Genomic DNA, 121,749 nt, shown 5'->3' with positions numbered 1-121,749 from the left:
GCTGTGAAGAAATTTGGGCTCAGATGCAGAAGGAAAGGGAAATGTGAATGCTGCTAATACATACAGGGGATGCTTAGAAGAAGTTGCAGAGTGGGCCCAAACTGAGCTTTTGCAGAAGGTCCCATGGGCCTTTAGTTATGTTCCTGATATTCACAGTCTCCCTCCCCTATTGCCCCCAGAATTTTTGTTGTTGGACTTCTGGCATATGTGTACGCACTCTTAAAGTTGCCGTCCAGTTTTTGACATTCAACCTCAGTCATGTGATTCCTTGAGAATTTGTAGGCCCATCTGTCCTCAGTGGTTGTAAGACATGAATCTTCTTCTCCACCCACCAATACTGTCGTGTACTTCTCCATCCCATGTACCGATTTATTTTCTGCCTGGTCCTCCCTCCACATCTGTGGTGTAAATACTCCACCGGCTACAATCCTCTCTCCGACATGGAAGAACCCCTTCCATTCAGGTGCACATAATACATAGGAAACAGTGCAGACCACAATGAAAAGTTGGCCTCGTGTGTTGCGAATACCCTTTTGCCCAGAGAAGGGAGCGCCTCACGACATTCGTTTAATTGAATTTTCATGAGGTTCGACCTCTCAGTTAGTTTCAGGACTGTCCTCCCAGCTATTGCCACTGTCTACTAGGGGGCCATTACTGAGATGGACTTCCCTGCAATATCCCCAAATGACTATCGTTGCTTGGAAGCTCAGCAGCAGCAGACCAGGGGCGTAACTACCGCCATAGCAGCAGAGGCAGCTGCCACAGGGCCCAGGACATTAGGGGCAGCTGCCACAGGGCTCGGGACATTAGGGGCAGCTGCCACAGGGCTCGGGACATTAGGGGCAGCTGCCACAGGGCTCGGGACATTAGAGGCAGCTGCCACAGGGCTCGGGACATTAGGGGCAGCTGCCACAGGGCTCGGGACATTAGGGGCAGCTGCCACAGGGCTCGAGACATTTGGGGCAGCTGCCACAGGGCTCGGGACATTAGGGGCAGCTGCCACAGGGCTCGGGACATTAGGGGCAGCTGCCACAGGGCTCGGGACATTAGGGGCAGCTGCCACAGGGCTCGGGACATTAGGGGCAGCTGCCACAGGGCTCGGGACATTAGGGGCAGCTGCCACAGGGCTCGGGACATTAGGGGCAGCTGCCACAGGGCTCGGGACATTAGGGGCAGCTGCCACAGGGCTCGGGACATTAGAGGCAGCTGCCACAGGGCTCGGGACGTTAGAGGCAGCTGCCACAGGGCTCGGGACGTTAGGGGCAGCTGCCACAGGGCTCGGGACGTTAGGGGCAGCTGCCACAGGGCTCGGGACGTTAGAGGCAGCTGCCACAGGGCTCGGGACATTAGGGGCAGCTGCCACAGGGCTCGGGACATTTGGGGCAGCTGCCACAGGGCTCGGGACATTAGGGGCAGCTGCCACAGGGCTCGGGACATTAGGGGCAGCTGCCACAGGGCTCAGGACATTAGGGGCAGCTGCCACAGGGCTCGGGATGTTAGGGGCCCAGTGACAGCCGCTACCGCTGCAGATTTTTTTTTTTTATAGGCCGTTACCAACTGGAGTAACAGGCCCTATTTACTTACCGATCCTGGCAAGGCCGGGATCAGTAAGTGACACCGCGGGCCCCACAAACACTATCATTATACTCGGGGGTCTTTTCAGACCCCCAAGTATAATGATCGGCGGCCCCGGAGAGGTAAGAAACATAAAAAAAACACTGTTACTTACCTCTCCATGATCCTGGCAGGCTTCAGGCCTAGTCATCTGACATCTCATGACCTGCGTCCCGGGTCATGTGACATCTGATGTCATTGAAAAGGACTACAGCGGAGGCCAACAGCATAGGAGCCGGGAGATAGGTGAGTAACAGAGTTTTTTTATGTTTTTCTCCACCTGGGTCTCCGATTATTATACTCTGGGGTCTGTTAAAAATTTGCCATGGGGCCCCTCCATTCCTAGTTACGCCACTGAGTAGGACCCTTCCGTTTCGTGCAGCCCTTTCTATCCCCAATCTGTATTTACCAGGCTACTTACTCGCTCCTCCTGACCCCCTACTCCACCCTCCATATCTAACTACTTGCTCACTGATGTTCTTCTCAAGATTGTTGGTCGCCATCAAATTTTCCTTTCTCTTCTTCAAATCTCTACAGTGAGGTGAGACATTTATAGAACAGGCTTATACTGTGAAAACCACAACGTGCAGTTTTTTTTGTACTCACACATAAAGTTCAATGTCTGAATACATCCTAATACAACCAGTGCAAAAAGACCTGGCTCTATTGTGTAGGTAACCTGCCGCTCCGTAGACTCATTCCAGCGACAAGGGTTAATTCCAGGGAACGTCCATAGAATTGTGATAATACATTTATTGTATCGGTGCAGAAGTTCCTATGTTGTGTTACATTATTCTGAAAGCTAGATTGGACAGTGTATATGGTGCAGCCATTGGGGGGAGGGGCGGTTATTATTTGCTCCATTGTCTGTAAGATTCATTCAGGAATTCCAAATCGGTCAACTTTTCCTTTAGCCAGTCCAACATTTGGAAGAGGTCAGTGTGGAAGTCCCGAGAGAGCGCCGGCACCGGTCCAGCACAGCTGTTGATTGTCCCCCAGCTGATAACTCCGACCTAAAGGGCAAAGGAGAAGTCAGTACTAAAGTTGGAGTCATGCAGGTCTGTTTGTTGGTGGAGTTGAACGTTACCAAACTCCCAAGAAAAATACCAGGTTCTGTGCTCCTTCGACTGGATTTAGACACTGACAGGCATCAGGCGAAGTCATGTATAGGAATTTTATTAACAGTTGAGTTACAGATAACGCGTTTCGGGGTATTAACACTGTACAAAGAAGTGCGGATCCTCAAAACATCCGTAAACTGGCACAAATGATGTTAAGTCTACCAGGTCTGGTCATAGACAAGGGGCCTCATACAGGAGGAGTCTTCAGTGGTTGGTAGTTACATCCACCTATAAGACTTGAATATGGAACCTGTTCACACCAAGGCATAAACCCTGTCTTCCTTGCTAATATGTATTACATGTAGATAGGAAATGGTGGGCGCCTCCAACCTGAGATGGTCCCAGTCTTGGCTCCCTCAGGAGAGTTAGGTTTCCCACCATTCCATCTTACTGGAGAACTTTGAAAAATGCCTAAATTGACTGAATGTGAAGAATTTTCAGTAAAAACCCCATGAACTGCTACAGTATATGACAGCCACTTACCTGAATGTAGCGTTGCTTGAAGCGCACGATAAGAGGACCTCCGGTGTCACCTGTGATAAGGAGACAAGATGACAAGTATTTCCCAGTTTACAATCATGATCCAGAAGTGAGTGGGTGATATATAATATATACTCCACCTAAAACTACACCTCGTCCTGGTCCATACACACAGATCTCCATGGAGGGTCCAGTGGCCACCTAGCCAAATATCTGTAGTAGGGGTCACTCTTATCCCTCTACATTGGTTACATTTGGCCTCTCGTAGGGTGAAAGTCGAGTTCAATAGTATTAGTATAGTATATTAGTAATAGTATTATAATTACCAATCTGTAATTCTGCCCCCACCATTCGCCTTCTCTGTCTATCCTTCATCTTAGGCCTTATTCACACCAAAGTAAAAAATGGCTATGAAGAGAATTTATTAGGCCTGGTGTAGTCACTGACCGGCACTATCTGCACTAGCTCTGACCTCGGACTAATTCGGCTGGGCTCCGGTACAATAGAAATATTTCCTAAATGACTGACACCAGTTTTCTTCCATGAGTTATAGTAAATTTATTGGGAGAAAATCTCCCTGCCCCGGCCCACATCGATGATTATGTGACTATGGCCTTAGTCCTGCTGCCATTACCTGAACCCTCTCTCAGGGACTCGTATCATTCCCATCTGTCCTGCCAGACAGCTCGGTATAGGATAGGAGAATAAAGGAATAAGAGAATAAGAGAGTAAGGGAATAAGGGAATAAGGAATAAGAGAGTAAGAGAATAAGGGAATAAGAGAATAAGGGAATAAGAGAATAAGGGAATAAGAGAATAAGGGAATAAGAGAATAAGGGAATAAGAGAATAAGGGAATAAGAGAATAAGGGAATAAGGGAATAAGAGAATAAGGGAATAAGAGAATAAGAGAATAAGGGAATAAGAGAATAAGGGAATAAGGGAATAAGGGAATAAGAGAATAAGGGAATAAGAGAATAAGGGAATAAGGGAATAAGAGAATAAGGGAATAAGGGAATAAGAGAATAAGGGAATAAGGGAATAAGGGAATAAGAGAATAAGGGAATAAGAGAATAAGGGAATAAGGGAATAAGAGAATAAGGGAATAAGGGAATAAGGGAATAAGAGAATAAGGGAATAAGAGAATAAGGGAATAAGGGAATAAGAGAATAAGGGAATAAGGGAATAAGGGAATAAGAGAATAAAGGAATAAGAGAATAAGTGAATAAGGGAATAAGAGAATAAGGGAATAAGGGAATAAGAGAGTAAGAGAATAAGGAATAAGGGAATAAGGAAATAAGATAATAAGGAAATAAGAGAATAAGGAATAAGAGAATAAGGGAATAAGGAATAAGAGAATAAGGAATAAGAGAATAAGGAATAACGCTAGGTTCACACCTGCGTTCTTCTTTCCGTTCTGTGCTTTCCGTCTTCTGCATGCCAGAAGACGCAAAGCACAGACCGGGTCTGGCCGTGAGCGGCGGTGAGCATTTTAGGCTCTCTGCCGCGAAACCGGATTTTTTTATCCGGACACAGAGTACTGCATGTCCGACTCTGTGTCCGGATTATAAAACCCGGTTTTGCGGCGGAGAGCGCAGAACGCTCACCGCCGCTCACGGCCGGACATCTCTCTCACCCATTCAAATGAATGGGTGAGAGAGACTCCTGCAAGTTTCCGTCTCCTGCCTGTGTTTTAGGCAGGAAATGGAAACCTGCAGTACGGAGAGGGCGACGCAGATATGAACGAGCCGTAAGAGAATAAAGAATAAGAGAATAAGAGCATAAGGAAATAAGAGAATAAGGAAATAAGAGAATAAGGAAATAAGAGAATAAGGAAATAAGAGAATAAGGAATAAGAGAATAAGGAAATAAGAGAATAAGGAAATAAGAGAATAAGGAAATAAGAGAATAAGGAATAAGAGAATAAGGAAATAAGAGAATAAGGAATAAGATAATAAGGAATAAGAGAATAAGGAATAAGAGAATAAGAGAATAAGGGAATAAGAGAATAAGGAATAAGAGAATAAGGAAATAAGAGAATAAGGGAATAAGACAAGAGAATAAGGGAAAAAGAGAATAAGGAAATAAGAGAATAAGAAATAAGAGAATAAGGGAATAAGACAATAAGGGAATAAGACAATAAGATAATAAGGAAATAAGAGAATAAGGAATAAGAGAATAAGGGAATAAGGAATAAGAGAATAAGGAATAAGAGAATAAGGGAATAAGGAAATAAGAAAATAAGAAATAAGAGAATAAGAGAATAAGGAATAAGAGAATAAGGAAATAAGAGAATAAGGAATAAGATAATAAGGAATAAGAGAATAAGGAATAAGAGAATAAGAGAATAAGGGAATAAGAGAATAAGGAAATAAGAGAATAAGGGAATAAGACAAGAGAATAAGGGAAAAAGAGAATAAGGAAATAAGAGAATAAGAAATAAGAGAATAAGGGAATAAGACAATAAGATAATAAGGAAATAAGAGAATAAGGAATAAGAGAATAAGGGAATAAGGAATAAGAGAATAAGGAATAAGAGAATAAGGGAATAAGGAAATAAGAAAATAAGAAATAAGAGAATAAGGGAATAAGAGAATAAGAGAATAAGGAATAAGAGAATAAGGGAATAAGACAAGAGAATAAGGGAAAAAGAGAATAAGGAAATAAGAGAATAAGAAATAAGAGAATAAGGGAATAAGACAATAAGATAATAAGGAAATAAGAGAATAAGGAATAAGAGAATAAGGGAATAAGGAATAAGAGAATAAGAGAATAAGGAATAAGAGAATAAGGGAATAAGAAAATAAGAAATAAGAGAATAAGGGAATAAGAGAATAAGGAATAAGAGAATAAAGGAATAAAGTTGCTTTCATACCACATTTTTAATTTCAGGCAGGGAATCAGGTTTTTTTACTCAATGCAATAAAAAAAACTAATCTCTTAATCAATGCGCATAAATTAGCTTTTTTTTTTTCTTTTTGCAAGACTGTAAAGCAAATACATCTGAACCTTTTTCATCCAGAAAAAAAAATGTTTTCTTTTTGTTTTTTGTTTTTTACAAGAATATATGAAAACTGATTAAAATCAGATCTTTCTTTTTGTTGCATTAAAAAAAACTAATTCCGTCTCAACCAAACACAATGTGGTGGGAGAGGCTAAATTCACCTCAGTGGATGACAGAGTCCTACACGCACAACTTTTTCATCAATTTCAGTTTATAAACATTAGACACCTGATGGACCTCATTTTCGTGGGGCTCAGTATTGTAACAGCCCATCTGTGCATTGTTATGGACCTCCAAGGATCTGGACAACAGACAGCCCAGTGCAGATGTGCACATAGCCCAGGGCCTACTGGTTGGTGGTGGGATTGGACTTACTCTATGGAAAGTTACCTAAAGTTTGAGGATGACTTACCTCCGCAGGTTTGTGGATCCACCTCAGGTTCTGTCCCCCCAGTACATAAGAAGTTGTCAGTGATGAGATCTCTAATATCTGGAATAGCCTGGAATTTCTCTATCTTTTTGGTATCGTCTAGACAGGGGAGTCTCTGTGGAGGAGAAAGGGATTTTGTGAATGTACAAGGTCTTGGTTGTTCTGATATTGACCCCTTAAACCCATCAGAAAGCAGATATTTTGGGCATTAAGTTTCGGATTTATTAAGGAGTTAAAACATAAAAACTATATAAATTTGGTAAGGCCATCATCGTACCGACTTGCAAAAAATTGCTAACATGTCATTTGGCTGCACAGTGAACAATATAAAAACAAGACCCAAAAGAAAAGGGTACAAACGCAGTTGTCCCACAAAACATAAGCCCTCATACAGCTTGGAAAAAAAAGAAAATGAAAAAATGAAAAATGACCAAGACAAGAAGAGGTTAATGATTAAATTCTGTGTACCTGGCACAGCAACTAGAGGGAGCTCAAGAGTTTCCGGTGTTATTGAGTCCAGTGTAAGCCGCTAAGCGCCCTCTAGTGTCAGCTGTAGGTAGCTAGCGTGTTTGATAGAAAACATATGTCTATGCAGGGAATCAGGACAGAGTTTTAGCAAAATTGATAAGATTTTAAACAAGGCTGCACAGATCTGGGTCCGCATCTTCAGGTATAATATAGACTCTAAGGTACAACAGTATTATGTCCATGTACAATCTGCCCAATACACAGTGTCATTATTCCTCATTGTCCGCACCTTATTCCCGCGCTTTATGAACACATCTTTCCGTTCATATTGCCTCTCCTTTTCCTCTGCAACAAACATGGCCCTGACCAGTTCTGAGGAGAGCAGCGTCTTCTCTGCAACATAGAAAATGTTATGGGGTCAAGAACTTTTACATTTCCCATCTGTCAGTGACACTTGGACTGTAGACCTGGTGAGCCTGTCTCCGGCCACCAACCACAAAGGAGCGTTGACAGAAAACAGATTGAAGTGGCCTCCAGTGCACATGATAGCATTTTTGTTTGGACCATTCTTTTTTATCTAGGCCCCATCCCCTTTAATAAGGGTCTTGACACAGACAAAGATGGGCATGTTGCACCCCTTTTTGTCCACAGTGTCACCACATAAAGCCCCCATATCATGTATATTAGGATTGACTAATAAGTGGCCATTCAGTGTAGATAGAAGGACATGAATCCACCATGGTTGCTCCTTCTCTCCGACACTCACCATGGTCGCTACATGTCACCGCTATCCCTCGTTGCTTTAAAGCCCAGGACGTCCCCGTTGTACATGGAAGACAGATGGGTCTACAGGAACAAGAAGACGTGTTAGGCATGACAGATACAACAAAATGCAAAGCCCTTCCTGCCTTCTCTGCAGATATTTTTGCAATAGAGACAATGGCTTTCCGGCAGCTTATTGACGCTATATCTGCAGATTTCTATTATATGACTATTTTTCACAATAATGGCAATATATTATTTATGAGGAACAGAAGAGGGGGTTTTGGGACATCCCCCAATGTCACATTACATTTCCCCTATACTTTCCTCAGAGAGATGTGCAGTGGGGGTAGAGGCTCTGGGCCTACTGACTCTGGGGGGCCCACCTTGAACACGTTACCCTTACACATCAACTGCATTAGAGTCTGCATGACACGGGTGCAGTCGAAATACGTAGTAGAGGAAGAAGCCTCTCGCTACCTGTTCTACTAGTAAGTAGCTTGTGTTAGCCATTGTAGTAGCCATTTCAGGCCTGTGGCCTACGAGCTGTCCTAAAACATCTGTGCCCGGACACAGAAGTCCTGATGCTCTCCAGTGACCAGCGGTAATATTGGTGGCTCCTTCTCGAGGGATCGGAGGTATCATGTTTAATTTGGGCTTTTTAATAGAGGTGGGGGTGGTCATACATATAAGATGCAATTTGGGGGCATTGTAAATCTAAGGAATTTTGCAAAATAAGGGCCCATAACTAATATAAGGGGTGTAAGGGTCTTAATAAAAAGAGGTATAGTTTATACAGAAGGTCATGGGGGCTATATGAATATATGGGGCAGTAACAATATAAAGGGCGTGCTGGGACAGTATTAATAGGGTTTCCCAGTGAATAATCAAATTTATTGGTAAGCTTAGTAAGGGATTATTAATTGAGGGGCGCTATGAATTAAAGGAGGCACATAGGTATTACTCATTCCCAGGGGATTTTTTATTGTCTATTTTATAATTGGGGTAGTAGCAGGATGGGGGCTTTGTGTAGGTGAAGACAATATGGTTGGGTGCCTGGAGAAGTGAGGAGCCAAAGAGGTCTGAGCTGCAAACTTTACAGAGACTGGAAGAAGTGGTCATGGCGGTCTGGAGGGAAGAGACGGTAAATGTGAGCGATTAATTTAGAGATTCGCCTGTAAGTCACTACGTTGTTCCTCTACTCTATTTCCCCAAATGGTCTTCACAGTCCCATGTACAGCCGGTATATCCCGCTACATGGTCACCATATTGTGATACTATCGGTATGTCTAAGTTGGGGTCCTACTTAGACGTGTTTGTCCTGCTATTCTGAACCCCGTAGCTATGCCTGGGTCTTCTATAATCAAACAAGCCAAAGTGACATATAAGACATCCAGCCAGAGTATCCCCATCACCAGCACAGTGCCCCATAATACTACCAGGCCCAGTGCCCTATAATAGGTGGGTTGCCACAGTTTGGTCATTAGGTCAACAGCCATTAAAAGTTTTTTGTCCAATGTTGCCCAATGAGAAACCAGAACTCTTCACTTATTTTACCTGACTAATCTGTAAAACTGAATCTTCTCTTGCAGTTCAAGGAGAGCCACATCATAATCAAAGGATTTCTCCACCATCTTGTCCTGTTTGCCGAGTGGGTTGTACTTATCATGTCGGTGGAGGTTCTTCACTTTCAGGGGCCTGTCTACAATAGATAGACAACAGAATAAGCAGAAACCTACGTAGTCCTGTGAGCGTGACTGCTGTAGGGTTGTCTCCAAAATGCTCGTATCTTACTTAGAGAACATGTTGGAGGTGACTGTATCTGATGGGAGTACTTACCTCCAACCCTGACAGTGATATGATGGAGTTCTTCATCTAGATGGAAGCAGTGAGCGGCAGTCAAGATAAAAGATTTGGCCACAATCGATCCTTTACATCTTTCTTCCGAATACGGGCGCTTTATTTCAAGACACAAATAGAACAAGTATTAAGCGGCGCGGTTGGTAGCAGGTAGAACAATACATAGAACCTACGGCCGACACGTCATGTGCACGGTCTTCTAGCACTGGAACACTGCGGAGGATTTTATGGTACCCGAATTTTTGCACAAATTACCTTATTATCAATTTGCACAAGGACAGATGTTTGGGGCTTCCTCATAAAAGTGTTATCAGATTAAAAACTAGTCAGTTTTACAATTGTTCTAGTTCACCCACGGACCCGAAGATGGAGAGGCGACACTACCGGGAACCAAGCGGTACGTTTATACCCCAGCAGGAGCTCGGTGGTGGCCACTTACAGTGATGGTAATTTTAGCAATCCAGGGATACATTTCTTCTACTCCTTCTTCATCTGTAGATGGTTCTTTGGAAAGTCCGCACATCTGAAGAACTTCTACTTCATCTAATAGTAAGTGGAAACAAGAAGTGAATACACACAGTACATGGAAAAATGAATATTAGTGGAGGCGCAGAGGGAAAAATATGGTAGGTGCCCAAATCCCATCACTAGAGCCTGTAACCCAATGATCCCTGGAACATGAAGGAGAGGTTGGCGTGCATACCTGTGACCCTTGTCATGTAAGTCCAGGTTTGCGTGGACCCTCGGTCGGCAGAGCCGCAGTGGGCCACTTTCGGAGTAACTCATGCCCATGGCAGCAAAAAAATAATCAAAATTGGGTGTTTTTTGCTGAGGGAGACGTATGGAATGGACTGGATTACAATGTACTCTAGTAGTATATACAACCTCTTCAGACATTGGAAAGTAAAGAGGAATCTGAGGCGGACATCTCGGATTCTTCTTTATTTTCAGTATTCTGTTGCTGGTTTTCACCACTGATTAGCCCCATATGAATGAGTCTAACCAGTGCAGAGTCTCAGGCCGCCGCCTCCAAATCTGCTGCAGAATCTGCAGCAATATCCAGAGGGATGGGTTTTTTTTTCAGATTCCTGCTCCAATTAGTTTCGATAGGAGGCAGAATGAGGGCGGAGTCTGCTGCTGATTAACGTGTGAAATCCGCTGCAAAATCAGTACCAGATTCCACCGTGGGTCTGATACTGATAATAGTGCCACTCCACACTGGCCCCCACACAGTATTATATGCTCCACAGTGGCCCCCACACAGTATTATATGCTCCACCGTGGCCCCCATACAGTATTATATGCCCCACAGTGACCCCCACACAGTATTATATGCTCCACCGTGGCCCCTATACAGTATTATATGCTCCACAGTGACCCCCTCACAGTATTATATGCTCCACAGTGGCCCCCACACAGTATTATATGCTCCACAGTGACCCACACAGTATCATATGCTCCACAGTGACCCCCACACAGTATTATATGCTCCACAGTGGTCCCCACACAGTATTATATGCTCCACAGTGACCCCCCCACAGTATTATATGCTCCACATTGGTCCCCACACAGTATTATATGCTCCACAGTCACCCCCCACACAGTATCATATGCTCCACATTGGTCCCCACACAGTATTATATGCTCCACAGTGACCCCCCACACAGTATCATATGCTCCACAGTGGCCCCCTACAGTATTATATGCTCCACAGAGGTGCCTGAGGGGAAAAAAAATATCATGAACTTTTCATGAGCTTTATTACGCAGATTAGTTTTCCATTTAGGAGATTCCCAAGCGGACTCCCCAAACAGAAACTGAACCATCAGCCCCATGACTATCAGCCTGACCTGGCCATCAGCCCCATGACTATCAGCCTGACCTGGCCATCATCCCCATGACTATCAGCCTGACCCGGCCATCAGCCCCATGACTATCAGCCTGACCCGGCCATCAGCCCCATGACTATCAGCCTGACCTGGCCATCAGCCCCATGACTATCAGCCTGACCTGGCCATCTGCCCCATGACTATCAGCCTGACCCGGCCATCAGCCCCATGACTATCAGCCTGACCTGACTATCTGCCCCATGACTATCAACCTGACCTGACTATCTGCCCCATGACTATCAGCCTGACCCGACCATCAGCCCCATGACTATCAGCCTGACCCGGCCATCAGCCCCATGACTATCAGCCTGACCCGGCCATCAGCCCCATGACTATCAGCCTGACCTGACCATCAGCCCCATGACTATCAGCCTGACCCGGCCATCAGCCCCATGACTATCAGCCTGACCCGGCCATCAGCCCCATGACTATCAGCCTGACCTGACTATCTGCCCCATGACTATCAACCTGACCTGACTATCTGCCCCATGACTATCAGCCTGACCCGACCATCAGCCCCATGACTATCAGCCTGACCCGGCCATCAGCCCCATGACTATCAGCCTGACCCGGCCATCAGCCCCATGACTATCAGCCTGACCTGACTATCTGCCCCATGACTATCAGCCTGACCTGACCATCAGCCCCATGACTATCAGCCTGACCCGACCATCAGCCCCATGACTTTCAGCCTGACCCGGCCATCAGCCCCATGACTATCAGCCTGACCTGACCATCAGCCCCATGTCTATCAGCCTGACCCGACCATCAGCCCCATGAAATTCTCTTACCTAACATTTCATAAAAGGCCTCCTTCATATGATCTACAGACTCCATCTTGAAGACATGCTTCTCAAAATTTTTCTTGGATGCAATATCATTGATGTGCTCTTCATGTATATCTTCACCAAGGCCAAAGACATAGACGTCTGTATAGAGGAGAAAGTCATTAAAGGGAGTCAAAATGCCACTTAAGCTAAAAAAAGCGCAGTGTAGACTGTTGTGGCCAGTGTGAATGGAGCAGTAGTCAGAAAGGCGCAGGCTATAGCAGAGCACTGGATTCTGCCATTGAAATGAATGGAACATTGTATTATATGTTACTTTATAGAAAAATGCTTTTTTCTCTCCTTTTCTCAGTACCCCTGCACTCTTCAGTGTATTTATCTCCAGCCCTCTATACACAGAGATAAGCTCCGGGCTATTGAAGTCAATGGAGCGAGGAGGTGAAGGAATGAGAGCAGATAGTTAAGGAGTCCGCCCTAGCTTGGAAGTGAAGGTCTCCTTACAGTTATGACATGAAATATAACCCAGTTCTGTGGAGAGATTAGACCCCGACTTCTCTCTGCGCTCTCTGCTGCGTCTTCTCCTCTACCTCCCCTCTCCATAGACTTTACTAGACTAACACTATCTCTGTGTATGGACGAGTACAAGTCTCAGTGCTATCAGACACACAGATCACTGCAGAGAAGACGGAGATGAACAACCGGAGAAGAAGCATTTTTCTTTATTAAAATATATGACAAAGTTTACTATTATCTCCTGCGCTGATGATTATATACGACAGGGAAAGACTCAGACTGTGAGAATAGAAAGCAGACACAAGAGTATACCATATATACTCTATATATTCCATACCCAGATAATCTTCCCGATTGCCATTATTGGTGATTTTTAGAATTTCTCGGATCCTCTTCACCTCCACAGTCGGGTTTCCACCCATGTTATGTTTCCCTATGGGGTGACAAACAGTTGCTGTAAGTTGGACATGTGATGGTGGAGACATGAAGTGCGGGGGCGAGGACACAGCACTGGCTGCAGATTGGGGTAACTTGGGTCACCAGAGTAGATGATTCTGAGGGCCCACCCTCCATGTTGTGTCCATTATGTTCCATCTGTAGGATCTAATAGATTATTTATTAATCGTTCCATAAGAAATAGACTTCAGTTGCAAGCGATTGTCTCAAGTCGTCTCCACATGAGGTCATCTTGTGCTGGACCTTTAGGACCTATTGTATTGTCGGAGCCTGGGCTCACCACTGAACCTTCTGATGGGTCAGTCCAACCCTGCCCGGGAATTTGTGGAGGAAGACGGGTCACTGACAAATAGAAGTGCGGCCGAGATGATAGAAGGACCAAGCACTGATCACCGGACTACAGCCGGATACTTACCATCTGTCATCAGAAGGATAACATTTCTTGTCTCCAGGAACTTTTTGGGGTCTGTCGCACTTTGTAGAGACAACATATAGAAAACTTCTCTCAGACCACCCCGAGTATTTGTTCCCATTTTACCTTCATGTTCTACAAAGCAAATAAGATGAAGGTCAGAAACACAAGAAGTAATAGAGATGGTCTACAGGCCCTTACAAAGCTGAATGGTTTCTACTTCAGCCATTGAAGTCCTGGAAAAAAGGCCCAACTTGTAAAGGGTTCCTGGCAGTAAGGTGACCACAAAGTGTCCCTATGCTGGTCCTCCGGGTGATCAACTGGAATATGGGGCCAACCTGGAAGTAATGTCTGTGTAATATAGGACCGGTCCTCCAGGGCGAGATCTTCTATGTAAGCAATCCCTACTCGGCAGGAGGTGACAGGCCTGAATCCAGTATGTGGGTCACAAGTCACCCCATATCCACAGAATAGAGATATTTTGCCGATTTATGGAGGTCTAACCATTGGCTCCCACACTGAGCATGTGAAATGGGGTCCTTTGTACCCAAATAAATGGGTCAGACCACCAGATAAAAAGATTCTGGAGTCCACCCTCCAACAACTCCTAGGTAATAGACCATACTACACTTCAAATTTTTGTGTCTTCGGCTGCACCATTATTATGTTAGAGCCCGGACCCACCAGAAGCCTGAAACTTTGTTGGGCCAGTTGGCTACCTCTGGCAGGCCTGTACAGAAGGAATGGGGTGGTAGTGTGCAGCTCCACTCATACAGGACTGCCATGTTGACACAAGATCTGTTAATAAGGGGTAACTTGTTTGGAGATGTCCTTTCTATAGTGGACAATCTCATTTAATGTATAGGCGGAAGGTGCCCCAAAGGCAGATGTGGTGGCAAAAAAAGGATTAAGAATGCTGGATCTCACAGAAGACACGCTGAGGACAGAAGAGTCTCCTCTACATACAGTAAACAGGTTTTCCAGTCTTAGTAATTGATACCCTATAGATCATTGATTCAAGATTGGTAGAGGTCCGACACTGATCAGCTGTATGAAGCCCCACAGAGAGATGGATGGCTTTGGAGAAACTAATTTATCACCCCAACCCTGCAGATAGATAGGTTACTGTCACCAGACCCAGCATATCACCCCAGCCCTGCAGATAGATAGGTTACTGTCACCAGAACTAGCATATCACCCCAGCCCTGCAGATAGATAGGTTACTGTCACCAGACCCAGCATATCACCCCAGCCCTGCAGATAGATAGGTTACTGTCACCAGAACTAGCATATCACCCCAGCCCTGCAGATAGATAGGTTACTGTCACCAGAACCAGCATATCACCCCAGTCCTGCAGATAGATAGGTTACTGTCACCAGAACCAGCATATCACCCCAGTCCTGCAGATAGATAGGTTACTGTCACCAGAACCAGCATATCACCCCAGCCCTGCAGATAGATAGGTTACTGTCACCAGAACCAGCATATCACCCCAGCCCTGCAGATAGATAGGTTACTGTCACCAGAACCAGTATATCACCCCAGCCCTGCAGATAGATAGGTTACTGTCACCAGACCCAGTATATCACCCCAGTCCTGCAGATAGATAGGTTAGTGTCACCAGAACCAGCATATCACCCCAGCCCTGCAGATAGATAGGTTACTATCACCAGAACCAGCATATCACCCCAGTCCTGCAACTAGATAGGTTACTGTCACCAGAACCAGCATATCACCCCAGTCCTGCAGATAGATAGGTTACTGTCACCAGAACCAGCATATCACCCCAGTCCTGCAGATAGATAGGTTACTGTCACTAGAACCAGCATATCACCCCAGCCCTGCAGATAGATAGGTTAGTGTCACCAGAACCAGCATATCACCCCAGTCCTGCAGATAGATAGGTTAGTGTCACCAGACCCAGCATATCACCCCATCCTGCAGATAGATAGGTTACTGTCACCAGAACCAGCATATCACCCCAGTCCTGCAGATAAATAGGTTACTGTCACCAGAACCAGCATATCACCCCAGTCCTGCAGATAGATAGGTTAGTGTCACCAGAACCAGCATATCACCCCAGCCCTGCAGATAGATAGGTTACTGTCACCAGAACCAGCATATCACCCCAGTCCTGCAGATAAATAGGTTACTGTCACCAGAACCAGCATATCACCCCAGTCCTGCAGATAGATAGGTTACTGTCACCAGAACCAGCATATCACCCCAGCCCTGCAGATAGATAGGTTAGTGTCACCAGACTCCAGCATATCACCCCAGTCCTGCAGATAGATAGGTTACTGTCACCAGAACCAGCATATCACCCCAGCCCTGCAGATAGATAGGTTACTGTCACCAGAACCAGCATATCACCCCAGTCCTGCAGATAGATAGGTTACTGTCACCAGAACCAGCATATCACCCCAGTCCTGCAGATAGATAGGTTACTGTCACCAGAACCAGCATATCACCCCAGTCCTGCAGATAGATAGGTTACTGTCACCAGAACCAGCATATCACCCCAGTCCTGCAGATAGATAGGTTACTGTCACCAGAACCAGCATATCACCCCAGTCCTGCAGATAGATAGGTTACTGTCACCAGAACCAGCATATCACCCCAGTCCTGCAGATAGATAGGTTACTGTCACCAGAACCAGCATATCACCCCAGTCCTGCAGATAGATAGGTTACTGTCACCAGAACCAGCATATCACCCCAGCCCTGCAGATAGAAAGGTTAGTATCACCAGAACCAGCATATCACCCCAGCCCTGCAGATAGATAGGTTAGTATCACCAGAACCAGCATATCACCCCAGCCCTGCAGATAGATAGGTTACTATCACCAGAACCAGCATATCACCCCAGTCCTGCAGCTAGATAGGTTACTGTCACCAGAACCAGCATATCACCCCAGTCCTGCAGATAGATAGGTTACTGTCACCAGAACCAGCATATCACCCCAGTCCTGCAGATAGATAGGTTACTGTCACCAGAACCAGCATATCACCCCAGCCCTGCAGATAGATAGGTTAGTGTCACCAGAACCAGCATATCACCCCAGTCCTGCAGATAGCTAGGTTAGTGTCACCAGACTCCAGTATATCACCCCAGTCCTGCAGATAGATAGGTTACTGTCACCAGAACCAGCATATCACCCCAGTCCTGCAGATAGATAGGTTACTGTCACCAGAACCAGCATATCACCCCAGTCCTGCAGATAGATAGGTTAGTGTCACCAGAACCAGCATATCACCCCAGCCCTGCAGATAGATAGGTTAGTGTCACCAGAACCAGCATATCACCCCAGTCCTGCAGATAGATAGGTTACTGTCACCAGAACCAGCATATCACCCCAGTCCTGCAGATAGATAGGTTAGTGTCACCAGACTTCAGTATATCACCCCAGTCCTGCAGATAGATAGGTTACTGTCACCAGAACCAGCATATCACCCCAGTCCTGCAGATAGATAGGTTACTGTCACCAGAACCAGCATATCACTCCAGTCCTGCAGATAGATAGGTTACTGTCACCAGAACCAGCATATCACTCCAGTCCTGCAGATAGATAGGTTACTGTCACCAGAACCAGCATATCACCCCAGTCCTGCAGATAGATAGGTTAGTGTCACCAGAACCAGCATATCACCCCAGCCCTGCAGATAGATAGGTTACTGTCACCAGAACCAGCATATCCCCCCAGCCCTGCAGATAGATAGGTTACTGTCACCAGAACCAGCATATCACCCCAGCCCTGCAGATAGATAGGTTACTGTCACCAGTACCAGCATATCACCCCAGCCCTGCAGATAGATAGGTTACTGTCACCAGAACCAGCATATCACCCAGCCCTGCAGATAGATAGGTTACTGTCACCAGAACCAGCATATCACCCCAGCCCTGCAGATAGATAGGTTACTGTCACCAGAACCAGCATATCACCCCAGCCCTGCAGATAGATAGGTTACTGTCACCAGAACCAGCATATCACCCCAGCCCTGCAGATAGATAGGTTACTGTCACCAGAACCAGCATATCACCCCAGCCCTGCAGATAGATAGGTTACTGTCACCAGTACCAGCATATCACCCCAGCCCTGCAGATAGATAGGTTACTATCACCAGAACCAGCATATCACCCAGTCCTGCAGCTAGATAGGTTACTGTCACCAGAACCAGCATATCACCCCAGCCCTGCAGATAGATAGGTTACTGTCACCAGTACCAGCATATCACCCCAGCCCTGCAGATAGATAGGTTACTGTCACCAGAACCAGCATATCCCCCCAGCCCTGCAGATAGATAGGTTACTGTCACCAGAACCAGCATATCACCCCAGTCCTGCAGATAGATAGGTTAGTGTCACCAGACTCCAGTATATCACCCCAGTCCTGCAGATAGATAGGTTACTGTCACCAGAACCAGCATATCACCCTAGTCCTGCAGATAGATAGGTTACTGTCACCAGAACCAGCATATCACCCCAGTCCTGCAGATAGATAGGTTAGTGTCACCAGAACCAGCATATCACCCCAGCCCTGCAGATAGATAGGTTAGTGTCACCAGAACCAGCATATCACCCCAGTCCTGCAGATAGATAGGTTACTGTCACCAGAACCAGCATATCACCCCAGTCCTGCAGATAGATAGGTTAGTGTCACCAGACTTCAGTATATCACCCCAGTCCTGCAGATAGATAGGTTACTGTCACCAGAACCAGCATATCACCCCAGTCCTGCAGATAGATAGGTTACTGTCACCAGAACCAGCATATCACTCCAGTCCTGCAGATAGATAGGTTACTGTCACCAGAACCAGCATATCACTCCAGTCCTGCAGATAGATAGGTTACTGTCACCAGAACCAGCATATCACCCCAGTCCTGCAGATAGATAGGTTAGTGTCACCAGAACCAGCATATCACCCCAGCCCTGCAGATAGATAGGTTACTGTCACCAGAACCAGCATATCACCCCAGCCCTGCAGATAGATAGGTTACTGTCACCAGAACCAGCATATCACCCCAGCCCTGCAGATAGATAGGTTACTGTCACCAGTACCAGCATATCACCCCAGCCCTGCAGATAGATAGGTTACTGTCACCAGAACCAGCATATCACCCCAGCCCTGCAGATAGATAGGTTACTGTCACCAGAACCAGCATATCCCCCCAGCCCTGCAGATAGATAGGTTACTGTCACCAGTACCAGCATATCACCCCAGCCCTGCAGATAGATAGGTTACTGTCACCAGAACCAGCATATCCCCCCAGCCCTGCAGATAGATAGGTTACTGTCACCAGAACCAGCATATCACCCCAGCCCTGCAGATAGATAGGTTACTGTCACCAGAACCAGCATATCACCCCACCCCTGCAGATAGATAGGTTAGTGGACATGAACTACATTACCTGAATATTGAAATGTCTGTATCTTGCGAATGACCGCCTCAGCATCCACGCTGTCCTCATCCGAGAGCCGCACTATGGGTTTTACAAATGAAGCATAGGAGATGACCCCATAGCGAGGGGTGAAGTCGAAACTGGCCATCTGTAAAGATATAGTGATATAGAGGAGCTCTAGGACCATTACTCAGTATGAGAATTTGTACTGAAGGCAGGATAAGAGGCGATATTGTATTATTGTATATAGTTTGGGCACAACATGCTGTTTTTTTAAATTTATCCATAATATATTTTTGTGCAGCATTATATATCGCAGTGTGATTTACACAACTGTATGGCGGTGTATTATATTACAACTTATGGCATTACTATCTGAGCACCATCTTGGATGCTGATAAATCAGTGCTATATATTTGATATAGGTTTCTATGTTAACCGTATGGGGGATTCAGCAGATGGTCCCACACAAGGTCCTACCCAACATGAGACCGTCCCAGCCTAGAGGAGCCTCATCGGACAGAGGCCACGACCCTGTATATGCTGACCGTACCTTTTCTATGAACACTATGCTGGCCTCCTTTGCGGTCTCGAAGTTTCTCTTTCCGACACTTCTAGAGGTATCAATTACAATGACGATGTTCATGAGACCGTCTGTTCTCACTTTTATTCTACGATCGGTCAACCCTGGAGAGAAAAAGAGAGAATATGTACGGAGGCATATCAGTATCTGTATAGCTGACCTAATATGAGGGGCAGTTGAGGGCTCCTTTGCTAAAACAGTGTAGGGGCTCCTAATATTTGACATTAATTGAGAAAGTGCGAGTGCCAAAATCTCAAACCAGTGGGAAAAAAACCTGAAGAACATTGTCTTTTTATTTCACAAGCCCTGATGACAAGTTTGTACTTCCTAAATATTGTAATTGATCCCTTCAGCCAAGAGGGTTTGGGTGTATGTAAAATAACCAGTTAAAATGATAAATTGACTACATATTACTCCATTAACTACCTGTATTGGTTATTATTAGAGATGAGCGAACAGTGTTCTATCGAACTCATGTTCGATCGGATATTAGGCTGTTCGGCATGTTCGAATCGAATCGAACACCGCGTGGTAAAGTGCGCCATTACTCGATTCCCCTCCCACCTTCCCTGGCGCCTTTTTTGCTCCAATAACAGCGCTGGGTAGGTGGGACAGGAACTACGACACCGGTGACGTTGAAAAAAGTAGGCAAAACCCATTGGCTGCCGAAAACATGTGACCTCTAATTTAAAAGAACAGCACCGCCCAGGTTCGCGTCATTCTGAGCTTGCAATTCACCGAGGACGGAGGTTTCCGTCCAGTTAGCTAGGGCTTAGATTCTGGGTAGGCAGGGACAGGCTAGGATAGGAAGGAGAAGACAACCAACAGCTCTTGTAAGAGCTAAATTCCAGGGAGAAGCTTGTCAGTGTAACGTGGCACTGACGGGCTCAATCGCCGCAACCCAGCTTTCCGAGGATCCTGAATGGAATACACTGTCAGTGCCCCCCCACCTTCACCCCAGAAATACCCTGCAAGTCCCCTAGCAATAGAATTGGGGCTATATACACCCACTATTTTTGCTACTGCCATATAGTGCCATTGTCTGACTGGGAATTCAAAGAATATATTGGGAATACAAATACCCTCATTTCTTGCTACTGCCATATAGTGCCAGTGTCTGACTGGGAATTCAAAGAATATATTGGGGTTACGTGCACCCACAATTTTTACTACTGGTATACAGTGCCATTGTCTGACTGGGAATTCAAAGAATATATTGGGAATACAAATACCCTCATTTCTTGCTACTGCCATATAGTGTCAGTTTCTGACTGGTAATTCAAAGAATATATTGGGGTTACGTGCACCCACAATTTTTACTACTGGTATACAGTGCCATTGTCTGACTGGGAATTCAAAGAATATATTGGGAATACAAATACCCTCATTTCTTGCTACTGCCATATAGTGCCAGTTTCTGACTGGTAATTCAAAGAATATATTGGGGTTACGTGCACCCACAATTTTTACTACTGGTATATAGTGCCAATTTCTAACTGGGAATTCAAAATGCGCAAGGCTCCCGGAAAGGGACGTGGACGAGGCCGTGGGCGAGGTCGGGGGAATGGTTCTGGGGAGCAAGGTAGCAGTGAAGCCACAGGGCGTCCCGTGCCTACTCCTGTGGGGCAGCAAGCATTGCGCCACTCCACAGTGCCAGGGTTGCTTGCCACATTAACTAAACTGCAGGGTACAAACCTTAGTAGGCCCGAGAACCAGGAACAGGTCTTGCAATGGCTGTCAGAGAACGCTTACAGCACATTGTCCAGCAGCCAGTCAGACTCTGCCTCCTCTCCTCCTATTACCCAACAGTCTTGTCTTCCTTCCTCCCAAAATTCCGAAGCTTTACAGAACAATAACCCAAACTGTCCCTGCTCCCCAGAGCTGTTCTCCGCTCCTTTCATTGTCCCTCAACCTGCCTCTCCACGTCACGATTCCACGAACCTAACAGAGGAGCATCTGTGTCCAGATGCTCAAACACTAGAGTCTCCTCCATCTCCGTTCGATTTGGTGGTGGATGACCAGCAACCCACCCTCATCGACGATGATGTGACGCAGTTGCCGTCAGGGCATCCAGTTGACCGGCGCATTGTGCGGGAGGAGGAGATGAGACAGGAGTTGGAAGAGGAAGTGGTGGATGATGAGGACACTGACCCGACCTGGACAGGGGGGATGTCAAGCGGGGAAAGTAGTGTGGATGTTGAGGCAGGTGCAGCACCAAAAAGGGTAGCTAGAGGCAGAGGCAGAGGTCAGCAGCTTAGGCGAAGCCAGGCCACACCCGGAATCTCCCAAGATGTTCCAGTTCGTACCCAGCCCCGAAAAACTCCCACCTCGAGGGCACGTTTCTCGAAGGTGTGGAGTTTTTTCAAGGAATGCGCCGAGGACAGATATAGTGTTGTCTGCACAATTTGCCTCTCGAAATTGATTAGGGGCTCTGAGAAGAGCAACCTGTCCACCACTTCAATGCGCCGTCATTTGGAATCCAAGCACTGGAATCAGTGGCAGGCAGCAACGGCAGGACAAAGGCCGCCTGCCGTTCACGCCACTGCCACTGCCTCTGCCACTGCCTCTGCCTCTGCCACTGCCACTGCTGACTGTGCTGGCGATGCACTCCAGAGGACGAGCCAGGACACCACTTCATCTGCCTCCGCCACTTTGTTGACTTCTCCCTCATCCTCCCCTGTTCCTGTCTTATCTCCTTCTCCTGCACCATCAAAGGCACCATCAGGCGCTTCTTTACAACAACCCACCATCTCTCAGACATTGGAGCGGCGGCAGAAATACACTGCTAACCACCCACACGCGCAAGCCTTGAACGCCAACATCGCTAAACTGCTGGCCCAGGAGATGTTGGCGTTCCGGCTTGTTGAAACTCCCGCCTTCCTGGACCTGATGGCAACTGCGGCACCTCGCTATGCCGTCCCTAGCCGTCACTACTTCTCCCGGTGTGCCGTCCCTGCCTTGCACCAGCACGTGTCACTCAGCATCAGGCGGGCCCTTAGTCCACTTGACCACCGACGCGTGGACAAGTGCATGCGGACAGGGACGCTACATTTCACTGACGGCACACTGGGTGAATGTAGTTGAGGCTGGGACTGCTTCCCAAACTGGCCCGGTGTACCTCGTCTCCCCGCCTAACATTCCTGGCAGGGACACGAGAAGAACACCCCCCTCCTCCTCCTCCTCTACCGCCTCCTCCTCCGCCACCGCCTCCTCCTCCGCTGTTAGATTGACCCCAGCTACGAGTTGGAAACGTTGCAGCACTGGCGTTGGTAGACGTCAGCAGGCTGTGCTGAAGCTGATCAGCTTGGGGGACAGACAGCACACTGCCTCCGAGGTGAGGGATGCCCTCCTCGATGAGACGGCAATATGGTTTGAGCCGCTGCACCTGGGCCCAGGCATGGTCGTTTGTGATAACGGCCGGAACCTGGTAGCAGCTCTGGAGCTTGCCGGACTCCAACATGTTCCATGCCTGGCCCACGTCTTCAACCTAGTGGTGCAACGTTTCCTAAAGAGCTACCCCAATGTTCCAGAGCTACTGGTGAAAGTGCGGCGCATGTGCGCCCACTTTCGCAAGTCGACAGTAGCCGCTGCTAGCTTAAAATCTCTCCAGCAACGCCTGCATGTGCCACAACACCGGCTTTTGTGCGACGTCCCCACACGCTGGAACTCAACGTTTCAGATGTTGAATAGAGTGGTTGAGCAGCAGAGACCTTTGATGGAATACCAGCTACAAAACCCTAGGGTGCCACAAAGTCAGCTGCCTCAGTTTCACATCCATGAGTGGCCATGGATGAGAGACCTTTGTGACATCCTACAGGTCTTTGAGGAGTCCACAAGGAGGGTGAGCTCTGAGGATGCGATGGTGAGCCTTACAATCCCGCTCTTGTGTGTTCTGAGAGAATCCCTGATTGACATCAGGGATAACTCAGATCACACAGAGGAGTTAGGGATAGCATCCGATCCGTCACAGCTGGAGAGTAGGTCCACACATCTGTCCGCTTCATCGCGTTTAATGGAGGAGGAGGAGGAGGAGGAGGAGGAGGAGGAGGAAGAAGAGTTGTCCGATGATGTGATGGTGATACAGGAGGCTTCCGGGCAACTTCGAATCGTCCCATTGTTGCAGCGCGGATGGGTAGACATGGAGGATGAGGAGGAAATGGAGATTGAACTTTCCGGTGGGGCCAGAGGAGTCATGCCAACTAACACTGTGGCAGACATGGCTGAGTTCATGTTGGGGTGCTTTACAACCGACAAGCGTATTGTCAAAATCATGGAGGACAACCAGTACTGGATCTTTGCTATCCTTGACCCCCGGTATAAAAACAACATCTCGTCTTTTATTCCGGTAGAGGGGAGGGCCAATCACATCAATGCTTGCCACAGGCAATTGGTGCAGAATATGATGGAGATGTTTCCAGCATGTGACGTTGGCGGCAGGGAGGGCAGTTCCTCCAGTAGGCAACCAAGTTCTCACCGGTCCACACAAACAAGGGGCACACTGTCTAAGGTCTGGGACACCTTGATGGCACCCCCTCGCCAAAGTGCCGCCACGGAGGGTCCTAGTGTCACCAGGCGTGAGAAGTATAGGCGCATGTTGCAGGAATACCTTTCCGACCACAGCCCTGTCCTCTCCGACCCCTCTGCGCCCTACACGTATTGGGTGTCGAAGTTGGACCTGTGGCTTGAACTTGCCCTATATGCCTTGGAGGTGCTGTCCTGTCCTGCCGCCAGCGTCCTATCTGAGAGGGTGTTCAGTGCAGCCGGTGGCATCATCACTGACAAGCGCACCCGTCTGTCAGCTGAGAGTGCCGACCGGCTCACTTTGATAAAAATGAACCACCACTGGATAGAGCCTTCATTTTTGTGCCCACCTGTGTAAAGCACCCCAACATGAAACTCCATGTCTGTACTCAACCTCTCCAATTCCTCCGCATCCTCATACTCATCCACCATAAGCGTTGCACAATTCTGCTAATACTAGGCTCCCTCCAACATGATTTCCCCCAACTCTGCTGGTTAGAGGCTCCCTCCACCCTGATTTCCCCCAACTCTGCTGGTTAGAGGCTCCCTCCACCCTGATTTCCACCAACTCTGCTGGTTAGAGGCTCCCTCCACCATGAATTGGTCCAAACTGGGCTGTTTAGCGGCTCCCTCCACCATTAATTGGTCCAAACTGGGCTGGTTAGAGGCTCCCTCCACCATGAATTGGTCCAAACTGGTTTTTTTAGAGGCTCCCTCCACCATGAATTGGTCCAAACTTGGCTGTTTAGAGGCTCCCTCCACCATTAATTGGTCCAAACTGGGCTGGTTAGAGGCTCCCTCCACCATGAATTGGTCCAAACTGGGTTTTTTAGAGGCTCCCTCCACCATGAATTGGTCCAAACTGGGTTTTTTAGAGGCTCCCTCCACCATGAATTTGCCCAAACTGGGCTGGTTAGAGGCTCCCTCCACCATGAATTGGTCCAAACTGGGCTGGTTAGAGGCTCCCTCCACCATTAATTGGTCCAAACTGGGCTGTTTAGAGGCTCCCTCCACCATGAATTTGCCCAAACTGGGCTGGTTAGAGGCTCCCTCCACCATGAATTGGTCCAAACTTGGCTGTTTAGAGGCTCCCTCCACCATTAATTGGTCCAAACTGGGCTGGTTAGAGGCTCCCTCCACCATGAATTGGTCCAAACTGGGTTTTTTAGAGGCTCCCTCCACCATGAATTTGCCCAAACTGGGCTGGTTAGAGGCTCCCTCCACCATGAATTGGTCCAAACTGGGTTTTTTAGAGGCTCCCTCCACCATGAATTTGCCCAAACTGGGCTGGTTAGAGGCTCCCTCCACCATGAATTGGTCCAAACTGGGCTGGTTAGAGGCTCCCTCCACCATTAATTGGTCCAAACTGGGCTGTTTAGAGGCTCCCTCCACCATGAATTTGCCCAAACTGGGCTGGTTAGAGGCTCCCTCCACCATGAATTGGTCCAAACTCGGTTTTTTAGGGGCTCCCTCCACCATGAATTTCCCAAAACTTGGCTGTTTAGAGGCTCCCTCCACCATTAATTGGTCCAAACTGGGCTGGTTAGAGGCTCCCTCCACCATGAATTTGACCAAACTGGGCTGGTTAGAGGCTCCCTCCACCATGAATTGGTCCAAACTGGGGTTTTTAGGGGCTCCCTCCACCATGAATTTCCCAAAACTTGGCTGTTTAGAGGCTCCCTCCACCATTAATTGGTCCAAACTGGGCTGTTTAGAGGCTCCCTCCACCATGAATTGGTCCAAACTGGGTTTTTTAGAGGCTCCCTCCACCATGAATTGGTCCAAACTGGGCTGGTTAGAGGCTCCCTCCACCATGAATTTCCCAAAACTTGGCTGTTTAGAGGCTCCCTCCACCATTAATTGGTCCAAACTGGGCTGGTTAGAGGCTCCCTCCACCATGAATTTGCCCAAACTGGGCTGTTTAGAGGCTCCCTCCACCATGAATTTCCCAAAACTTGGCTGTTTAGAGGCTCCCTCCACCATTAATTGGTCCAAACTGGGCTGTTTAGAGGCTTCCTCCACCATGAATTGGTCCAAACTGGGCTGTTTAGAGGCTCCCTCCACCATGAATTTGCCCAAACTGGGCTGTTTAGAGGCTCCCTCCACCATTAATTGGTCCAAACTGGGTTTTTTAGAGGCTCCCTCCACCATGAATTTGCCCAAACTGGGCTGGTTAGAGGCTCCCTCCACCATGAATTGGTCCAAACTGGGCTGGTTAGAGGCTCCCTCCACCATTAATTGGTCCAAACTGGGCTGTTTAGAGGCTCCCTCCACCATGAATTTGCCCAAACTGGGCTGGTTAGAGGCTCCCTCCACCATGAATTGGTCCAAACTGGGGTTTTTAGGGGCTCCCTCCACCATGAATTTCCCAAAACTTGGCTGTTTAGAGGCTCCCTCCACCATTAATTGGTCCAAACTGGGCTGGTTAGAGGCTCCCTCCACCATGAATTTGCCCAAACTGGGCTGGTTAGAGGCTCCCTCCACCATGAATTGGTCCAAACTGGGGTTTTTAGGGGCTCCCTCCACCATGAATTTCCCAAAACTTGGCTGTTTAGAGGCTCCCTCCACCATTAATTGGTCCAAACTGGGCTGTTTAGAGGCTCCCTCCACCATGAATTGGTCCAAACTGGGTTTTTTAGAGGCTCCCTCCACCATGAATTGGTCCAAACTGGGCTGGTTAGAGGCTCCCTCCACCATGAATTTCCCAAAACTTGGCTGTTTAGAGGCTCCCTCCACCATTAATTGGTCCAAACTGGGCTGGTTAGAGGCTCCCTCCACCATGAATTTGCCCAAACTGGGCTGTTTAGAGGCTCCCTCCACCATGAATTTCCCAAAACTTGGCTGTTTAGAGGCTCCCTCCACCATTAATTGGTCCAAACTGGGCTGTTTAGAGGCTTCCTCCACCATGAATTGGTCCAAACTGGGCTGTTTAGAGGCTCCCTCCACCATGAATTTGCCCAAACTGGGCTGGTTAGAGGCTCCCTCCACCATGAATTGGTCCAAACTGGGTTTTTTAGAGGCTCCCTCCACCATGAATTTGCCCAAACTGGTCTGGTTAGAGCCTCCCTCCACCATGAATTGGTCCAAACTGGGCTGGTTAGAGGCTCCCTCCACCATGAATTTCCCAAAACTTGGCTGTTTAGAGGCTCCCTCCACCATTAATTGGTCCAAACTGGGCTGGTTAGAGGCTCCCTCCACCATGAATTTGCCCAAACTGGGCTGTTTAGAGGCTCCCTCCACCATGAATTGGTCCAAACTGGGGTTTTTAGGGGCTCCCTCCACCATGAATTTCCCAAAACTTGGCTGTTTAGAGGCTCCCTCCACCATGAATTTGCCCAAACTGGGCTGTTTAGAGGCTCCCTCCACCATGAATTGGTCCAAACTGGGGTTTTTAGGGGCTCCCTCCACCATGAATTTCCCAAAACTTGGCTTTTTAGAGGCTCCCTCCACCATTAATTGGTCCAAACTGGGCTGGTTAGAGGCTCCCTCCACCATGAATTTGCCCAAACTGGGCTGTTTAGAGGCTCCCTCCACCATGAATTGGTCCAAACTGGGTTTTTTAGAGGCTCCCTCCACCATGAATTTCCCAAAACTTGGCTGTTTAGAGGCTCCCTCCACCATTAATTGGTCCAAACTGGGCTGGTTAGAGGCTCCCTCCACTATGAATTTGCCCAAACTGGGCTGTTTAGAGGCTCCCTCCACCATGAATTTCCCAAAACTTGGCTGTTTAGAGGCTCCCTCCACCATTAATTGGTCCAAACTGGGCTGTTTAGAGGCTCCCTCCACCATGAATTGGTCCAAACTGGGCTGTTTAGAGGCTCCCTCCACCATGAATTTGCCCAAACTGGGCTGTTTAGAGGCTCCCTCCACCATGAATTTGCCCAAACTGGGCTGGTTAGAGGCTCCCTCCACCATGAATTGGTCCAAACTGGGTTGTTTAGAGGCTCCCTCCACCATGAATTTGCCCAAACTGGGCTGGTTAGAGGCTCCCTCCACCATGAATTGGTCCAAACTGGGCTGGTTAGAGGCTCCCTCCACCATGAATTTCCCAAAACTTGGCTGTTTAGAGGCTCCCTCCACCATTAATTGGTCCAAACTGGGCTGGTTAGAGGCTCCCTCCACCATGAATTTGCCCAAACTGGGCTGTTTAGAGGCTCCCTCCACCATGAATTGGTCCAAACTGGGGTTTTTAGGGGCTCCCTCCACCATTAATTGGTCCAAACTGGGCTGGTTAGAGGCTCCCTCCACCATGAATTTGCCCAAACTGGGCTGTTTAGAGGCTCCCTCCACCATGAATTGGTCCAAACTGGGGTTTTTAGGGGCTCCCTCCACCATGAATTTCCCAAAACTTGGCTGTTTAGAGGCTCCCTCCACCATTAATTGGTCCAAACTGGGCTGTTTAGAGGCTCCCTCCACCATGAATTGGTCCAAACTGGGTTTTTTAGAGGCTCCCTCCACCATGAATTGGTCCAAACTGGGCTGGTTAGAGGCTCCCTCCACCATGAATTTCCCAAAACTTGGCTGTTTAGAGGCTCCCTCCACCATTAATTGGTCCAAACTGGGCTGGTTAGAGGCTCCCTCCACCATGAATTTGCCCAAACTGGGCTGTTTAGAGGCTCCCTCCACCATGAATTTCCCAAAACTTGGCTGTTTAGAGGCTCCCTCCACCATTAATTGGTCCAAACTGGGCTGTTTAGAGGCTTCCTCCACCATGAATTGGTCCAAACTGGGCTGTTTAGAGGCTCCCTCCACCATGAATTTGCCCAAACTGGGCTGGTTAGAGGCTCCCTCCACCATGAATTGGTCCAAACTGGGTTTTTTAGAGGCTCCCTCCACCATGAATTTGCCCAAACTGGTCTGGTTAGAGCCTCCCTCCACCATGAATTGGTCCAAACTGGGCTGGTTAGAGGCTCCCTCCACCATGAATTTCCCAAAACTTGGCTGTTTAGAGGCTCCCTCCACCATTAATTGGTCCAAACTGGGCTGGTTAGAGGCTCCCTCCACCATGAATTTGCCCAAACTGGGCTGTTTAGAGGCTCCCTCCACCATGAATTGGTCCAAACTGGGGTTTTTAGGGGCTCCCTCCACCATGAATTTCCCAAAACTTGGCTGTTTAGAGGCTCCCTCCACCATGAATTTGCCCAAACTGGGCTGTTTAGAGGCTCCCTCCACCATGAATTGGTCCAAACTGGGGTTTTTAGGGGCTCCCTCCACCATGAATTTCCCAAAACTTGGCTTTTTAGAGGCTCCCTCCACCATTAATTGGTCCAAACTGGGCTGGTTAGAGGCTCCCTCCACCATGAATTTGCCCAAACTGGGCTGTTTAGAGGCTCCCTCCACCATGAATTGGTCCAAACTGGGTTTTTTAGAGGCTCCCTCCACCATGAATTTCCCAAAACTTGGCTGTTTAGAGGCTCCCTCCACCATTAATTGGTCCAAACTGGGCTGGTTAGAGGCTCCCTCCACTATGAATTTGCCCAAACTGGGCTGTTTAGAGGCTCCCTCCACCATGAATTTCCCAAAACTTGGCTGTTTAGAGGCTCCCTCCACCATTAATTGGTCCAAACTGGGCTGTTTAGAGGCTCCCTCCACCATGAATTGGTCCAAACTGGGCTGTTTAGAGGCTCCCTCCACCATGAATTTGCCCAAACTGGGCTGTTTAGAGGCTCCCTCCACCATGAATTTGCCCAAACTGGGCTGGTTAGAGGCTCCCTCCACCATGAATTGGTCCAAACTGGGTTGTTTAGAGGCTCCCTCCACCATGAATTTGCCCAAACTGGGCTGGTTAGAGGCTCCCTCCACCATGAATTGGTCCAAACTGGGCTGGTTAGAGGCTCCCTCCACCATGAATTTCCCAAAACTTGGCTGTTTAGAGGCTCCCTCCACCATTAATTGGTCCAAACTGGGCTGGTTAGAGGCTCCCTCCACCATGAATTTGCCCAAACTGGGCTGTTTAGAGGCTCCCTCCACCATGAATTGGTCCAAACTGGGGTTTTTAGGGGCTCCCTCCACCATTAATTGGTCCAAACTGGGCTGGTTAGAGGCTCCCTCCACCATGAATTTGCCCAAACTGGGCTGTTTAGAGGCTCCCTCCACCATGAATTGGTCCAAACTGGGGTTTTTAGGGGCTCCCTCCACCATGAATTTCCCAAAACTTGGCTGTTTAGAGGCTCCCTCCACCATTAATTGGTCCAAACTGGGCTGGTTAGAGGCTCCCTCCACCATGAATTTCCCAAAACTTGGCTGTTTAGAGGCTCCCTCCACCATTAATTGGTCCAAACTGGGCTGGTTAGAGGCTCCCTCCACCATGAATTTGCCCAAACTGGGCTGTTTAGAGGCTCCCTCCACCATGAATTTGCCCAAACTGGGCTGTTTAGAGGCTCCCTCCACCATGAATTGGTCCAAACTGGGTTTTTTAGAGGCTCCCTCCACCATGAATTTGCCCAAACTGGGCTGGTTAGAGGCTCCCTCCACCATGAATTGGTCCAAACTGGGTTTTTTAGAGGCTCCCTCCACCATGAATTTTCCCAAACTGGGCTGGTTAGAGGCTCCCTCCACCATGAATTTGCCCAAACTGGGCTGTTTAGAGGCTCCCTCCACCATGAATTTGCCCAAACTGGGCTGTTTAGAGGCTCCCTCCACCATGAATTGGTCCAAACTGGGGTTTTTAGGGGCTCCCTCCACCATGAATTTCCCAAAACTTGGCTTTTTAGAGGCTCCCTCCACCATTAATTGGTCCAAACTGGGCTGGTTAGAGGCTCCCTTCACCATGAATTTGCCCAAACTGGGCTGTTTAGAGGCTCCCTCCACCATGAATTGGTCCAAACTGGGTTTTTTAGAGGCTCCCTCCACCATGAATTTCCCAAAACTTGGCTGTTTAGAGGCTCCCTCCACCATGAATTGGTCCAAACTGGGCTGGTTAGAGGCTCCCTCCACTATGAATTTGCCCAAACTGGGCTGTTTAGAGGCTCCCTCCACCATGAATTTCCCAAAACTTGGCTGTTTAGAGGCTCCCTCCACCATTAATTGGTCCAAACTGGGCTGTTTAGAGGCTCCCTCCACCATGAATTGGTCCAAACTGGGCTGTTTAGAGGCTCCCTCCACCATGAATTGGTCCAAACTGGGTTTTTTAGAGGCTCCCTCCACCATGAATTTGCCCAAACTGGGCTGGTTAGAGGCTCCCTCCACCATGAATTGGTCCAAACTGGGCTGGTTAGAGACTCCCTCCACCATGAATTTCCCAAAACTTGGCTGTTTAGAGGCTCCCTCCACCATTAATTGGTCCAAACTGGGCTGGTTAGAGGCTCCCTCCACCATGAATTTGCCCAAACTGGGCTGTTTAGAGGCTCCCTCCACCATGAATTGGTCCAAACTGGGGTTTTTAGGGGCTCCCTCCACCATTAATTGGTCCAAACTGGGCTGGTTAGAGGCTCCCTCCACCATGAATTTGCCCAAACTGGGCTGTTTAGAGGCTCCCTCCACCATGAATTGGTCCAAACTGGGGTTTTTAGGGGCTCCCTCCACCATGAATTTCCCAAAACTTGGCTGTTTAGAGGCTCCCTCCACCATTAATTGGTCCAAACTGGGCTGGTTAGAGGCTCCCTCCACCATGAATTTCCCAAAACTTGGCTGTTTAGAGGCTCCCTCCACCATTAATTGGTCCAAACTGGGCTGGTTAGAGGCTCCCTCCACCATGAATTTGCCCAAACTGGGCTGTTTAGAGGCTCCCTCCACCATGAATTTGCCCAAACTGGGCTGTTTAGAGGCTCCCTCCACCATGAATTGGTCCAAACTGGGTTTTTTAGAGGCTCCCTCCACCATGAATTTGCCCAAACTGGGCTGGTTAGAGGCTCCCTCCACCATGAATTGGTCCAAACTGGGTTTTTTAGAGGCTCCCTCCACCATGAATTTTCCCAAACTGGGCTGGTTAGAGGCTCCCTCCACCATGAATTTGCCCAAACTGGGCTGTTTAGAGGCTCCCTCCACCATGAATTTGCCCAAACTGGGCTGGTTAGAGGCTCCCTCCACCATGAATTGGTCCAAACTGGGTTTTTTAGAGGCTCCCTCCACCATGAATTTGCCCAAACTGGGCTGGTTAGAGGCTCCCTCCACCATGAATTGGTCCAAACTCTGCTGGTTAGAGGCTCAATCCACCCTGATTTTCAAAACAAATGTTGGTGCCAACCTCAGCTTACTACAAGGGCCAAATTCACTGCTGGTGACAAGCTCTCCTCACTGCAAGTGCCAAATACACATGTTTCAAGGTGTTTTCCTACTGTCAGAGAGGTGGTATTGAGTGTGTAAAGTGTGTATTTGTTAGGCTGTGATGTTGGGGTAATAGAGGGTCTTTGGTGTGTTAGATGCCCCCAGACATGCTTCCCCTGCTGTCCCAGTGTCATTCCAGAGGTGTTGGCATCATTTCCTGGGGTGTCATAGTGGACTTGGTGACCCTCCAGACACGGATTTGGGTTTCCCCCTTAACGAGTATCTGTTCCCCATAGACTATAATGGGGTTCGAAACCCATTCGAACACACGAACATTGAGCGGCTGTTCGATTCGAATTTCGAACCTCGAACATTTTAGTGTTCGCTCATCTCTAGTCATTATGTATAATACCCGGTTATTATGCATACTAACACATGTACCAAAGTAACAGTAATATATACAGTTCTGTGCAAAAGTTTAAACAGATGTTAAAAAAAATTCTGCACAGTAAGACTGCTTTCCGAAATAGAAGGGTTAATAGTTTATTTTTGTTGATTGTTGATTAATCCTATCAATATTGGGTGTGACCTTTGCCCTTTGCCCTCCATCAGTTCTTCTCGGTACTTGCAGACAGTTTTTGGCAGAATTGGGCAGGGAGGTTGTTCGCGCCGCCATCTTGGAAAACTAAGCCCAGATCTTCTATGGATGTTGCTTAATCCAATCCATCTGTCTCTTCATGTCATCCCAGACAGACTGAAGGATGTGATGCTGAGATAAGGGCGATATCTGTGGGGGTCATATCATCACTTCCAGGGCTCCTCCAAAGGTCAAAGGTCACACCAATTATTGATGGGATTTACAATACTTTTTTCTTCGTTTAATTCATTCCTACGTTGAGGCTATTCCCTGCCCTGCCTAGTACTTTTGCACCAGACGACATACAATGTGCTTGGTATTATAGCTCGGCTCACTTGGTCTTTTACTTCTATAAAAAAAAGTTAGAAAAAAATTCCATTGCTTCAAAAGAAAAAAATGATGAAACAAATGTTTTGGATTGTAACACCGCCAAGAACCAAAACACTCCGGACTGTGTAAAGTTATTACCCCCCCCCCCCCTCCCCCCTATTATTCTGTATTCCAGATACGGCCTCTTACTCCTGCACTTCTCAGGAAATCTCATCCCCTCCTGCCATGACCTTCTGTACAGAGCGGCCATTGTACCAATGTAAACCAATGAGTAACTCTCTCTCTTCTTAGGAACTGATCCTGTTTGTTCTGCTTATTGATCTTATCCTGGATCATTGGAGTTACATTGTGAAATATTCGGCTTGTTTGCATCGTCCTCTCTACCAGCCTATGTCTACAATATAGCAGACAGAATACAGAGAGCGGTATAAGTCCCCGCCATAGGGCTGTAGTGTTGTGTCCATTCCCCGCTATAACCTGGGTATTCTCCATTGTGGGGTTCATGTCATTGACTCTTCTTACCTTCTACTTTATCTGGATCAGATGATTCAATGATTTCAGAAATGGAGGCAGAGAAAGTCTGCGCCACCTCCGGAGGAGTATCATACGTATACCAGACTGGGGAGGAAGAAGGGAAAGCGTCACCTATAACATCCAGCAGGGATCTCACTATGACAACTAGATGGGACGTAGCAAATTAGAAAGCTGCGCCTGTTATTTCCTTCCCCAGAAACAGCGCCACTCTTTTCTAAAAGTTAGATACCCCCTTTAAGAATGGGATCTGATGGATCTTACATCTGCAGGACGGTTCTGCTCCGGACCAGTGCTTGTTCTTCATACATGTTCTCTCCTTGGAGCCGAACATCCGCAGCCCTCGCTGGCATTCATACGTCACTGTGTCGCCATTCTGGTAGGAAGTCCCTACTTTTATACCCCCGATGGGAATCCCTGGGTTTGGACAGTCTCCCACTGTGGGGAGGTCATGTAGGAAAAGCAGAAAAGTTATTGTGTCCAAGTAGAAGAGACATAGAATAGAACGTAGATTTATTTCCGCCATCCACAGCACAACCACACTAGATGTAATAAAAGCAATTTTGCACATTTGCAAAACAAAATTGATGGTAGAGACACAAGTATAACGCACATTGTATCTTCAGCACTCTATTGCACAAAATGTGTAAAAAAATAAAACATGACACTGATGTGCAATGAACCCAAATGTGTGCAGGACCTATTGCTGTTGAAGGTCCTGCATCAGTGATGCGACCATATATGGGCAGGTTCTGTCGCTGTAGAAGGACCTACACAGATAAGGTCACATGGCCGTGCAGGTCCTCAAAACAGTGAGCAGAGCTCTGCAGATAATCAGAGTGTGAGTTTAATGTCTGGAGTTTGCATCTATTTCGAGGTCTGATCTTGGTTACTGTATTTTTTGGGGGTGTCTGAGGTTTGTGTTTATTTTGGGGTTCATATTTATTGAGAGGTCTGTATTTTTAAGGAGGCTGCATTTATTTAGGGACTCACATCTGTGGTTCTGTATTCATTTATGAACCACTTGTATACAGCACACTGAAGGTTATTGGTGTTTTGGGGCATTTCCATTGTAATTTGTGGCCATAGGCTGAAAATAATCCTTGGTGCCGTCCAGCGTTATACAGGCCGTGTCAAAAGGTGAAGTACAGGGTTATAAAAACAGGCTGTTTCCATAAATAGCGCCACACTAATCCATGGTTGAGTCTGGTATTGCAGCTCAGCTCCATTTTGATAATGCCATGTCTTCTGACCCTGGACTTCTCCTTTGCAGGTTGCGTTGCAGGTCCAGCATTTATTGTACATTTTATCATCTATTACTATATTATTACTGATACATCTATTGTTAGATCACTTTATGATATATTTCCCCTTCTATTATCTATAACATTATTATTAATACATATTTGACATTATTCGTACCATTATTATCGCATTTCGTTTCTTCTCCGCTCCATTTTCCATTTGCCTGACATGTGCGGTTTTCTGGTCCATACATGTGAAATCCTGCCCAGCACTCAAATTGCAGAACGTCCCCCACAAAATATCTTGGTTTCCGGGAGAAGAACTCTCCATGTTCAAACTGGACTGGTCTGGGGCACTGCACAACTGGAGGGGGGATGGGAAGAAATAGGACATGAGAATGATCTGGTGAGTATGGGCGCCGGTACTAGTGGTGGGCACAAGTTATGGTACAAGTATTGGAACCCAAATCTTAAGAAGAAGTCAACCTTTCCTGAATCATCTGGGGGGCAAGCCCAATATTGCTCAGTGACACAGTCATATATATTCTACTCTCTATTGGCAGTAGCTTAAAGCTCCAGGACCCCATAACACAATCTTTTCCCCCAACCTGTCATGCACCAGTTATAATACTGGCGTCATCTTCTGTGGCAGAGGAGCCTTCGATCCCCGGCAGGTACCAAGGTCTTAGTGTGACCCCCTATGGCTGTGCCCCTGATTACAGTATATATATATCTTGGCAGGGCTCAGTGGGTGCAGTCACTTACCTCTACATTCAGCCCTCACTTTTTCATTCTTCCATTGCCCATTAGATTGGCACTCCCGTGAGTAGGCCGGGTGCGGGTACTTTCCTTCAGGACAGGTGTACTCCACCCTACTACCAATATGTGTCCCATTGGTCAGACGATATTCACCACCGGTAATGGCTACTTTATCAGGGTCACATCCAGGGGCAGCAACGGACACTAAAACCAAAAAGGGGCAGAGGTAATAAAAAACATGCAAAAGCATCGGAAGGAATGAATTAGAATGGAGGGAGACATTGTTTGCCCAATATGATTAATAACACATTGGGAGCCTGAGCTACAGCTTGTATTGTACTCCAGAGCTGCATTCACAGTTCTGCGCTCTTCATGTTGCAAACCTGTTTATAGCCTGCTTGCTGGGAAGCGTATGCGACACACCAGGGACCGTGCGGTAATAATCTAATGGTATCCTAGAAAATAAATTACCAAGGGAGTCTGACAAAATACTTGTTGACAGTTTCCAAGAGCCCTCAGCAGATTTATAAATACAGCTCTGGAGTATAGTATAGACCGGTATCAAGCCAAGAACCCCCTTGTGCAGGCGGCCACTAAGAATCAGCTAAATCCAGAGGACAGCCGATAACATGGATGACTTTGCGGCCGTGAAGGCCCCCTTACTCTCTGGTCCTTGTCGTGGTCACACCCCCTGTGGTTATATCTATTACCCCCCTCAACAAAATCATCTGAAGTGCAAGCTATGGATACAATATTAGCAAACATTAAATTTTTTTGTGTTGCCATGTCCTGCTGAATGATATTTTCTAGATTCCAGATTAAAGAAATGTAATGTCATTGTATGCAGATCTGCAGGTCCAGGTTCCCTTGTGGACACGAGGATCCATTTCAGCGCACCGTCAGATATAACGCACCGTACCGTATATAGTCACCTGGCAGGAAATTCCATCAAGATCTTCTGCAACTGTAAGATCCAATGTTTCTCCTGGGATCTCTCCTGTTACTTACGTGTTATGTAGCTGAGTAGTATTACAGGTAACATCTTGTGCCCGCTCTCTCGTGCCCGGCCGTCGTCCTCTTGCCCCCTCTCCTCCCGGGATCTGAGCCGTGCTGAGGGATTTGTTGCCGTCTATGTAGCCGGGTCAGAGGACACGAGGATTCCTGTCAGTTCTAAAATAAACAGTTTCTCAATAGGTTTTCAGAGAGAAGTCACCAAGTTACCTAATTCTGTATGTGCACGGACATGGGGGAGTTCCTCCTAGTTTATCTTCCAGGTTTGCAGACTGGAGATATCATATGGGATAGTAATATCATTCTAATGGTCCATTCACACAGAGGTTTTCGACGCTGAATCCGCATCAGAATCCACGTGGAATAAACAACCTCCCATTGACTTCAATGCGTTCCTTTTCCTGCTAGGCTGGAGGTCGAGCTTCAGGTCAGACAGGGATCCCCACCTTCAGACGGGTCATTGCAGACACTTTGTGCACGGACAGTCTGCGGCCTAAAGCACATCAATTCTTTACTCATGAATGACTATTCCTTTCAGGACTAAGAACTGTCTTTTGTGACCAATAATACATCTTAAGGCCCCCCCGTAGCGAGCTGCAGCTGAAGAGAAGACAATGGTGGAAACAAATTTTTTTCTGCAGCGTTTTCACAGGCCGTCCGGAGTTTTCCTCTTTGGACTTTCTGCCTCTATTATATACAGTGAGGAGCAAAAGGGTAACAATAGTTAGGGGGGTGGTCAGGGCTGGCAGGGGTTAATCTCTGTATGTCTGGATTTGGGTGAGCTTTTTCCCTGCCTCACCCTCTGGTGTGCTATGTAAGCTGGGTTCTCCAGTGCTGACTATTCAGTTGATCTCCGTATCCTGATAGTAAGCTTTCCCTGATCTGTTACCTGTGTTCGGACCCTTTTTCCTTGACCTTTGACCTTGCCGTCGTCTCCTGATTCCGTACTCTACCTGTTCTTGTTAACAACCTCGACTTGCCTCTAGATCTCTGCTCCTTGAACCTCGCTTTGTGCTCCACTACCGTTCCTGTAACTGACTCGGCCTGCCTGACGTTCCACTTCCCTGAGATCCATTTCCCTCTGTACTGTGTTGCCCTCTTGCTGACGACCCAGTTTACTTTCTGCCGCCACCTTCTTCAGCCTTCTGGATCCCTGGACCAACACCGCAACCCAAAACATCTGCTGGTAAGAGTCTTAGTGTCTGGTTTGCCATGATTTGTGGTGCGCTGTGTGTTTGGCATTTCCCGACCCATACCGCTCTATCCAGCAGTGCAGCCAAGTCCATCCCCACATCTGGGGCTCTGGTGAACACCATTGTAGGGTTGGAGTTGGTGCAGCCCGGGGGTGTTGAGCACATGGCGCCATATTAACCAACTTTGGCTCTGAAACTGCATCTGCTATCCTAACCACAATGCTTAGAACTTGTGACTCTCAGGCTCCATATCTCACCATCCACTACAGCTTGGAACGTGAGACTACCATCATTTTATAGACAATCGTCTTGGCCATCTATACATGATATGCAGATTCTTGTCATGTAACTGCATTGTTACTGTTTTGCTCCTGGTGGTGGAAAAATCTTGTTCTACAAATTCCAACCTGTTGTCACATCCCCTATAGCTCAGAGTGTTATTAGGTGGATTCCCAAATAAAAGGTCACCAATTCAAATCAAGGATCAGCCATCCCAAGAAAAGAAAAACAGCATCATCCAACTCATTGATAGTGGTATCTTGGCCAAGAAAATTACCAAACTGCATCATGTTAGCGCCATGATGGCATGGTGGAAGAATGCGAAACGAAGTCCGTACGTCCATCCATTCAAAAGCCTAGAAGTGGACGTCTAGCAAAACATCGGAGTCACAAGTTGGTTCATCACAAGGTCTATCAATTCTTACGTGACAAACATGGCAGTAGAAGTGGCTTCTATGCTTGGTAATACTGAGATTACAGACATCCCTGTTAGTATCATGCAACACAAGTTACACAATGTCTGGAATGGTTTCCCGAAAACTGGTGATGAAGTCTAGGTTCCAGTTTGCAAAAAGTGGACATTAGAAGAGATAAAGTGATGAGATGACGTTCAATAGAAGAAGAAACAATGGAAACGAGAGATCGAAGGATTGAGAAATTGAAGGAACTGTCATGTTTGGTGGAGGAAGATGGAAGATATGGGGTTGTTTCACAGCTAGGGGCATTGGATACTTGACCAGGACTGATGGCGGTCTTAATGCTGAGCTATATGTCAGTGTCCTACAGGGCGAGTTGCTTTGTACACTCCAGTACTATGGGTATGAAAAGGACGACATAGTGTTCCAGCAGGACTGATACGTCTAGATTAGCAAAGTAATGGTTCAATGAGAATGAAGGAGAAGCCCCATCCCAATCGAAGACTTGTAGGTAGAGTAGAAAAAGCTGTATTCATACCCAAGTGAGTAACCAGTATGCTCTAACATTGGGAGCACTGTAGAAGAGACCTGGGGTCATATTTCGGTCAAGATGTGCTTAAAAATGATCAAGAGCATGCCCAGAAGGATTTAGGCAGAGTTTCAAGCCAAAGGTGGATTTACAAAAAAAAAATGAAAATTTAGATTTTTAGGAGCAAAACAGTAACAATGCCGTTACATGAGAAGAATCCGCAGAACTGATAATATGCTAAATGGATACAAGTCACATTTATGTATGAGATAGAGAAGAGGATTGTTTATAAAGCGATGCGAGTCTCACAGATATGGAGCCTGAAGGTCATTGTTACCCTTTTGCTCTTCAGTGTATATGGAAAACGCCAGCGGTTCCTTAGGAATAATGAATGTGCTGCGATTGACCTGTCCCCGTCTTCGTTTACCCAATTACTTGTCTTGTCCTCCAGACCCATTTTCCACCCTCCATATCTAAGTACTTGCTCACTGATGTTCCTCTTAAGATTGTGGGTCGCCCTCAAATATTCTTTTCTCTTCTTCAGACCTCTAATGTAAGCTTCCAGGGGGTCGACATCTGCCACAGGGGTATTCAACCCCCGCACTCCTCCTCTACTCGAGCATATATATGGTGATCATGGCATGAAGCAATTTTGCTCTCAGATTTTGTTTCCCAATCTGTGCAGTTTTTACCGGTGAGATATTTATACATGTTTATACAGTGAAGACCACAGCGTGCAGTTTTTTTTTTCATCACACTCGAAATTAAATGTCTGAATACACCCTAATACAACCAGCTCTATTCTGTATGTCACCAGCCACTCAGGCTCAATCCAGCAACTCAGAGGATCAACAGGGTTAATACAAGGGAACGTCCATAGAATTGTGATAATACATTTATTGTATCGGTGCAGAAGATCCTATGTTGTGTTACATTTTTGTGAAAGCTAGATTGGACAGTGTATACGGTGCAGCCATTGGGGGGGGGGGAGTTATTACTTGTTCCATTGTCTGGAAGATTAATTCAGGAATTCCAAATCCATCATTTTTTCCTCTAACCAGTCCAACATTTGGAAGAGGTCAGTGGCTCCAATAGCCAATCGCTCCATCGTCTGGAAGCTTTAGTTCAAGAATTCTAACTCTTCCAGCTTATTCTTTAGCCAATCTGACACACGGAACAAATCCATATGGAAGTCCCGAGACAGCGGCGGCACCAGTCCAGGTCTTCTTTTGCTTCCAGCACAGCTGTTGATTGTCCCCCAGCTGATAACTCCGACCTAAAGGGAAAACGACATGTCAGTACAAACAAAAACACCTAAGGCCGGAGTCACACAGGTCTGTTTGTGGAAGGTTTATGATCCAAAGCCAGAAGTGGGTTCAATAGCAATGGATGATGGTCCATATGGCTGAGCGGGGTAACTGTCTGATAGTTATTCCTTATTCTAGATAGGAAACATCTGGAGCACATATATGGCTGCCAACATGAACAGTTTACTATGATGTGCTGCCAAGAGTTGGCCAGGTCTGGTCATAGACAAGGGGCCTTGTACAGTAGGTGTCTTCAGTAGTGGGTAGTTACATCCACCTATAAGACTTGAATATTGCACCTGTTCACATCTTCAAGGAATGAACCCTGTCTTTCTTGCTAATATGTATTACATGTAGATTGGAAATGGTGGGCGCCTCCAACCTGAGATGGTCCCAGTCTTGGCTTCCTCAGGAGAGTTAGGTTTCCCACCATTCCATCTTATTGGAGAACTGTGGAAAATGCCTAAATTGACTGAATGTGAAGACTACTCAGTAAAACCCCATGAACTGCTACAGTATATGGCAGCCACTTACCTGAATGTAGCGTTGCTTGTAGCGCACGATAAGAGGACCTCCGGCGTCACCTGTGATAAGAAGACAAGACGACAAGTATTTCCCAGTTTACAATCACGATCCAGAAGTGAGTGGGTGATATATAATATATACTCCACCTAAACGTCCACCCCACCCTGTCTCCATACCCACAGATCTCCATGGAGGGTCCAGTGGCCACCTAGCCAAATATCTGTAGTAGGGGTCACTCGTATCCCTCTACATTGGTTACATTTGGCTTCTCGTACAGTGAAAGTCGAGTTCAATTGTTTGGTTTGTCAGAATTTGTCATCTCCCCACCTTCACCTGCTCCCTTTTCTGACTAAACTTCACCTTATTGAACATCTTGTCTGTCCATTATTCTGGCCCTCTGATGGACCAGGACAATAGACAGCTCTGCTCAGATGTGAACAGAGCCCAGGGCCTACTGGTTGGTGGTTGTATTGGACATACTCTATGAAAAGTTACCTAAAGTTTGAGGATGACTTACCTTTACAGGTTTGTGGATCCACCTCAGGTTCTGTCCCCCCGGTACAGAAGAAGTTGTCAGTGATCAGATCTCTAATATCTGGAATAGCCTGGAATTTCTCTATCTTTTTGGTATCGTCTAGACAGGGGAGTCTCTGTGGAGGAGAAAGGGATTTTGTGAATGTACAAGGTCTTGGTTGTTCTGACATTGACCCCTTAAACCCATCAGAAAGCAGATATCTTGGGCATTAAGGACACAGCAATTTTGTGTTTTGTTTTATTTCTTTTTTCTTTTTTAACCTTTGACTAGGGTTGAGCCGATCTTGACTTTTCAGGATTGATTTTGAAATCCGATTTCCGATCTTTTTTCATTTGAACCCGATCTCGATCCCAATTCTGATCCCAATGCAAGTCAATGGGATTTTTTTACTAATCGGAGATCGGATTTTAAAAAAAATCCTATTCACTATACAGCATGGAATCTAACAATTGAACGATTTAATTATTAGAATCCACGCTGTGTAGTGATTTTTTTAATCACTAAGTAGCCAGAAGATTTTTTTTTAACCCTCTGACTACTTAGTCCCCCCTGGTGTCCACTTACCTGCAGAGATGGCTGGTCCGGTGCCCGGTGTTCTCGTTCTTCTTTGCCTTGCTGCTCCCTATCTCCCAGGTTAGGAGAGTGTGGGCGGGTACTGGGAGGGGAGACGTCACATCTCCCCGCCCTGTACCCACCTACACTCTCCTAAGTCACAAGCCCCGCCTTCTTCCTAGCTCTTTAAAACTAACCTGGGAGGTGGGGGCAGCAAGGCGAAGAAGAACGAGAACACCGGGCACCGGACCAGCCATCTCTGCAGGTAAGTAGTTACTAGAGATGTTAGCTAGTCTCCCATTAGAATGAATGGACGCAAGGGGTTAAGGCTGTGTGCCGACTGCTTCCATTCATTCTTATGGAACCGCAGCGGAGCCTTCACACTGAGTATACACTCCGCTCAAAATGACATTCTTAGCTTTTCCCACAATGCTTGGCCAGTAGCAAAGCACTGTGGGAAATAATCACTGATCTCGATCCCACCTAAAAAGATCGTGTTCGGAATTTGTGAAATTTTCTCGATCGCCGATCGGAATCCGATCTTTTCCGAACACGATCGCTCAACCCTACCTTTGACTTATGAAAGCCTTATTTTTTTATTTCTCTGTTATTGTAGCCATATGAGGGCTTGTTTTTTTTGTGGGAAAGTGGGTTTATTTTTTAATGGCAGGTAGGGGTTGCATGACATGATAAAAGGGATTGTCTAGGGTTAAGGTTTTTACAGTCTATTCTTAGGATAGGCCATAAATACCTGCTTGGTGGGGGATCAACAACTGGCTAATCTAAACATCAGACAATCCCTAAAGTGCAACTCGCCCCACAAAAAAAACTAAAAAAAAAATCTTGCACAACTCCCGACACAGAAATATAAAAGAAAGTTACAGGAGTCACGATAGGACACCTGCAGGAATTTTTTTTCCATTTTTCAAAGTTTGGGATTTACATTGTACAGAATATTAAATTTTACCATTATGAAGGACAATTTGCGCCTGGTGGGATTTGAACCCAGGACTCCAGCGCTGCAAGGTTGCAGTGCTAACCACTGACCCACCGCGTTGCCCCAAGAAAGGCTATTCTTCTCTTACCTTTAGATGTCTTCTCCACGCCGCTGTTCCTTAGACATCCCGGTTTTCGTCCATATGCCAAGTAGTTTTCTTGCAGCACAGGGGACGCCCCCAGCACCGCCTTCTTCTTGTTCGCTGCCTCTTCTTTCCTGTTCAGCCACAGGAAAATGGCGACAGACATGTGCAGTAGATGATTTTTGAAGAAGACGTGACAGGACAAGGAAGAAGAGAAGGAGGAGGTGAACAAGAAGAAGGCGGCGCTGGATAGTTTTCTCGCAGCACAGGGGACGCCCCCAGTGCTGCGAGAAAACTAATTAGCATATGAACGAAAACCAGGATATCTAAGGAACGGCGGCACGGAGAAGACCTCTAGAGGTAGGGGAAGAATATCGTTTCTTAAGGCTGTTCCGACGTGGGTTTAGCTTAAAATGGGATTATAATGGTAGAATCGCTTTAAGAATGAAATTCTGTTTACCCAACACTGCAACTAGAGGGAGCCCAAGAGTTGGGTGTTATTGAGTCGAGTGTAAGCCTCTGCAGGGAGCTAGTGTGTTTGATTGAAAACCTATGTCTATGCAGGGAATCAGGGCAGATTTTTAGTAAAATTAAGAAGATTTTTAAATTTCAAAAAATCTCAAAAATACTTCACGTGGTCAGTAAAACAAGGCTGCACAGATCCGGGTCCGCCTCTTCAGCCATAATATAGACTAAGATACAGCAGCATGATGTCCATGTACAATAAGCCCAATACACAATGTCATTACTCCTTATTGTCCGTACCTTATTCCCGCGCTTTATGAGCACATTCTTCCCTTCATATTGCCTCTCCCTTTCTTCTGCAACAAACATGGCCCTGACCAGTTCTGAGGAGAGCAGCGTCTTCTCTGCAATATAGAAAATGTTATGGGGTCAAGAATTTCCCATCTCTCAGTGACACTTGGACTGTAGACCTGGTGATCCTGTCTCCGGCCACCAACGACTAAGGATTGATGTGGCCTCCATTGCACATGATAACAATTTTTGTATGGACCATCCCACTTGAGGTCATTCCTGTTTGCAGAATTCTCATGGATTTTAAAGATAGGATTCCAGGATTTTTTTTTGTTATTTATGGCCTATCCCTATGATAGGTCATAAATATCTGGTCAGGGGGAGGCAGGCAGATGGCGCCACCTGGATCACCTGTTTGGGGAGTGGAGCTGCAGTAACAGCGCCCGGCCACTATACAGGACATGGAGCCATCTGCTTCCTGCTCTGTGCACTGTATAGTACATAGACCAGGACTGCTGATCCATGCATGGCCAGTTGTTGGCACCATCCAAGATCAGATCTGAAGGATGGACCAATCTGTGAGACTATGAACAAGGCAAACCCTGGGTGCAATTCTGAAGGTAAAAAGAGCTCCTACTACATGGGGGTCTCAAATAAAGTGGCTATTCAGTGTAGATAGAAGGTTGGTCTTTCCCTCCGTCACTCACCATGGTCGCTGCATGTCACCGCTATCCCTCGTTGCTTTAAAGCCCAGGACGTCCCAGTTGTACATGGAAGGCAGATGGGTCTGCAGGAACAACAAGATGTGTTAGATATGACAGAGGCAACAACATTCAAAGCTCTTCCTGCCTTAGGGACCTTGCAGCTATTTTTGCAATAGAGACAATGGCTTTCTGGCAGCTTATTGACATTGTATCTACAAATTTCTATTATACAACTATTTTGTACAATAATGGTGATCTATTTATTATGAGGAGGAGTTTTGGGACTTCCCCCAATGTCTATTGAAAGTTCTCACCCCAGTGCCCCTATGCTCTCCCTATAAACCATACAAGCCACGGTGAATCATAGAACATCCAAACCCATTGCCTGCATAACAGTCACAACCAGAGTGCCCCATAGCACTACCAGGCCCAGTACCCAAAGGCTAGTCATGGTGGACACAATTTGGCCATCATGTCAACAGCAGTGATGGCCTACGTTGTGGAAGTGCAGCTTTTTTTGTTGCAGATTTTGTTGCGTTTTTTTACTGCAAGAGGATATGGGAGATATATAGGAAGGTCTTATACTTCTTCCTTCTGCTCAAACCACTCCAGGCTTTGGCTCATAAAAACACAACAAAATCTGCAAAAACAAAAAAAGCTTTGTTTTCGCAACGTGGGGCCTCAGCCTAAAAGTTTTATCTCCAATGTTGCCCAGTCACTTATTTTACCTGACTTTTCTGGAAAACTGAATCTTCTCTTGCAGCTCAATGAGAGCCACATCATAATCAAAGGATTTCTCCACCATCTTGTCCCGTTTGCCGAGTGGCTCGTACTTCTCATGTCGGTGGAGGTTCTTCACTCTCAATGACCTGTCTACAATAAAGGTAAGTAGGGTAAGGAGAAACCTTACGTAGTCCTGTGATCGTCACTGCTGTAGGGTTGTTTCCAGAATGCTCGTATCCCTCTTAGAGAACACGTTGAACCAGGTTGTAGTTGGACACAGCGGTCATGTGAATGAATCTGATGGGAGTACTTACCTCCAACCCTGACAGTGATATGATGGAGTTCTTCATCTAGATGGAAGCAGTGAGCGGCAGTCAAGATAAAAGATTTGGCCACAATCGATCCTTTACATCTTTCTTCCGAATACGGGCGCTTTATTTCAAGACACAAATAGAACAAGTATTAAGCGGCGCGGTTGGTAGCAGGTAGAACAATACATAGAACCTACGGCCGACACGTGCACGGTCTTCGACCACTGGAACACCGCGGTGGGAATTTACAGAATTTATTTTGGTTTTGGTAGAATTTTGGCACAAATCACCTTGTTACCGATTTGCACAAGGCCAAACATCTGGGGCTTCCTCATGAATGGGCTTGTCGAATGAAACAATGATCCATTTTCATGGGACAATGTACTGGGATAGGTTAGGGCTTAAAGAAGTTAACTGGGTCTAATCTACACAAAATTGGACAAAATCATTGGGAGGAATTTACTAAGACTGGCATCTCTTCCATGAGTCTTCCCAATCCCAAGAGCTCGGTGGAGGCCACTTACACTGATGGTAATTTTGGCAATCCAGGGATACATTTCTTCCACTCCTTCTTCATCTCTAGATATGTCTTTGGAAAGTCCGCACATCTGAAGAACCTCGACTTCATCTAATAGTAAGTGGTGGTGGCAAGTAAATACATACATGGAAACATGAAGATTAGTGGAGGAGCAGAGGCAAAAATATGGTAGGTGCCCAAATCCAATCACTGGGCCATAACGGCGAGGTTGGCGTGCATAGCTGTGATCCCCATACCCTCTACCCAGGCATTACTATACTTACATGTACCCCTTACAATATCCTTCCAGGACCTCCACACCGCCAGACACAATGACATCATCACCAATATGGAGGGACAGGTGGAAATTCTCTTACCTAACATTTCATCAAAGGCCTCCTTGATGTGATCTACAGATTCCATCTTGAAGACATGCTTCTCAGGATCTTTCTTGGAGGCAAGATCATTGATTTCATTCTCACTTATATCATCTCCCAGGCCAAAGACATAGAAGTCTGTACAGAGGAGAGAAATCATTAAAGGGAGTCAAGTAAGAGCGCAGTGTAGGGAGTTTTAATAGGGGTACGAAGCAATGCAGAGATAATCATCTTTTAACAGATATGTAAATCACTGTGTAAGTGCACTGGGGGCGGAGCTTGATTTGCCTACAACCATGATACAGAAAGAGTCTGAAAATGTGTAGAGCAGCATTGGGGAGAGATTATCAGGGGAGAGCTGGAGCACTTGCATTGCGAGTAAAATACTACCTGTAGAGCAGAGATGTAGATAACGGGGGAGGGGGCAGAGGCGGCGGCGACCACGGGCTCTCTGACACTGGGGGGCCCAAGTTGGGGCCGTTGCAACACAAGTTACATATTAACTGCATCTGCATGACACCGATGCAGCTGAAGTGCATAGTAGAGGAGGAAGCCATCGAGCAGCAGTGGAGGTTCCTCGGGGGATGGGAGGTAGGTGAAGATCATGTTTATTTATAGAGGGTGGGCTAATACATAAAAGAATGGAACGGGGGGCTTTATATATAAGAAAGGACCTTTGGGTATTAGGGGATCTTAATAAAAGGGGGGACCATTTATAAAGAAGGGCAGTGGGGGCAGCATTAAAGGGGTTTTCCGGGAAATAATGAATTTTAATGGTCAGCTTTAAAGGGGTTACCCAGGTAAGATGGGGACAGTGAAAATTAAAAAAAAAAATAAAAATGTATACTTACCTGTGCCGTGAGCTCTGGTGTCTCCCAGTGCAGTCCGGCCCTGCTGCTCCAGTGTTTTATTTTGGCAGAAGTCCCGACCACACTGTGATGTCCCAAGTCCCTTTCTTTAAGATACTGAGGCCTCTGATTGACCTCAGCGGTCACGTGCGGCAGGGACTTCCACCGAGGGAAAACCTGGAGCAACAGGCCCGGACTATGCTGGGGAACACCTAAGTACCGGGGACAGGTGAGTATTTTTTTTTTTACACCTTCTTTGTGGTATATTTTATTCGATAGAAAAATGCTTCTTTCTCTCATTTTTTTTTTCTCTTCCCCTGCACTGATCACTGTATTTACCTCCATCCTCCAGAAGTCTGCACACAGAGATAAGCTCCAGGCTATAGAAGTCTATGGAGAGAGGAGGTCAAGGAAGGAGAGCAGACAGATAAGGAGACGGCCATAACTTGAAAGTGAAGGTTTCCTTACAGGGCTGTGTTATTGAGTGGAATATAACTCTGGTCTGTGGAAAGATTAGACCCCAACTTATCTCTGAACTCTCTGCTGCTTTTCCTCTACCTCCCCTCTCCATAGACTTTACTAGACTAACACTATCTCTGTGTATGGACGAGTACAAGTCTCAGTGCTATCAGATACACAGATCACTGCAGAGAAGAGGGAGATGAACAACAGGAGAAAGAAGCATTTTTCTTTATTAAAATATATTACAAAGTTTACTATTATCTCCTGCGCTGATGATTTATTACCTATAGAAGAGAAAGAAAAGTTTAGTTGCCTTCAAAAATAAAAACCTACAGTGACCTCCATTGATACCATGTATATTCCATACCCAGGTAATCTTCCCGATTGCCATTATTGGTGATTTTTAGGAGTTCTCGGATCCTCTTCACCTCCACAGTCGGGTCTCCACCCATGTTATGTTTCCCTATGGGGTGACAAACAGTCGCTGTAAGTAGGACATGATGGCAATGAATGTGATGGTGAAGACATGAAGTGCGGGGGCGAGGACACAGCACTGGCTGCAGATTGGGGTAACTTGGGTCACCAGAGTAGATGATTCTGAGGGCCCACCCTCCATGTTGTGTCCATTATGTTCCATCTGTAGGATCTAATAGATTATTTATTAAACGTTCCATAAGAAATAGACTTTAGTTGCAAGTGATTGTCTCAAGTCGTCTCCACATGAGGTCATCTTGTGCTGGACCTTTAGGACCTATTGTATTGTCGGAGCCTGGGCTCACCACAGAACCTTCTGATGGGTCAGTCCAACCCTGCCCGGGAATTTGTGGAGGAAGACGGGTCACTGACAAATAGAAGCACGGCCGAGATGATAGAAGGACCAAGCACTGATCACCGGACTACAGCCGGATACTTACCATCTGTCATCAGAAGGATAACATTTCTTGTCTCCAAGAAATTTATGGGGTCTCTCTCTTGTTGCAGAGACAACATATTAAAAACTTCTCTCAGACCACCCCGAGTATTTGTTCCTGATTTATCTTCATGTTCTACAAAGCAAATAAGATGAAGGTCAGAAACACAAGAAGTAATAGAGATGGTCTACAGGCCCTTACAAAGCTGAATGGTTTTAGAACTCAACCATTGAAGTCCTGGAAAAAAGGCCCAACTTGTAAAGGGTTCCTGGCAGTAAGGTGACCACAAAGTGTCCCTATGCTGGTCCTCCGGGTGATCAACTGGAATATGGGGCCAACCTGGAAGTAATGTTTGTGTAATATAGGACCGGTCCTCCAGGGCGAGATCTTCTATGTAAGAAATCCCTACTCGGCAGGAGGTGACAGGCCTGAGTGGCTGGGGTGATATGCTGGTTCTGGTGACACTAACCTATCTATCTGTAGGGCTGGGGTGATATGCTGGGTCTGGTGACAGTAACCTATCTATCTGCAGGACTGGGGTGATATGCTGGTTCTGGTGATAGTAACCTATCTATCTGCAGGGCTGGGGTGATATGCTGGTTCTGGTGACACTAACCTATCTATCTGTAGGGCTGGGGTGATATCCTGGTTCTGGTGACAGTAACCTATCTATCTGCAGGACTGGGGTGATATGCTGGTTCTGGTGACACTAACCTATCTATCTGTAGGGCTGGGGTGATATCCTGGTTCTGGTGACAGTAACCTATCTATCTGCAGGACTGGGGTGATATGCTGGTTCTGGTGACACTAACCTATCTATCTGTAGGGCTGGGGTGATATGCTGGGTCTGGTGACAGTAACCTATCTATCTGCAGGACTGGGGTGATATGCTGGTTCTGGTGATAGTAACCTATCTATCTGCAGGACTGGGGTGATATGCTGGTTCGGGTGACAGTAACCTATCTATCTGCAGAGCTGGGTGATATGCTGGTTCTGGTGACAGTAACCTATCTATCTGCAGGACTGGGGTGATATGCTGGTTCTGGTGATAGTAACCTATCTATCTGCAGGACTGGGGTGATATGCTGGTTCGGGTGACAGTAACCTATCTATCTGCAGAGCTGGGTGATATGCTGGGTCTGGTGACAGTAACCTATCTATCTGCAGAGCTGGGTGATATGCTGGGTCTGGTGACAGTAACCTATCTATCTGCAGGGCTGGGATGATATGCTGGTTCTGGTGACAGTAACCTATCTATCTGCAGGGCTGGGATGATATGCTGGTTCTGGTGACACTAACCTATCTATCTGTAGGGCTGGGGTGATATGCTGGGTCTGGTGACAGTAACCTATCTATCTGCAGGACTGGGGTGATATGCTGGTTCGGGTGACAGTAACCTATCTATCTGCAGAGCTGGGTGATATGCTGGTTCTGGTGACACTAACCTATCTATCTGCAGAGCTGGGTGATATGCTGGGTCTGGTGACAGTAACCTATCTATCTGCAGGGCTGGGATGATATGCTGGTTCTGGTGACAGTAACCTATCTATCTGCAGGGCTGGGGTGATATGCTGGTTCTGGTGACAGTAACCTATCTATCTGCAGTGCTGGGGTGATATGCTGGGTCTGGTGACAGTAACCTATCTATCTGCAGGGCTGGGGTGATATGCTGGGTCTGGTGACAGTAACCTATCTATCTGCAGGGCTGGGGTGATATACTGGTTCTGGTGACAGTAACCTATCTATCTGCAGGGCTGGGGTGATATGCTGGTTCTGGTGACAGTAACCTATCTATCTGCAGGGTTCTGGTGAAACGTTCCCTTTAAGTGACTGACTGATGTTCTGTGACTATATAACCTCACCACTAACAAAGTGACATGAGCGACATTACCTGAATATTGAAAGTCCTTTATCTTTTCAATGACCGCCCCAGCGTCCGTGCTGTCCTCATCCGAGAGCCGCACTATGGGTTTTACAAATGAAGCATAGGAGATGACCCCATAACGAGGGGTGAAGTCGAAACTGGCCATCTGTAAAGATATAGTGATATAGAGGAGCTCTAGGATTATAACTCAGTTTTAGAATTTGCATTGAAAGCAGGATAAGAGGTGATATTTGTATATTTGATATATTTTGTATAGTTTGGGGACTGATTGCTGTTTTTTTATTTACATTGTATATCCCTACTATAGTATATTTATGTTTGTGCAGTATTATATATAGCAGTGTGATTTAGACAACTGTATGGCGGTGTATTATATTACAACTTATGGCACTACTATTCGAGCACCATCTTGGATGCTGATAAATCAGTGCTATATATTTGATATAGGTTTCTATGTTAACCGTATTGGGGGGATTCAGCAGATGGTCTCACACAAGGTCCTACCCGACATGAGACCGTCCCAGCCTAGAGGAGCCTCATCGGACAGAGGCCATGACCCTGTATATGCTCACCGTACCTTTTCTATGAACACTATGCTGGCCTCCTTTGCGGTCTCGAAGTTTCTCTTTCCGACACTTCTAGAGGTATCAATTACAATGATGATGTTCATGAGACCGTCTCTTCTCACTTTTATTCTACGATCGGTCAACCCTGGAGAGAGAAAGAGAGAAAATGTACCGAGACATATCAGTATCTGTATAGCTGACCTAATATGACAGGGGGGGTGAGGCCTCATAACATCCTAATGCGTCCGGCACTAGTGGTCACACATGCTCAGTAGCGTCATCAGACTTGCATCATCTTATACACAGGTAGGGGCGATTTCTCCTACAGACTCTTACGCCTGCACTTCTCAGGAAATCTCATCCCCTCCTGCCGTGACCTTCTGTACAGAGCGGCCATTATACCAATGTAAACCAATGAGTAACTCTCTCTTCTTAGGAACTGATCCTGTTTGTTCTGCTTATTGATCTTATCCTGGATCACTGGAGTTACATTGTGAAATATTCGGCTTGTTTGCATCGTCCTCTCTACCAGCCTTTGTCTACAATATATCAGACAGAATACAGAGAGCGGTATAAGTCCCCGCCATAGGGCTGTAGTGTTGTGTCCATCCCCCCGCTATAACCTGGGTATTCTCCATTGTGGGGTTCATGTCATTGACTCTTCTTACCTTCTACTTTATCTGGATCAGACGCTTCAATGATTTCAGAAATGGAGGCAGAGAAAGTCTGCGCCACCTCCGGAGGAGTATCATACGTATACCAGACTGGGGAGGAAGAAGGGAAAGCGTCACCTATAACATCCAGCAGGGATCTCACTATCACAACTAGATGGGACGTAGGAGATTAGAAAGCTGCGCCTGTTATTTCCTTCCCCAGTTAGATACCCCCTTTAAGAATGGGATCTGATGGCTCTTACATCTGCAGGACGGTTCTGCTCCGGACCAGCGCTTGTTCTTCATACATGTTCTCTCCTTGGAGCCGAACATCCGCAGCCCTCGCTGGCATTCATACGTCACTGTGTCGCCACTCTGGTAGGAAGTCCCTACTTTTGTAGCCCCGATGGGAATCCCTGGGTTTGGACAGTCTCCCACTGTGGGGAGGTCATGTAGGAAAAGCAGAAAAGTTATTGTCTTCAAGTAGAAGAGTAAGAGCCCATTCACACGGAGTAAACACGCGTGTATTTTGGCAAAACACACTTGTAAAAACAAGACTCCCATGACATTTTTTTACACGTGTAAAAAACATGTCAAAATACACGTCAAAATACACGTGTAAAATTTCATTGAAGTCAATGGGAGTCTTATTTTTACACGTGTATTTTCGAAAATACACACGTGTTTACTCCGTGTGAACGGGCCCTTATATTCTCTTGCACAAATTGTGTAAAAAAAAAAAATAGCAAAACAAAACACTGATGTGCAATGAACCTAATTGTGTGCAGGACCTAGAACTGTTGAAGGTCCTGCATAGGTTTAGCTATACGACCATATATGGGCAGGCTCTGTCACTGTGGAAGGACCTACACAGATAAGGTCACATGGCCGTGCAGGTCCTCAAAACAGTGAGCAGAGCTCTGCAGATAATCAGAGTGTGAGTTTAATGTCTGGCGTCTGCTTTCTGCTTTTTTTATGGTCTGATCTTGGTTTCTGTATTTTTATGGGTTTCTGAGGTTTCGTGTTTATTCTGGGGCTTTATATTTATTGAGGGGTCTGTATTTTTAAAGGGATTGGATTTATTTAGGGAATGATTGGTCTGTGGTTCTGTATTCATTCTGAGAGTCTATAAGATACATGAACCACTTCTTAATAGTACATAGAAGGTCGGTGGTGTTTGGGGGCTTTTCCAATGTCATTTCTGGGCATATGCTAAAAATAATCTTTAGGGCAGTCTGACTTTATTCCAGCAGCGCCAAAGTTGCCAGCAAACTGAGTGTTAAAAGGTGTTTTACAGGGTTATAAAAACAGGCCTTTTTCTGGAAATAGCGCCACACTAATCCATGGTTGAGTCTGATATTGCAGCTCAGCTACATTTTGATAAATAGGGCTGAGCTGCCATGTTTTCTGACCCTTTACAGGTTGCATTGTATAAAAGCAGGTCCAGCATTTATTGTAAATTTTATCGTCTCTTACTATATTATTAATGATACACAGTCCAGTCATAGTAATGTGACCAGCGCCTACTTTTGACGTCAGCGTTAAATAACCATTCGCAGTAGGCGCGTGTCCTCAGCCATCTGGTTGCACTCATCATTGTGGAAGGCATGATGGATCAACACCAGTATTCATCTATCCTTGCGGACCATGTTCACCCCTACATGTGAGATGTGTTTCCTCAGGATGATGGCATCTACCAGCAGGACAATGCGACATGTCATAAAGTTCACAGTGTATGTGCGTGGTTCGGGGAGCACCAGGATGAGTTTACCGTATTCCCTTGGCCAGCAACTTCCCTGGACTTGAACCCAATCGAGAATCTGTGGGACCACCTTCATTGGGTTGTTCGCGCCATGGATGCTCAACCACGTAACCTAGCGCAGCTGGCCACGGCACTGGAGTCGGCATGGCTCAACATCCCAGTGACATCATCACAACATCCCCTCTCTTCCTGCACGTCTCGCAGCGGTCCGCTCTGCCATAGGGGGTTATTCTGGATTTGGACAGGTGGTGACATTAATGTGACTGGACTGTGTATATCTATTGTTAGATTACTTTATGATATATTTACCCTTCTATTATCTATAACATTATTATTAATACATATTTGACATTATTCGTACCATTATTATCGTCACATTTCGATTCTTCTCCGCTCCATTTTCCATTTGCCTGACATGTGCGGGTTTCTGGTCCATACATGTGAAATCCTGCCCAGCACTCAAATTGCAGAACGTCCCCCACAAAATATCTTGGTTTCCGGGGGAAGAACTCTCCATCTTCAAACTGGACTGGTCTGGGGCACTGCACAACTGGAGGGGGGATGGGAAGAGGTAAGTCATGAGAATGATGTGGTGAGTATGGGCACCGGTACTAGTGGTGGGCACAAGTTATGGTACAAGTATTGTAACCCAAAGCTTAAGAAGAAGTCAACCTTTCCTGAATCATCTGGGGGGCAAGCCCAATATTGCTCAGTGACACGGTCATATATATTCTACTCTCTATTGGCAGTAGCTGAAAGCTCAGGACCCCATAACACAATCTTTTCCCCCAACCTCTCATGCACCAGTTATAATACTGGCGTCATCTTCTGTGGCAGAGGAGCCTTCGAGCCCCGGCAGGTACCAAGGTCTTAGTGTGACCCCCTATGGCTGTGCCCTGATTACAGTATATATATCTTGGCAGGGCTCAGTGGGTACAGTCACTTACCTCTACATTCAGCCCTCACTTTTTCATTCGTCCATTGCCCATTAGATTGGCACTCCCGTGAGTAGGCCGGGTGCGGGTACTTTCCTTCAGGACAGGTGTACTCCACCCTACTACCAATATGTGTCCCATTGGTCAGACGATATTCACCACCGGTAATGGCTACTTTATCAGGGTCACATCCAGGGGCAGCAACGGACACTAAAACCAAAAAGGGGTAGAGGTAATAAAAAACATGCAAAATCAGCAGAAGCAATGAATTGGAATGGATGGAAACATTGTTTGCCCAATATATACTGTATATATATATATATATATATATATATATATATAATAACACATCGGGAGCCTGAGCTACAGCTTGTATTATACTCCAGCGCTGCATTCACAGTTCTGCACTCTTCATGTTTCATGCCTGTTTGAGCCCTCTTGCTGGGAAGTGTATGCGACACACCAGGGACCGTGCGGTAATAATCTAATGGTATCATAGATAATAAATTGTCAAGGGAGTGTCTGACAACATAGTTGTTGATAATTTCCCCTAGCCCACAGCAGATTTATAATATATCATACAGCTCTGGAGTATAGTATAGACCGGTGTCTATACCCCCAAGTACCCCCTCGAGAAAAAAGTTCCCACTGAATAACCCCAATGGGCAAAATACTTGTTGACAGTTTCCAATAACCCCCAGCAGATTATAGAAATGTCATCTCAATTAATGGAATGCTACAACTAAGCCCGCTCCATCTGTAAGATCCAATACTTCTCCTGGGGTCTCTCCTGTTACTTACATGTTATGTAGCTGAGTAGTATTACAGGTAACATCTTGTGCCCGCTCTGTACCGTTGTCCTCTTGCACCCTCTCCTCCCTGATCTGAGCTGTGCAGAAGGATTTGTTGCTGTCTATGTAGCCAGGTCAGAGGACAAGAGAATTCCTGCGAATAACTAAATAAACAGTTTCTCAATAGGTATTTACAGAGACTTACTGCCAAACCGAGGTTCACTATATGCACAAACATGGGGGAGTTCCTTCTAGTTTATCTTCAAGGTTTGCAGACGAGATATCAGAATATAATGTGGCATTCAATGGGATAGTAACAAGGAAGTCAGGTGCCTCAGTGTCGCAAACCAATAGGGGGCGCTCACTGGAATGTGCAAGCCTGTCTTCCCTGATGTAGTTAGGAAGACAGAATCTCAGTGAAATAACCCAATAAAGGTTTACTCCCTTTAACATCATGCTCGACCTTCCAAGAGGCCTTTGTTTTGCAATGATGCTGGCATTATTACCAGGTATAGTCTCTCAACTGAGGACGGCCGTTTCGATGTTATTGCATCTCGTCAGCTCGATGTAGAGAAGACTATAACCTGGTAGAGGTGAGAGGCTTAGACAGGGTTAAGGGGATATTGTCACTCCTTGGGGAGAGACCACCATATAGGTGTGTGGAGACTTCACCTCTACCAGGTTATAGTCTTCTCTACATCGAGCTGACGAGATGCAACAACATCGAAACGGCCGTCCTCAGTTGAGAGACTATACCTGGTAATAATCCCAGCGTCATTGCAAAAGAAAGGCCTCTTGGAAGGTCGAGCATGATGCTAAAGGGAGCAGCCTTTATTGGGCTATCTAACTGAGATTCTGTCTTCCTAATTACATCAGGGAGACCTTGATATTTTTGTACTTCTGTAAAAAAAAAAAAAAAAGTCATTTGATGGAAATTTTAAAATGTGCAATTCTCTGCTGTTCAGCCAGATAGTCACAGCACCCACATTTAGTAATAAATATTCTTTTTCATATCACTGCTTGGCATTTTTTTTTTAGCCTTCTTTAATTTATTTTGGACATTACCCGTGTAAGCGTTCTCTACCAGACTCCCCAGCCCTCCAAGGACTGAGGCGGGGAAGAGACGGGTACGCACTTTGGTGGTAGTTAATGTTCCCCGGGCACATCTCTCTATGCACCCCTGAGCCTGATGGTGGTTGGAGTGCCCTTGATGGTGAGAGCAGGAGACGGTGTTGTAGGAAACTGTTTACTGATAGAAAACAGGTGAACAAACAGCAAAACTTCATCCATACGATAGAGGAACAATTCTATGACGGTTCTCCCCAGGGGTCAGTAGTGTCTCCTTTGCTAATGGAAGTCGTGCTCTCAGTAGTCCTTGTCTCTCAAAACATCCACGAATGTCTACAATGATCCGTCCGTGGGTGCAGAACAAAACGGGGTCCCTGGCTGACCTGCAGCTCGGCTTCCATACTAAGGGTTTGTTCCACTTAAAGTCGCAGTGTATAAAAGGCACATTGTGTACTGCTATATTAATATCTACTTATTGTATTTATTATTATGTGCGGTTAGGACTAGAGATGAGCGAATAGTCTAGATTCAAATACCTCGCTTCATAGGAATGAATGGGAGTGGCTGGCACTTAACCCCTTGCTTTTCGCCTGCTCCCATTCATTCCTATGGAGCGAGGTATCCGAATTAACACTAGTTAGGACTAATCTACCTGGGACAACCCCTTTAATACCTAATGTGACAGCCTTACAATGATGATACTATCCCATAGAATAACACGTTATATTCTGATATCTCCAGCCTGCAAACCTCTAAGATAAACTAGGAGGAGCCTCCCTCATGTTCATGTATATACAGAATTGGGTAACTCGGTTTGGCAACTCCTCTATGTAAATACATATTGAGAAACTGTTCATTTTGTAAATTAACAGGAATTCTCTTGGCCAATAACCCCGCTATATAAACAGCAACAAATCCTTTTCCACGGTATATATCCCGGAAGGAGAGGAGTGCAAGAAGACGACGGCCGGGCATGAGAAAGAGGGCACAAGATGTTACCTGTAATACTACTCAGCTACATAACACGTAAGTAACAGGAGAGATCCCAGGAGAAGTATAGAAATGACTGAGATTAGGAGCAGCGCCCATTAGGGGTACTCAGTGGGAACTTTTTTCACAAGGAGGTTCTTGGCTTGATACCGGTCTATATTATACTCCAGAGCTGTATTCATAAATCTGCTGTGGGCTATTGGAAACTGTCAGCAAGTTTGTCGTCAGACACTTCCTTACAAACTGATCTCCTATGATACCATTAGATTATTACCGCATGGTCCCTGGTGTGTCGCATACGCTTCCCAGCAAGCAGGCTATAAACAGGCATGAAACATGAAGAGCGCAGAACTGTGAATGCAGCTCTGGAGTACAATACAAGCTGTAGCTCAGGCTCCCAATGTGTTATTATATATATTGGGCAAACAATGTCTCCCTCCATTCTAATTCATTCCTTCCGATGCTTTTGCATGTTTTTTATTACCTCTACCCCTTTTTGGTTTTAGTGTCTGTTGCTGCCCCTGGATGTGACCCTGATAAAGTAGCCATTACCGGTGGTGAATATCGTCTGACCAATGGGACACATATTGGTAGTAGGGTGGAGTACACCTGTCCTGAAGGAAAGTACCCGCACCCGGCCTACTCACGGGAGTGCCAATCTAATGGGCAATGGAAGAATGAAAAAGTGAGGGCTGAATGTAGAGGTAAGTGACTGCACCCACTGAGCCCTGCCAAGATATAGAGGCAATAATCAGGGGCACAGCCATAGGGGGTCACACTAAGACCTTGGTACCTGCCGGGGATCGAAGGCTCCTCTGCCACAGAAGATGATGCCAGTATTATAACTGGTGCATGAGAGGTTGGGGGGAAAGATTGTGTTATGGGGTCCTGGAGCTTTAAGCTACTGCCAATAGAGAGTAGAATATATATGACTGTGTCACTGAGCAATATTGGGCTTGCCCCACAGATGATTCAGGAAAGGTTGACTTCTTCTTAAGCTTTGGGTTACAATACTTGTACCATTGTGCCCACCACTAGTACCGGCGCCCATACTCACCAGATCATTCTCATGTCCTATTTCTTCCCATCCCCCTCCAGTTGTGCAGTGCCCCAGACCAGTCCAGTTTGAACATGGAGAGTTCTTCCCCCGGAAACCAAGATATTTTGTGGGGGACGTTCTGCAATTTGAGTGCTGGGCAGGATTTCACATGTATGGACCAGAAAACCGCACATGTCAGGCAAATGGAAAATGGAGTGGAGAAGAAACGAAATGCGATAATAATGGTACGAATAAGGTCAAATATGTATTAATAATAATGTTATAGATAATAGAAGGGTAAATATATCATAAAGTGATCTAACAATAGATGTATCAGTAATAATATAGTAATAGATGATAAAATGGACAATAAATGCTGGACCTGCAACGCAACCTGCAAAGGAGAAGTCCAGGGTCAGAAGACATGGCATTATCAAAATGGAGCTGAGCTGCAATACCAGACTCAACCATGGATTAGTGTGGCGCTATTTATGGAAACAGCCTGTTTTTATAACCCTGTACTTCACCTTTTGACACGGCCTGTGTAACGCTGGACGGCACCAAGGATTATTTTCAGCCCATGGCCACAAACTACAATGGAAATGCCCTTCAGTGTGCTGTATACAAGTGGTTCATAAATGAATACAGAACCACAGATGTGAGTCCCTAAATAAATGCAGCCCCCATAAAAATACAGACCCCTCAATAAATATGAACCCCAAAATAAACATAAACCTCAGACACCCCCAAAAAAATACAGAAACCAAGATCAGACCTCAAAATAAATCTATCGAGCTCTGCTCACTGTTTTGAGAACCTGCACGGCCATGTGACCTTATCTGTGTAGGTCCTTCTACAGTGACAGAACCTGCCCATATATGGTCGCATCACTGATGCAGGACCTTCAACAGCAATAGGTCCTGCACACATTTGGGTTCATTGCACATCAGTGTCATGTTTTATTTTTTTACACATTTTGTGCAATAGAGTGCTGAAGATACAATGTGCGTTATACTTGTGTCTCTACCATCAATTTTGTTTTGCAAATGTGCAAAATTGCTTTTATTACATCTAGTGTGGTTGTGCTGTGGATGGCGGAAATGAATCTACGTTCTATTCTATGTCTCTTCTACTTGGACACAATAACTTTTCTGCTTTTCCTACATGACCTCCCCACAGTGGGAGACTGTCCAAACCCAGGGATTCCCATCGGGGCTACAAAAGTAGGGACTTCCTACCAGAGTGGCGACACAGTGACGTATGAATGCCAGCGAGGGCTGCGGATGTTCGGCTCCAAGGAGAGAACATGTATGAAGAACAAGCGCTGGTCCGGAGCAGAACCGTCCTGCAGATGTAAGATCCATCAGATCCCATTCTTAAAGGGGGTATCTAACTTTTAGAGAAGAGTGGCGCTGTTTCTGGGGAAGGAAATAACAGGCGCAGCTTTCTAATCTCCTACGTCCCATCTAGTTGTGATAGTGAGATCCCTGCTGGATGTTATAGGTGACGCTTTCCCTTCTTCCTCCCCAGTCTGGTATACATATGATACTCCTCCGGAGGTGGCGCAGACTTTCTCTGCCTCCATTTCTGAAATCATTGAAGCATCTGATCTGGATAAAGTAGAAGGTGAGAAGAGTCAATGACATGGACCCCACAATGGAGAATACCCAGGTTATAGCGGGTTACAGAGGTTATCCAGGACTTAAAATTGTAAACTTGTCCCAGTGGTTAGAAGTGAGCCGAACTACAATATCAAGCACAGTCACCGCAGAGATGTAGGGAGTACTGTGCAAAACTTTTAGACAGGTTTAGGAAAAATGCTTCAAAGTAAGAGTGAATTATAGGTAAACCCCATCAATATTTGATGTGACCTTTGCCCTTTGGAGGAGGAGGAGCCCTGATCTCATCATCGTCCAGTCTGTCTGGGATGATATGAAAAGACAGACGGATTGGAGCGAGCAACATCCACAAAAGATCTGTGCTTAGTTCTCCAGGACCTTCTATATCTTACAATGACCGCGACGTACTGAAGCCCTGACCAGCCATGATGGAGGGGCGCTAAGAGAAGGATTTCAACATCAAATATTAGGGGCCCCTACACTGTTTTGGCAAAGGGGCCCTCAATCGCCTCTCATACTAGGTCAGCTATATAGATACTGATATGTCTCCGTATATTTTTTCTCTTTCTTTCCAGAACGGAACATTTTTAGAGTGAGAAGAGACGGTGACATGAACATCTTCATTGTAATTGATACCTCTAGAAGTGTCGGAAAGAGAAACTTCGAGACCGCAAAGGAGGCCAGCATAGTGTTCATAGAAAAGGTACGGTCAACATATACAGGGTCATGGCCTCTGTCCGAGGAGGCTCCTCTAGGCTGGGACGGTCTCATGTCGGGTAGGACCTTGTGCATACCTCCCAACTTTTGAAGAACCGAAAGAGGGACACAATGTGCCACGCCCACTTTTATGTTGACTCCGCCCATTCTCATTAATTTTTCATGTGCCCACACACAGTATAATCCTCCTACAGTCACCCGTAAATTATATGTCCCCCCTGTATCTCTCCCCTAGATTCATGTCCCCTCCATCTCTGCCCCCAGATTCATGTCCCCCCTCCATCTCTGCCCCAGATTCATGTCCCCTCCATCTCTGCCCCCAGATTCATGTCCACTCCATCTCTGCCCCCAGATTCATGTCCCCTCCATCTCTGCCCCAGATTCATGTCCCCCCTCCATCTCTGCCCCCAGATTCATGTCCCTCCATCTCTGCCCCCAGATTCATGTCCCTCCATCTCTGCCCCCAGATTCATGTCCCCTCCATCTCTGCCCCCAGATTCATGTCCCCCCTCCATCTCTGCCCCCAGATTCATGTCCCCTCCATCTCTGCCCCCAGATTCATGTCCCCTCCATCTCTGCCCCCAGATTCATGTCCCCCATCTCTGCCCCCAGTGTCATGCCGTCCTCTCCATCTCTGCCCCCAGATTCATGTCCCCTCCATCTCTGCCCCCAGATTCATGTCCCCTCCATCTCTGCCCCCAGATTCATGTCCCTCCATCTCTGCCCCCAGATTCATGTCCCCTCCATCTCTGCCCCCAGATTCATGTCCCTCCATCTCTGCCCCCAGTGTCATGCGTCCTCTCCTTCATCTGCCCCCAGTTTCATGTTCCACCTCAGTGTATACATTAAACTTACCTTCTCTTCGCTCCTCCGCTGCTCTCGCCACGTCTCTCTCTCTCTCTCTCTCTCGCACACAGTTGTAGGCGCAATGTGACGTCATCACATCGCGTCTACATAGCGACTAGCCGGAATGCAGCGGCAAAGCAAGGAGCTGAGCTGTGACAGCTCCTTGCTTTAGCCACATATGTGTTCAACACAGTTGAAATCGGGACATACCTCCCTCCAATCGGGACCGCGAGACATGTCACTGGAATCGTGAATGTCCCGCGGAAGTCGGGACGGTTGGGAGGTATGCTTGTGTGAGACCATCTGCTGAATCCCCCCAATACGGTTAAAATGGAAACCTATATCAAATATATAGCACTGATTTATAAGCATCCAAAATGATGCTCAGATAGTAATGCCATAAGTTGTAATATAATACACCGCCATACAGTTGTATAAATCACACTGCTATATATAATACTGCACATAAATAAATATACTATAGTAGGGATATACAATGTGAATAAAAAAACAGCAATCAGTCCCCAAACTATACAAAATATATCAAATATACAAATATCACCTCTTATCCTGCTTTCAATGCAAATTCTAAAACTGAGTTATAATCCTAGAGCTCCTCTATATCACTATATCTTTACAGATGGCCAGTTTCGACTTCACCCTTCGTTATGGGGTCATCTCCTATGCTTCATTTGTAAAACCCATAGTGCGGCTCTCGGATGAGGACAGCACGGACGCTGAGGCGGTCATCAAGAAGATACAGACATTTCAATATTCAGGTAATGTCGCTCATGTCACTTTGTTAGTGGTGAGGTTATATAGTCACAGAACATCAGTCAGACACTTAAAGGGAACGTTTCACCAGAACCCTGCAGATAGATAGGTTACTGTCACCAGACCCAGCATATCACCCCAGTCCTGCAGATAGATAGGTTACTGTCACCAGAACCAGCATATCACCCCAGCCCTGCAGATAGATAGGTTACTGTCAACAGACCCAGCATATCACCCCAGCCCTGCAGATAGATAGGTTACTGTCACCAGACCCAGCATATCACCCCAGCCCTGCAGATAGATAGGTTACTGTCAACAGACCCAGCATATCACCCCAGCCCTGCAGATAGATAGGTTACTGTCACCAGACCCAGCATATCACCCCAGTCCTGCAGATAGATAGGTTACTGTCACCAGAACCAGCATATCACCCCAGCCCTGCAGATAGATAGGTTACTGTCAACAGACCCAGCATATCACCCCAGCCCTGCAGATAGATAGGTTACTGTCACCAGAACCAGCATATCACCCCAGCCCTGCAGATAGATAGGTTACTGTCACCAGAACCAGCATATCACCCCAGTCCTGCAGATAGATAGGTTACTGTCACCAGACCCAGCATATCACCCCAGCCCTGCAGATAGATAGGTTAGTGACACCAGAACCAGCATATCACCCCAGCCCTGCAGATAGATAGGTTACTGTCAACAGACCCAGCATATCACCCCAGCCCTGCAGATAGATAGGTTACTGTCACCAGACCCAGCATATCACCCCAGTCCTGCAGATAGATAGGTTACTGTCACCAGACCCAGCATATCACCCCAGCCCTGCAGATAGATAGGTTAGTGACACCAGAACCAGCATATCACCCCAGCCCTGCAGATAGATAGGTTAGTGTCACCAGAACCAGCATATCACCCCAGCCCTGCAGATAGATAGGTTACTGTCACCAGAACCAGCATATCTCCCAGTCCTGCAGATAGATAGGTTACTGTCACCAGAACCAGCATATTACCCCTAGCCCTGCAGATAGATAGGTTAGTGTCACCAGACCCAGAATATCACCCCAGCCCTGCAGATAGATAGGTTAGTGTCACCAGAACCAGCATATTACCCCTAGCCCTGCAGATAGATAGGTTACTGTCACCAGACCCAGCATATCACCCCAGCCCTGCAGATAGATAGGTTACTGTCACCAGACCCAGCATATCACCCCAGCCCTGCAGATAGATAGGTTAGTGTCACCAGACCCAGCATATCACCCCAGCCCTGCAGATAGATAGGTTAGTGTCACCAGAACCAGCATATCACCCCAGCCCTGCAGATAGATAGGTTACTGTCACCAGAACCAGCATATCACCCCAGCCCTGCAGATAGATAGGTTAGTGTCACCAGAACCAGCATATCACCCCAGCCCTGCAGATAGATAGGTTACTGTCACCAGAACCAGCATATCACCCCAGCCCTGCAGATAGATAGGTTAGTGTCACCAGAACCAGCATATCACCCCAGCCCTGCAGATAGATAGGTTACTGTCACCAGACCCAGCATATCACCCCAGCCCTGCAGATAGATAGGTTACTGTCACCAGACCCAGCATATCACCCCAGCCCTGCAGATAGATAGGTTACTGTCACCAGACCCAGCATATCACCCCAGCCCTGCAGATAGATAGGTTAGTGTCACCAGAACCAGCATATCACCCCAGCCCTGCAGATAGATAGGTTACTGTCACCAGAACCAGCATATCACCCCAGCCCTGCAGATAGATAGGTTACTGTCACCAGAACCAGCATATCTCCCAGTCCTGCAGATAGATAGGTTACTGTCACCAGAACCAGCATATTACCCCTAGCCCTGCGGATAGATAGGTTACTGTCACCAGATCCAGCATATCACCCCAGCCCTGCAGATAGATAGGTTACTGTCACCAGAACCAGCATATCACCCCAGCCCAGCAGATAGATAGGTTACTGTCACCAGAACCAGCATATCTCCCAGTCCTGCAGATAGATAGGTTACTGTCACCAGAACCAGCATATTACCCCTAGCCCTGCGGATAGATAGGTTACTGTCACCAGATCCAGCATATCACCCCAGCCCTGCAGATAGATAGGTTACTGTCACCAGAACCAGCATATCACCCCAGCCCTGCAGATAGATAGCTTAGTGTCACCAGAACCAGCATATCACCCCAGCCCTGCAGATAGATAGGTTACTGTCACCAGACCCAGCATATCACCCCAGCCCTGCAGATAGATAGGTTACTGTCACCAGAACCAGCATATCACCCCAGTCCTGCAGATACATAGGTTACTGTCACCAGAACCAGCATATCACCCCAGCCCTGCAGATAGATAGGTTACTGTCACCAGAACCAGCATATCACCCCAGTCCTGCAGATAGATAGGTTAGTGTCACCAGAACCAGCATATCACCCCAGCCCTGCAGATAGATAGGGGGAGCGAGGAGAAGGTAAGTTTAATGTGTACACTGAGGTTAAACGTGAAACTGGGGGCAGATGAAGGAGAGGACATGAATCTTGTGGCAGAGATGGGGGGACATGCATCTGGGGCAGAGATGGTGGGACATGAATTTGGGGGCAGAGATGGGGGAACATCTTACCTATCTATCTGCAGGGCTGGGGTGATATGCTGGTTCTGGTGACACTAACCTATCTATCTGCAGGGCTGGGGTGATATGCTGGGTCTGGTGACAGTAACCTATCTATCTGCAGGACTGGGGTGATATGCTGGTTCTGGTGACAATAACCTATCTATCTGCAGGGCTGGGGTGATATGCTGGGTCTGGTGACAGTAACCTATCTATCTGCAGGGTTGGGGTGATATGCTGGTTCTGGTGACAGTAACCTATCTATCTGCAGGGCTGGGGTGATATGATGGATCTGGTGACAGTAACCTATCTATCTGCAGGGCTTGGGTGATATGCTGGTTCTGGTGACAGTAACCTATCTATCTGCAGGGCTGGGGTGATATGATGGATCTGGTGACAGTAACCTATCTATCTGCAGGGCTGGGGTGATATTCTGGTTCTGGTGACAGTAACCTATCTATCTGCAGGGCTGGGTGATATGCTGGTTCTGGTGACAGTAACCTATCTATCTGCAGGGCTGGGTGATATGCTGGGTCTGGTGACAGTAACCTATCTATCTGCAGGGCTGGGGTGATATGCTGGTTCTGGTGACAGTAACCTATCTATCTGCAGGGCTGGGTGATATGCTGGTTCTGGTGACAGTAACCTATCTATCTGCAGGGCTGGGTGATATGCTGGTTCTGGTGACAGTAACCTATCTATCTGCAGGGCTGGGGTGATATGCTGGTTCTGGTGACAGTAACCTATGTATCTGCAGGACTGGGGTGATATGCTGGTTCTGGTGACAGTAACCTATCTATCTGCAGGACTGGGGTGATATGCTGGGTCTGGTGACAGTAACCTATCAATGTGCTCAGTGGGAGTTTCAACGGTTAGACCTTCACCAATTCCCTATTCTGTGGATATGGGGTGACTTGTGACCCACATACTGGATTCAGGCCTGTCACCTCCTGCCGAGTAGGGATTGCTTACATAGAACATCTCGCCCTGGAGGACCGGTCCTATATTACACAGACATTACTTCCAGGTTGGCCCCATATTCCAGTTGATCACCTGGAGGACCAGCATAATGACACTTTGTGGTCACCTTAGTGCCAGGAACCCTTTACAAGTTGGGTCTTTGTGGCAGGACTTCAATGGTTGAGTTCTAAAACCATTCAGCTTTGTAAGGGCCTGTAGACCATCTCTATTACTTCTTGTGTTTCTGACCTTCATCTTATTTGCTTTGTAGAACATGAAGATAAAACAGGAACAAATACTCAGGGTGGTCTGAGAGAAGTTTTCAATATGTTGTCTCTGCAACAACACAGAGACCCCAAAAAGTTCCTAGAGAAAAGAAATGTTATCCTTCTGATGACAGATGGTAAGTATCCGGCTGTAGTCGGGGGATCAGTGCTTGGTCCTTCTATCATCTCGGCCGCGCTTCTGTTTGTCAGTGACCCGTCTTCCTCCACAAATTCCCGGGCAGAGTTGGACTGACCCATCAGAAGGTTCAGTGGTGAGCCCAGGCTCCGACAATACAATAGGTCCTAAAGGTCCAGCACAAGATGACCTCATGTGGAGACGACTTGAGACAAGTTACCCCAATCTGCAGCCAGTGCTGTGTCCTTGCCCCCGCACTTCACGTCTCCACCATCACATTCATTGCCATCATGTCCTACTTACAGCAACTGTTTGTCACCCTTAGGGAAACATAACGATGGTGGAGACCCGACTGTGGAGGTGAAGCGGATCCGAGAACTCCTGGACATCAGGGATGATAATGATCGGGAAGATTATCTGGGTATGGAATATATATATATATGATTTATACTTCTGTCCGGATTTTATTGTCACAGTCTGAGTCTTTTCCTGTAGTTTTTAAAGGCTTCTTCACTGTAGTTTGATACCATCTCTTCTCCATTCATGTCAATGGCTCTGCCAAAGTCCAGTGCTCTGCTATATCCAGAGCTTCGATTGAGATGAATGTAGTTGGGGCGCACCTTTCTGATCACTGTTCCAATGAATCCAAAGGGGAGTCAACAGGGAGGAGTCTCAAGCTAAAGTATTTCACAAAATCTTCCTTATTGATCAATGCTATTGGTTGATATGAATCTGCCATCCTTGGACTTTTTCACATTTTTAATATCAATATCAAGACAGTCTCATAGTGAGATATCCTATTAGGGCCCCTTCACATGGAGGATACGCTGGCTGCTTTTTCCCATTCATTTCTATGGGGAGCTTGCGTATGCCGGCTCCCATAGAAAGCAATGGGACCTGTTTTAAACACTGCTGATTCGGAACGTTTACACGTTCAAAATCAGCCAGCGTATCCTCCGTGTGAAGGGGCCCTTACACCCTGCCGTCCTATTACACCCTGCTGTCCTATTACACCCTGCCGTCCTATTACACCCTGCAGTCCTATTACATCCTTATGTCCTATTACACCCTGCAGTCCTATTACACCCTGCCGTCCTATTACACCCTGCTGTCCTATTACACCCTGAAGTCTTATTACACCCTGCAGTCCTATTACATCCTGATGTCCTATTACACCCTGCAGTCCTATTACACCCTGCAGTCCTATTACACCCTGATATCCTATTACACCCTGCCGTCCTATTACACCCTGCCGTCCTATTACACCCTGCAGTCCTATTACTCCCTGCAGTCCTATTACACCCTGCCATCCTATTACACCCTGCCGTCCTATTACACCCTAATGTCCACCCTGATGTCCTATTACACCCTGCCGTCCTATTACACCCTGCTGTCCTATTACACTCTGACGTCCGATTACACCCTGCCGTCCTATTACACCCTGCCGTCCTATTACACCTTGCCGTCCTATTACACCTTGCCGTCCTATTACACCCTGATGTCCTATTACACCCTGCCATCCTATTACACCCTGCCGTCCTATTACACCCTGCAGTCCTATTACACCCTGCCATCCTATTACACCCTGCAGTCCTATTACACCCTGCCGTCCTATTACACCCTGCAGTCCTATTACACCCTGCCGTCCTATTACACCCTGATGTCCTATTACACCCTGATGTCCTATTACACCCTGCTGTCCTATTACACCCTGCATTCCTATTACACCCTGATGTCCTATTACACCCTGATGTCCTATTACACCCTGCTGTCCTATTACACCCTGCATTCCTATTACACCCTGCTGTCCTATTACACCCTGCTGTCCTATTACACCCTGCATTCCTATTACACCCTGCCGTCCTATTACACCCTGCCGTCCTATTACACCCTGCTGTCCTATTACACCCTGCATTCCTATTACACCCTGCCGTCCTATTACACCCTGATGTCCTATTACACCCTGCTGTCCTATTACACCCTGCATTCCTATTACACCATGCTATCCTATTACACCCTGCTGTCCTATTACACCCTGCCGTCCTATTACACCCTGATGTCCTATTACACCCTGCCGTCCTATTACACCCTGATGTCCTATTACACCGCGCTTCATGCTGCTGATCTTTCAGATTTCCCCCCTACATGTATGTGGAATGTCAGGAATGGTAACCCATAACGTAAAGATTTTGCCCTGATCTTTTGTAAATAATCTGTCCTTTAAAGGTCATATTTTATTAGCAATATTTATGAATATGCATCATGGCTGTTTGTAAGTAAACCTGGTAAATCAGGCCCCGCCTCCAGTGCACTTACGGAGTGATTTGCATATCAATTAAAAGATGATTATCTCTGCATTGCTTCATCAGTTTGTGGCCACGAGGGTATGTTTCTGCTCCTAATAAAGGCCCCTACACTGCACTATTATTGGTTTAAGGGGTATTTTGACTCCCTTTAATGATTTTACTCCTATATACAGATATCTATGTCTTTGGCATTGGTGATGATATAGATGAAGAGCACATCAATGATCTTGCATCCAAGAAAGATCCTGAGAAGCATGTCTTCAAGACAGAATCTGTAGATCGTATGAGGGAGGCCTTTGATGAAATGTTAGGTAAGACTATTTCCACCTGTCCCTCCATATTGGTGATGATGTCATTGTGTCTGCCGGTGCGGAGCACCAATATGGTAAGGGGCGCAATCAAGTATAGTAATGGCTGTTTAGAGGGTTTGAGGGTCTACAGACTTATGTGACAAGGGTCATGCCAAGTTCTCCTTTATGTGCCAGTGATGGGGATCATTGGGGTTCAGTCTCTATGATGGGATTTGGGCACCGACCATATTTTTCCCTCTGTGCATTTACTTCTTGTCTCCACTTACTATTAGATGAGGCAGAAGTTCTTCAGAGGTGCGGACTTTCCAAAGAACCATCTAAAGATGAAGGAGTGGAAGTAACGTATCCCTGGATTGCTAAAATTACCATCAGTGTAAGTGGCCACCACCGAGCTCCTGCTGGGGTATAAATGTACCGCTTGTCGCTGGTTCACGTTAGTGTCGCCTCTCCGTGTTCGGGTCGGTGGGTGAACCAGAACAACAGTAAAAAGGACAATTTTTTTTTAAATTGGACAAGCCTTTTTATGAGGAAGACCCAAGTATCTGATTATGTGCAAATCAATGTGACTTGTGTGAATCAAGGTGACTTGTGTGAAAATTCTGCTGCGATAAAATCAGTAAATCTCCTCCGCAGTGTCCCAGTGCTAGAAGACCATGCGCATGACGTGTCGGCCGTAGGTTATATGTAATGTTATACCTGGTACTAACCGCGCCGATTAATACTTGTTCTATTTGTTTCTTAAAACGAAGCGTCCAGGATCTGAAGAAAGATGTAAAGGATCAATTGTGAGCAAATCTTTTATCTTGACTGCCGCTCACTGCTTCCATCTAGATGAAGAACTCCATCACATCACTGTCAGGGTTGGAGGTAAGTACTCCCATCAGATACATATAACCACTTGCTGTTTCCAACTACAACCTCCAACGTGTTCTCTAAGCAGGATACGAGCATTTTGGAGACAATCCTATAGAACTGAGACACTCAGGACTACCTAGGTTTCTCCTTACCCTACTTACCTTTATTGTAGACAGGTCACTGAAAGTGAAGAGTCTCTACCGACATGATAAGTACGACCCACTCGGCAAGCGGGACAAGATGGTGGAGAAATCCTTTGACTATGACTTGGCTCTCATTGAACTGGGAGAGAGGATTCAGTATTCCAGAAAAGTCAGGTAAAATAAGTGAAGATTTCTGATTTCTCACTGGGCAACATTGGACAAAAAACCTTTATCCTGGGGACACAAGTTGCAGAAACAAAGCTTTTGGTTGCAGATTTTGCAACCAGGCATGGATTGAGCCGGAGGTAGACGTATAAGAACTTCCTATCACAACAAAATCTACAACACAAAAAACTACTTTTCTGCAACATGGGGCGTCATCCCTAATTGCTGTTGACATGATGGCCCAGTTGTGTCCACCTCGACTGGCTTTTGGGTACTGGGCCTGGTAGTGTTTATGGAGCACTGTGGTTGTGACTGTTATGGAGGCACCAAGGTTGGATGTGCTATGAGTCACCGTGGCTTGTATGGTTATAGGGAGAGCATAGGGGCACTGGGGTAAGAACTTTCATGAGACATTGGGAAAAGTCCAAAAACTGTTCCTCACAAATAATATATCAGCATTATTGTGAAAAATAGTCGTATAATAGAAATCTGCAGATACAATGTCAATAAGCTGCCACAAAGCCATTGTCTCTATTGCAAAAATTGCAATAGAGAAGACATGTCTAACACATCTTGCCGTTCCTACAGACCCATCTGTCTTCCATGTACAACAGGGACGTCCTGGGCTTTAAAACAACGAGGGATAGCGGTGACATGCAGCGACCATGGTGAGTGACGGAAGGAAAGACTAAACATGTTAGATTAATGTTCTTCTATCTACACTGGACGGCCCATTTATTAGAGACCCCCATCTCGTAGGACATTGGAGCTCTTTTTGCCTTCAGAACTGCACCCAGGCTGTGCCAAGAAAACCTTCCCCATAAATCTGAACTATTCTCATCTGACAGGAAGGGTTCATTGATTCCTGCTGCTCGTGCCAAATTCTGCCCATCCTATCACAATGGCGCCTCAGAAACCTGGATCCATCTGACCAGGCCATACTTCTCCTCTGCTCAGGGATACAGTATTTGCTCTTTCGCCCCTGCAGTCTTGTCCTTCTCTCTCCCTTAGGCATTGATGACGCTCGTGCGGGTCATCCTTAGAGATGAGAGAATTTTTCAAAAATTCGATTTGGCCGCTTTGCCGAATTTTCCTAAACAATTCGATTTAATCTGAATTAATTCGGTTGCAGGGAGTCTTTAAAGAGGTGTAGAACATTGTGCCCTGCATGGGGCGTCTGGTGGTAGTGAAACAATACAGTGAGTCGGTAAGACACGCACATGACTGGCGTCGCTCTTAGAACCGCTGTTCTTCTTCAATACTGTGTATAAATTCCTCCATATCCTTTCCATTCACTTCTAACGCTCTTTCCCTGGACTCCGATTGAGCAAAGTATCAGATTTCATGTCTTTTCTATTACATTCCCTAGCGCCTGCTGATGTCTCTCCCTGCACTAAGTACACTGGAAAATATCTGAATCCAAGATGGCGGAGAGTATTTATAGGGCTGCTGATTGTCTGCATGCATGGCATTGTGGGTGATCCCGCGTTCCCAGAGTTCTCCTTGTCCTAACATGTGCAGCAGCCATTTTAGGAAAAAATATATATAATTGGGGGGCCGACAACTGGCCCGGCAGGGATCAGCTGTCCTCGTCTGTGTACTATACAGTGCGCAAAGCAGGAAACAAATGGCTCCATGTCCTGTATAGTGTCCGGGGGCCATTACTGTAGCTCTGCTCCAATTGGATGCAGCCCCAAACAGTTGATCCATGTGGGGTCATGTCCATCTCTGTTCCATATCAAACCCCTTGGGGCTTTGATAAAAAGGGATGGTCCATGCAAAAATTGTCATCACGTGCAATGGAGGCCACATCAATCTGCTTTCCGTCAATGCTCCTTTGTAGTTGGTGGCCGGAGACAGGCTCACCAGGTCTACAGTGCAAATGTCACTGAGATATGGGAAATGTAAAAGTTCTTGTGCCCATAACATTTTCTATGTTGCAGAGAAGACGCTGCTCTCCTCAGGACTGGTCAGGGCCATGTTTGTTGCAGAAGAAAGGGAGAGGCAATATGAAGGGAAGAATGTGCTCATAAAGCGCGGGAATAAGGTGCGGACAATGAGGAATAAGGACATTGTGTACGGGCAGATTGTACATGGACATAACGCTGCTGTATCTTACAGTCTGTATTATGGACCCAGATCTGTGCAGACTTGTCTTACAGCCATGTGAAACCAGATATAAAGTATTTTTGAGATTTTTTGGATTTTTTTTAATTTGAATCAATTTTACTCCTGATTCCCTGCATAGACCTATGTTTTCTATCAAACACGCTAGCTACCTGCAGCTGACACTAGAGGGCGCTTAGCGGCTGACACTGAACTCAATAACACAGCAAACTCTTGAGCTCCCTCTATCTGCAGTGCCAGGTAGACAGAATTTCATTATTAACCTCTTCCTGCCATGGTCATTTTTTATTTATTCATTTTCCTTTTTTTGCTCCCCACCTCTCTAAGGCCATACATTTTATTTTCTGAGATGTGCGGGGGCTTACGTTCTGGTGATGTCATTTAATATTCCGTACAATGTATTGAGAAGCTCAAAAAAACTGCATTTTCACCATTTTGTTCGGGTTTTGATTTCAACCAAAATTTTCAGTGCCATTACAGCGATATTAAATTTACAAGGTTTTTATTAAGTTTTAACAATCCAAAAGTTTAAACAATAAAAAAAAATTCTTGGAGTTCCCATTTTGTGACACCCGTACCTTATTTATATATATTTCTGTGTACAGAGATGGATAAGAAGATGTTTTGGTTTTTTTTTTTTATTTATACAACTTTGGGACTTGTTTTTTTAGTCAAATTTTTAGGGTTGGCAAAATACAGCAGTTCGGCCATTTTGATTTTCTTTCCTGCTACAGTGTTAAAAACATCTTTGTTTGTAGATTGGGCATTATTGAATGTGGAGATATCTAATGTGTAAGGGGTAAATTGGTTGTCCAGACCTATCTGGCTATGGGACCGATCATGGAGTGACGTCTGGCACCCGTCCTATACACAATACAGCGCTGTCCCCCATATAGTGGTCAAGCACCGGTACTGCAGCTGAACTCCCATTGAAGTCATTAGGAGCGGACCTGCAGTGACGGCGCCCGGACGTTATACAGGGGACAGAGCTTTCTGCTTCCAGCCCTGTATTGTGTACAGGAGACATCAGAGATGGCACTATATAGTTGATTGGTCCAGGGGCCTGGTGTCAATTATTGATGGACTATCCTAAGAATAGACCGTGACCACCTTAACCCTAGACAATCCCTTTTATCACGTTATGCCACCACCAAAAATGAATACATTTTTCTCAAGGTATCATGTGCCATTACAAAAGGCAACTTTTTCCATTAAAAAAAAAAACCCAAGCCCTCATATGGCTGCAAGAACAGAGAAATAGACATTTAAGGTTTTCATAAGACAAGGGTGAAAAAACAAAATTGCTGAGTCCTTAATGTCCCAAGGGGTTAAGGGGTCAATGTCAGAAAAACCAAGACCTTGTACGTTCACAAAATCCCTTTCTCCTCCACAGAGACTCACTTGTCTAGAAGATGCCAAAAAGCTAGAGAAATTCCAGAATATTCCAGACATTAAAGATCTGATCACTGACAACTTCTTCTGTACCGGGGGGACAGAACCTGAGGTGGATCCACAAACCTGCAAAGGTAAGTCATCCTCAAACTTTAAGTAACTTTCCATGACAACTTTTCATACGGTACGTCCAATCCCACCACCAACCAGTAGGCCCTGGGCTATGTTCACACCTGTATTTAGGCTGTCTGTTGTTCTGGTCCATCAAAGGACTAGAACAACGGACAGATGTGCTGTTACAAGGCAGAGCCCAAGTATAACGGGGTCCATTGGGTGTCTGTAGTTTAATAAAGTGAAATTGTCTGACAAAGTTGTGTTTGCCGGAGATTTCCATCCACTGCTTCCATCCTTAGATTAGTTGGCTTTCCCACCACATGTTTTATGGTTGAGACCACCAGCCACCATTGCTTATGTGATACCAAAGCTGCCATATATGAACAATTATGGTATACGACCTAAACTCATCCTAGTCATCTTGTCTTCTTACCCCAGATGATGCCGGAGGTCCTCTTATCGTACGTTTCAGACAACGTTACGTTCAGGTAAGTGGCTGTCATATACTGTAGCAGTTCTTGGGTTTTTGACTGGATTTTGGACATTGTCCAAGTGCAATTTAATAAGATGTAATGGCGTATTCATGGGAAGCCAAGCAGCCAAGAGCCAGACCTACACTATGTTTGTGCCCAGACTCCAGTTTCGCTGTAGATTTAATATCATTTGTACCAGTTTACAGATGTTTTATCTGTTTTTCATGGCTGTTGCTCTTCACAATCAGGTGAGTATAGCCTAAGACAGGACTAATGTCCTATTCTTATTATAGTTCATCAATATCTATCGCTTGCACCCCACTAATGTAACTTGAAGCTTCTGAGCCATGGTGCAATATGATGAGTGAACCGGCTCATAAGGAATTGGTTTCATTATGAGACTTTCAAATATTTTGGGTTTCCCAGAATATAATAATCTGAGGCCCCTGGAAGGTGCAATGTCTTCAGCTTTTTTCTGTGACGTTATGGGTCTTGGACATCTTCTGGTCTTTTCTGTGATATCATGGGCCCTGGGGTTACCACTGAGATCGGTTATCGGTCTTCGTTAATCACATGGGATACTTCAACATCATGACACTTGTATCCATTGCCAAGGCTGTCGGCGCACACAGTCTTTTTGTTCCTGCTACATTGCATTGAGCTAAAGTCATACATGGATCCATCAACCATTGATTTTGAATCCACTTCTGGCCTTTGGTCACAAAAACTTCCACAAACAGACCAGTGTGACTCCGGCCTTAGGTGCTTTTGTTTGTACTGACATCTCCTTTCCCCTTTAGGTCGGCGTTATCAGCTGGGGGACCATCAACAGCTGTGCTGGAACCAAAAGAAGACCTGGACTGGTGCCGCCGCTGTCTCGGGACTTCCATACGGATTTGTTCCGTGTGTCAGATTGGCTAAAGAATAAGCTGAAAGAGTTAGAATTCTTGAACTAAAACTTCCAGAGGATGGCGCTATTGGCTATTGGAGCCACTGACCTCTTCCAAATGTTGGACTGGCTAAAGGAAAAGTTGTCTGATTTGGAATTCCTGAATGAATCTTCCAGACAATGGCTGCACCATATACACTGTCCAATCTAGCTTTCACGAAAATGTAACACAACATAGGAACTTCTGCACCGATACAATAAATGTATTATCACAATTCTAAGAACGTTCCCTTGTATTAACCCTGTTGATCCTCTGTGCCGCTGGAATGAGTCTGCGGAGCGGCTGGTTACATACACAATATAGCCAGGTCTTTTTGCGTAGCTTGTATTAGAATGTATTCAGACATTGATCTTAATTTTTTTTTAAAATGCATGCTGTGGTTTTCACAGTATAAACCTGTTACATACAGTCATGGCCAAGTCATGGCACCCCCTGAAATTTTTGAAGAAAATTGAAGTATTTCTCACAGAATATTATTACATGTAATTATACATTTTATTATACATAGGTTTATTTCCTTTGTGTGTATTTTACAGAAATGAATGCGCAGCTGATGGTGAAAGGATAAAACTACAATTTTTCCAGAAATAGTTAATTTCAGTGAGTAACATGTTGTACCCGGCTTGTATCAGAGAAGAATAATATCCGCTTAACAGTTTTTGGAGTGTGTACCTGCTGACATAATCTGGGCACAACATATCCGGCATTGAAATGGCGAATCTCTGGAAAAATTGCAATTTTCACTTTTCATTATGAACTGCGCATTCATTTCTGGAAATTAAATGAATACTCAAATAATTAGATTAATTATTTTAACACCCAACGGTTAAAAATTCTCGCTACGCCACTTGATAAATTATTACAATGGTGTAGTTTCCAAAATGGGGTGACATGTCTGCAGATTCCACTTTACTGGCAATTAAGGGGCTCTGCAAAAGTGGCATGTCGTTCCAAAACCAAACTGTGCTCCAAAAACCAAACAGCGCTCCTTCCCTCCTGTGCCCAAACAGCAGTTTATACCCACATATGGCATTGTAAAGTAGGTTATCCGGGGTACAACAATGTCATACATGTGAGAATAAACTGTCATTTGGGCACACAGCAGGGTGCAGATTGTTATATTGTATATTGTAGAATATTAATTACCTTATGTTAGTTTTTATTAATTTTTAGCTGTTTTATATATATATATATATATATATATATATATATATATATGATTCATTTTAAAATGGTAGGGGCATTTTTGCGGCTTTATACATATATTAATTTTTTTAAAGGGATCATTGGATTCCCTTTTTTTCTAACTAACATGTAGGAGTAGCCTTAAGAAAGCTATTCTTATCTTACCTTTAGATATCTTCTTCGTGCCGCCGTTCGGTATATAATCTGGTTTTCTTTGGCATGCAAATGAGTTCTCTTGCAGCACTGGGGGCGGTCCTCTGTGCTGAAACAGAACTGGGGGCGTCCCCAATGCTGCGAGAGAACTCTCCAGCACCACCTCCATCTTCTGCAATGGCCTCTCCCTGTGTCTTCTTCCGTCCTGGGTTTCAATCTTCTAGGCCTCGGACCTAAGGCAAAGCAGACTGCGCATGCCCACGGCCACAAGAAAATGGCTGCTTACACCAATTTACTGATACTGATGCTTTTTTTTTATTGGCTGGTACCTGTTGTAATGCCCTTGGAAGGCCAAAGGAAGCAGATGTGGCTGTGAGCATGAGCGGGGATCTGTAACTGAGGCCTCCAAAAAAAGTGAACCCTCCAAAAATACTGCTAGTATTATACTCTGGGGCATTTTTAGACCCTGAAGTATAATGATCAGAGGCCCAGGGGAGGAGAGAGAAGATGTAAAACAGTGTTTCTCACCTCTCCTGCACTCGGGCATTCTCAAGACAACCTTCAGGCCTCTTTATTGACATGTCAAAAGTCACTTGGCCCAGGCCGGCATCATTATGCATTGCCATGACGCTTAGCCCACATGACGTCTGTGCCATCATTGAAGAGGAGCAAAAGCATCACAAAGTGTGCCAAAGCTCGGGAGAGGTAGGTAACATTGGTTTTTATGTTTGTAACCTCCTCTGGGCCTCCAATCATTATACTCTGGGAATTGAAAAGAGAGGCCGCTATACTGTGTGGAGGGGCCACTATAAGGTATTATACTCTGTAGAGGGGCCGCTATGTGATATTACACTGTGTAGGGGCCTCTATGGGACATTATACTGTGTGTAGGGGCCACTATGGGATATAATACTGTGTGCAGGGGCCACTATGGGGGACAATACCTAGTGCAGGGGCCACTATGGGACATAATACTGTGTGCAGGGGCCACTATGGGACATAATACTGTGTGCAGGGGCAACTATGGGACATAATACTGTGTGCAGGGGTCACTATGGGATACTGTGTGTAGGGGTCACTATGGGACATAATACTGTGTGTAGGGGCCACTATGGGACATGATACTGTGTGCAGGGGCCACTGTGGGACATAATACTGTGTGCAGGGGCCACTATGAGGCATAATGCTGTGTGCAGGGGCCACTATGGGGCATAATACTGTGTGCAGGGGCCACTATGGGGGACAATACCTAGTGCAGGGGCCACTATGGGACATAATACTGTGTGCAGGGGCAACTATGGGACATAATACCGTGTGCAGGGGCCACTATGGGATACTGTGTGTAGGGGCCTCTATGGGACATTATACTGTGGTAGGGACCACTATGGGACATGATACTGTGTGCAGGGGCCACTATGGGACATGATACTGTGTGCAGGGGCCACTATGGGGCATAATACTGTGTGCAGGGGCCTCTATGAGGCATAATGCTGTGTGCAGGGGCCACTATGGGACATAATACTGTGTGCAGGGGCCACTATGGGACATAATACTGTGTGCAGGGGCCACTATGGGACATAATACTGTGTGCAGGGGCCACTATGGGACATAATACAGTGTGCAGGGGCCACTATGGAACAATCAGAGTAGAGGCATCCAGACCAGTGATTGTGCACTTGATAAAGGACTACTTCATGTCCAAAACGCGTTGTCCCATGCTTTATTTTTAATAAAGAAGAATTTTTGAAACCGCTTGGGTGAGCGCTGTCCTTTGGCCTGATTCCCTATCGGGTTGGTCCATGATCTGCTGGTTCAATACAGAGGTTGGTGTCTGGGCAGGCTAGAAAGAATGGTGCATCGACCACAACAGAGCAACCACATTGCCATTGTCCTGGTGACCCCTTATGATGGGTGACCCCTTATGGTGACTCACTTACATCTGAATACACCCCAAAATAAACTACACAATAAAGACCTTGTTATATTTCATACGCAACCGCTCATTCTACCCACAGACCCACACATGACACCCACAACTCTTGTGTTTTCTTGCTCCATTTATTCACAAGCCCAACAAGAACACATCTGTTGGCCATTCCCAGTCACTATTTACATAGCTCCGGCTGGAAGTTTATATCAGGAATTCCAACTCTCCTCCTAACTTCTCCTTCAACCAATCTAACACGTAGTAGAGATTAATATGGAAGTCCCGAGACAGCGCCGGCACTGGCTCGGGGTTTCTTCTGGGTCCAGTACAGCTATTGATGGTCCCCCAGCTGATAACGCCGACCTAGGCAACAAAGGAGAAGAGAAGTCAGTGCAGACAAAAAGACCAAAACCATACACAAAATATACAAGGAGTGAATCCTATAACATAACTACGTGATAGCCAATACAACCGGGGATCTAATGCGTGATGGCCCCTCTGCCATATTGTAGGACACCATTATTATACATGGCAGGGCATGGAAGCCCTAAGCTGGTGGCTCCATCATTTGCAGAGTTTGCCCTGGGGCATGTAGTGAAGGTTTTGTTTTCCATTAATCCACCATTGCATCTTATCATACCACTGTTGACCCAACATGAAGCAAGACCAGATGAGTTTCTATACGTCTTACCTGAACGTAACGTTGTTTGAAGGGCACAATAAGAGGACCTCCGGCGTCAGCTGGAATAAGAAGACAAGATACACGTTGGTCATATAGTCATACCTGGCCCCATCCCAGTAATGATCAGTATTTTCCGATTCACAGTTGACGTCCAGAATTCAGCTCTACATTGAGTTGCCACTGGATGATGGACAAGCCCACTTGGTGGCAGATATTTAAAGGGAATGTGTCATCAAAAGCCTATTTTTGTACCATATTGTGCAATTTTAATTCTAAGCCTAATAACAGACACTTGCCGATTCTCTGGAGTTTTCTTTGCAGCATTTACTTCACAGATAGGACTACAATAGAAGAGAACACTCATAGTGAGTGACCCATCATGGCATCCACTACTGACAACAGATGATGTCACGGCATATCTCCTCCTCCTCCCTGTACAGATCACGTCCAGATAACTCTCCCATAGACCTCAATCGGTTGGTTCCAGACTTTTGCTGGCTATGGCCAGGAGTCTGCTGTAAAGCAAATCCCTAAATGCTGTTAACAGAGCAGAGGAGAAGCTCAAGCAAGATGGCCGCCCCAATAATCACGTTATATCCAGTACTGCTCCATTTCCAAAATTGGCTCTCGGGTGGACTCTTAGCTATCATCGCCCAGGTCTACAGCACTGTAAGGACTTGGCTCATCAGCACCCAGGCAATAAGCAGGGACTACTGGTGGGAAATGGTACTGCACATACTACATGAAGAGTTCCTATGAAGAGTTAGACATTGCTGATGACTTACCTTTGCAGGTTTGTGGATCCACCTGAGGTTTTATCCCCCCAGTACAGAAGAATCTGTCAGTTATGAGATCTTTAATATCTGCAATGTGCCCATACTCTGGAATATTTTTGGTATCATTGAGACAGGCGATCCTCTGTGGAGTAGAAAGGGAATTTTTCAGGGCATCAAGGTCTCGCCGGGGTCAAACATCTAATACAAACTTCACTACACCCGTCCATAGGTTGTGCCGGTAATTGTGGTTCATCTATACTGGCGAGAATGGGGCTGAGCTGCAAAACCTTGTACAACCTATGGCCCGGGCTTTTGGAAGAAGGCAGCCATGTTCTTTTAATCCTGAATCCCTTCAATGTCTTAAAGATTCGGCTATTTTGAGCCTCGAGAATACAAATTTTTATCAGATTTTTCATTCTTTTTGTTTCCACAGCCGTTTGAAGGCTTTATTTTTACAGGTCAAGTTGTATTTTTTTAATGGCTCAATATTAGTGGATATATAAAACATTGTAATAAAAAACAATAGTACGATTGTTTTATTGGAGGCGCTAAACAGAACAATATTTAATAAAAATGCAGATTTAAAGAGACATAACGTTTTTCTGTTCTCACAAGTGAAGACCTAGAACGTTTTTACGGTAATTTCCTCTTGAAGGAGCTGTGTGAAGGTTTGGTTTTTGTGGGATGTGTTGATATTTTCATGGGAACCAATTCACATAGATGTCATATGGCTGTAATTTATGTATGAAGACCCCAACCATATACAAGAGACCCAGGCTAAAGCTTATAAAGATTCAGTTAGGAGACGCTGACTTGCAATAGTATAATGTCCATGGGAACGTTGTCTATGTAATTTTTTCATTCTTTCCTCTCCTTACCTCCTTTCGTGTTTTTATGATCACATCCTTCCGTTGCAAGTCCTTATGTTTCTCCTCTGCAATAAACATGGCCCTCACCAAATTTAAGAAGAGTAGTTTTATTGCTGAAAACAGAACACATTATGGGGTCAAAAAATGTTTACATTATCTATATCTGTAAAACATAATGATACTTGGACTGTAGAGATAGTCTTTAACCACCCACCACTATGGGGGACTGTACAGTTAGTCTTTAACCACTCACTACTATGGGGGACTGTAGAGCTAGTTTTTAACCACTCACTACTATGGGGGACTGTAGAGCTAGAATTTAACAACTCACTAATATGGGGGACTGTAGAGATAGTCTTTAACAACTCACTACTATGGGGGACTGTACAGCTAGTCTTTAACCACTCACTACTATGGGGGACTGTAGAGATAGTCTTTAACCACTCACTACTATGGAGGACTGTAGAGCTAGTCTTTAACCACTCACTACTATGGGGGACTGTAGAGCTAGTCTTTAACCACTCACTACTATGGGGGACTGTAGAGCTAGTCTTTAACCACTCACTACTATGGGGAACTGTACAGATAGTCTTTAACCACTCACTATTATGGGGGACTGGAGAGCTAGTCTTTAACCACTCACTACTATGGGGGACTGTAGAGCTAGTCTTTAACCACTCACTACTATAGGGGACTGTAGAGCTAGTCTTTAACCACTCATTATTATGGGGGACTGTAGAGATAGTCTTTAACCACTCACTACTATGGGGGACTGTAGAGCTAGAATTTAACAACTCACTACTATGGGGGTGTGATGAACCGGCCCTCAATCATGATTCTCAGCTATATCTATAACTATCTATGTATTGTATCAGTGTGATGAATCAGATCACAATCATGATTCTCAGCTATATATATGATTATCTATGTATGGAATTATGAGGAATGGCCAAAACTATTTATCTGTGGCCAGTTGCCAAGATCAAAAGCCATTGTCTCACCCTAGGCATGTCATTAACATATCTGTGCTAACTTCCTTGATTCTTAGCAGGGGGCCATCCTGGCTCTGAAAGTTCTAACACATGTGACCAGACTCTGCGGAGTCGGGTTGAGGTGGTAGAAAAACTTCAAAGAGTTATAGTTTTATGATGATATTGCGCCAGGGAAAGATGCTACCATTATGACAATTAGATCTTCTGGTGCGTAGTAGTGAAACGCACGTTTTTAACCCAAAAACTTTAAGCCTACGGGCCTGGGAAGAGCCCAGGCCCAGTTCTCGTTATTCAAAGGGTATTGAGTTATCATGTTTGGTGTCAATGTGTTGGGGAACTCGCAGTGAGCAAAGACATGCCACTTATTTGACTGTATGATCATGTGATAAGGAATTATGACCATTTATAGTTATTTGATTGCCAAGCTAGAGGGTGGTCCGAAAGCCCTGATGATGTCATTTCAGGGTGGAGCCCAGGGTCAATATAAGAGTGACCTGGGGCAGAGCTTCTGGCTTCTTGGTTTTGTTCTTCTCATCTGGACACATGTGAGCAAGTTGGCTCTGTGTGTGGCCCCCTCCCCCCTTGCTGGGGGGAAGGGCGGGGCAGCAGCGGCCATGTGCTGAGAGACAAAGGAAGCCATGCTGCTGATGGACTTTGAAGGAGAGCCATGTACTACTTTAATGCTAATGGACTTATGGAATTATGAGGACTATGATGTAACGCCTATCTGATCATGGATTTATGGACTATGGACTTTTTAAATCGGTATGGAAAAACTCTCTTTATTGCTATATGCTATGTGGGGGGGGTGCTGCGGTGCCCCCACCAGAGACTTTGATGGACTGTATCTCCTGCCTTGTGGGTACCATGCGTTGGCTGCGGAATCGCCGGGTGCCTAAGGACTGTTTCTGTTTCTAATCTTTTAATCTCTGTAACCTGTTTTATCTCACTGCACTGTAACATACTTTCTCTGTAACCGTATAAGCTTGTGACCGCCAGGGTATATCTTTATATGTATTCCTGGCTGACCTAGTATCGACCATCTTGGGTTAATAAAACGTTAAAACTTTAGAAGGCTCTTCTCGTATTATCCTATAAGGCCCGGTCCTCTCTCTGGGTTTGTGGGAGTGGACGGTATAGTTAAAAAGACGAACGCGGGTTCCGCCTGCGGCGAAAGGCCGGTGGGCCAGCGGCTGCGGCCGTGTGGCTGAGGTGCGGGCCGTGTCCTCGCGCCTTGTGGGGCCGGAGGCCGGGGCGGAAAGGGGCGATACGTCACAGGGGGACTGTAGAGCTAGTCTTTAACCACTCACTAGTATGAGGGACTGTAGAGCTAGTCTTTAACCACCCACCACTAAGGGAGACTGTAGAGCTAGAAATTAACAACTCACTACTATGGGGGACTGTAGAGATAGCCTTCAATTACCCACCACTAAGGTTAACTAAAGAGATATGTCTTCAACTAAAAATCAATAGGGGGGGGGACTATAGAGCTTGAGCTAGTAGAGATGATCTCCAAACATGTACCCCTAGGGGAGCTGTTTGAAAACAGATTTATATAAAAACCCTTAAGTGCAGTAATAAAGCCACCTTCTGCAAGTACCTAAGCTCCTCCTAGTGGTAATGGAAGCCAAGGAAAGCTCTCTTCACTGTAGAACACATTTGCAATGTACACTCTCTAGCTTCAACTGTGCATTGCGCATGCGCCAAGGGCTGATGTGGATAAGTCTAAAATTCTTCAAAATATTTCAAAAAAAATCTTTCAAATTCTTCAAAACAGAGCCATTGATGGAACTTGGGTAAGGAGGTTTTAGGCCCTGAACCCTAGCAGTATACGCATAGGTTCCCTTAAATATATAGAAGGAAGTCCACAAATCCACCATGTTTAGTCCTTCCCTCCAATACTCACCATGATCTCTGCATGTTACAGATTTCCCTCGTTGCCTTAAAGCCCAGGACGTCCCTGTTGTACATGGAAGACAGATGGGACTGCAGGAACAACAAGACGTCTCATTTTTGCCATCTGAATAAATATATTTAGTCTTACCCTTTCCAGATGAACTATAGCAATGCAAATCCAGAATTTTTAGGACACGTCCAGAGTCTACTAACTTCCCACTGTCTGCAGCCTGTTCTCTACAAACTGCTCAGAGCTGTCCCTTCCACCCGCAGGTCTGCCCGGGGTTTGTGATACTTTCAGGGGCCACAAGAAGTGGGACTATATGAGCGTTGTATTTGGGAATTGATATTTCAAGGTTTTGGCCAATATCAGACCAATATATAGAGACAAATCTTACTGTTTGTATAATAAAAAGTTGTACAATTTCCAATATACTTTCTATATCAATTCCTCATGGTTTTCTAGATATCTGCTTGTTGTCATTCATTTTACTTACTCCCATTTTTTAAAAATCAGTCCATGGTCATGTGATATACAGTCACTGGTCATGTGATGTACAGTCCATAGCCATGTGATATAATACAGTCCATGGTCATGTGATGTACAGTCCATAGCCATGTAATATAATACAGTCCATGGTCAAATGATGTACAGTCCATAGCCATGTGATATAATACAGTCCATGGTCATGTGATATACAGTCACTGGTCATATGATGTACAGTCCATGGTCATGTGATATACAGTCCATGGTCATGTGATATATACAGTCACTGGTCATGTGATGTACAGTCCATAGCCATGTGATGTACAGTCCATATTCATGTGATATACAGTCACTGGTCATGTGATGTGCAGTCCATAGCCATGTGATATACAGTCCACGGTCATGTGATATACAGTCACTGGTCATGTGATATACAGTCCATGGTCATGTGATATACCGTCCATGGTCATGTGATATACCGTCCATAGCCATGTGATCCAACCACTGTGCCTCATAACACAGCCACTACTATACACATCCAACCCTTTGTTCCATATAACATTGCTATTACTGGTGACCAATGATTTTGTCTTCATGTCTACAGTGCAAAAAGTCATTTTCATTTATTTTACCTGACGTTTCTGGAAAACTGAATCTTTTCTGTCAATTCAATGAGAGCCACATCATAATCATAGGATTTCGCCACCTTCTTGTCCTGTTTGCCAAGTGGGTTGTACTTATCATGTCGGTGGAGGTTCTTCACTCTATATAACTTACCTACAATAGATAATGACAACAGAGTAAGGAGAAACACTCGTACATAGTCTCCAAGATACTCGGATCTTTGCTAGAGAACATGTTGGAGCTTGTAGTTGGACAACAGCTGGAGCTTGGATGTCTCTGATGGGAGTACTTACCTCCAACTCTGACAGTGATATTATGGGGTTCGTCCCTTAGATGGAAGCAGTGAGCGGCAGTCAAGATAAAGGATTTGCTCACAACCGATCCTTTACATTTTTCTTCTTGATTTGGACGCTAAAAACAAAAAAGAATATCTAAAAAAAAAATTGTGGCTGTGACCAGTTCTTCTGAATATTTCAGAATATCCCATGTTCCTACTGAGCACTCCCAAGAGAGCAAACTGTGGCGAGGAGGACAGGAGCGTTGTGCTGGAAGTGGCGGGGCTAAAACTGTGAAGCTACACTTATGTTGCTATTCTATCACGTTTGTAGTACTTGGACATTCTTTTAACAAATTGGAACGGAGAAGAAAGACAAGGACCGCCCAACTGGACAGTAGAGAGCATAACTGGACATCTAAACAACGTACACTCAATATTTGGGGTGACCTTTTCCCCTAACCCTCCATCGATTCTTCTCAGTACTTGCAGACAGTTTTTGGCAGAACTGGGCCGGGAGGTTGTTCCTGCTGCCATCTTGGAGAACTAAGCCCAGATCTTCTGTGGATGTCGGCTTGCTCCAATCCGTCTGTCTCTTTAGGTCATCCCAGACAGACTGGATGATGTTAAGGCAAAGGTCACACCAAAAGGCAAAGGTCACACCAAATATTGATTGGATTTCCATTTCTCTTTTCTTCATTCACTCTTCAAAAAAAAACCATTAACTTTTCTATAAAAACATTCTTACTTTGGAGAATTTTCACTTCTAGATTTATTCTAGATTTTCCAAAAAGTTTCAGAGTTGATTGTGGCTTTCTGACCGCTTATGTTTGGTTTACACTAGCATTGCCTGTCCATTGTTCTGGTCTGTTGGGGGACCAGAACAACGGAGAGACAGACCACTAAAATAGCAGTAACACATGGACCTCATTGACTATAATGGGGACCATCTGGTGTCCTCAGTGCAGGACATTTTCCTCTGCTATTTTTCAGATGGACAGAGTGACTCCAGAGTCTCCAACTGATGTGAACTCAGCTTTACTGACTCTAGATGAAAAAAAAAAAAGACTTCTTAGCAGCTTAGTGGTGGCCACTTACAGTGATGGTAATTTTAGCAATCCAGGGATACGTTTCTTCCACTCCTTCTTCCCCTGGAGATGGAGGTCTGGAAAGTCCACATGCCTGTGACGTTTCTGTCCCGTCTAAAAGTGAGATGTAAGATGTAATAATGTTTCAAAAATTCTAGTAGCGCCCCCTGTAAGTCAGGGTGCTGGCTAGAAATAAACAAAGAACATCCAAGGGAACGAACAAGAGATGAGAACCAGAATCACAAATGGCTAGTTAGACCTGCTAGGAAATACTATCGGTGAGTTAGATCTCCTGCACATGGGCAAACAGCCTGTTCCAGGATCGTGGAGTAGCCATAGGGCTCCAGACAAAGACAAATTAACCATTGCAATACAGCAGAACAACAGGAACAAAAGTACTGAGGAATCTGGGGATGTCTCAAACAGATAAAAAAACAGAAACTATAGGTGCAGGTCATGTTTAAGGTTATTTGAGGAACCAGAGCAGAAAACTAGTGGGTGTCCCTATTCTACCCCAAATCGCACCCATCACACGCACTCATAGAGGAAGCCGCCATATTGCAACGCATGTCTGTGTCCCATTGATTATGAAGTCTTTAGGACCTCAAGATTACCATACTTATAGAATCTGTTCCCATTCCCACATTCAGTGGTCCATCCAATGCTACAGACCTCAAACCTATTCCACAGGCCTGGCCTTCTTGTAGCTACACCTAGGCCGGGACATTGTCATCATGGAATCAGAACAATAGGGAAGGACTTCTCTTACTTACTTAACATTTCCACAAAAACCCGCTTCAGGTCATTTTCACATTTCATCTTGAAGACATGCCTGTCGTGATCTTTCTTAGATGCAAGATCATTGATTTCAATAGGGTCAATATCATTTGCCACACCAAAGACGTAGACATCTGTACATAGGAGAAAAGTGACTGATCAGAACTGAGGTAATGCAGTCGAGGAACATCAAACATGTCAATGATAAAGTACATAATGTCATCGTATCTTCCTGAACATGGAGGAGATGTACAGGAGGCTGTGGTGGGTCTTCATCATAGGGCGGGTTGTTATGTCCACCTCCTGCTTTAATGTTCTTAGCTCGTATCCACACTCAAAACCTTTGGTCAGCCAAAATGGGCAAAATTAGATATTTATGCCTTCCAAAGTCTAATATGTATGGTCACTTTTAGGCTTCAGAGACATCTTTCTACATAGGAACGGAAACACTACAGTAAAATACTATAAAGGAGTGCGAGAACTTCCATGACATGGTAGAACGTGAAGCCGGACCAATGTTGTACATTTACAATTTGGACAACAGTCTATTAATACGAGGGTGCAAGTATATACCAAGATAATCTTCCCGATCATTGTCTTTCCTGATGTCCAGAATTTTTCTGATCTTCTTCATCTCCACCATTGGTTCTCCACCCATGTTATGTTTTCCTAAGGGGGTGAAGGACAATTGTTGTGAAATTTTCTTGAAATTTGGTGGGCTGTTCCAGCCATGGTTGAGAATTTGTAGAAAAACACGGAGCACTGACAAATATAATCATGGCTAAGACGGTAGAAGGGTGAAGTACTAAGATTATATTCTGAAGGACCAAACGTGACCTGACACTTACCGTATGTCATCAGCAGGATAACATTTCTCCTTTCCAGAAACTTTTTGGGATCTTTACTATTTTGCTCAGTCAACATTTCGTGAACTTCAGCCAGAGCAGCCCGAATATTCCTTCCCTGCTTACCTTCGTGATCTGTTGAAGGATTGAAGAGCAGAAGAAGATCAGAAGTGATAGACGTACCCCGCTTTTTAAGGGTGCGGTCGATACTTGGATGGAATTAGGTACAGACTTGGCCCCTCTTCCGTCCCCATTATTACCTGTGTCTCTTCTCCCACAATGGTTGAGCCATGATAAAAGAAAGTTTGGCCCTACTTGGCCTCCGAGCCTCAATTTGCATTTACGTGAACTATGCACAGATTCTCACAACACTATGTTTATAGATCCTATGACGTTCCAACAGGATTGCCAAGTATCTTTCTTACATCGAGCTCATATCCATCATTACATCTCTGAATTCAATGACTTGAAAATCCCACAGAGAGCGATGACGAGTTTTGAAAAATTGCTTGTGTCCAAAACAACCATGTTGAGGAAAACCTCGGCTCTCTTACACAGATTTATCACTCCTCCAGCTTCTTATAAACCAGCGTACCTCACTAGCTGGGAGAAGGAACTGAATATATCCTTATCCGAGGAGGACACCGAATTGGCCCTGAAGGCGTCGCATGGTTTTTCCACCTGTATCAGATTACAGGAAAATAGTTTTAAGCTTTTGTCCAGATGGTACAGGACCCCCGAATGGCTGGTACAAAAAGGCCTCTCAAAAGACTCAAATTGTTGGAGATGCCTTTCACAGAGGGGCACCTACCTGCATATCTGGTGGACTTGTCCCAAGATTGCACCCTTCTGGAGGGAAGTTACGAACCATATTTCAGACATTAGAGGATCCCCTTTTACACTTACTCCAGAAACACTTTTCCTGTCATTACCGAAGGTAACCTACTCTCCATCCAAGGATCGACTAATCACCATGCTTTTGGCAGCAGCCAAACTCTTAATCCCGAGGTTTTGGTTACAAGAGTCACCACCACCTATCGACCTCTGGATACGGACAGTCCAGGATATAGCTAGACTGGAGGAATTGCTTAGCTGGTCTTCTAGAACACATGATAACTTTTTGAAAGTCTGGAGGCCATGGAGATTGTTTATGGCTACTAGATCATCTGACTCCTTATGATTACAACATATAACATCACCACCCCTTCGCGCAATATACCTACAAATTTAATGTCCCACCACTTTATTCTCTACATCTATTTCATACCCACCCTCTCCCCCTCTTTTCCTTTATCCCCTCAGGAATTTGTACTTCTTTCCTGGTTATTGGTGTTTATCCTTTAACCCTTCAATGAGAAATGCTGTTATTGGTCCTGCGTGACCACTGTTGTTATATACCTTTCACAGTACCACTTGATTTGTAACTGAACTATGTTTGCTTTTGAGTTATGCACCCAGTCCAGGAATATCCACACTGTTGAATTACCTTTCTATTCTTTTGTCTATGTACCTTAAAAAATCTTCAATAAAAATGTTTGAATTAAAAAAGAAGTGATAGACGTTGCCTTCACGTATTTCCATCATGAGGTGGTGCTCAGGCTGTTTCTGTTTCCAGCCATATTGGACAATACCAATGAGACTGGATGGAAGGTAAATGGGACCTTCGATCTTTGATGATTCTAGTACTTTGGAGAAGACAGTCAGTGTCTCCGATCTCCCAGTAGAGGAGAGTATTAGCTGAAGTGTGTAGGTTAGGCTTCCCCAAGCCCAGAAGCTCCAGGTCAGGGCTAGTGTCAAGATGGAGATGGGCTATGGCTCTGCTCACTTTTGGAGTTGTATCTAAGTCTATGAGTTTCACGCAACCCTTTTTGAAATCTAAACCTACAGCCTGGTCAAATCCACGTATATTTTTGGATACTGAGGAGAAAGAGAAAGTAGCACCAGAACCAGGGAAACACTAACCAATCCCAAGAGAACCATCTTAAAGTCTCTGTTTCAGCCCATCTTGTTGAAGACTGTTTCAACTGCCCTGACTTGTCTACATTGGTATCTACTGTCTCCTTAACCACTTCAGGACCGGGCCAATTTTCGGGTTTTTTTGTATGTGCGGTTTTGAGGGCTGTAACATTTTTCCCGTATGTCTCATTCAACTAATTTTTGCGTCTTTTTTCGGGGACACCTAAGGGCTTTATTTTTATGTTGTTTTTATTTTCGAATGTGTTTTAATTTTTTTTTTATATCTGGGAAAATATAAACATAACAGGAGGGAAATTGTGTCTGGTTTTCACTTTATTTATTTATTTTTATTTTGTAACACAAAGCGCTACTAAAAAAACTTTATAAAATAGTTTTTCCTCTCCGTTATGGTCATTTTTATTTTGTATGGTGTTGTCGGGGGTGGGGCTATAACCTTTAATAACGACGTTTTATTAGCGTATTATTTTATTTATTTATTTTAATTATTTGATTTTCATTTTTTTAAAACTTTTTTATTATATTTTATTTTATTTTTTTTTTTCAGATTGTGTCCCCATAAGGTGATAAGAGACCTCTGGGGACATCTGATCACTTTTTTTTTTTTTGTTAGGGAGGCTGATTTATCCTATAAGTGGGGCTGCTACATTTAGCCTCAGTTGCAGGAGGAATCCAGCCTCCTGCACACTGTATACACTGTATACAGAGCTGATCTGGGGTCCTGTAGGACCCAGCAGCTCTTGTAAGACACTGAGCCCGGCGGATCACGTGACCGCCGGGTCAGAGGGCGGCCGCATCATGGCGGCACCCATAGTCGTGTATACAGCGCTCATTGAGCACTGCATACACAGCAATCGAGAAGGCAGGGAAGGGAATAAACCTTCCCTGCCATCTCTCTGGGAGCTCCGGCTGAAGTTACAGCCGGCTCCCAGTATCAGCAGCTGCACAATCTCCATGCAGCTGCTGTGTTCTGATTGGACGTACCGGTACGTCCTGTCAGAACTAGGCAACCACTTCCCGGACGTCTATACTCTATGGGCGGTCCGGAAGTGGTTAACCCTGCAGCAATATCCAGAGCACCCCAATACCCATCAGTCAGGGTGTGTTGTGGGATAAACCACTACCACCATCATCACATCACAATCATGTGTTGTGACCTTATTGGGAAAGTGGCGTGAACTACATTACCTGTATACTTAAAGGTGTTTATCTTGTCAATGACAGCCTGAGCGTCTGTGCTGTAATTATCCGAGAGCTGGACAATGGGTTTTGCAGATGAAGCAAATGAGATGACTCCATAGCGAGGGGTGAAATCAAAGGTGGCCATCTGTAAAGATATAGCGAGGACCACTGTGAAACAACCACCTAAAATTGCATTGAAGAGTGATTCTGGTGGGGGGTCTTTATAACCCTTTAGCAACACTGTATGTACTATTACGTCCTGGCCGCCTGGGGCTTAAGGCAAATATATATATATATTCTCCGCACCTTTTCTATGAACACTATTCCGGCCTCCTTGGTGGTCTGGAAGTTTTTCTCTCCTAAACGCTTAGAACCATCGATGATAATAAAGATGTTCATGAAACTTTCTTCTCTCCTCTTCTTTCTTAATCCTGAAAAGAAATCCGAGAAACTTTACCAAGAGACAGGTCAGTATTCCCATATATAACAGGGGGTATAGGGCCCCTATGTCCATATAGTGTATGGGCCCCTAATATGTGGATGAGATTTGTTTATAGAGAATATGTCGCCAGAAAGGACCCACTTTTTGTGATATTCCAGATATTCTCCGGCGCTCCTCAGGAAATCTCATCTACTCCTCGGCCTAACCTTATAGATGTGGACAGATATCCCCAATGGAAACCGAATATCAACTTTCTCTTCTTAGGAAATCTATCTCTGAACCATAACTGGACCCTGGACCCGGCGCCTTGTTCGTTCTGATTTTTTGACCCCAGTTTGTTTGCATTCTCTTATCTGCCAGGCCTATAGATAGCAGGATACATATAGCGGTATAACGCCCCGCCATAGGGCTGGAGTGTTGTGTCCATCCTCCCGCTATCACATAGGTATTCTCCAGGTCATTGACTCTTCTCTTACCTTCATTTTTGTAAGCGTCAGATGATTCTATTTTTTCGGAAAGGGAGGCAGAGAAAGCCTCGGCCACCGTCTTCGGGGCATCGTACGCATACCAGTCTGGGGAAGACAGAGATGGAAAGAGTCAAATATACAATCCTACAATTGGTGTACACAGCTCCTATGTAGACCAATGTGTCACCATCGTTACAGAATTTACAGGATCTGACTATACTATGGATGATCTTACATCTGCAGGACGGTTCTGCTCCGGACCAATGGCCGTCCTTCATACATTCTCTCTCCTTGGAGCCGAGCAGCTGCAGACCAGGTTGGCATTCGTACGTCACTCTGTCCCCAATCTTGTAAGAAGAACCTACTTTTGTAGCCCCATAAGGAATCCCTGGGTTTGGACAGTCGCCCTCTGTGGGGGTATAATGTATGGAAAGCAAAGGGGTTATTAAGGGTAATGGAAATGGCTGCAGAGACGCAGAGAAAAATGGTGTCAATGGCGACCGGTCTGTAGCAGAGCAGTTGCCATTAGCTTTACATACCCGGTGGATGGCGTGGAGGTCGGGGCCACAGCATCGCTCCACTCCTCCCGCTGCAGGAAGGTTGTGATCCCACTCCTCCACCCCCTGCCCCACCGTATACCCGGCGTATAAGACGACCCCCAACTTTTCAGAAAAGTTTTGGGGTGTTAAAAAGTCGTCTTATACGCCGGAAAATCTGGTACATTTCCATCATCCAGAGCATCATACATTTTCTAAATACATAGCATTAGGGGTAATCCACTGCATACAGATTGTTACAGCTCCATGTGTAGTTGACTCCCCCTGGTGGTCACTGCAGTAGAAACTATCTTCCTCAAACAGCGCCACAACTGTCCTTGGGTAGTGTTTGGTATTGCAGCTCAGCTTCATTAAAAAAAATGGGTCTGAGCTGCAATACCCCATTCAACCTATAGGCAGGGATGGCGCTGTTTCTGGAAGAAAACTGCCATGTTTTTGTAATCACTTACAATCCTTTAAAGGCTGAGGCCAGAAATGCATCGCAGTTTATTCCACAAAAAATGGAAAATTCTGTGGACTTTCTGCCCTTATTACACCCATATGGAAACAGCTATCACTTCCATAGGTATAATGGACATGCTGAATTTACAAAAATCTCCGCTACATATTTTTTCTGCAATACGCGGATGGGATTAGCCAATATTGATCAGTGGTCATTGAATATTTCACAATATATTTTATTAATATTTTTTTTACATATTATAGTATTTTATGAGCTAGTTTACACCTTATGACATATTTGTACCTAGATCATCACATTTCGTTCCTTCTTCGCTCCATATTCCATTTGCCTGACAGGTGCGACTGACAGTTCCAATCCTCTGAGAGTCTCCCATGCAAAGATGGTGTATCGTGTGCCCCACAAAATACTTGTCTTTCTGAGGATTGAACACTCCATTATCAAACATGACTGGACGGGGGCACTGGACGGCTGTGGGGACAGGAACAAAGAAAACACAGAAGAATAATATGTTGAATATGGGTGCTGGTACCAGCGGATCCTCCAGGGGGCGCAGGTTAGGGGACAGTAATGGGCCCCAAAGCGACCCCTATATCTTGTCAGGGCTCCGTAGATACAGTCACTTACCTCTACATTCAGACTTCTCATTTCCATATGACCACTGACCATTAGGCAGGCATTCTCGTGTGTAGGCCGGGTGCGGGTACTTTGCTTTAGGGCAAGTGTACCTCACCCTACTGCCAATATTTGTCTCATTACTCAGACGATATTCTCCACCAGCAATGGCGATTTTATCAGGGTCACATCCAGGCGTCGCAACGGACACTAATAGGGAAGAGGGGTGGAGGTAATTGTTCATACAATTGTGGGGTGGCCATTTCTTTACCCGATATTCCTAATAATGCAGCAGAACCTTGAGTTACATCTTATTGTGCTCCAGAGCTGCATTCACAGTTCCCCACTCTTTAGAGCTGAAATCTCCCATCTCTCCTCGCTGCTTCATTGTTTGCATTTTGGGAAGTGTTACTTTTGCACCAGGCATTTTACAGCATACAATCTCTATGTTATAAGATCTAAAGCGACAACTTCGCTGACCATGGAAGAATTATGAATGCAGCTCCGAAGCATATTACAGCCATGACTTAAGATAAGTTAGGCAATTTTATACGGTAGATACAAAATCCTAATAATCACTATATTTGCAACAAACTGCATAAGTATATCGTCTTAGCAAATATCATACAATTTGTAAACTGGTTTCTATGTGCACAGGATTGAACATTCTGCACATCTCATGGATTACAATGCAAGAACAATATTCTATGTACCTGTATCTAGTTCAGGATGCGTATGGGATATTATTCACAGATAACAAGTAGTTTTCTTAACTATGTTCATGGATTGCACTTTTCCTGTGCCAGAGATTTTTTTTAGCTACATCATGCCTGCACGTAATTGCCCTGTATCTGCAGTAGTGTTCCTGGACCTCCTATATAAAGCTCACTTGGGCTTATCCCAGCAGTTTGCTATTGTACAGTTACTCCTGCCACAATTACATGTGAATAAACCAGTAGAAGATATAATGGATAGTGAAGGGGCAGACGGCTCCTTATTGTACACGCCACAGACTTGGAGACAAATATAAAATGTGCTGCAGCCATAATGTGATTATTAGGACATCATTTATAAGGGCTTACACAGTCATAGAGCATACTGCCCAGCACATATGTCAACTTTGCATAAAAACTCACGTATGCTTTAAAGTCACCCAGAGGGATAAAAATAAAGTTGTAATAAACGTTTAAAAGTATTTAAAAAAAACAAAGTTTAAGCCCCTCCCCCCTTCCAACTTAATATATATATATATATATATATATATATATATATATATATATATATATATAGTCCTATGAAAAAGTTTGGGCACCCCTATTAATCTTAATCATTTTTTGTTCTAAATATTTTGGTGTTTGCAACAGCCATTTCAGTTTGATATATCTAATAACTGATGGACACAGTAATATTTCAGGATTGAAATGAGGTTTATTGTACTAACAGAAAATGTGCAATATGCATTAAACCAAAATTTGACCGGTGCAAAAATATGGGCACCCTTATCATTTTATTGATTTGAATTCCCCTAACTACTTTTTACTGACTTACTGAAGCACAAAATTGGTTTTGTAACCTCAGTGAGCTTTGAACTTCATAGCCAGATGTATCCAATCATAAGAAAAGGTATTTAAGGTGGCCAATTGCAAGTTGATCTCCTATTTGAATCTCCTCTGAAGAGTGGCATCATGGGCTACTCAAAACAACTCTCAAATGATCTGAAAACAAAGATTGTTCAACATAGTTGTTCAGGGGAAGGATACAAAACGTTGTCTCAGAGATTTAACCTGTCAGTTTCCACTGTGAGGAACATAGTAAGGAAATGGAAGACCACAGGGACAGTTCTTGTTAAGCCCAGAAGTGGCAGGCCAAGAAAAATATCAGAAAGGCAGAGAAGAAGAATGGTGAGAACAGTCAAGGACAATCCACAGACCACCTCCAAAGAGCTGCAGCATCATCTTGCTGCAGATGGTGTCACTGTGCATCGGTCAACTATACAGCGCACTTTGCACAAGGAGAAGCTGTATGGGAGAGTGATGAGAAAGAAGCCGTTTCTGCACGTACGCCACAAATAGAGTTGCCTGAGGTATGAAAAAGCACATTTGGACAAGGCAGCTTCATTTTGGAAACAAAAATTGAGTTGTTTGGTTATAAAAAAAAGGCGCTATGCATGGCGTCCAAAAAGAAACAGCATTCCAAGAAAAACACATGCTACCCACTGTAAAATTTGGTGGAGGTTCCATCATGCTTTGGGGCTGTGTGGCCAATGCCGGCATCGGGAATCTTGTTAAAGTTGAGAGTCGCATGGATTCCACTCAGTATCAGCAGATTCTTGAGAATAATGTTCAAGAATCAGTGACGAAGTTGAAGTTACGCCGGGGATGGATATTTCAGCAAGACAATGATCCAAAACACCGCTCCAAATCCTCAGGCATTCATGCAGAGGAACAATTACAATGTTCTGGAATGGCCATCCCAGTCCCCAGACCTGAATATCATTGAACATCTGTGGGATGATTTGAAGCGGGCTGTCCATGCTCGGCGACCATCTAACTTAACTGAACTTGAATTGTTTGTCCAAAATACCTTTATCCAGGATCCAGGAACTGATTAAAAGCTACAGGAAGCGACTAGAGGCTGTTATCTTTGCAAAAGGAGGATCTACTAAATATTAATGTCACTTTTCTGTTGAGGTGCCCATACTTTTGCACCGGTCAAATTTTGGTTTAATGCATATTGCACATTTTCTGTTAGTACAATAAACCTCATTTCAATCCTGAAATATTACTGTGTCCATCAGTTATTAGATATATCAAACTGAAATGGCTGTTATAAACACCAAAATATTTAGAACTAAAAATGATTAAGATTAATAGGGGTGCCCAAACTTTTTCATAGGACTGTATATATATATATATATATATATATAATTTTCGGAGCCGTTACAGTGTTACCTATTATAATTATTATTATATATCCCGCATGGTAAAGGGAATAAAATAAAATTCTCTTTGTCTACTAAAAATTTGCAAATGTCCAACTAAATATTGACAGATACTACAGATATAATGTGACATATAGATACTGCTCCATCTATCTCCTTACGTGCTATGTAGCTGAGTAGTATTACAGGTAACATCTTGTGCCCGCTCTCTCTCATGCCCGTCCCGTCGTCCTCTTGCCCCCTCTCCTCCCGGGATCTGAGCCGTGCAGAGCATTTGCTGCTGTCTATATAGCCAGGTTGGAGGATTCCTGTAAGTTGCGAATAAACAGTTGCGTTATATAACAGGTGTTTGGACAAGGAGGAGATAAGGGATATTAGCCCATTTTCTATAGGATGGACATGGCGAAAGTCCTCCTAGTTTACAGGAAATCCTAAAGGTTTTGCAGCCTGGGGTTATAAAAACATAAAATTTCATTAGGACAGGGTCACCTTAACAAATGGGTATTAAAAGTTAATTTTTCCTTGGATTTGTTCTGCATTGGACACTGGACCAATTTTATTTTTACTGGAATATTTTGTATATTTCTCCATTGAATCCAGGGAGTGTTTCTGAGCATCATGATTTGTAAGTTAAGATGCTGCAGTCGTGTTTTACCGTGGCATCTAAGCAGTTGCGTAAAATACAGCAGGCATCCCCTATGTATGGAGAGGACTCAGCTCCTGAGAGGGTCTGTCACCCATTACTCTGACCTGAAAAATGACATCTCCTACTAATGTGTAGGATTCCTGTTGCTTTTGGCAAGGCTCCAGCTTGTTAGTTGACCATGTCTCCTTGGCCGGTGCCCACCCTGACCTCTGCCTTTCTATGGCTGTCATTGAACTCTGCCTGCCGGGAAATGAGGGGATTGGAGTTGTGTATATAGTCGGGGTTAAGGACAACTGAAATCCTATGAGTTGTTGAGTATACAGGTCAGGTGTTTGCAGAGAGGAGTAGATATGGGAGATTCTATTCATTTCTATATACTTCAAATACGAGTCTGCATTGCTTTGTGTCGGCCATACAGGCTGGGGTTACCAGAACATGAAATTACATTCAATGGGATTATTAGGCATGACTAGAACAAGGGGTTAAAATATAATTAAAACTATCAACTTGGTATTCTCAGTATTGTACCGACCCATAGATATTATATTGGCTGCACAATGAAGACATGTAAAAATGCGCAAAAATGCAATTAATCTCCAATGTCCCCTATTCTGAATTATTTTCCAGCTTCTCAGTACATTGTACGGAATAATGTGTACTGCAAACAATAAACCCTCATGTGACTCTGAATGGAAAACTAAAAAAAAGTCTATGAGCAATAAACTGTCTAAAATATCTATCTACAGTGTTGGCCAAAAGTATTGCCCCCCTGCAGTCCTGTCAGATAATCCTCGTTGTCCCCCAGATAATGATTACAAGCACAAACTCTTTGGTAATATCTTCATTTATTTTGCTTGCAATGAAAAAACACAAAAGAGAATGAAAAAAAAGTCACATCATTGATCATTTTACAGAAAACTCCAAAACTGGTGCGGACAGAAGTATTGGCGCCCTCAGCCTAATACTTGGTAGCACAACCGCTTCCGCTAACCAGCAATGAGTTTCTTACAAGGCTCTGCTGGAATCTTAGACCATTCTTCTTTGGCTGCTGCTCCAGGTCCCCCCTGAGATGAGAAGGGGGCCTTCTCCAAACTGCCACAAGAGATCTCTCCCCCTCCCCCACAGGTGTTCTATGGGATTCAGGGCTGGACTCATTGCTGCCACTTTACAAGTCTCCAGGGCTTTCTCTCACCACCATTTTCTAGTGCTGACCTGAAGTGTGTTTTGGGTCATTGTCCTACTGGAAGACCCATGACCTCTGAGGGGGCGTCTTTTGATCGGCCGCCTCAGGCAGCAGAGAGGCTAGGTTCACCACTGCCCAGACCCATCATCTTTTCATCCAGAGCTCCCCCCATACACAGTGTCATCCAGAGCTCCCCCCATACACAGTGTCATCCAGAGCTCCCCCCCATACACAGTGTCATCCAGAGCTCCCCCCCATACACAGTGTCATCCAGAGCTCCCCCCCATACACAGTGTCATCCAGAGCTCCCCCCCATACACAGTGTCATCCAGAGCTCCCCCCCATACACAGTGTCATCCAGAGCTCCCCCCCATACACAGTGTCATCCAGCGCTCCCCCCATACACAGTGTCATGCAGAGCTCCCCCCATACACAGTGTCATACAGAGAGCCCCCCATACACAGTGTCATACAGAGAGCCCCCCATACACAGTGTCATACAGAGAGCCCCCCATACACAGTGTCATCCAGAGCTCCCCCCCACACACAGTGTCATACAGAGCTCCCCCCCATACACAGTGTCATACAGAGCTCCCCCCCATACAGTGTCATACAGAGCTCCCCCCCATACACAGTGTCATACAGAGCTCCCCCCCATACACAGTGTCATACAGAGCTCCCCCCATAGTGTCATCCAGAGCTCCCCCCCATACACAGTGTCATACAGAGAGCCCCCCATACACAGTGTCATCCAGAGCTCCCCCCCATACACAGTGTCATACAGAGATCCCCCCCATACACAGTGTCATACAGAGCTCCCCCCCATACACAGTGTCATACAGAGAGCCCCCCATACACAGTGTCATACAGAGCTCCCCCCCATACACAGTGTCATACAGAGCTCCCCCCCATACACAGTGTCATACAGAGCTCCCCCCATACACAGTGTCATACAGAGAGTCCCCCATACACAGTGTCATCCAGAGCTCCCCCCATACACAGTATCATCCAGAGCTCCCCCCGATGCAGAGTTCCTATTTCCCATTAATACACATATTCACAGTAATCTCCTCAAGCCAACATTCCTCAGCTAATAGGCGATCAGGCATAAAAGCTATAACGAGTGCAGGCAGCGAGTCACCACCATACAGTCCTGCCAACCATCAGGAAGCCACCCACGTTCCATACACAGGTCGCAAATTCACTTCCGCCAGTCATTTGCGTCATGACGTCCTTGCGTGGCCACACTGCTCCCCCATCGCGTTTTGCTTTTCTTTTTTGCCAAAGAATGTTTCGTCACCAGAGGACAAAGTTCCTGAGTCACGTGGTAGTTTGCGGCGGCCATTTTGCCGTGGATAAAACACTGGGAAACTGTATATAAAACTGATCCATAAAATGGTTTTATTGGAGACATTTTTAACAAGTTTTGTGTTCTGACGTAGGGGTCCGATGTGTCATGTTGCTTCCCCTCTCAGTGACACACTGGCACAGTGCAGCTCCCTGCATCTGAATGGTAACTAACAATGGCTTCTCTTTATACTGACTCTGCATAGTGTCTGCTGACGTCACTGGGGCTGAGGATATATGTACTGGTATATACTTATATATCATCTATGAGTGCACTGTATATGTGGCCATATAGAATTAGGGGGGGGCATCGTTATACAATTACCCCAAAGATCAGATCCTTTGTACTTTCTATAGATAGAGGGGGGTTGTACGGGGGCCATATTGCTGCACAAACCCCACCGGTCTCTAGAAAAGGGGTCTTCGGTCATCAATTCCAGGGCTGCGAGGAGTTAACATGCAGTAGCGGTTATGTATATGGCCATTATAGACCCGCGGGCAGTTGTGGGGTCCTGGCGCTTGGACACCCACCTATCTAACATTTAAACCCTATAGCTGGAATACCTCTTTCATTCAGGACTCAGACTCTTGTTACCGAAGACGCCCAGACCTCAGATTTTGGATGGGTGTTAATGCCGTACACTGAAAAGTTCTGCAACTCTCTGATGCACTTTGTGTTTCCATCCTCAGCATTGTCCAGATCTCTGATGCAGACCCTTCCTCGTGTCGTATGAGCTGCCGACTTGTACAATGAGTAAACTAGGTAAGCGCAATGCTCATACGGCCAAGAATTGGTGGATCTTGTGGGACTACAAGTGCTAGAATGCCCTGGGAACCTCTGACAGTCTCCATCTATTGTGGAATACAAGTCTTAGGTTGTCCATGATGTCTGTTTCATTAATGTGGGACATTCAGGGGCCCCTGATCTTGCAATCAGCGGGGGATCCCAGTGCTCAGACCCCTTCTTTGGGTCTATCGTATGTATAGGGGATAAGTGTTATTAGTGGGAAAGCCCTTTAAAGGAATTTTCCATATACATTCTTGATACTGATGATCTACAGGATAGGGTATCTGACCGCTGAGGGACACCTGGATCCCGCAAAGATCTGCTGATCCAGTAGCGTCCCCAGTACCAGTGCTATATAGTGGACGGGGCTCAGTTTTGTGCCTATTACTTGAATAGTCACAAAGCTGCTTCAGGCCCTGTCAGGCACTTCTATAGCATACGGCAGCAGATCTGTGCAGGGTCAAGGTGTCTGACACCCACAGATGAAATACTGATCATATCCTGCAGATAGGATGTCAGTATAAAATGCATAAAGGGCCAGAAAACCTCATTAAAGGGATTTTCCTATAATAACACTCGTCCTCTATCCACAGGATAGGTCAAATGTGAGATCTGGCCACTGAGTCGCCACCAATCATATGAACATAGGACCCTGTAAATGAAACATAGGTGCTGATGTATAAACCCCGCTCCATTCACCTCTATAGGACTGACACATATCAGTGGGCGCAGCGTATGATCCGGCCTATAGAGGTGAATGGAGCAGTGCCGGCACCACCACTCCATGAACATGGGGCACTGAATATCCCAGCAGTTGGACCCCCACAGGGCACACACTTACTCCCTTCCCTGTGGATAGGGGATACATGTAGTCAACGGGAAGACCCACGGGACATGTTATGAAGACTTTCTGGGACTTGTAGTGCGAGCGCCACTTATCGCCTTTTTTGTAACCTTTTGACAAACCTTTACCAGTGGCTGCGAATGCGCAAATGAGCAGCTCTCAACTTGTCTTTTGTCTCATAGCTGACATCCGTTCTCTTTGTACCTTGGGTACTGCTGCTGTTATACAGATTGGTGAAGATCCCGTTTGAATACCCAATAGTCGGCCATTTTTTACCACATCCAGTTGATATATGTGATAGGAAATCTGCAAAATAGAGACTGAGATCTATCAAAATAGTACAAAGTGACGGTGGAGCAGCCGTGGCGACCAATCAGATTGCGTCTTTCATCTATAGTAGAGTCCTTGAAAAATAAGAGGTTGCTCGGGGGGATATGAGCAGCTGCTTGGCTTTAATCATTTCCCCCCATTGTACTAATCACATGACTTTCATCTCCAGATCTCTCTTCAGTGGATCCACTGGATCTCCCTCTTTCTATACTGGAAGTCGGCATTGCCGGGAGATTGGAGCTGATCACTGATTCCCCCAACCCTAAAGGCTCCACCTTTCCTTTATCCACGGTAAGTCCAGTATTCACTCACGGGACCCCTAGGAGGAACCTGCCAAATAATCGGCTCCACATACTGAGAGGAAGCTGTCTCCTGTGATGGACACTTCTAAACAACCTGGACCTGGGACCTGCGCTGATAGATTGTAGCAAACTGAACAGGAGAGAGATCTGTGCTGCTAATGGGATGATCTCTCTAGAGATACAAATGTAGCAAATCCTCAGATGTGAGAAAACACAAAGTCTATTAGCAAGTTGTAGAAAGGCCTCTTTTTATCCTGAGTCACACGGCCCTGATCTCTCCACGACTCCCGTCTTTCTGTTCCAGGTTCCTCATGGGTTACCTCCATATGAAGTTGATCTGTCCTTTGAAGTAGTTGATAAATATCTTACTGACCCGGAATGGCTTTCTATCCATGACTTTGATAGAAGCCAAAGGTGAGTGACATCTGCTGAGCCCGGTGACCAATGTCTGTACAATATCAGTATGCATGGATCACCAGTGGTGGAGAGGTGAAGGTTCATTACAGACCAAATATCTTATTATTCTCTCAGGTCTTTTCCTCGAAGTAAAGATGTCAGTTCACTTTATCATATGGAGATCAGCGCCCCACAGACAGAGCTCAGCATGGAACGTAATGCAGCAACGGGGGAACTCCGGGGGATCAGTGAGGTACTATAAGAGCAAGCAATGATGGGACCAGTCAGTTCTTATACTATACTATACATTACAGATCCTGAATTACTTATCCTGTATTATACTCCAGAGCTGCACTCGCTATTCTGCTGGTACAGTCACTGTGTACATACATTACATTACTTATCCTGTATTATACTCCAGAGCTGCGCTCACTATTCTGCTGGTGCAGTCACTGTGTACATACATTACATTACTTATCCTGTATTATACCGCAGAGCTGCGCTCACTATTCTGCTGGTACAGTCACTGTGTACATACATTACATTACTTATCCTGTATTATACTCCAGAGCTGCGCTCACTATTCTGCTGGTGCAGTCACTGTGTACATACATTACATTACTTATCCTGTATTATACTCCGGAGCTGTGCTCACTATTCTGCTGGTGTAGTCACTGTGTACATACATTACATTACTTATCCTGTATTATACTCCAGAGCTGCGCTCACTATTCTGCTGGTACAGTCACTGTGTACATACAGTACATTACTTATCCTGTATTATATACTCCAGAGCTGCGCTCACTATTCTGCTGGTGCAGTCACTGTGTACATACATTACATTACTTATACTGTATTATACTCCAGAGCTGCGCTCACTATTCTGCCGGTGCAGTCACTGTGTACATACATTACATTACTTATCCTGTATTATACTCCAGAGCTGCGCTCACTATTCTGCTGGTACAGTCACTGTGTACATACATTACATTAGTTATCCTGTATTATACCCCAGAGCTGCGCTCACTATTCTGCTGGTACAGTCACTGTGTACATACATTACATTACTTATCCTGTATTATACTCCAGAGCTGCGCTCACTATTCTGCTGGTACAGTCACTGTGTACATACATTACATTACTTATCCTGTATTATACTCCAGAGCTGTGCTCACTATTCTGCTGGTACAGTCACTGTGTACATACATTACATTACTTATCCTGTATTATACTCCAGAGCTGCGCTCGCTATTCTGCTGGTGCAGTCACTGTGTACATACATTACATTACTTATCTTGTATTATACTCCAGAGCTGCGCTCACTATTCTGCTAGTGCAGTCACTGTGTACATACATTACATTACTTATCCTGTATTATACTCCAGAGCTGTGCTCACTATTCTGCTGGTACAGTCACTGTGTACATACATTACATTACTTATCCTGTATTATACTCCAGAGCTGCGCTCGCTATTCTGCTGGTGCAGTCACTGTGTACATACATTACATTACTTATCCTGTATTATACTCCAGAGCTGCGCTCACTATTCTGCTGGTACAGTCACTGTGTACATACATTACATTACTTATCCTGTATTATACTCCAGAGCTGCGCTCACTATTCTGCCGGTGCAGTCACTGTGTACATACATTACATTACTTATCCTGTATTATACTCCAGAGCTGCGCTCACTATTCTGCTGGTACAGTCACTGTGTACATACAGTACATTACTTATCCTGTATTATATACTCCAGAGCTGCGCTCACTATTCTGCTGGTGCAGTCACTGTGTACATACATTACATTACTTATCCTGTATTATACTCCAGAGCTGCGCTCACTATTCTGCCGGTGCAGTCACTGTGTACATACATTACATTACTTATCCTGTATTATACTCCAGAGCTGCGCTCACTATTCTGCTGGTACAGTCACTGTGTACATACATTACATTAGTTATCCTGTATTATACCCCAGAGCTGCGCTCACTATTCTGCTGGTGCAGTCACTGTGTACATACATTACATTACTTATCCTGTATTATACTCCAGAGCTGCGCTCACTATTCTGCTGGTACAGTCACTGTGTACATACATTACATTACTTATCCTGTATTATACTCCAGAGCTGTGCTCACTATTCTGCTGGTACAGTCACTGTGTACATACATTACATTACTTATCCTGTATTATACCCCTGAGCTGCGCTCACTATTCTGCTGGTACAGTCACTGTGTACATACATTACATTACTTATCCTGTATTATACTCCAGAGCTGCGCTCACTATTCTGCTGGTACAGTCACTGTGTACATACATTACATTACTTATCCTGTATTATACTCCAGAGCTGCGCTCACTATTCTGCCGGTGCAGTCACTGTGTACATACATTACATTACTTATCCTGTATTATACTCCAGAGCTGCGCTCACTATTCTGCTGGTACAGTCACTGTGTACATACAGTACATTACTTATCCTGTATTATATACTCCAGAGCTGCGCTCACTATTCTGCTGGTGCAGTCACTGTGTACATACATTACATTACTTATCCTGTATTATACTCCAGAGCTGCGCTCACTATTCTGCCGGTGCAGTCACTGTGTACTTACATTACATTACTTATCCTGTATTATACTCCAGAGCTGCGCTCACTATTCTGCTGGTACAGTCACTGTGTACATACATTACATTAGTTATCCTGTATTATACCCCAGAGCTGCGCTCACTATTCTGCTGGTACAGTCACTGTGTACATACATTACATTACTTATCCTGTATTATACTCCAGAGCTGCGCTCACTATTCTGCTGGTACAGTCACTGTGTACATACATTACATTACTTATCCTGTATTATACTCCAGAGCTGTGCTCACTATTCTGCTGGTACAGTCACTGTGTACATACATTACATTACTTATCCTGTATTATACCCCTGAGCTGCGCTCACTATTCTGCTGGTACAGTCACTGTGTACATACATTACATTACTTATCCTGTATTATACTCCAGAGCTGCGCTCACTATTCTGCTGGTACAGTCACTGTGTACATACATTACATTAGTTATCCTGTATTATACTCCAGAGCTGCGCTCACTATTCTGCTGGTACAGTCACTGTGTACATACATTACATTACTTATCCTGTATTATACTCCAGAGCTGCGCTCACTATTCTGCCGGTGCAGTCACTGTGTACATACATTACATTACTTATCCTGTATTATACTCCAGAGCTGCGCTCACTATTCTGCTGGTACAGTCACTGTGTACATACAGTACATTACTTATCCTGTATTATATACTCCAGAGCTGCGCTCACTATTCTGCTGGTGCAGTCACTGTGTACATACATTACATTACTTATCCTGTATTATACTCCAGAGCTGCGCTCACTATTCTGCCGGTGCAGTCACTGTGTACATACATTACATTACTTATCCTGTATTATACTCCAGAGCTGCGCTCACTATTCTGCTGGTACAGTCACTGTGTACATACATTACATTAGTTATCCTGTATTATACCCCAGAGCTGCGCTCACTATTCTGCTGGTACAGTCACTGTGTACATACATTACATTACTTATCCTGTATTATACTCCAGAGCTGCGCTCACTATTCTGCTGGTACAGTCACTGTGTACATACATTACATTACTTATCCTGTATTATACTCCAGAGCTGTGCTCACTATTCTGCTGGTACAGTCACTGTGTACATACATTACATTACTTATCCTGTATTATACCCCTGAGCTGCGCTCACTATTCTGCTGGTACAGTCACTGTGTACATACATTACATTACTTATCCTGTATTATACTCCAGAGCTGCGCTCACTATTCTGCTGGTACAGTCACTGTGTACATACATTACATTACTTATCCTGTATTATACTCCAGAGCTGCGCTCACTATTCTGCCGGTGCAGTCACTGTGTACATACATTACATTACTTATCCTGTATTATACTCCAGAGCTGCGCTCACTATTCTGCTGGTACAGTCACTGTGTACATACAGTACATTACTTATCCTGTATTATATACTCCAGAGCTGCGCTCACTATTCTGCTGGTGCAGTCACTGTGTACATACATTACATTACTTATCCTGTATTATACTCCAGAGCTGCGCTCACTATTCTGCCGGTGCAGTCACTGTGTACTTACATTACATTACTTATCCTGTATTATACTCCAGAGCTGCGCTCACTATTCTGCTGGTACAGTCACTGTGTACATACATTACATTAGTTATCCTGTATTATACCCCAGAGCTGCGCTCACTATTCTGCTGGTACAGTCACTGTGTACATACATTACATTACTTATCCTGTATTATACTCCAGAGCTGCGCTCACTATTCTGCTGGTACAGTCACTGTGTACATACATTACATTACTTATCCTGTATTATACTCCAGAGCTGCGCTCACTATTTTGGTTGCCACTCAATACAGTAGTACAGTAGTAGTCACCTTAACATCTTAGCTTCTGTAGTAGAAGGTGGGAACTATAAATTCAAATATTGGAAGATTTCAGCTCTGAAGCCAAATGGCTTGTGACTTTAGCTCCATAGTACAATACAGGATGTAACTCTGATGAATCTTCGCATGTTACTGAGCTTACTATATATTTATATGACGGATTGTTCTCTCCTAAATCCGTCCCTCACCCCTCGCTTTTTTAGGTCACCATCGGACACAGTGGCCTCTCTGCCCAGAACTCGCTCTCCCTCCGCCGCCCCCCGGGGCCCCCCTCACAGTCCGTTAAGGGCAGCACCTCCAACTTTCCTTTCTGGCCTGGTAAGTGATGAAACACCATACCCCTGCCTTCTACATGTAGGTACGTTTTACCATTTTGCTGATTGTTCTCCTCACACCATCTCTCTGTTTCTTAGGAGGGATGGATGAACCCACCCTGGAACAGATCAAGGCGGCCGGGGATGAGGAGGAGGCGCTGGATTTTGAGAAAGGTGCAGCCTCTTGCCTGTCTTCTCCCTATTTATTTTGAAGTGGTCGGCCATTTATTTTCCCACTAGGAGTCAGCGCGCTCCTGACAATGATCGGATTCAATTGGTGATGAAAATATCAATCTATTGCTCCCTGTTATCAGCCAGTCAAGGCGGAGAGAGGCCGGAGCCCTGTCAGATGTCCATTGCAGAGACTGAAAACCTGCACAGAACTAATAGCACTCGCTGAGGGTTTGTTACAATTGTATCCAGTGTAGTCAGTCATCTGTGAGCTAAGGATCCTGCCCTGCACTGATACATTGTAACAAACTACCAGGACAGGAGACAGATTCGGCTACTTTTGTATCTGTGTGTTCAAATCAATGAACTGCCCATGTAATGCAGGGACATGATGGGTCCACCAGAGACCCTTTTTAGGATAATTGGGACGTCCTGTAATCACTTTGAGAAGGGGTTTTGACCAAAAAATTGGATTTCTGGCGATTTTCTAAAAAACGTTAAGTTGTGCGTTACTTGTACGACATTTCTAGAGAATTTTCAGGGCGAGGAGAGTGATGGATATTTGTCTCTTCCAGATTTACTAAGCGTCCCCCCTGGGTGGAAACATGGAATGAACTTCAAGCAGCCGGGTAACTATCAACTTTTATTGCTGCATTATATTGCACAAAGGCATTTCCCCTATTAAAGGGATTTTCTGGCCCCACACTGATTTTTTCATACTGATGACCTGTGCACAGGATAGGTCGTCAATATGTCATTTGTCGGGGTCAGACACCCAGACCCCGCATAGATCAGCTGTTGCAGCAGCCTCTGAGTGTTGGAAGCTGCTGCAGGGGACAAGGAGCGCTGCAGCATCGCTATATACATGTGATAGGAGCGGCTCAGCAGCCCCGTCCGCTGCATAGTGGTGGTTCTGGTGAATTGCTGCTCCAGTCCTATCTCTTGTCACTGCGGCCCATCCACTAGCAGCTTTAGGCACCTGGAGGCTGCTAGAAAAGCTGATCTGTGCGGGTGTGAGACCCCAACTTATCCTGTGGATAGGTCATCTCTTTAAGTCTGGAAAATCTCTTTAATAGCCTTTCCCATAGACCGTCCTTAATCTATAAGATGCAATTCACTGCTGCAGATGGGTCACGTCATCCGGGGATCCTCCCCTTTGCAAGTTTGCTGGGATCTCTGGAAGATTTCGCTTTGGGAGATTCCAGTGAGGATGAGGAAGATGGAAAAGCCAAAGAGAAGGAGAAGGGAACAAAGACAGAAAGTCTGCCGAGGAGCAACAGCCTGGAAGAACTGGGAGTGGAGGTAACAAGAGGATCATGGGAAAAAGTCTGCCCCGGGGTCCTTGTATAGTATCAGTACACATCGTACTTTATTATGCCACAGTTACGATGTCTTGTACTTCAGAGCAGCATTCATAATTCTGAATGGTTTGCCTTTTGTACACTACGTATCTCACAATGCACTACAGCAGAAACAGGCTGACTGTTCTTTATGGGGATCACTGCCAGCGCTTCTTACCACCCTAATTGTCTCTCTCAGACGGTCTCCAGTGCGGCGCCTCCGGCCCTACCGACCCCAGAAGAAGCCCCCCAGGAACAATGGGCCGTCCCTCTGGACAGTAATTCCCCTGTGGATGATTTCTATAAGCGTATCCCAGAGCTGGCCTTTAAGGTAGGATATCGATGTGTTATATATTGTGGTGAGTGATTGTAGAGCGGCCTGTTCCAGAACGTTTCAGTGTACGGGAGTTAAAGGCGTTTTCCAGGATGATGGTATTGATCGCTTAGGATGTGTGACATCACCCGGGATCCGCGTAGATCAGCTGATTGAAGAGGTTTTGACTCTCTGACACACATTGATACCAAACACAGCGCCGCACATTGTATAGTGGCTGTGCTTGGTATTGCAGCTCAGGTCATGTGACTTTAGGCTGAATTTCTACCTACCACCTTTACTATGGTACAATGTCATTGTCCTTGCAGCATCCATTTGAGCTGGACACCTTCCAGAAGAAGGCTGTGCAGTGCCTGGAGGCGGGTTCCTCGGTCTTTGTCGCCGCTCACACGTCTGCTGGGAAGACGGTGGTGGCCGAATACGCAATAGCGTTGTCTCTCAAGCACATGACCAGGTGAGTGCAGACATCTAAGAGACACGAAAAGTAGCAGCAGAGCTCAGTGAGTAGTAGGGGTATGTCTATGTATATACCATGCAGACCTCTAGGAGTGACCCTGGGGTGTCCATACTGCCCCTTCTATAGTCTGTAACTGCTGACCTCTTCTTCCTTAGAACTGTATACACTTCTCCCATCAAGGCCTTGTCCAATCAGAAATTCAGAGATTTCAAGATCACATTCGGAGACGTCGGTCTGATCACTGGAGACGTCCAGCTCTACACCGGGGCATCGTGTCTTATCATGACCACCGAGATCTTAAGGTATATCAGTTTATAAGGTCCCATAGTGGGTCTGGCCACCATACGGTACTTCAGTTTTTGACTTGTAACTCCTCCATCCGTGAAGTTTGCAGAATTCTGATTGCAGCTGTGGAGTATACACTGATAAGTAATGAAGTGTATTTGCAGAATTCCAGGCCTTTGCATGATGCGGAGCTCTATATTGATAATGATGGACGTATATATATATATATATATTTATATCCATATGCGAGGTTTTATTTCTCCCCTCATCCTCCCAGGTCAATGCTGTACAATGGCTCTGATGTCATCCGGGACTTGGAGTGGGTCATCTTTGATGAGGTTCATTATATTAATGACGTTGAGGTAAGTGATTATCAATCCTCATCATATTGAGGTAAGTGCCCCTCACATCCTTATTAACCCTATATGTCTATTCCCTCCCAGCGCGGTGTCGTATGGGAAGAGGTTCTTATAATGCTGCCGGAACATGTGAACATCATCCTTCTGAGCGCCACCGTCCCCAACACCGTGGAGTTTGCAGACTGGATTGGGTGAGTCTGTTTTTTGGTTGCACGCACTAGTTTACATATAAGCCTGTGTGATAATATGATATATGGCCATACATTAGAATTGCAGAAGGATCCTATCATTATATAGGGGGTGTCCAGGCAAATTGGAAATCCCTGGGTGGGCTAAAGTAAAAGATAGAAAGGGTTACTCATCTAGCCCTGTCCTCTAATTCAGTGTCAGGTCCCCTGTTCATGGCCGCGCTAGCTGGAACGGAAGCAAAGCCGCTCCATTGTCCACTGCAGCCAATCCCTGGCCTCAGCTGGTGATGTAATAGTGGTGACATCACTGGTACCCAACATGTGAGTGCTGGCATGAAATTGAACAGGGGACCAATTTTGGAAATGAGGAGTGGGTGAGTGTTCCTTCTTTTATTTTAGCCAACCACCGACCCTCTCCAGGTTTTCCTGGAGAACCCCTTTAAAGGGATCCTATCATTAAAACTCAATTTTTTGTCCCTAACACGTAGGAATAGCTTTAAGAAAGTCTATTCTTCTCCTACCTTTAGATGTCTTCTCCGCGCCGCCTTTCGATATAAATCCCGGTTTTCTTCAGTATGCAAATGAGTTCTCTCACAGCACTGAGGGCGGGCCCCAGTGCTCAACCAGTACTGTGGGCGTCCCCAATACTGCGAGAGAACTCTCCAGCGCCGCCTTCATCTTCTTCAGGAACGGCCTCTCTGTGCGTCTTCTTCCGGTGCTGGCTTCAAACTTCTAAGCCTCGGGCAGCCGACTGCGCATGCCCACGGACCACAAGAAAATGGCCGCTTACAATACAGTGAAAGCAGCCATTTTCTTGTGGCCGGCGGGCATGCGTAGTCGGCTTTGCCCAAGGCCTAGAAGTTTGAACCCATCTCCGGAAGAAGACGCGAAGAGAGGCCGTTCCTGAAGAAGATGGAGGCGGCGCTGGAGAGTTCTCTTGCAGCATTGGGGACGCCCCCAGTGCTGCGAGAGAACTCATTTGCATACCGATGAAAACCAGGATTTCTACAGAACAGCGGCGTGGAGAAGACATCGAAAGGTAGGAGACGAATAGCCTTTCGTAAGGCTACGCCTACGTGTTAAGGACAAAAAATTGAGTTTTAATGATAGGATCCCTTTAAGCTGGTCACAGGGGGTTCCTGAGCCGGGACCCGCAGAAATCAGATGTAATCTACACAAGAACCTGGCAGCCAATGTTCAGTTCCCCTGCGGCTCCACCACAGGGCAATCAATGGGCTGTCACTGGAACATGAACAGAGCTGGGCCGGTCTATATGCAGTGTACAGAGCGGTGTATGTCCAGTGAGCTCGGCTCTGTACACTGGACTAATTGCCCTGGCCATGACCGTGTCTGACCCCTGCAAGTCTGATGTTTGTGATCTCTCCAATGGATAGTTCATTCAAGTCCTGGAAAACCCTATAATGTGCTGCATGAAAAATACTGATTATTTGTCTCAATTTAAGAAATTTTAAGATTTTATTAATAGTATTGTACAATTTATTTTAACCTCTGACAGGAGGATTAAGAGGAGGAACATTTACGTTATCAGTACGACCAAGAGGCCGGTCCCATTGGAGCATTATCTGTACACGGGAAACAGTCAGAAGACACAGAATCAATTCTTTCTGCTGCTTGATGCTACTGGAAACTTCCAGACCAAAGGGTAAGGTCCAGCCCCACTGTCCAGGGTAGAGTCCCTCCAACAATGCCCAGGGTACGATCCTCTCCCACTGCCTAGGGTAAGCTGCATAGGCCATATAAGGATAGGCCATAAATACATGACCAATAGGTGGCCAACACCTGGTCCCTGGACCAATCCTCTGTACAGAGTTACTTCCGGTCATTCACCACATCCACATCCACCACTAGGGGGAGCTTTAAAGCCAAGTGAAGACAGAGCTTCTATTAAACTCAATGATAAATCTGTTTCTTGTACCGCACTCCATTGAGTACAGGCTGCCATAATGGCGGTTGTATACACTGCCGACACCTCCAGGGCGGGGTTTTATTTACCAGTTGCCTTAGGTTGATTATAAGGTTTTCTATTTGGAAATTACCCATAATGCCGTGCCCTAATGTGCATCCTAATAATATCCCCTCTACCTCTCCAGATACTATGCAGCGGTGGAAGCAAAAAAGGAACGATCCTCAAAGTACTCGCAGACATTTGGAGCCAGACACCCCCATGGAGGCGGAGCCGGACACGTAAGCGACAATCAGTGGGTCTAAGATCGGTGTCATGATATATCTTTATGGTGAAGGGTTAATGGTCACCTCTGCCCCTGCAGGATAAGGGCACATGGCTGTCCCTCATTCAGTCTCTGCGGCAGCGGGACGCTCTTCCTGTCGTGGTGTTCACCTTCTCCCGTTCTCGGTGCGAGCAGAACGCCGGGGCGCTGACCACCGTTGACTTGTGTACGGCGTCGGAGCGAAGCGAAATCCAGACATACTATAACAAGTGCCTAAGCCGGCTGCGTGGAGGCGATCGCCAGCTTCCCCAGGTATGTACTGTCTCCAGCACCTACAGAGGTACTACAACTCCCAGCATGCCTAATGATGTAAGTGTTATATATATATATATGATATTTGCAGGTATTACATATGCTGGAGCTCTTGAAGAGAGGGATCGGGATCCATCACAGCGGCATCCTGCCCATCCTGAAGGAGGTGGTGGAGATGTTATTCAGCCGTGGACTTGTCAAGGTCAGTGGGGACAAGAAGCCAAAATCTGACGTGCTGATCTGAAATTGATTCCTACACTCTTACAGAGGATTTTCAGTCTTAAAGAAGACCCAGTGTCTGTTTTAAGTAAATACAGGCAATTCCAAAAAATTGTAAAAATTGTGGCCCATCTAGTCTTAGAACGTTGCATTAGTCTGTGCCTCTGTTGTTCCTCTTGGAAGTGACAATACATTGTCAAGTGTCCTAATAGACAGTGTCCTAATGCTCAGGGACACATCCCAATTCAAAGGGGCATGCATGGTAAAACCCACTTGTCAATTTATTCATAAATTCTCAGGAGGAGTAACAGAGGGACATTACTGCTGTAGTTATTTGTATGACTTTCTGTGGGGTTTTGCAGGATAATGATTAGAGATGAGCGAACGGTGAAATATTCGAGATTCGATATTCGTTTCAAGTAGAGCCTCAATATTCAACTACACGATCGTATATCGAATCCCATTATAGTCTATGGGAAAAAATGCTCGTTTCAGGGGAAACCACTATTCGACTAATGGAGAGTCACCAAGTCCACGAGTAGCAGGAGGAGAGTGTTTATAGGGGTCATTATAGGGGTCCGTGCACTTTAACTGCACAGCGCTTGCAGTTGCGCTGATAAAAAGTAAGCTTCCCCATAACAGCAATCTGCCAGCTCTCCCGGCTAGCAAGGTCGAGCCTGCGGCAAATCAGCGCTGGTTCTGCAGCAGGCTTGTCCTTGCTAGTCAGGAGAGCTGGCAGCTTGCTGTTATGAGGGAGCTTACTTTTTCTCATAGGAATGCATTGACCAGCATTGATTGGCCAGTGTACAGCATTCGGCCAATCAACGCTGGTTCTGCCAGTGGCTCGTCTGTGAGGAGGCGGGGTCTAAGCTCGGACCACAGCAGTCTTTATTGTGGTCCAATCTTGACTCCGCCTCCTCACAGATGAGCCTCCGGCAGAACCAGCGTTGATTGGCCGAATGCTGTACACTGGCCAATCAATGCTGTTCAGTTCATTCCTATGAGAAAAAGTAAGCTCCCTCGTAACAGCAAGCTGCCAGCTTTCCTGCCTAGCAAGGACGAGCCTGCTGCAGAACCAGCGCTGATTTGTCGCAGGCTATACACTGTATAGCATTCGGCCAATCAACGCTGGCTCTGAATCGAATATTTACTGCAAATAGCGAGTAGTATTCGATCGAGTACGAATATTTTGAATACCATAGTGTTCTATCCAATACCTACTCCGTCAAATACTACTCGCTCATCTCTAATAATGATTTTTTTTCTGTGTTCCTCAGATCCTGTTTGCCACAGAGACATTTGCTATGGGGGTTAACATGCCGGCTCGTACCGTGGTGTTTGACTCAATCAGGAAACACGATGGTACCAACTTCAGAGACCTGACTCCGGGTATGTAACGTCTCTGCTGTGACACGGGGTAATGGAGAGGAGCCTTCGGGTTGTCTTCACTCCTACAGGTGGTGCAGTAACAGCCAATGTTTCCTCATGCAGGAGAATATATACAGATGGCAGGACGGGCCGGGCGGCGAGGGCTGGATACTACCGGAATGGTGATCATATTGTGTAAATCCGATGTCCCCGAGATGAGCGATCTGCACAAGATGATGATGGTGAGGACGGGAAGGTGGAGGAGCAAAGAAGGCCAAGTCATGGCCACTGCGCTGAGAAACAGAGTTCCCTTATAACAAGTAGTCTATAACCTAATTGTGCGCCATTTCTGTCTGTCCAGGGGAAGCCCACCCTGCTGCAGTCCCAGTTCCGCCTCACCTACTCCATGATCCTGAACCTCCTCCGGGTCGAGGCTCTCCGAGTAGAGGACATGATGAAGAGGAGTTTTGCTGAAGCCCGAACCCAGAAAGATAGCAAGGTGAGTTATCGCCTGTAAGTCTCTGTAACCAAAGTATTCCCATCCTTGGATCTCAGCACGGCCGCACTGTGGAGGAAAATCAATCATTTTAAGGATATTTTTGCTGATTAGAAGCTTGTTTGTCAGGGCATGCTGGGAGTTGTAGTTGTACATAACGCCGACTTACATGCTAATAACTGTGTTTATTTTGCAGGCCCATGAACAACGCATAAAGGTCCTGACCAAGACGCTGGGCGACATGGGAGACATCGAATGCTCCGGGGATCTTGCAGATCTCTATGACTATTTTGTGACCGTGCAGGAACTCGTCCGCACCAGGGAGATGCTGCAGGTACTATAGTTATATCTAGTAGAGCAGACACCGTGTGGGTCCGTGTACTCCGATGGACATATCAATGTATAAGGAGTAGGAACCCATCAATATGGGAAACCAAAGGAGTGGAGTGTTCTGTCATTGCGCCCTACAGAATGGTAAATATCACTGAGCAGATAGCTTGACGCACATTGTCTTACGTTCTCTACATGTCTTCTTACCTAGAAAAAAGTGGTAGAGTCCATGAATGGCATGAAGTGTCTAAGCGCGGGACGTATCATCATCATCAGCACCGAGTATCACCCCTGGGTGCCGGGTGTCATCCTGCAGGTAGGCCTCAACCGGGATCCTACACAAGACGTAGGAGCTTGTGCAGAGCACCCAACGCATTGTCTTCTGTACCCCAGGTGTCTTCAGACGCCACCAATAGAGTCTATACTACACTGGTGCTGTGTGAGAAGAAGCAAGATGGTAAGACGGCCCCTGCGGAGCGTGGGGAGAAGAACATGGCTCCATGTCCAGATGATCTATTAATGGGCAAAGTCTTCAGGCCGGAGGGTAAGAAGAAGTAAAAAGATTATGGTGTGTGGCTTCACATACTGTATAGCGCTGCACCAGCTCCTGATGTATGGAGCTTGAGTATAAGTATATAGCACTGTGCGCCGCCATCTTGGAGGACTAAGCCCAGATCTTCTGTGGATGTAGGCTTACTCCAGTCCGTCTGTCTCTTCATGTCATCCCAGACAGACTGGATGATGATGAGATCAGGGCTATACCTGTGGCGGCCATATCATTGCTTCCAGGACTCCTCCTCCTCCAAAGGGCAAAGGTCACACCGAATATTGATGGCATTTACATTTCTCTTTTCTTCATTTTGGTAATCGATGATAAACCATTAACCCTTCTATTCGCACTTTGCAGCATTTTTTCCACACCTGCCTATATTTTTTGCACAGTGTTGTATCTCAAGTGACTGAGACAAGTAACTGTGGTCGTATTAATGGAGCTGCTTCCTCTCTAGGACCATGTGACTACAAGCTGCTTAAACTCCGCTCCTCAGAAATCCTTATGATCACCGGTAAGACGTTGAGGGTCCATGCCGATAAGGTTCTCGATGACGTTGCCAGGAGCCAAACCCCCCGCTTCAGGTAACTCAGCTAGACGACTATGAAATAAAAATCTCTCCACTCCGTGGCCGTCTCTTAGTGATTGACCAAAATGATTTTTTCTTCCAATCACAGAAATGACCCCCCAGGCCCGGCAGTGTCCGGTGTGACGCAGGAGCTGTCTCGGCTGGCGGACCTGCCCCCGGGATCACTGACATCGCTCTGCCCCGTCAATGATCTGCAGCTGAAGGAGCTGGAGGTGGTGGAGGGGGTCAGCAGAATGAAGAGACTGGAAGGAGCCTTGAGAGGCTTCAGCAGCCCCAACAGCCCTCGATTCACGTCCCAGGTGATGTCATCACTGACTGTATACACCGTATCAACTCCTTGCCTCCTCTATTACTCCTATGCTTCATGGTTATATTGTCCTTATAGTATCTCCGTATGGAGCAGAGATCGCAGGTGATGGACGAGCTGGATCGTCTCCGCTTCCTGACCTCTGACCAGTCATTGAGCCTCCTACCTGAGTACCAGCAAAGGATCGATGTAAGTCAAATGGAGATGACTGCGGAGGGGTCAGCAGGTCCTGTCCTGTGCCAGACGTTGTGGTTGACTCTTTGCTTGTTCTCGCCTCCTTCCTCCTGTGATGTCAGGTCCTGCGCACACTGCAGTACATAGATGATGGCGGAGCCGTGCAGCTGAAGGGTCGCGTGGCTTGTGAAGTTAGCAGTCATGAATTGTTGGTTACGGAGCTGGTACTGGATGGAGCGCTGTCTCCTCTCAACCCCGAGGAAATCGCTGCTCTACTCTCCTGCCTCGTCTTCCAGCATAAAACACAGTGTGAACCACGACTGACAGATACATTAAAAGAAGTAAGAACACAACTGACGTATATACAACAATAGTATAATGAAAACATAGCACGTAAGAGTCAAGAAAAACTATCCAGCAACATACATATGACTCTAAATCAATAGCCCAATCATGTCAGACATGTCCTGACCAGAAAATATAGAATAGTATATACAACAAACCTGCATCATTGTCTGCGAGTTACCAATAATGTTCACTGTCCATCAGATTATTATATGTACAAGAATATAACTACTATAATACTGCTCCTATGTACAAGAATATAACTACTATAATACTGCTCCTATGTACAAGAATATAACTACTATAATACTACTCCTATGTACAAGAATATAACTACTATAATACTGCTCCTATGTACAAGAATATAACTACTATAATACTACTCCTATGTGCAAGAATATAACTACTATAATACTACTCCTATGTACAAGAATATAACTACTATAATACTACCTCCTATGTACAAGAATATAACTACTATAATACTGCTCCTATGTACAAGAATATAACTACTATAATACTACTCCTATGTACAAGAATATAACTACTATAATACTACTCCTATGTACAAGAATATAACTACTATAATACTACCTCCTATGTACAAGAATATAACTACTATAATACTACTCCTATGTACAAGAATATAACTACTATAATACTACTCCTATGTACAAGAATATAACTACTATAATACTACTCCTATGTACAAGAATATAACTACTGTAATACTGCTCCTATGTACAAGAATATAACTACTATAATACTACTCCTATGTACAAGAATATAACTACTATAATACTGCTCCTATGTACAAGAATATAACTACTATAATACTACTCCTATGTACAAGAATATTACTACTATAATACTACTCCTATGTACAAGAATATAACTACTATAATACTGCTCCTATGTACAAGAATATAACTACTATAATACTACTCCTATGTACAAGAATATAACTACTATAATACTACTCCTATGTACAAGAATATAACTACTGTAATACTGCTCCTATGTACAAGAATATAACTACTATAATACTACTCCTATGTACAAGAATATAACTACTATAATGCTACCTCCTATGTACAAGAATATAACTACTATAATACTGCTCCTATGTACAAGAATATAACTACTATAATACTACTCCTATGTACAAGAATATAACTACTATAATACTACTCCTATGTACAAGAATATAACTACTGTAATACTGCTCCTATGTACAAGAATATAACTACTATAATACTACTCCTATGTACAAGAATATAACTACTATAATACTGCTCCTATGTACAAGAATATAACTACTATAATACTACTCCTATGTACAAGAATATTACTACTATAATACTACTCCTATGTACAAGAATATAACTACTATAATACTGCTCCTATGTACAAGAATATAACTACTATAATACTACTCCTATGTACAAGAATATAACTACTATAATACTACTCCTATGTACAAGAATATAACTACTGTAATACTGCTCCTATGTACAAGAATATAACTACTATAATACTACTCCTATGTACAAGAATATAACTACTATAATGCTACCTCCTATGTACAAGAATATAACTACTATAATACTGCTCCTATGTACAAGAATATAACTACTATAATACTACTCCTATGTACAGGAATATAACTACTATAATACTGCTCCTATGTACAAGAATATAACTACTATAATACTACCTCCTATGTACAAGAATATATCTATTATAATACTGCTCCTATGTACAAGAATATAACTACTATAATACTACTCCTATGTACAGGAATATAACTACTATAATACTACCTCCTATGTACAAGAATATAACTACTATAATACTGCCCCTATGTACAGGAATATAACTACTATAATACTGCTCCTATGTACAAGAATATAACTACTATAATACTGCTCCTATGTACAGGAATATAACTACTATAATACTGCTCCTATGTACAAGAATATAACTACTATAATACTGCTCCTATGTACAAGAATATAACTACTATAATACTACTAGTCCGTCTCTGATCTTACCCTCAGGGTGTGAAGAAGGTGAAGGAGTTGGCAGAACGGTTGGCGCTGATTCAGAGGGAGTGCGGACTACGGGAATCTGTAGAGGATTTTGTTGCGCAGTACAAGTTTGGTCTGACGGAGGTCGTGTATGAATGGGCTCGTGGCATGGTAATGATCCCCTCCCCTATATACCAGCAGCATTGTATATACAGTATATATATATTACAATACAGTCTGCTCCTCCTGTATATATATACTGTATATGTGTGTGTATAGATATATAATCATATACTGAAAAGTTCTGCAATGTTTTAATATAAGTGTCTTCATTTGAAAGCTCTCTTCTTGCTGTTAGTGAATCTGCAGAGACCTAATACTTTTCACAGCTGAGATTTTGGTACAGTACTTTGCACAGTCGCCTCGGCGCCCCCCGGTCACAGCGCTCGGCTCTACATGTGATATTACAATCTGTTAGATTTCCTCCTCACTTTCTTCTTCTCTATTTCCAGCCCTTCTCTGAGATTATGACACTGACTGACATCCAGGAAGGCCTGATTGTGCGTTGCGTGCAGCGTCTGGATGAAGCCTGCCGGGACGTGCGCTCTGCTGCTCGACTGGTGGGAGATGCCACACTTTGCGCCAAGATGGATGCCGCTTCACAGCTTATCAAGAGGGATATAGTCTTTGCTGCAAGCTTGTACACACAGTGATCTGTCTCTTAGAGGTTAATATTAAACATGGTATTATGGAAGTGAGGAGGGTGGGATTCCTTAAAGAGGAACTCTAGTTCTTTTCATGCTGTCCCACGGATTCTGGCACTGTTGGAATTTTTTCTCTAGCCCCCACCATTCCTGAGCAATCAGTGCTGTTAGTTTTAGTGTCTGATAGACTGATTCTAGACTCTCTAATAACAAGTGGGCGGTGTCTGGCAGGGAGAGGCAAAGGGGCGTGCCTCAGAGCTCCAATCAGGGGCAGGGCTCGGAGCCACGCCCCCCTGCTGCTCCTGCCTGACATCACCCATTTGTTATTAGAGAGTCTAGATAGAATATCCGACACCAAAAGTAACTGCCTGGATTGCTCAGGAATGGTGGGGGCTAGAGAAAAAATTCCAACTGCATTGGAATCAGTGTGTTTTAATATCTTCTGTTTGTCATGCATGTTGTCAGACAGCAGCAGATACAGCAGCTTGTTCTCAGACACCTCCTTCCAGCCCTGCTGGTTTTTGTAGTGCTCTTGTTTCCTAACCCTGCCCCTCTTTTCCTTCTGTGCTGATTTAGGACATGGCCGAGGCTTTCATGGCTGAAGATGAGGTAATACATACATCAGGACTATGTAGGGAACGCCTGACCGGATTTCCACTGATATGACTTCTGTGGTTCAGGGCTGTCGTTTAACCTCTATGAGGTTTTGCCCCCAGGACAGTATTGGGGGAGGCGCCCCCTCTTCTTCAGTTGGACAATGAGATCGGGTGAGAAGCAGAGGCGGTCATATCTGCTAGAGATTATATGGTGACTGCTGGGACTTGTAGTGACCGGCGCTCAGGCCGCTTCAGCCAGGTCCTTATTGCTGTAAATTACAGTAATCCATGAAATAAACCCGTTTGTGGTCTCGCTGGTGCTTTGTATCATTATATGTGACGGGACAAGGAGAAAGTAAGGGGCCCGTGAGTATAAGCTAGCACTGGGGCCCCTAAGGGCCACTGACTGGGACAGATTTCCATCAAAGACAATGGGGTTGTGTTAAGACTGGTATACTGTATGGCAGCCATAATGAAGTTCCCGACTCTTACGGCCTCTTAATAATTCATGAGCGCTCCTGTGCACCAAATTAGAAATCAACATGGTCAGGGACTGGCGTAGAGTTCACGCACCAGCATAAGTTGTGGTAAATTTCTCAGGCCGAGGCGTCCCCGCACCAGCCTGGTACAAAGCGGCGAATGGTGCCCAGAAGGAGCACGTGGAACAGCATGGGTGCAAGAGAGAGCCGTGTGCCATGTTTCCACTCCCCTACACCAAATTAGATTCCCCCCAATGTCCATAGGTTGCGTCTGACACCTCCTCCTGTCAACTGGATGGAGCAATACCAGACCCCAGCCGTATACAGGAATGGAGGAGTATGTAGAGAATCTGGTTTCCCTTAGTCCTAACAGCAGCACAAGCTTGTATGTTGTGGAATGTGCTGGGTGCTGACCCCTTGCCAAAATCCATGGCTTAGGGGGAGATTTGCTATGTTGCTTGGGCTATAGTCACATGACTGTAGTGAAAAGCAGATGGAGCCGTCCATTGTACATCCATCAGAGGTGAGACCCGGCTTATTTCTTAATTTACAGAATCCATCACAAATATGGACATGTGA

At 45.4% G+C, this 121,749-nt stretch overlaps 5 protein-coding genes across 5 annotated transcripts; 2 read left to right on the top strand and 3 right to left on the bottom strand.

Moving 5' to 3' along the window:
- Positions 1-2,465: 2,465 nt before the first annotated feature.
- Positions 2,466-37,077, bottom strand: LOC142185531 (complement factor B-like). Its single transcript, XM_075260959.1, has 18 exons — positions 37,012-37,077; positions 36,010-36,207; positions 35,423-35,608; positions 34,265-34,438; positions 33,992-34,087; positions 19,747-19,880; positions 19,203-19,341; positions 13,796-13,927; positions 13,262-13,357; positions 12,418-12,555; positions 10,177-10,280; positions 9,717-9,834; positions 9,435-9,579; positions 7,882-7,961; positions 7,405-7,508; positions 6,630-6,762; positions 3,219-3,268; positions 2,466-2,627 (listed from the first exon to the last, which is right to left on the bottom strand). The coding sequence occupies exons 1-18, from the start codon at positions 37,043-37,045 to the stop codon at positions 2,466-2,468; spliced, it is 2,223 nt and encodes a 740-aa protein (XP_075117060.1). The 5' UTR covers positions 37,046-37,077.
- Positions 37,078-40,551: 3,474 nt separating this feature from the next.
- Positions 40,552-55,703, bottom strand: LOC142184734 (complement factor B-like). Its single transcript, XM_075259789.1, has 18 exons — positions 55,641-55,703; positions 54,852-55,049; positions 54,266-54,454; positions 52,406-52,579; positions 52,158-52,253; positions 51,501-51,634; positions 50,930-51,068; positions 49,042-49,173; positions 48,495-48,590; positions 46,818-46,955; positions 46,448-46,551; positions 45,927-46,044; positions 45,618-45,762; positions 44,893-44,972; positions 44,195-44,298; positions 41,781-41,913; positions 41,273-41,322; positions 40,552-40,707 (listed from the first exon to the last, which is right to left on the bottom strand). Exons 1-18 carry the CDS (start codon positions 55,672-55,674, stop codon positions 40,552-40,554), a joined length of 2,220 nt encoding a protein of 739 aa, XP_075115890.1. The 5' UTR covers positions 55,675-55,703.
- Positions 55,704-57,681: 1,978 nt separating this feature from the next.
- LOC142184735 (complement factor B-like) lies at positions 57,682-75,503 on the top strand. The gene is made up of 18 exons (XM_075259791.1): positions 57,682-57,724; positions 58,195-58,392; positions 58,787-58,972; positions 59,907-60,080; positions 60,258-60,353; positions 60,922-61,049; positions 62,550-62,688; positions 66,531-66,662; positions 66,987-67,082; positions 69,141-69,278; positions 69,551-69,651; positions 70,028-70,145; positions 70,306-70,450; positions 71,030-71,109; positions 72,385-72,488; positions 73,962-74,094; positions 74,513-74,562; positions 75,348-75,503. Exons 1-18 carry the CDS (start codon positions 57,691-57,693, stop codon positions 75,501-75,503), a joined length of 2,208 nt encoding a protein of 735 aa, XP_075115892.1. The 5' UTR covers positions 57,682-57,690.
- A 3,463-nt stretch (positions 75,504-78,966) lies between these two features.
- LOC142185530 (complement factor B-like) lies at positions 78,967-96,940 on the bottom strand. The gene is made up of 19 exons (XM_075260957.1): positions 96,872-96,940; positions 93,782-93,979; positions 93,440-93,625; positions 92,373-92,546; positions 92,136-92,242; positions 91,911-91,924; positions 91,535-91,640; positions 91,235-91,373; positions 88,076-88,207; positions 87,801-87,896; positions 87,224-87,361; positions 86,461-86,564; positions 85,382-85,499; positions 85,097-85,241; positions 83,988-84,067; positions 81,099-81,202; positions 80,230-80,362; positions 79,454-79,503; positions 78,967-79,125 (listed from the first exon to the last, which is right to left on the bottom strand). The coding sequence occupies exons 1-19, from the start codon at positions 96,924-96,926 to the stop codon at positions 78,967-78,969; spliced, it is 2,238 nt and encodes a 745-aa protein (XP_075117058.1). The 5' UTR covers positions 96,927-96,940.
- A 2,960-nt stretch (positions 96,941-99,900) lies between these two features.
- On the top strand, positions 99,901-121,002 carry SKIC2 (SKI2 subunit of superkiller complex). The gene is made up of 31 exons (XM_075259786.1): positions 99,901-100,051; positions 100,576-100,648; positions 102,016-102,137; positions 102,453-102,562; positions 102,680-102,797; positions 107,238-107,352; positions 107,448-107,522; positions 108,095-108,148; positions 108,646-108,821; positions 109,059-109,190; positions 109,502-109,647; positions 109,806-109,952; positions 110,213-110,297; positions 110,379-110,485; positions 111,999-112,145; positions 112,594-112,687; positions 112,771-112,983; positions 113,075-113,185; positions 114,480-114,591; positions 114,694-114,812; positions 114,932-115,069; positions 115,263-115,400; positions 115,608-115,712; positions 115,790-115,940; positions 116,404-116,530; positions 116,624-116,834; positions 116,921-117,031; positions 117,139-117,357; positions 119,422-119,562; positions 119,904-120,118; positions 120,672-121,002. The coding sequence occupies exons 2-30, from the start codon at positions 100,636-100,638 to the stop codon at positions 120,102-120,104; spliced, it is 3,738 nt and encodes a 1,245-aa protein (XP_075115887.1). The 5' UTR covers positions 99,901-100,051; positions 100,576-100,635; the 3' UTR covers positions 120,105-120,118; positions 120,672-121,002.
- Positions 121,003-121,749: the final 747 nt, after the last annotated feature.

Source organism: Leptodactylus fuscus, chromosome 11 (assembly GCF_031893055.1).
Source record: "Leptodactylus fuscus isolate aLepFus1 chromosome 11, aLepFus1.hap2, whole genome shotgun sequence".
In the NCBI taxonomy this organism is placed as follows: domain Eukaryota; kingdom Metazoa; phylum Chordata; class Amphibia; order Anura; family Leptodactylidae; genus Leptodactylus; species Leptodactylus fuscus.
The sequence above is the reverse complement of the archived record's forward strand: the minus strand, read 5'-3'. Positions and strand labels throughout refer to the sequence as shown.

Coding starts and splice junctions, on each gene's coding strand:
- LOC142185531 (XM_075260959.1), bottom strand. CDS start 37,045: ATGTTACCTGTAATACTACTCAGCTACATAACAC. Junction 13,928..19,202: donor ACAGACATTTCAATATTCAG/GTAATGTAGTTC, acceptor TTTGCTTTGTAG/AACATGAAGGTAAAATGGGA. Junction 9,835..10,176: donor TTGCTAAAATTACCATCACT/GTAAGTGGCCAC, acceptor CTTGAAATAAAG/CGCCCGTATTCGGAAGAAAG.
- LOC142184734 (XM_075259789.1), bottom strand. CDS start 55,674: ATGTTACCTGTAATACTACTCAGCTACATAACAT. Junction 48,591..49,041: donor TATCCTTCTGATGACAGATG/GTAAGTATCCGG, acceptor GTCACCCCATAG/GGAAACATAACATGGGTGGA. Junction 46,045..46,447: donor TTGCCAAAATTACCATCAGT/GTAAGTGGCCTC, acceptor CTTGAAATAAAG/CGCCCGTATTCGGAAGAAAG.
- LOC142184735 (XM_075259791.1), top strand. CDS start 57,691: ATGTTACCTGTAATACTACTCAGCTACATAACAC. Junction 69,652..70,027: donor TTGCTAAAATTACCATCAGT/GTAAGTGGCCAC, acceptor CTTAAAACGAAG/CGTCCAGGATCTGAAGAAAG. Junction 70,451..71,029: donor CAGTATTCCAGAAAAGTCAG/GTAAAATAAGTG, acceptor CCGTTCCTACAG/ACCCATCTGTCTTCCATGTA.
- LOC142185530 (XM_075260957.1), bottom strand. CDS start 96,926: ATGAGAGAGAGCGGGCACAAGATGTTACCTGTAATACTACTCAGCTAC. Junction 91,374..91,534: donor GAATAGTGTTCATAGAAAAG/GTGCGGAGAATA, acceptor ATATCTTTACAG/ATGGCCACCTTTGATTTCAC. Junction 84,068..85,096: donor CAGTTTTCCAGAAACGTCAG/GTAAAATAAATG, acceptor TTGTTCCTGCAG/TCCCATCTGTCTTCCATGTA.
- SKIC2 (XM_075259786.1), top strand. Junction 113,186..114,479: donor TCAGCCGTGGACTTGTCAAG/GTCAGTGGGGAC, acceptor TGTGTTCCTCAG/ATCCTGTTTGCCACAGAGAC. Junction 116,531..116,623: donor AGCCAAACCCCCCGCTTCAG/GTAACTCAGCTA, acceptor TTCCAATCACAG/AAATGACCCCCCAGGCCCGG.